Here is a 122,435-nt window from a genome sequence, read left to right on the forward strand (position 1 = left end):
TATCTACTATAATACTGCTCCTACGTACAAGAATATAACTACTATAATACTGCCCCTATGTACAAGAATATAACTACTATAATACTGCCCCTATGTACAAGAATATAACTACTATAATACTGCCCCTATGTACAAGAATATAACTACTATAATACTGCTCCTATATACAAGAATAAGTACTATAATACTGCTCCTATGTACAGGAATATAACTACTATAATACTGCTCCTATCTACAGGAATATAACTACTATAATACTGGTCCTATGTACAAGAATATAACTACTATAATACTGCTCCTATGTACAAGAATATAACTACTATAATACTGCTCCTATATACAAGAATATAACTACTATAATACTGCCCCTATGTACAAGCATATAACTACTATAATACTGCCCTATGTACAAGAACATTACTATAATACTGCCCCCTATGTACAAGAATATAACTACTATAATACTGCTCCTATATACAAGAATATACCTACTATAATACTGCTCCTATGTACAAGAATATAACTACTATAATACTGCCCCTATGTACAAGAATATAACTACTATAATACTGCTCCCTATGTACAAGAATATAACTACTATAATACTGTCCCCTATGTACAAGAATATAGCTACTATAATACTGCCCCTATGTACAAGAATATAACTACTATAATACTGCCTCCTAGCTGTGAGGTTGTGTGTCAGTGGTTCTCCTGATGTCTGGAGCAAGCCCAGGGAGTGGCCACCCTGGGCGGGGAAGCTCCCCTGGTAAGGCCCAGGCTTCCCGGCCTACACTGGGACTAGCCTCCCAGGCTTCTACTAATGGGATGTTAATCCCAAAGCCGCTGTGAGTCCAGTGAATGCAGCGAGTCAAAGCTGCAGCAGTTCTATGAAGAAAGAAACAGTTGTGAGTAAAGTTTTGGGAGGAAAACCTTCTCCAGTTCCAGCAAAGAAGCCAGAAGGAAAAGTGTCAGTGAGTGATGGAAACCAGCAGAATGTGAAGTCTTGTAGCTCCCCAGTCGGTAAGCAGCTCCTGCCAGGTGCACAGGTGAGATCGGCCCCAGCTGTGCAGATCACCTCTCCTGCTCCCAGGCAGAGACGGACGTCTTTGGAAAGGCAGACAATGCAGGAGAACCTACCGCAGCATGGCAGTATGGCGCGGTCAGGACGCACACGGTCACAGTCAGGTGGCAGCGATAAACCTGCTGCAGAGCCTGCATCCAGCCAAGGGGCCACAAAACCATCTATGGTGGACCCGCACAAGACGGTGTTCAAAACCCCTGTACCCGTGGTCAAGACTAAACCTGTGGGGCCGGCGCGTGCACCCGAGCTGCAGCTAGCGGATGAGATACCAGGACTTGTCCCAAAACTGGGTGAGTTACAGCAGCAAAAAAAAGCGCTGCAAATGGAGGTAGACTTCATCTATAGTCTAAAGATCACTAATCCTGCCAGTAATGACGTCTATGACCTGAGACTGAACACACTGGGAGTACAGCTGGCGAGTGTTGTGCAGGACACTGAGTCTGTGCTGGAGAGCATGGGGCCCCTGGCAGAGACCTACAGGAACCGCGAGTGGTTCACCTCCTATAAGCAGGACTGTGCTGTAGAGGCCAGGACCCCTGATGTTCAGGACGGGACCCCCCAGCAGCGGACACGGCCAGTGTTACAGGCTGCCCGCTTCTGCTTCCAGGAGGGGAAACAGCTGCAGCAGCAGGCAGCTCAGTGTGAACAGGAGCATACACTTCAGACTGCAGCAGAGGCACCACAGGTCCCAGAGTGCCCCACACAGGAGCAGGACAGTATATGTGAGACTGTTTGTGCTGATGAGACAGCCGAGTGTGAACAGGAGCACACACTGCAGACTCCAGCAGAGGCACCACAGGTCCCAGAATGCCCCACACAGGAGCAGGACAGTGTATGTGAGACTGTTTGTGCTGATGAGGCTGAGGCAGCCGAGTGTGAACAGGAGCACACACTGCAGACTGCAGCAGAGGCACCACAGGTCCCAGAGTGCCCCACACAGGAGCAGGACAGTATTTCTGAGACTGTTTGTGCTGATGAGGCTGAGGCACAGACTGTGGCTGGGGATGCTGTGCCCATGGGGTCGGGGGTTGGAGGGGTTTCACATTCTGTAATGGACGTTGCACTGTCTGATGATAATGATGCTGCTCATGATAATGTGCATGATATGTGTGATTATCCCCCTTTGCCATCCAGTCCACAGGGTTTGACAGCCCCCCCTGCTGCAGGCCCTCTCCCTGTCAGTCAGCCCAGTGTGACCCGGCAGGTGCCCCCCAGGAATGCCTGGAGCCGCGGCGCCCCATCCTTCACTTCCAGCGCCAGGTATACCGGCCAGACATTCAAACGCATTAATGTGGTGCGGTTTAAATACATAGGTGCCAAGGAGGATCTGCCACAACGCAGGTATGTGGTGAGAGAGCTGCTCTGCGGCCAGATGGGGTTTGTGGCAAATGAGATACTGGCAGTGTCTAATCTTCAGGACAGGCAGGGCTACGAGGTCAGCTTCAAGCTCATGTCTGACCTGGACAGATTCTGGGCCAATTACCCCAAGTTCAGAGATGCTGAGGGCTGGAATAAGTTTGTGTTGGTTCCTATCTCCAGGCCGGACACTGTCACAGTGAATATCACCTTCTGGAATGAGGCCGTTCCTCCACAGGACATCGAGGTGTGGTTCCGGAGACACTGTGACCTCGTCTCTGGACTCACCAAGGTCAGAGATGAGGATGGTATCTGGACAATGGGGTGGCGGGTCTTGGTAAAATTGCGGCAATGTAATAACATCACTGCCCACTTACCCAACTCCTTCTTCATTGGGAGGGAGAAGGGAAGGTGTTATTATCCCGGGCAACCCAGAAAGTGCTTCAAATGTGGTGGGAAAGGTCATCTGGCTAACGCCTGTACTGTGGTGAAGTGCAGTCTGTGTGGGGCAATCGGCCATGTCGCTGCAGACTGCCGGGACGTCAGGTGCAACCTCTGTGGTAAGATGGGCCACCCTCACAGGGACTGTCCAGACGCCTGGCACAACATCTGCAGAGTCTTCCCTGATGAGTTAGTGATGGCAGGGGCAGAGGCTCAGGAGGATGAGGATGTGGTGGCAGGGACACATGAGGAGGAGTGTTTAATGTCAGGAGAGATGTTGACCAGCTCAGATGCCCACCAGGAGTCCACTCAGGCAGCACCAGAGAAGCAGGGTGCAGAGGGGAACATGGAGGTCGTCCATCAGGTCCAGCAGCCTCAGATAGCCCCCCCTTCAGCATCGCTGTCTGTATCTGATGACTGGAACATTAATAATAATAAAAGGAAGAAAAAGAACACATCCTCCCGTAAACCTGAGGCAGAATATGACACTGGTCAGAGTGCTAGTAAGAAGGTTCAGAATTCTGCAGGAGTGATGGTCGTGTCCAACAAGTATGGAGTTTTATCTGACTCCAATGGTGACGATTATGAGGAAGAGTTGAGGAAAGTTGATGCTGAGTGTGACAGGGACATAGAGGACCATCCCCCACCAAAGCAGAAGCCCTTATCTGTAGACCCTCAGGTAGAGTCTGACATGGACACCAGTGGTGGACAGAACATCTCTGACTCATGATGATGGCTATTACTCTGCTCTTTCTATATTGTGTTGTGATGGCGGGGTTCTCATTGACAGTGACCTCGAGCAATGTGAATAGCATTAAGCTGAGGAGAACTAGACACACGGTGTATGAACATCTCAAATATCTGGACACAGATGTCATCTTCCTGCAGGAGACACGACTGACATCTCTGGGGCTTATGAGAGAGGCTGAGAGGGAATGGCAGTCCGGTCCTTCTTTCTGGTCACTGGCTGTGGAGCCTTACGCCGGGGTCGCTGTCCTGTTTAACACCAATGATGTGACTGTGCATAGGATGACGGAGGTGGTCATGGGAAGATGTCTGGTCCTGGAAGTCACTGTCCATGGGAGGCGACTCCGGCTTATTAACATCTATGGGCCACAGACAGTGACGGACAGGATCCAGCTGTTTAATGACGTCAAGCCTTACCTCTTCACTTCTCTTCCAGTGGTGATGGCGGGGGACTTTAATGCCATAATGACATCAGGTGACAGCTCCTCGGGCAGGGCAGTGACCAGGGACGGTAAGGTCCTACATAACGTTATAATGCAGGCAGGACTGACTGACGTTTTCACACAGGGTGGGCGACAGCCAAAATTCACGTATTCATGTTCCAACAGGAGCAGTAGGATAGATTTTGCTTTTGTCAGTCCTACTGAGGCTGTCGGCGCCCTGAGTGAGAAGGTCGTCCCTTACTCTGATCACCTCGCCTTGTGCTTCTCTTTGGGTTCCTCTAACCGTCCGGACATTGGTAGAGGGTTGTGGAAGCTTAATTCCAGTCTCCTGGATGATGCCTATGTTCAGAGCCGTGTTCACTCCCTTATCCAGCTTCATCTAGACAAGGTTGACTTCTATGACAACATGACCGACTGGTGGGAGGACGTCAAGGAGGATATCAGATCCCTCTTAAAGAGACTGTCAGTTAATAAAAGGAGGAATAAGTACAGCCAGTACCTAAAGCTGCGCAAAGAATTGGAGTCACTGTATTCGGCGGGCGGGGATGACAAAGTGAAGATCGACCGGCTGAAATCTGAGATAAAGCAGTATCAGTTTAGCAGGTATACCTCCCTGGTTCTTGAACGGGATTATGGGTCCTTAGGGGCCCCTGATCCCTTTGAGAATTGCAGGGAGAGGGTGGCCAAAAAAATGGTCACGGGTCTCATTGACTCCCAGGGTGTATTGCAGGATTCACGGGAGGGTATCCTGGAGGTGGTGAGATCTTACTATGCTGACTTGTTTCAGAGGAAAGTTTTGGATAAAGATAAGATGGCTCAATTCTTGGAGGCAACTCTAGCGCCTGATACTAATGATCTGGACTTTTCTCCTTTGACAGCAGAATTAACGGTGGAAGAAGTTAAGGAGGCTATTGATAAGTTATATCTGAAGAAGGCACCAGGTCCAGATGGTATAACAGCAGAATTTTATAAGAAATTCAGAGACCTCCTGGCTCCAATTCTCGTGGATGTGTATAGAAATTGTCTAGAAAATCACCTGATGCCTCCATCCATGAGAGTGTCCTCGTTAATTCTGCTGTCTAAAGGTAAAGAGCCGAGTGACATCAAGAACTGGAGGCCGATTGCCCTCTTGAATGTGGACAGGAAGATTCTAGCAAAGATCCTATTTTCTAGATTAGTCTGTTTGTCCCCGGCACTGTTGGCAGGCTCTCAGTTTGGCACAGTAAAAGGGCGGAACATCTCTGGAGCAGTCATCTCGATACGAGAGATGTTTGAGAGATGTAAAGCTCTGCGGTGTGGGAGATATGTTGTTAGTCTGGACCAGGCTAAAGCCTTTGACAGGGTTGATCACGACTATCTGTGGGCCACTTTGTCAAAGTACGGTATTCCGGGACAATTTGTGGATTGGGTGTAGACGTTGTACAGAGAGGCGGTGAGCTTTCCTCTGATTAATGGTTGGCAGGGTGACACTTTTGGAGTTGGGGCGGGGGTGAGACAGGGTTGCCCAATGAGTCTGCTCCTGTATGTTTTTGCCCTAGACCCGTTTCTGAGGTCACTGCAGGAGTGCGATTTTCAGGGGGTGCCGGTCCCCCACTGCCCGCCTCTGAATGTTGTTGCCTATGCGGACGATGTGACGCTGGTGATCTCCAATCCTCGTGAGGTGCAGATGTTATCTGCGTCCATCAGAAGCTACTCAGAGGCCTCCGGGTCTCTGGTCAACCTTGAAAAGAGTCAAGCTCTGTGGACATTAGATACTGAGCCCAGCTTTGATCTGCCGCAGTTTTCCAAAGCCTCCACCCATATTAAGATCCTAGGGGTTAAATTTGGGAGGGATGATAATGCCACGCTAAATTGGGAGGAGAAATTGGAAACCGGAAATGCAAAGGTTCAGCGATGGAAGAACTGGAGGCTGACCTACAGAGAAAGGGTCACAATGTTGAAGACTTACCTGGTCCCCGTTTTCTTGTATGTCTCTGTCATTTTCCCTTTACCAGAATCTTTCTCAGCGAGGCTCTTCAGCCTGTTCTTCCAGCTCTTGTGGGGGAATAGGATGAACCTGATAAAGAGGGGAATAACATACCTACGGCGGAGAGAGGGTGGGCTGGATATGTTGAATCCAAGGGTTTTCTTTGACTCCTTGTTTCTAAAGGTGAATTTTGGGAACATGGACTCAAACAGTAGCTCCCTGTGGGTAAATAGTATCAGGTACTGGATATTGCCTTTTGCAGAATCTTGGGTGCGAGGCGGCAGTCTCAAGAGGAGAAGATGGACAGGTGACCACCTCCCCCAGTATCTGGACTATGGTCTGAAGTGTGTTAGGAGGTGGGGACTGGAGAGGTCTTACATTGAGAGCAGTACGAGAAGAGACCTGTATGCTCGTGTATGTAGGACTTTCTTCTACTCTCCACTGGCCCTGAGAGATTGTGTCACCACCACCCTGCAGGAAAGCCTTAGGTTCCTAAACGGGATACGGCTTCCTCCTAAACTGTTTGATGTCACTTGGCTTTCACTGCATAGTCGGCTCTTTGTCAGAGGGAACCTGAAACATTTGTGTGTCTCTGATCGGAATTGTCCCCTTGGTTGTCAGCAGGAGGAAACTATGGAGCACTTTATATGTGATTGCTGGGGAGGGAGGAAGATCTGGGAGGAAGTGTCAGATAATCTAAAAATCCCCAGACTGCGGACCCTAAAGTATCCTGACATAATCTATGGTGTCCCCTCCACTGTTAGTAACATCAACAGAGAGACAATGTACATTATAATCAGTGTCATCAAATACTATCACTGGCACATGAGAACCCAGGTGTCACTGCACAATGAGCCGTTCGATCACACCGCTGCCGCCAATCAGGTTATGTCAGAACTCCGGTGGATAAAATCACTAGAAGTTGGAAGGAGTCCAAGAAACATAACGTTATGGAGAAACGTAAAATTCAGTTAGAAAATATGATAATGTTTTGGGTTTTTTTGTGTTTTTTTTTTTTTTGTTTTTTTTCCCTCTAACTTTCTTTTTCCATCCCCAGGTGTGGACACTTTAATTTATTGATGAATATGATCTGATTATTAGTGCTGCGTATATATTACCTAAGTGGTTTGTGTTTTGTAATACTGGATGATTTTTGTTTTATTATAATTGTATTTATGTTTGGGTTTTATAATAAAAATTGCCCCTATGTACAAGAATATAACTACTATAATACTGCTCCTATGTACAAGAATATAACTACTATAATACTGCCCCTATGTAAAGAATATAACTACTATAATACTGCTCCTTTGTACAAGAATATAACTACTATAATACTGCTCCTATGTACAGGAATATAACTACTATAATACTGCTCCTATCTACAGGAATATAACTACTATAATACTGCCCCTATGTACAAGAATATAACTACTATAATACTGCTCCTATGTACAAGAATATAACTACTATAATACTGCCCCTATGTAAAGAATATAACTACTATAATACTGCTCCTTTGTACAAGAATATAACTACTATAATACTGCTCCTATGTACAGGAATATAACTACTATAATACTGCTCCTATCTACAGGAATATAACTACTATAATACTGCTCTTATGTACAAGAATATTACTACTATAATACTGCCTCTATGTACAAGAATATAACTAATATAATACTGCTCCTACGTACAAGAATATAACTACTATAATACTGCCCCTATGTACAAGAATATAACTACTATAATACTGCTCCTATGTACAAGAATATAACTACTATAATACTGCTCCTATGTACAAGAATATAACTACTATAATACTGCCCCTATGTACAAGAATATAACTACTATAATACTGCCCCTATGTACAAGAATATAACTACTATAATACTGCTCTTATGTACAAGAATATAACTACTATAATACTGCCTCTATGTACAAGAATATACCTACTATAATACTGCCCCTATATACAAGAATATAACTACTATAATACTGCCCCTATGTACAAGAATATAACTACTATAATACTGCCCCTATGTACAAGAATATAACTACTATAATACTGCTCTTATGTACAAGAATATAACTGCTATAATACTGCCTCTATGTACAAGAATATATCTACTATAATACTGCTCCTACGTACAAGAATATAACTACTATAATACTGCCCCTATGTACAAGAATATAACTACTATAATACTGCTCCTATGTACAAGAATATAACTACTATAATACTGCTCCTATGTACAAGAATATAACTACTATAATACTGCTCCCTATGTACAAGAATATAACTACTATAATACTGCCCCTATGTACAAGAATATAACTACTATAATACTGCCCCTATGTACAAGAATATAACTACTATAATACTGCTCTTATGTACAAGAATATAACTACTATAATACTGCCTCTATGTACAAGAATATATCTACTATAATACTGCTCCTATGTACAAGAATATAACTACTATAATACTGCCCCTATGTACAAGAATATAACTACTATAATACTGCTCCTATATACAAGAATAAGTACTATAATACTGCTCCTATGTACAAGAATATAACTACTATAATACTGCTCCTATGTACAAGAATATAACTACTATAATACTGCCCCTATGTACAAGAATATAACTACTATAATACTGCCCCTATGTACAAGAATATAACTACTATAATACTGCTCCCATGTACAAGAATATAACTACTATAATACTGCTCCTATGTACAAGAATATAACTAATATAATACTGCCCCTATGTACAAGAATATACCTACTATAATACTGCCCCTATATACAAGAATATAACTACTATAATACTGCCCCTATGTACAAGAATATAACTACTATAATACTGCCCCTATGTACAAGAATATAACTACTATAATACTGCCTCCTAGCTGTGAGGTTGTGTGTCTGTGGTTCTCCTCATGTCTGGAGCAAGCCCAGGGAGGGGCCAACCTGGGCGGGGAAGCTCCCCAAGCAAGGCCCTGGCTTCCAGGCCTACACTGGGAGTAAACTCCCAACCTTCTCAGGTGGATGGAAATCCCAGAGTTGCCTCTGGGGAAAATAAACCTCAGAATGGAAGTCCCAGCAGTATGGAGAAAGATCATGTGTTGAAGTTCAGCACAGTAAAGATACAGGAGAAAGCTTTGTCTGTGTGCAAGGATGTTTCTGTTAAACAGTCGGCCAGTCAAGGCAAACAGTGTCCAGAGCCTGGAAGGAAATCCCAGAAGGCATCTTCTGCTGAGACCCTGAGTGCTGGAGGGCAGGTGGCTGCACAGAAGGTGAGGCAGAGTCCATCATCAGCTTCAGGTGTGCAGCTCACTCCAGGCAGACACAGACGGACATCTCTGGAGAAGCAAACACTCCAGGAGAACCTTCAGCTGGGACATGTGGTGACCAGCATGGCGAGCTCTGGACGCACGAGGTTGCAGGCTGGTGGCAGTGGTAAAAGTGTTGTGGAGGCTGGAGTCACAAAACCAGCGACATTAAAAACCAAGGAGTCACCCCCTAAAGCAAGACCCCAGAAGGAGCCGCCGCGTGCCCCGGAGCTACAGCTGGCAGAGGAGATACCAGGACTGGTCAGGAGGATGGGTGAGTTGCAGCAGCAGAGGAATCTTCTGCAAATGGAAATAGACTGCATTTACAAGTTGAAGGCTGCTAATCCTGGGGATCACTCTGTATATGACCAGAGACTGAATGCACTGGGGGTAGAGCTGGCGACTGTGGTGCGGGACATAGACTGTGTGCTGGCGAGGATGGGGCCCCTGGCAGAGACATATAGGAACCAGGAGCGGTTTAGGTCCTGCGCGCAGGACTCTGCTGGTTCCCGCACAGACATTGTCCCAGGGGGGACTCGGCAGCAGGTACGGCCGGTGCTGCAGCCTGCTAGCTTCTGTTTTAAGGAGGGTCAGATACTGCACCAGCAGCCGCAACTACCTGCGGCAGACCCCAAGCAGGAGCAAGAGGCTCAGATCCCAGCGGTACCACAAGTCCCAGCATACCCAGCACAACAGCAAGACAGTGGACATGAGACTGCATCTACTGTTGGTGTCCAGGAGAGCACTAATTCTGGGGATATTGATACTGTTCATGTGGGGTTGGGGGCTGAAGGGGGTACAGAGACTGTGGTGGACATTGCGCATCCTGATGATGCTATTGAGATTGATGATGGTAATAATAATAATGTGCAAAATGTCTGTGATTTCCCCCCTTTGGTTTCCAGCACACAAGGTGCAACAGGCCCCTCCGCTGCAGACCCTCGCCCTGTCAGTCAGCCCAGTGTGGCCCCACAGGTCCCTCCCAGTAATGATTGGAGCCGCAGCGCTCCATCCTTTACCTCCGGCGCCAATTACACCGGGCAGGCTTTCAAAAGGAGGAATGTGGTGCGGTTCAGGCACAGAGGTGCCAAGGAGGATCTGCCGGAGAGGAGGCTGGTGGTCAGGGAGCTTCTGTGCCGCCAGATGGGGTTTGCACCGGTTAATATCTTAGCGGTCATCAATCTGCCAGACAGACAGGGCTATGATATCAGCTTTAAGCTTATGTCTGATCTGGACAGATTCTGGGCCAATTTCCCCAAGTTCAGGGACGCTGATGGCTGGAACAAGTTCAGCTTCATTCCAATATCTAAGCCGGATACCGCCACGGTTAATATCATCTTTTGGAATGAGGCTGTTCCCCCGCAGGACATTGTGGTGTAGCTCCGGAGGCATTGTGACCTTGTCTCCGACCTCACCAAAAACAGGGATGAGGACGGTATATGGACCGGTGGATGGAAGGTGCTGGTGAAATTGCGCCAGCACAACAATATCACGGCTCACTTACCCAACTCCTTCTTTATCGGGAGGGAGAAGGGAGTTTGCTTCTACCCTGGGCAGCCACGAAAGTGTTTTAAGTGTGGTAAAGTGGGTCACCTGGCAAACACCTGTACCGTGGTAGAGTGCAGCCTGTGCGGGGAAGTCGGCCACTTAGCGGCAGATTGCCAGAGCATCAAGTGCAACCTCTGTGGGGAGGTCGGCCACCCTCACAGGGACTGTCCTGATGCCTGGCACAATATATGCAAGCTCCTTCCTGATGAGGAGTTAGTGACAGGGACAGAGGCTCAGGAGGAGGAGGCTTTAATGTCAGGGACAGTACTGACCAGGTCAGAGGTCCACCAGGGGTCCGCTCAGGTAACATCAGATCAGCTTTGTACAGAGGGGAGCATGGAGGTCGTCCCTCAGGTCCAGCAGCCACATGTAGCCACCACTTCAGTATCACCATCTCTAGCTGAAGAAAGTGGCTGTAATCAGGTAAAAAGGAAAAAAAAGGACAAGGCCTCCCGTAAACCTGAGGAGGAGTATGTCACTAGCCAGGGTGGCAGGAAAAAAGTCCAGAGTTTGGCAGGTGTGATGGTTGTGTCCAATAAGTTTGATGTTTTGTCTGAGTCTGATGGGGACTTGGAGGAAGAGATAAAAAGAATAGAGACTGAGTATGACAGGGACGTAGCGGACCTTCCCCCTACAAAACGGAAGCCTGTACCTGCTGACACTGAGATACAGTCTGACATGGAGACCGGTGGTAGTCAGAACATCTGTGACCCAGACTTATGATGGCGGCTTTTGCATCTCTGCTCCTCTGTTGTGGTATTGTGATGGCAGATTTCTCATTAAAAATAACATCCAGTAATGTGAACAGCATTAAGGTGAGGAGGACGAGGCACGCTGTCTATGACCATCTCCGATACCTGGACGCAGATGTCATCTTTCTGCAGGAGACGCGGCTGACGACTCAGGGGCTCATGAGGGAGGCTGAGAGGGAATGGCGGTCTGGTCCCTCTTTTTGGTCACTGGCTATGGAGCCGTACGCCGGGGTCGCCATTCTGTTTAACACCGGGCATGTGACAGTACATAGGATGACGGAGGTGGTTATGGGAAGGTGTCTGGTCCTGGAAGTCACTGTCCATGGGAGGCGTCTCCGGCTTATTAACATCTATGGGCCACAGACGGCGACTGACAGGATACAGTTATTTAATGATGTCAAGCCTTATCTGTTCACCTCTCTTCCAGTGATAATGGTGGGGGACTTTAATGCCATACTGACATCAGGTGACAGCTCCTCAGGTAGAACCGTGACAAGGGATGGTAGGATCTTGAATAACATAGTCCTGCAGGCCGGTTTAGGGGACGTCTTTAAACGGGGAGGACGAAAGCCAAAATTAACCTATTCCTGCTCCAATAGAGGCAGTAGAATAGATCTGGCTTTTGTAAGTCCCATGGAAGTCATTGGTGCCATGAGTGAGAGAGTCGTCCCATACTCAGACCATCTTGCCCTATATTTCTGCCTGGGGGCCACTAAGCGAGCTGATGTTGGTAGGGGGTTATGGAGACTCAATTCTAGCCTCCTCCATGATGTCTCTGTCCAGAGTTGTGTCCATTCCCTTTTGCAGGGTCATCTACAGAGAGTGGACTTCTATGACAACATGGCCGACTGGTGGGAGGACGTCAAGGATGATATCAGATACCTCTTGAAGAGACTGTCAGTTAAGAAAGGCAGGAGTAAGTATAGCCAGTACCTAAGGCTGCGCAAAGAATTGGAGTCACTGTATTCGGAGGGCGGGGGTAACAAAGAGAAGATCGACCGGTTGAAATCTGAGATAAGGCAGTATCAGTACAGCAGGTATACCTCCTTGGTTCTCGAACAGGATTATGGGGTCTTAGGGGCACCTGATCCCTTTGAGAATTGTCGGGAGCGGGTGGCCAATAAATTGGTCACAGGTCTCATTGACTCCCAGGGTGTGTTGCAGGAATCTCGGGAGGGTATCCTGGGGGTTGTGAAATCTTATTATACTGACTTGTTTCAGAGGAAGGCTTTGGATAAACATAAAATGACTCAATTCTTGGAGGCAACTCCAACACCTGATATTAATGATCTGGACTTTTCTCCTTTGACAGCAGAATTAACGGTGGAGGAGGTTAAGGAGGCCATTGATAAGTTACATCTGAAGAAGGCACCAGGTCCGGATGGTATAACAGCAGAATTTTATAAGAAATTCAAAGACCTCCTGGCTCCAATTCTTGTGGATGTTTACAAACATTGTCTAGAAAATCACCTGATGCCTCCATCCATGAGAGTGTCCTCATTAATTCTGCTGTCTAAAGGTAAGGAGCCGAGCGACATCAAGAACTGGAGGCCAATTGCCCTCTTGAATGTTGACAGGAAGATTCTGGCAAAGATCCTGTTTTCTAGGTTAGTCTGTTTGTCCCCGGCACTGTTGGTAGGCTCTCAGTTTGGCACGGTAAAAGGGCGGAACATCTCTGGAGCAGTCATCTCGATACGGGAGATGTTTGAGAGATGTAAAGCTTTGCGGTGTGGGAGATATGTTGTCAGTCTGGACCAGGCTAAAGCCTTTGACAGAGTTGATCATGACTATCTGTGGGCCACTTTGTCAAAGTACGGTATTCCAGGACAATTTGTGGATTGGCTGAAGACTTTGTACAGAGAGGCGGTGAGCTTTCCTCTGATTAATGGTTGGCAGGGTGACACTTTTGGAGTTGAGGCGGGGGTGAGACAGGGCTGCCCGCTGAGTCCACTCCTGTATGTTTTTGCCATAGACCCGTTTTTGAGGTCACTGCAGGAGTGTAACTTTTGGGGGGTGCCGGTCCCCCACTGCTTGCCTCTGAAGGTGGTTGCCTACGCGGATGATGTGACTCTGGTGATATCTAATCCTCATGAGGTGCAGATGTTGTCTGCGGCCATAAGAAGTTACTCAGAGGCCTCCGGGTCTCTGGTCAACCTTGAGAAGAGTCAAGCTCTGTGGACATTGCAATCTGACCCAGACTTTGATCTGCCGCAGTTTGTTAAGGCCTCCACCCATATTAAGATCTTAGGGGTTAAATTTGGGAGGGATGATAATGCCAGCCTAAATTGGGAGGAAAAATTGGAGACTGGAAATGCAAAGGTTCAGCGATGGAAGAACTGGAGGCTGACTTACAGAGAAAGGGTTGCTATGTTGAAGACTTACCTGGTCCCCGTCTTCTTGTATGTCTCTGTCGTTTTTCCTTTGCCAGAATCCTTCTCGGCGACGCTCCTCAGCCTGTTCTTCCAGCTCTTGTGGGGGAACAGGATGAACCTGATAAAGAGGGGTATAACGTACCTACAGCGGAGTGAGGGCGGGCTGGATATGTTAAATCCAAGGGTTTTCTTTGACTCCTTGTTTCTGAAAGTAAATTTTGGGAGCATGGATTCAAACAGTAGCTCCCTGTGGGCGAATAGTATCAGGTATTGGATATTGCCTTTTGCAGAATCTTGGGTGTGAGGCGGCAGTCTCAAGAGGAGGAGATGGACAGGTGACCACCTCCCCCAGTATCTGGAATATGGTCTGAAGTGTGTCAGGAAGTGGGGACTGGAGAAGTCTTACATTGAGAGTAATACGAGGAAAGATCTGTGTGCTCATATATGTAGGACTTTCTTCCACTCTCCACTGGCCCTAAGAGATTGTGCCACCAGGACCCTTCAGGACAGTCTCCGATTCCTCAATGGGAGGCGACTTCCAGCAAAGTTTTTTGACATTGCTTGGCTGTCGCTACATGGGAAGCTCTTTGTGAGGGGGAACTTAAAATATTTAAGTGTTTTGGATCGGAACTGTCCCCTTGGTTGTCATCAGGAGGAAACCATGGAGCATTTTATTTGTGATTGCTGGGGAGGTAGGGAAATATGGACGGAAGTATCGACCAAGCTGAAAATCCCCAGACTGCTGTCCCTGAAATACCCTGACATTATCTATGGAGTCCCATCCACTGACGGTAACATCGACAGGGGGACAATGTACCTGATCATTACCACCATTAAGTATTACCACTGGCACATGAGAACCCGAGTGTCTCTCCACAGCGAGCCCTTCCATCCCGTCACCGCAGCCACAAAGATACTGTCCGAGCTCAGATGGATAAGAGCGTTAGAGATAAAGAAAAGTCAGAGTAATGAGAAACTATGGAGGAATGTGTCCGTGGGATAATAACATGATCGTGTTACTAAAAGTGTTTATTTCATATTCTTCCTTCCACAGGAGTGAACTCTAAGTTACCTTTATTCCTAATGTATTAATTTAGTTCTATAATTATTGTCTGATGCATTCAGGAGAATTTATGTTTTGTATTAAGGAAGAATTCTGTTTATTTTAATTGTATTTGTTGGTTTTATACAATAAAAATTGCCCCTATGTACAAGAATATAACTACTATAATACTGCTCTTATGTACAAGAATATAACTACTATAATACTGCCTCTATGTACAAGAATATATCTACTATAATACTGCTCCTACGTACAAGAATATAACTACTATAATACTGCCCCTATGTACAAGAATATAACTACTATAATACTGCTCCTATGTACAAGAATATAACTACTATAATACTGCTCCCTATGTACAAGAATATAACTACTATAATACTGCCCCTATGTACAAGAATATAACTACTATAATACTGCCCCTATGTACAAGAATATAACTACTATAATACTGCTCTTATGTACAAGAATATAACTACTATAATACTGCCTCTATGTACAAGAATATATCTACTATAATACTGCTCCTACGTACAAGAATATAACTACTATAATACTGCTCCTTTGTACAAGAATATAACTACTATAATACTGCCCCCTATATACAGGAATATAACTACTATAATACTGCCCCTATGTACAAGAATATAACTACTATAATACTGCCCCTATGTACAAGAATATAACTACTATAATACTGCTCTTATGTACAAGAATATAACTACTATAATACTGCCTCTATGTACAAGAATATATCTACTATAATACTGCTCCTACGTACAAGAATATAACTACTATAATACTGCTCCTTTGTACAAGAATATAACTACTATAATACTGCTCCTATATACAGGAATATAACTACTATAATACTGCCCCTATGTACAAGAATATAACTACTATAATACTGCCCCCTATATACACGAATATACAGTCATATGTAAAAGTTTGGGCACCCCTATTAATGTTAACCTTTTTTCTTTATAACAATTTTGGTTTTTGCAACAGGTATTTCAGTTTCATATATCTAATAACTGATGGACTCAGTTATATTTCTGGATTCAAATGAGGTTTATTGTACTAACAGAAAATGTGCAATCTGCATTTAAACAAAATTTGACCGGTGCAAAAGTATGGGCACCCTTATCATTTTCTTGATTTGAACACTCCTAACTACTTTTTACTGACTTCCTGAAGAACTAAATTGGTTTTGTAACCTCATTGAGCTCTGAACTTCATAGCCAGGTGTATCAAATCATGAGAAAAGGTTTTTAAAGTGGCCACTTGCAAGTAGTTCTCCTATTTGATTCTCCTGTGAAGAGTGGCATCATGGGCTCCTCAAAACAACTCCCAAATGATCTGAAAACAAAGATTATTCAACATAGCTTTTCAGGGGAAGGATACAAAAAGTTGTCTCAGAGATTTAACCTGTCAGTTTCCACTGTGAGAATCATAGTAAGGAAATGGAAGAACACAGGTACAGTTCTTGTTAAGCCCAGAAGTGGCAGGCCAAGAAAAATATCCGAAAGGCAGAGAAGAAGAATGGTGAGAACAGTCAAGGACAATCCACAGACCACCTCCAAAGACCTGCAGCATCATCTTGCTGCAGATGGTGTCACTGTGCATCGGTCAACAATACAGCACATGCATAACGCTTTTTTGTATGACCAAACAACTCAATCTTTGTTTCATCAGTCCACAGGACCTTCTTCCAAAATGTAACTGGCTTGTCCCAATGTGCTTTTGCATACCTCAGGCGACTCTGTATGTGGCGTGCTTGCAGAAACGGCTTCTCTCGCATCACTCTCCCATACAGCTTCTCCTTGTGCAAAGTGCGCTGCCTTTCTGATATTTTTCTTGGCCTGCCACTTCTGGGCTTAACAAGAACTGTACCTGTGTTCTTCCATTTCCTTACTATGTTCCTCACAGTGGAAACTGACAGGTTAAATCTCTGAGACAACTTTTTGTATCCTTCCCCTGAAAAGCTATGTTGAATAATCTTTGTTTTCAGATCATTTGAGAGTTGTTTTGAGGAGCCCATGATGCCACTCTTCATAGGAGAATCAAATAGGAGAACTACTTGCAAGTGGCCACCTTAAATACCTTTTCTCATGATTTGATACACCTGGCTATGAAGTTCAAAGCTCAATGAGGTTACAAAACCAATTTAGTGCTTCAGGAAGTCAGTAAAAAGTAGTTAGGAGTGTTCAAATCAAGAAAATGATAAGGGTGCCCATACTTTTGCACCGGTCAAATTTTGTTTAAATGCAGATTGCACATTTTCTGTTAGTACAATAAACCTCATTTGGATCCAGAAATATAACTGAGTCCATCAGTTATTAGATATATGAAACTGAAATAGCTGTTGCAAAAACCAAAATTGTTATAAAGAAAAAAGGTTAACATTAATAGGGGTGCCCAAACTTTTACATATGACTGTAACTACTATAATGCTGCTCCTATATACAGGAATATAACTACTATAATACTGCTCCCTATGTACAAGAATACAACTACTATAGTACTGCTCCTATGTACAAGAATATAACTACTATAATACTGCTCCCTATGTACAAGAATACAACTACTATAATACTGCTCCTATATACAAGAATATAAGTACTATAATACTGCTCCTATGTACAAGAATATAACTACTATAATACTGCTCCTATGTACAAGAATATAACTACTATAATACTGCCCCTATGTACAAGAATATAACTACTATAATACTGCCCCTATGTACAAGAATATAACTACTATAATACTGCCCCTATGTACAAGAATATAACTACTATAATACTGCCCCTATGTACAAGAATATAACTACTATAATACTGCTCCCATGTACAAGAATATAACTACTATAATGCCCTTATGTGCAAGAATATAACTACTATAATACTGCTCCCTGTCATGATCCCAGTGCAGGTTTTTGACCTGCACGCTCAGGGTTAATTATTATGGCCTCTCTTTGGTTCAGGGAGAGCTTCTTATAGCCCTGAGAAACGCCAATCCCTGTCAGTTATACTTTTGCCTTTGGCCGAGTGTTTTGACCCCTGTGTGCATGTTCATTGTCTTCTAGCTTGCTTATATGGTTCTGTCCCCCGTTGTGAGTTTGCCTGTTGATTCTGTACTGTATATCTGCTTCTCTGGTTTCTGACTTCTTGGCTACGTCTTGACTATCCATTCTGTCTTGCCCTTTGGTAATTGTCATGCTATCTTGTGCTTTCACCCCGGCCTGATCTGGTTTATGTCCCTGTTTATGCCAATTATTAACTTTGTTCCGTAGTTACCATTCTAGGAGATTTCCTGCAGCTCCTAGCTCTCTGGAGTTTAGGCCATGCCCCCAGCAGTCACATGATTCAGGTCCTGCGGGTCTGAAGCACGCATCTTCTCTGCTGCTGCCCGCTACACAGGTATCTCTGAGCACAGTTTGTCTTACTCAGGACACGCGCACTGGCTCAGTGAGCAAATGCAATGCGGTGTTCCTGACACTCCCTATGTACAAGAATATAAATACTATAATACTGCTCCCTATGTACAAGAATATAACTACTATAATACTGCTCCTATGTACAAGAATATAACTACAATAATACTGCTCCTATGTACAAGAATATAAATACTATAATACTGCTCACTATGTACAAGAATATAACTACTATAATACTGCTCCTATGTACAAGAATATAACTACTATAATACTGCCCCCTATGTACAAGAATATAACTACTATAATACTGCTCCTATATACAAGAATATAACTACTATAATACTGCCCCCTATGTACAAGAATATAACTACTATAATACTGCCCCTATGTACAATATAACTACTATAATACTGCTCCTATGTACAAGAATATAACTACTATAATACTGCCCCCTATGTACAAGAATATAACTACTATAATACTGCTCCTATGTACAAGAATATAACTACTATAATACTGCTCCTATGTACAAGAATATAACTACTATAATACTGCTCCTATATACAAGAATATAACTACTATAATACTGCTCCTATGTACAAGAATATAGCTACTATAATACTGCCCCTATGTACAAGAATATAACTACTATAATACTACTCCTATGTACAAGAATATAACTACTATAATACTGCCCCTATGTACAAGAATATAACTACTATAATACTGCTCCTATATTCAAGAATATAACTACTATAATACTGCTCCTATGTACAAGAATATAACTACTATAATTATGGATCGGTCGCCCTCACCCAGGGCAGCGGGGTACTCGGAACCGGGCCCGGTGGGTTTCAATGGGAGTTGTCACGATAGCTGTGACCCGGTCCGTGGCCCTGGACGTCCATTGTAAAAAGGGGAATGTTGAGTGTGCGGATGATGATTAAAGTTTATTAGTGAATGATTCGTGAGGCCACCTGTGGTGTTCGGCAATGAAGATGTTGAGCCGACGCTGCAGACAGATCCTGTGGGACAGATGGTGTGGTGCAGCAATGTTGTTGTGGCCCTCCACAGGCAGGGCTGTAGTCCCAGGGCAGTGTAGATGAAGTGCTAGTGAGTAGAGCGTAATGGTGCAGTGTTAAGCACAGAGATGTAGCAGTGCTGAGTGGGTTGGCGCAGGAATAAGCGGAGGACACCAGGGCATGTAGTTCCAAAGCTTTACTCACAGACTGTTGTGCATACAGGTGCCCGCCTCGGTGCCGTGTCCTCCAGGTCAGGGGCTCAGCCAACCTCCGGGCAAGATGAAGCACTCCGTTCCACCACTCCGCCAACATATATGCCTTTTCTGAACGTCTTCCTCCTTAGCGCTCGTGGTGAAGTACTCACAGTACTGAGTTACACTGGAGTTCCTCCTTGCAGATGTTCCAATGAACTCTACTTGTACGGCAGACAGCTGTAGCCTGCTTCGGGGACTCCTTGCTACCAAGTCCCGGCTCACTCTCGTTGCTGTTGTGCCCCCAAGTCTGGTGTGGGAATAAAGTGGTGACAGCTTCTATTCCTCCGGTGTCTGTCGCAGGACCATTAGTATCCATACAACCTCGGGGACCGGACCCTGGCCTTGCGCTTAGAACTTGAGGAAGGGCTCTGCTCTAACCCCAATCCTTAGTTCTCTTCTTCTCCTTACGTTCCGTACTAATCCTTCTTTCTTATGGAGAATCAGGCTTTCTGAATATCTCTTTCCTGTGCCAGCGGACCCAGGTCACTGAGGTCTGCTGCAGCACTTCCTTCAACCATCCCACTCAGGGGATCCTCTCTCTGACTCCTCCTCAGACAGACTGCTGACTTCTTTCTGTCCTAAAAATCTTCCACTCTCTTGGTGCAGACTAAGCTCCACCCACCTCCCAGCGCTCTTCGTGTTCCAAGCAGGGAGCCACCAAAGGGTGCTTTGCTACACTACTATGTTGTGTGGGATGCAGGTGTTGGAGTGTGGTCAGGAGTCTCCACTTTACCTAAATGGTGGGGTACCACACCTCAGGAGGAGGTGCAGTACCTCTGTGGCACCTGAACCCTCAGGGGCGCCACAATTATATTGTGGAGACTTCACACTAGACCTCCAGCTGCTTGGCTTGTGGCCTCTCCACTCTTCCTCCAGACTCTGGGACTTTGATTTCGAAGGTCTAGTGTGAAGTCTCCACAATCAGTGATGGTTTGGGGAGCCATGTCATCTGCTGGTGTAGGTCCACTGTGTTTTATCAAGACCAAAGTCAGTGCAGCCGTCTACCAGGACATTTTAGAGTTCTTCATGCTTCCCTCTGCCCACAAGCTTTTTGGAGATGGAAATGTCATTCTCCAGCAGGACTTGGCACCTGTCAACACTGCCAAAAGTACCAATACCTGGTGTACAAACAACACTATCACTGGGCTTGATTGGCAGCAAACTCGCCTGACCTTAACCCGATAGAGAATCTATGGAGTATTGTCAAGAGGAAGATGAGAGACACCAGACCTAACAATGCAGATGAGCTGAAGGCTGCTATCAAAGCAACCTGGGCTTCCATAACCCCTCAGCAGTGCCACAGGCTGATCGCCTCCATGCCACGCCGCATTGATGCAGTAATTGATGCCAAAGGAGCTGCGACCAAGTATTGAGGCCATTTACTGATCATACATTTCAGTAGGACAACATCTCGGATTTTACAATCATTTTTCAAGCTGGTGTTATAAAGTATTCTAATTTACTGAGATAATGACTTTTGGGTTTTCATTGGCTGTAAGCCATAATCATCAACATTACCAGAAATAAACACGTGCAATAGATCACTCTGTGTGTAATGACTCTGTAGAATAGAGGAGAGTCACTGTTTGTATTGAAGAACGGAAATAAATTCACTTTTTGATGATATTCTAATTTTGCGAGAAGCTCCTGTAACTACTATTATACTGCCCCTATGTACTCGGCAGAGTACTCGATTGATTCCAGTAAGGGTATGTGCACACTACCTATTGTTCCACCCTTTTTTTGTAGACAATGGTGGTAAATAAAGGCGCAAATAAATTTACTGAATGTACAAAAAACGCACGTGGAAAAAAAGTCAACAAAGATTAAGAGAAGCGAACAAAATACACATCAGGAAAACATCATTGAGGAGAATTAAGTGAAGTGTCTTCAGCTTGAAAAATGGTTATTTTTGGCCACTGGAAAAAAGACGCAATGTGAACACGATCTAATGGATTTTTTATTTTCTGATCTTTGCTGTCACCGGCAGCTTCCTAACATTCGAGGTTTGCACTGCAGTGAGTCACCGGGCTTTGGCTTTGATTCTGATGTAATCTGCGTCGTTTTTTTCCCCTCTGTGGTTTGTTGTCTGTGCTGAGCAGTGCGCTGAGTGGCGGCATTATATACAGCCCTGCCCCTCGCAGAGCTGGCACAGGATCAGCGGAGCTGCGGAACAAGAACATGTAATGCCACATCAGGGCGGCCGGGCCTTCTGTGCCCGCAGCTGCGGCCAACACAGGAAATACCAGCGCTGCAGCTTGTAGAGATCATTCACTCCTCGTGTATATTTAGCTGTGAGTGAATGCAGCAGCGCCACAACTACTGCAAAAAGTCCAGTAATCCATAATGCCTAGCCACTAAAGACCTGTCCCAGGCAGCTATCCAGCTCACCGGCCAGGATTAGATCTGCAGAGAAAAAAAACAAAAGATGCCAAAAGTAAAGATGATCTGGAGTCTGATAATCCAGGACTCTGGTGCTTCTGAGCGTGCCAGATTATTAGAATTTTAAGGCTACGTTCACATGTAGCGGAACTCTCGCGGAAGATACCGCGAGAATTCCGGAATTCCATTCCATGGGAAAAATCACATTTTAAATTCCTGCGATTTTCCCGTGGAAAAACTAGCGTTCTGCAAGCGTAATTAGCTTGCAGAATGCTAGCGTTTTCCAAGTGATCTGTAGCATCGCTTGGAGAACTGATTGACTGGTTGGACACACTCGTCAAACATAGTGTTTGACGAGTGTGACCAACTTTTTACTATTGAGGCTGCCTATGCGGCATCAATAGTAAAAGATAGGATGTAAAAAATAATAAAAAAAAATAAAAAATGTTATTCTCACCTTCCGACGGCCCGATCTTCTTCCCGCCTCTCTCCACGTTCCCGGCATCTTCCGGTCTCAGAAACCCTTTGCGCAAATGACCGCGATGACGCCGCGGCCTCGCGTGACCACGATGACGTCGCGTCTCGCGATGCCGCGAGGTCATCGCTGTCATTCGCGCAAAGGATTTCTGGGACCGGAAGATGCCAGGAGCGTGGAGAGAGGCAGGAACAAGATCGGCAGCCGTCGGAAGGTGATTATAACCCGATTTTTTTTTTTTATTATTTTTTTTTTTCCAGGGATATGGTACCCACAGCCCGGTGGACAGTCTCCTCTCCTCCACCCCCTGGGGACCATCCACACATGTTCTGCTTACTTTTCGCATTGTGGGCACAGCAGAACAATGCAGTCCTATGTGGGCGGAATCGCCGCGATTCCGCAAAATTAATGAGCATGCTGCGTTTTTTACCGCGAAGCGATTCCGCCGCGGAAAAAACTGCAGCATTAGCACAATATTGCAGAATCCCATAGGAATGCATGAGATACTACTTATTTTCGCGTTTTTGCGGCAAAATCGCACTATTAAAACCGCCGCAAAAAAACCGTGACGTGTGAATGCAGCCTAAGAATTGTAATCCCATCTTACAATTGTGACTAGGGGAGAACACAAGTCCCCCATCCTTGTGAAAGGGGGTCCTAGCAGTGGTTGTGCATGCGCCCTGCTGCTCCACTCGAGTATGGTACGGAGGATAGAAAGAATGCCAAGGGATGCGTTACTTGTTAATGAGAAAAAACTTTGTCCAGCTCCACGATGTAGTGAAAAATATTCTTTATTCACTCAGTAGAAATGAGGTTTAAAAGCCAGCATGAGTTACAAGGCATGCGATCGATCTACGCGTTTCGAGTGGCTAGGCACTCTTAATCATGATATGCAGCTTTGTCCATGAGTAGATCTTATAACATCACTTTTTTTTTACGCAAGACCTATGAAACAATCCATGGAGGACGGATGGCACACGGTTGGCATCAGAGTCTTGTCCAAAGTTTTCACGGACCCTCATACTTGCATATGTGGCGCCCCTGAGGCTTCAGTCGCCAAAGAGGTACTGCACCTCCTCCTGAGGTGTGGTGCCCCACCATCCAGGTAAGGTGGAGACTCCTGACCACACTCCAACACCTGCACCCCACACCACAAAGTAGTGTAGCAAAGCACCTTCAGCGGCTCCCTGCTTGGAGTATAGGAAAGCACCCATTGGTGGCTCCCTGCTTGGAACACAAAACGTGCTGGGAGGTGGGTGGAGTTAGTATATATTGAAAGAGCGGGAAGTTTTAGAGGTCTTTTGAGTAGTCTGAGCCAGAGAGTGTGGAGCCAGCCAGCGTGTGGGGCTGTGTGGATCCCTAGAGAGAGGAATGGATGGATGGAAGTGCTGCAGCAGATCCCAGTGACCTGGGTCTGCTGGCACAGGAAAGGAAGAGTGAGAGAGCGACAAAGACTGAAAAGCCTAATTCTCCATAAGAAGGAAAGATTAGTTCGGAACGTGAGGAGAAAAGAGAACAGAGGACTTGGGTTAGAGGAGAACCCTTCCTAGAAGTTCTAAGCGCAAGGCCGGGGCCCGGTCCCCGAGGTTGTATGGATACTAATGGTCCTGCAGCAGACACCGGAGGAATAAAAGTAGTGACCGCTTTATTCCCACACAAGACTTGGGGGCACAACAGCAACTTAATAGTGAGCCGGGACTTAGTAGCAAGGATCCCTGAAGCAGGCTACAGCTGTCTGCCGTACAAGTAGAGTTCATAGGAACATCTGACAGGAGGCACTCCAGTGTAACTCAGTACTGAGAGTACTTCATTCTTAGGCGCTATAAGAGGAGACGTTGAGAGAAGGCATATGTTGGCGGAGTGTTGGAAAGGAGTATTCCATCTGGCCTGGAGGTTTACTGAGTCCCTGACCCAGAGGACACGGCACGGAGGCAGGCACCCGTTTGTACAACAGACTGTGAGTAAAGCTTTGGAACTACATGCCCTGGTGTCCTCCACTTATTCCTGCACCAGCACATTCAGCCCGGCTACATCTCGGTGCCATCCGCTACACTGTCTGCGCCTATTCCCTGTCTCCCCCAATCACTACACTGTCCTGGGACTAAAGCCCTGCCTGTGGAGGGCTACAACATCCTTGCTGCACCACACCATCAGTCCCAGAGGATCTCCATGCAGCGTCGGCTTAACACCTCCATTGCCGAACACCACAGGTGGAGTCACAAATCAACAATAGACTTTATTACACTTTTACAATGGAGCCCAGGGCCACGGGCAGGGTGCCAGCTGCCGTGACATTCCCCATAGAGATCAACGGGCCCGGTACCGAGTACCCCACAGCCCTGGGAGGGCGACCCACATGCGCGAGTTTGCTCCGACACACAACTTTTAGGCTCTTGTGCACAGGAATAAATTGGACATGTGAACAGCCCCATAGACTGTCATAGGTCTCTGACAAACACGCAGTAATGGACGGCTCTCGTATGAGGAAAATTGACGAGTGAAGGAACCGTTAGTCCCGGCAGTGAAGATATGAATGTATCCAAGTGTTGGGATAACAGCCATTAGATCAGGGTGGGTTGCACTGCTGGGACCCCCACCCATCGCCAGAATTGGGGACCTGTGTCCTTCTTGATTCTCTCAAGGCCACAAGATAGTGGCAAAGAGAAATTGAATGAAGCTGATTGGATCTATTCACTCACATCCACGATGGAACTTATCTATTTCCGCATTGTATCGCCATCTCATTCCGATAAATAAGTGAACAGCGCGACGCCGGTGAGACCTTCAGGACTAATTAATTTATCGCCCTCAGTAAATTATATTTCACATTCTTAATTACTACAACTTTGTTTAATTCGCCTTCCTGAGCTCCCGGGGACCCGACCGAGAACCTGAAATATTCATTATCCATCCGAAATTCCCGCTAGTCCACGTTCTCTGGGATTCAGATACAATGACAGAGAGGAGAAGTGCATTTTTAATTTTAATTTTTTTAATAACCCAGGGCACAATTAAAAGCATTAATTATCTACAAGATGATGGGAAGACTGACGGCACAGGGACCATGATGGCCACCCCACCCCCCTAGGCTATGGGATGTGCCCCCCACGGATGCCATGATAAATCAAATCCTAATTCTGGGAAAAAATATTCAAAAAAAAAAAATTTCATTTTAAATCATTTCCAAATTCCCCTCTGAAAATATCGCATTTTTCTGGCGCAAATTTCAATGTCATTTTTTTTAATGACAATTTTTGTTTTCGCATTTTCTTTTTTTTTTTAATTCCTCTTCTCCCAAGAACCATAACATTTATTTTTCTCTCCACGTAGGGCTTGTGGTTTGCAGGACGAGTTGTAATTTTGAATTCCTCCATTCATTTTACCCTAAAATACACTGGAATAAAAATCCGAGTGAAATTAAAAAAAAAGTAAATTATGCCATTATTTTCTGGTTTTTAATCTTCTCATATTTTTTCTGCGGTAAAATTAACCCGGCAGGAGATTCTTGAGGTTTTTAATACATTTTCTTAGGCTGGTTTCACTCTATCGTTTGATCGCGCAGCGCGTCGTGCGCTATCGGGCGCACGCGCAATGTTCCCCTATCTTTAACATGGTGGTCGCAGGGTCTTGCGAATGTACGCGCTCATCAGCGTTTAGCGTGCGCTGCACATTTTACAGGTGTGCGCCCAAACGCGCAGTACGCTACATGTAGCATTTTTTGTTCGGCCTACATCGTTAAAAAAATCACGCGCGCACGTGTGCGCCCAAAAATAGCATTACAGTCTATGGGGTCGCTGATGAGTGCTTGGCAGCGCGCACGTCAGCGCCTTGTGCGCGCACGCGATTTGAGTAAACAATATCTAGACACTTGTCTAAAACTCCCCCTAAATAAGCAACATTGTTCGGGAGGAGTGTAGATAAAAGAAGGTGTCTTCAGGGATAATTACTCTACAGCCTTGCAGAGAGAACAGACAAGAGCCTAGAAGAGCCTTTACAAGTGTGGATTCAAGCTTCAGGAGCCAAAATGTGAGTATTCTTCAACATAACGTCTGTGTGTCCTGTACAATTTTATAAGGTACTAATGTATTTTTTGTTTTCATTTCAGCATATCTTCTTCTGGATCACTGTATTCGCCATCTCGGCAAGAACTGGCCCAAGCTGATCATGAGGTCAGGATGTGGCTGCCTTTGGGTAAGTATAGCTGCCTCTATAAATGTGTTTTAATTTTTTCTTTCTTTACAGACATCGGACACGGGCACTGAAGATGGAGTGCGGGAGCGGTCTGAGCGGGAGCAGTCTGAGCTGGAGCAGCGTAGTCAAGTCGTGGCGAGGAGACGCAATGTGAGTATATATTATTTTTTTCTGTCTTTATCTTGCTTTTTCTCTGTTTCTTTTTGTATCTGTTTCATTTTCCAAAATTCAAAACATTATATTTTTTCTAGGTTCCACAACGGGATGACGAAGTAGTGTACATCGTCAACGAGCACCTGATCCGCCTTGTTGAGGAGCGTATCTCGTTGTGGGACAGCCGTGACCAGCAGTACATAGACACAGTGGTGACCCGGCAACTCTGGAATGAGGTGGCCGCAGCGATGATGGATGGCTGGGACAGCGCCTCGCCAAGTTCAAAAAGGGCGTTCAGTAAGTATAAAGATGCTCTGTGATACTGCATGGATTTTTGGACATGATGGTGCTGATGTGTTTTTTGCAATATATATTCTTGCATTAAACACATCAATGCCATGTGGAATACATTGATTTTTGTCTTCAACTGCTGCATTGCTTTATGGTCCTGATGGTGCTGGTGTTTTTTTGGCAAGATATATTCTTGCATTAAAAACACCAAAGCCATGTGGAATACATTGATTGTTTTTTGTCTTCAACTGCTGCATTACTTTATGGTCCTGATGGTGCTGGTGTTTTTTTGGCAAGATATATTCTTGCATTAAAAAACACCAATGCCATGTGGAAAAAAGTGATTGCTTTGTCAACTGCTGTTTTGATCCGGGTTTCACTCTTGCTCCGGATGATACTGTTGTTTTTGCTGCTACATATATTCTAGCAGGAAACATGACAGTGTCCTCAGTATCAACAGTGACTGCATTGTGTCTAGAATTTTATTTGTGCTGAAGCATTGACTGTTCTATCCGTTGTGTGTGCTGATTATTAAGTTGCCTAAAGTGCATTTTCTAATTTTTTTTTTCCCAGCAGTGAACAAAATCCGCACACGTGGCGCTTGATGAAGGACCACTTCAACACTGATGTTCTTGCTGAGGGACAGGTTCGCAGTGGTTCTGCGGCAAGGCGCAGAAGAAAGTACCGCTATCAACGCGCGTTGGCTTTCCTGAGACCGGTCCTTGCCAGCAGAGCGTAAGTTTTTTTGTTTTTTTTTTTGGGTTTGTTATTACTATGTGCTTTTCTATTCCACAGCTGATGCTTCTTGTTAATGCATGATACTAATGTTTTCCCTTTCTTTCCACAGCACCTGGAGCAGCACCCTGCAACCTGTTCCGGGAGCGGTTCTTCATCGATCGACCTCGGACCCGTCCCAGCCATCCGACAGCCAGGAAGCATCTTGCAGGTGAGCAACAGACAGCTGGTGACCAGGAAGCTGGTCCATCAGGTGTTCCCCTGTCCCAGGTCTCCGTCACTGGTTATGCGGGCACTACCCGCCAGCGGCAGAGGGCCTCGGACAGGCCTATCATGCCGGAGTTCATGCTCTTGAGCGAGGCCTTTAAGGGCAGCCTCAAGGCGCTGTCCGCCAGAACGGAAAGCGTTTTTTCCCTGATGGAACGTGGTTTTAAACACATGGAGCACCGCTTCCACTCTGTTGACCAGCGCCTTGACCGTCTGGAGGCCGACCTCAACAGACCGGCGCACCATTTTTTCAGTAAAATTGAACAGGGCATGGCGGAACACCTTAGTCCTGAGCAACAGCTGAGTGTGTTACAGGCCTGCAAAACTGCTTACTTGCAGGCTATGCAGCAGAATCAGTATGTGCAGCAGTCAGTGGTGTCATTTCCCACAGTTCCACCGCTGACTCGCTTCACCACACTACCGACTTCTGCTGCATACCACTGCACGGCCACCTGCATTACCAGCGAAGCCGGACACCACCCCAAGTCTGAGTGCTGCTGGACACTCCTCGCCATCACCACTATGGCAAGTGCTGCTCCTGTATGGAGCACCACCACCGCCACAGCACCACCAGCTTGGAGCCAAACCACCACAGAACCTGCTTGGGCCACAGACACCACCAGTCAACACCAAAGGAGCACCGCCAGCACTCTTCAGCAACAGAGCACCGCCACCACTCCTCAGCAACAGAGCACCGCCAGCACTCCTCAGCAACAGAGCACCACCAGCACTCCTCATCAAAGGAGCACCGCCCCCACTCCTCATCGTAAGATCACCGCCACCAATACTCCTCCTCGGAGTCCCCCAAGAACTTTGGCTGAGATACCAGACAGGCACCCTCCTGCTCGGAGCACCGACCCAACTTTCTACCCTTCTAGGAGCACCGCCACTGCCACTTTTATCAGCACCGCCACCACAGAGCAGCAAAGGGGTGATCCGCATTCCCTATTTTACGGGGCAAAGAAAAAAAAAAAAAAAAAAAAACTTTGCTCGTCCATCCACCCTCTCCTCTTAATGTGTCTCAACCTGCCTCCATGTCCATTCCAGAGCTCCCTTCCCCCAGTGCTTTCGTCGCCCCTTCTCCTAGAACCCCTTCCTCAACCTCCAGTCGTTCCTCGTCTCTCCACACACCCAAAGTATCCCAATCTTCCCCCAAATGTCATTCCTAATAAAAAAAAAAAAAAATGTTTATTTTGTGTTAAAAAATAAATGTGCAATTGTGCTTTCAAAATATTTTGATTGGTTACTGTGTAAATCGCCGACTACACACACTCCGCCGTACACACACTGCGCCGTACACACACTGCGCCGTACACTTAGCATTTTTGCCAGCAGATATCTCCATTAGTGAGACATGTTTCTTGTGTCAGTCTTGGATATGTGTTGTCAACGAAACAAATCTACATGACTTGTCTTTTCAACAACAGTCTCTACATTCTAGTAATATTGCACAGACTGGATCCAGCATACTTTCACAACTCTAGTCCTCAAGATACACCATCAGATCATGTTGTATGGAATCCTCTTTTTTTGTGCTCTGGTGAAGCAGTTAGCAACGGAGCTATGGATTTCATTACAACATGATCTGTTGGTGGACCTTGATGAGTGGATTTGGGGAACCCTGTTGGATCCAGTCTGTGCAATATTACTAGAATGTAGAGACTTCTGTGGAAAAGACAAGTCATATAGATGTGTTGTCCAAAAAACAAAACCAATCTACATGACTTGTCTTTTTCACAGCAGTCTCTACATTCTTTTAATATTGCACAGACTGGATTCAGCAGGGTTCCCCAACTCCAATCCTCAAGGTCCACCAACAGATCATGTTGTATGGAATCCTCTTTTTTTTGGGCTCTTGTGAAACCGTTATCAATGGAGATATGTATTTCATTACAACATGATCTGTTGGTGGACCGTGAGGAGTGGAGTTGGGGAGCCCTGCTGGATACAGTCTGTGCAAGATTAAAAAAAATGTAGAGACTGCTGTGAAAAAGACAAGTCATGTAGGTTGGTTTCGTTGCCAACACATATCTCCTTGACTGACACAAGAAACATCAGTAATGGAGATATCTGGTGTATTGCACACACTAAATTATGGAAGGGTTCCCCAACTACAGTGTTAAAAGCCAACAAACAAATCATGTTTTTAGTAATTTGAGTTACAAAAAAAAAAAAAAGGGAAACATGATCTGTTGGTTGACATTTAGGACTACATTTTTGTAACCCTGGCATAGAGGATGGTGTTGAGTGCAAGGCATATCTATTGTTACCTTGCTTTTTTTTTCCCGTTCGCATTTAACTATCAGAGAAAAGGCAAGGAACTATAGATATACCTTGTAAATAACCACATGCTCTATTACGTGTTTGTGGAAGAAACACATTACTGATGGTGAAAATAAATATACTTCCCAAATACCCTGACCTTGCATCACTATCACACCGGGGCAGGTGAATTGATTTTGAACCTGCAGCGTTGCTATAACTCTCCATATATTTTGCAGAAGAGTGTAGTGATGCTGCAGTTTAATCTGTATTGTAATGGCCATTTGTGATAAGTATTCAGCCTGACACAAGGCCTGGGTATGTTACCACCATCGCTGTTAATTGAACACACTGTAGAGATTATAAAGGTAATACAACTTGTGTGTGTGTGTATAGTCACCTACTCAGGAGTATTAAGGGCCTGTCACACTAAGAGATATCGCTAGCAATATCGCTATAACTAGTGACGTTATAGCGATATTGCTAGCGATATCGCTGTGTGTGATACTTACCTACGACCGGCTCCCCCGCTGGTTATCGCTGATCGCGCGAGAACATTCAGGACTGTTTCTCGTCGTCAGCTTCCTGCGGCGCTTCCTGCTGTGAGGACGAGCGACGCGTGGAGCCGGGCGGGAGGACGCAGGATCGCCTGGTGTGACAGGTAAGTAGCGATCCCCGTCCCCAGCGATGTCGCTAGTGAGATCTGCCTATGTGGCAGCTCACTAGCGACCACTTAGCGATGTACCAGCGATCCTGACCGCGTCATATCGCTGGTCGGGATCGCTGGTACATCGCCAAGTGTGACAGTACCTTTAGTGAATTCATGATGCACAAAACACAGCATCATAAATTCACTGAGACACCTGGCTACTTTCTAATGGTATTGGGAGTGTTAAAACACAGAATGCAATCAGTACAGGTAGCAAGACAGGTTTTTTTATTAATATACCAACAACATGCAATACATTTTTTTTACACCATTTGCTCTTGCCATTCCACCCGTCCTACATCTGAGTTGAAGTAGGCCGCAAATTGGTCCCTTATTTGGCCAACTTCAACAGATGACCTGAGAGGGTGCTGTGTAAATTCAGGCAATGGGTTAGGATCAACATCATCATGATCAAAGTTCGGGTGCTCTCGATAAATTACAAAATTATGTAGAACAACGCAGGCCTTAACCACCTCATCCAGTGTTTCCAGTTTCAGATTAATAGCTGTGCCAAGAATGCGCCATCTAGATACAAGTATACCAAAGGCACACTCTACTGTTCTCATGGCCCTGGTGAGCCTGTAATTATAAATTCTTTTGTGGAGGTTCAAGTCCCGGCTGGAGAAGGGTTTGAGCAGGTTTTGGCACATCTGGAACGCTTCATCACCAACCATTACAAATGGCTGTGGCGGACCTTCGGTGTTGGGAAGAGGCCGTGGCATGGGGAAATTGAAGTGGTTGCCATACAACCTCCTGCCCATGTCAGAGGTCTTAAAAGCCTGGGAGTCATTCCCACGGCCAAATGCCCCAATGTCCACTGCAATAAACATACAGTCTGCATCCGCAATGGCCATGAGTACAGTAGAAAAGTACTTTTTATAGTTGTAGTACTCAGAGCCTGTTCTTTTGGGCTTGATAATCCGGGTGTGTTTCCCATCCACCGCTCCCAGTTAGGGAAATTGCAGACAGTCCAGAATCTGTCGGCGATTTCCAACCACTTTTCTGCAGTTGGCATGGGCATGAATTCGGGACAAAGAATGTTCCACAAAGCCCAGCAGGTGTCCGCTACAATTCCAGACAAGGTGGAGATTCCAATCCGGTACTGGAAGTGCAGTGAAGAGAGAGTCTCTCCAGTAGCCAGGAATCTGTGACACAAAGAAAAAAAAAATTAATTATTTGTGTATAGGGATATACACACCTAAAATTCAATAAAAAAAATATATATCTGCAGCCTTTTGTTCAATACGTGCCATAAAAAAATTACCACAGCCTTTTGTTAACTGCATGGCAGACCTATAATTCTGCCAGATTTAGAGTACATGTCACAACAAAGAAAATTCAGCAAACATTGGTTTTGCAAAACTACATACCGTAATGTGACCAGGAGCCGTTCCTCAGGAGGAATCGCACGCCGGAGCTGTGTGTCCTGTCTCCGGATGACTTCTTGGACCCAACCAAGCAAATAGTGAAAGGTTTCTTGGGTCATCCGGGTATAATCCGTAAATTTCTCCGGGTTTGCCTGTAGCTCACTGTAGAGGGTGTGGTACGCTCCACGGCTCTCCCGGAGTTCCATAATGGGATGTATCCACATACGCCGCTGCTGCCATCTTTGCTGCCTCTCTCTCTCCCTCTGTTCATGGCAAGCAATGGCATAAGCCTCAGCCATCCTCATGTCCAGATCCAAGTCAAAGTCAAAGCTCTTCCAGCGCAGATCCATGTTCTCAAGTCAAATGCAAGCAAATGTGAAGAATTCAGCTGTAAACAGGCGCTATATAAAGAATTTCCATAAGACACGCCCACTGCTGTCCCATTGGTGGAGTGCGTTGTAAGAATTTTTCAAGGATTTTTTCTCCAGTTTATTGCGCATAAAAAATGCAAACACATGAAAAACGCTTACAAACGCTGCGATTTTTTGTAGTTATGCGCACAATAATGCTACAAAAAAATGCAGCATTCACAAGCGTTTGCATGCGCTTTTGACATGCGTTTCATGTGCGCTCCAAACGCAGCGCAAAAAAACGCTAGTGTGAAACTAGCCTTAGTCTTCTAAAAAAAAATTCATATACGGTATATCAAAATTTGAAAATTATCACAATCCTACAGATCCGCAGCTCTGATGGTACTCTGGCCTCTACAAGTGAGGAAATATTGAAGTGCTTTTATGATTATTATAGTTCGTTGTTCAATTCTAAGTCTGATGTTGACGGCCCGGGGTGTTTAGACTACCTATCTGATATAGTTTCCCACACTAAGTCCTTCTCGGCGGACCTTTATGGACGTGGAGTTTACTCTGGAGGAGGTAGAGGATGCCATGAAGGATATGGCCTCTGGGAAGGCCCCTGGGCCGGATGGATTTCCTGTCGAACTGTATAGGAAGTATCGGGAGATTCTAGCGCCTCTTCTGCTGAAAGCGTTTTGTGAGATTTGGGAGGGGGGATGCAAGCCAGAATCCTTTTATGAGGCCAATATAATAGTTCTGAAAAAGGAGGGAAAGGACCCTCTGGATTGTGGATCTTACCGACCTATATCATTAGTAAATGTAGATTATAAGATCTTTACGAAAATATTGGCCAACAGGTTGAATTCAGTCATATTAGACCTCATACACTCTGACCAAACTGGCTTTATGCCTGGTAAGAGCACCTCCATCAACATTAGACGAGTCCAGTCGGTGGTCCAATATAGCTCTCTGGTGTCGGATAATGAATGGGCATTGGCATCGCTTGATGCGGCCAAGGCCTTTGACTCTCGAGTGGCCTTTTCTTCATGCATGCTTGCAGAGATATGGATTTGGTGATAAATTTAAAAAAAATGGATCAGTATATTATACATGAAGCCTAGGGCCCGAGTCATCGTGAATAGCTCCATATCTGAAACCTTTTCATTGCATAGGGGAACTCGCCAGGGGTGCCCTCTTTCTCCAGCTATTTTTGCTCTGGCAATCGAAGCACTGGCAATTCGTATTAGATCAACCCCTAATATTGCTGGGATAGAAATAGCGGGTCGAATGGATACCATATGCGGATGATATGGTAATATTTATGGACAAAGTGTAGGAAACCCTGGCGAGAGTGATCACCACTGTAAATAAATTCGGTAAATATTCTGGCCTATATATAAATTGGGAGAAATCTGCTTTGATGCCTCTTTCCCACGCTCCAATGCCAGGACTTGAAACTCTCTCACCACTGCCCTTTGTAACTAGTTTCAAGTATTTGGGTGTCCATATTTCCCAAGACAGTAAGTTCGATCTGCAACTTTATATACATCCATTGCTGGAGATGGTTAAGGCCAAATTCATGATCTGGGGTAAACTTCCGTTGTCTGTGGCTGGACGTATTCATTTAATTAAAATATTACTCCCCAAGCTTAGTTACTTTCTCCAGCATTCGCTAATCTGAATTCCCAGATCACATCTTTCATATGGGGGAAGACCAGGCCCAAACTCAAACTATCCACTTTGCAGAGACCTAAGAAGGGAGGGGGGGCAGCGTTACCCGATTTCTTTGTATTATTTGGCCGGACAGGCCAAAGCCATAAGCACATGGACGCCCGGTGGTCACCGTCCTAATTCTGAGGGTCATCTCCTTCATACTGCACAGGTTGGTTGCCCGTTAGGTTTTTTGGAAATGAGTAAAATTAATGTCCCACGGTTGTTGCCCCTGCTTCGTCTGGCACGGTCGGTGTGGAAGCAGATTAAAAGGGTGGTTGGATTTGAGGATATCATAGCCGAGATGCTTCTGTGGAATAATGGTTACCTTCCAGCGTTACTCTAACACCCATCTGCTGAGTTTTGGGATCAATATAATGTTTACATGATAGGCGATCTGTATGATCATGGAACTCTGGTACAGTCATATGTAAAAGTTTGGGCACCCCTATTAATGTTAACCTTTTTTCTTTATAACAATTTTGGTTTTTGCAACAGCTATTTCAGTTTCATATATCTAATAACTGATGGACTCAGTTATATTTCTGGATTCAAATGAGGTTTATTGTACTAACAGAAAATGTGCAATCTGCATTTAAACAAAATTTGACCAGTGCAAAAGTATGGGCACCCTTATCATTTTCTTGATTTGAACACTCCTAACTACTTTTTACTGACTTCCTGAAGCACTAAATTGGTTTTGTAACCTCATTGAGCTTTGAACTTCATAGCCAGATGTATCAAATCATGAGAAAAGGTATTTAAAGTGGCCACTTGCAAGTAGTTCTCCTATTTGATTCTCCTATGAAGAGTGGCATCATGGGATCCTCAAAACAACTCTCAAATGATCTGAAAACAAAGATTATTCAACATAGCTTTTCAGGGGAAGGATACAAAAAGTTGTCTCAGAGATTTAACCAGTCAGTTTCCACTGTGAGGAACATAGTAAGGAAATGGAAGAACACAGGTACAGTTCTTGTTAAGCCCAGAAGTGGCAGGCCAAGAAAAATATCAGAAAGGCAACAATACAGCGCATGCATAACGCCTTTTTGTATGACCAAACAACTCAATCTTTGTTTCATCAGTTCACAGTGCATCGGTCAACAATACAGCGCACTTTGCACAAGGAGAAGCTGTATGGGAGAGTGATGCGAAAGAAGCCGTTTCTGCAAGCACGCCACAAAGAGTCGCCTGAGGTCTGCAAAAGCACATTTGGACAAGCCAGTTACATTTTGGAAGAAGGTCCTGTGAACTGATGAAACAAAGATTGAGTTGTTTGGTCATACAAAAAGGCGTTATGCATGCGCTGTATTGTTGACCGATGCACAGTGACACCATCTGCAGCAAGATGATGCTGCAGGTCTTTGGAGGTGGTCTGTGGATTGTCCTTGACTGTTCTCACCATTCTTCTTCTCTGCCTTTCTGATATTTTTCTTGGCCTGCCACTTCTGGGCTTAACAAGAACTGTACCTGTGTTCTTCCATTTCCTTACTATGTTCCTCACAGTGGAAACTGACAGGTTAAATCTCTGAGACAACTTTTTGTATCCTTCCCCTGAAAAGCTATGTTGAATTATCTTTGTTTTCAGATCATTTGAGAGTTGTTTTGAGGATCCCATGATGCCACTCTTCATAGGAGAATCAAATAGGAGAACTACTTGCAAGTGGCCACCTTAAATACCTTTTCTCATGATTTGATACACCTGGCTATGAAGTTCAAACCTCAATGAGGTTACAAAACCAATTTAGTGCTTCAGGAAGTCAGTAAAAAGTAGTTAGGAGTGTTCAAATCAAGAAAATGATAAGGGTGCCCATACTTTTGCACCGGTCACATTTTGTTTAAATGCAGATTGCACATTTTCTGTTAGTACAATAAACCTCATTTGAATCCAGAAATATAACTGAGTCCATCAGTTATTAGATATATGAAACTGAAATACCTGTTGCAAAAACCAAAATTGTTATAAAGAAAAAAGGTTAACATTAATAGGGGTGCCCAAACTTTTACATATGACTGTATCTTTTGAACAACTGCAAGTTAATCGCAATGTCCCGAGATCCCAGTTTTTTTGGTATCTACAACTGAGGTCAGCTATTCAATCGCATATAAGATCTGTAGGTACAGACACTGTTATTTCGTCTCTACCCTTGATAGGGATCCTTAAGTCCCAGGGCCCCCAAGGTCTCATCTCCTCTCTATATACATATATGCCATCGGTGGGGACAGGACCTGCTATAGACTCTGTTAAGAAAAAATGGGAGAGGCTCATCCCGAATGCACAAGGAGAGGAGTGGGAAGAAATATTAGAGTCCCCAATTAAGGTGTCTCCATCTGTTAATAATAGGATGATACAATTATATATTATAAATCAATCATATTTAACTCCAACTCGACTCTTTAAGATGGGCCGATACCAATCATCGGAATGTTTGAGATGCCATTCCATAGACGCAGACTTTATCCATATGGTCTGGTGCTGTCCGGTCGTTGCACAATATTGGAAGGAGGTGACATCATTATTAACATCCTTGGAACAACTTCCTGTTCCCCTTGAACCGCTGATCTGTTTGGGGTCTGGGATGAGGAGATATGGGGTCAAAATGTTGGGATTTTTCTTCGGGAGACATTGTCTATGGCACGAAAGGTACTGGCATTGCAGTGGATGGGAGGTTCATCCCCGTCTCTTGGGTCCTGGGTAAATTTAGTGAACTCGATCATCCCATATGAACGCACGTTATATCAAAACAGAGGGTGCCGGGGTAAATTTGAAAAGATCTGGGAGAGGTGGAATTCCTCTCACCTTACTTTGCAGAGGGGAGATGTCACATAATAAAGGATTAATGGTGTGGGAGTAGGCTGCGGAATAGTTTAGTGTTATGTTTTTTGTAGATGTAGAGGCGGCTTAAAAGTCAGGCAGATCTCATTATTCAAGTAATAACACAAGACCATTGTGATTTAAATGACATTATATTTTGTTTTATTCTGTATACAACTGGTACGCACATTTTGCTTTATATTTTCATATCGTATGAACATATATTTTGTATTATGTTTAACATTATTTACCAGTATGTATATTGTATACCTGTTTATGACTTAATAAACGAATTAAAAAAAAAATAAAAAAATTGAGAATTATATTATTTCTAATCACTATATTATGATTAAATAATAAAACAAATTATATAAAACATGATACATTTTTAAATGACTTACAGAAATGTGAGAATAATAAATAAAAACCCCAGGAAGGGGCCAGGATCCGATGCTCTATTAAGTCATCATCTCCCCCAAATAAGACTGTGTCACTGCCTGCTGCTGATCCTCTATGCCAGTACTCTGTCTCCCTCTGCTGGGTGACACTCGGTACTGCAGGCATTGATCTCTCCTGCGTGTCATAGAGCAGGGGTGTTTCAAAACAATTCATATATTCTGTGGGAAACACTCAATTGCACTAGTAAACTACTTAACCCCTGAATGATTTTTCAGATAATAACTCTTTCTTGCCATAGTTATGGATCCATGGTTGCTGCATGTTTCCCACCTTGGAGGGGGGCGCGGTTGCATTGGTGCCTATGGAAAGCATTTGTGGAAAAACCTATTGATAAGTGGTACTGCATGCAACAGAGCTTATTTAGAACTAGTTGTTAGGCACTGTATCCATAGCAACCAGACTGTCAAAAGTAACAGAAAGGAAAGGCATCCGTCATATCTCAAGTAGCTGATCAGAGTTTCCAAAAATGGGGAAGGCTTTGTATTTATTCTGTGAGGTGCCATTCCAGCTGTTTCTCTTGGAAATAAAACAATTGACAATTTGCCGATACAATTCATATGTGTAAGGGATGTGTCCCCACAATGAATAAGGGATGACTGCTGCCTGGTCTTCTTGGGAATGATGCAACAAGTTTTTCCCCCTGGATTTGGGGATACTCTGCCATTCTTCCTTGCAGATCCTCTCCAATTCCATCAGGTTGGATGGTGAACGTTGGTGGGCAGCCCTTTTCAGGTCTCTCCAGAGATGCCCAATTGGGTTTAGGTCAAGGCTCTGGCTGGGCCAGTCAAGAATGGTCACAGAGTTGTTCTGAAGCCACTCCTTTGTTATTTTAGCTGTGTGCTTAGGGTCATTGTCTTGTTGGAAGGTGAACCTTTGGCCAAGTCTGAGATCCAGAGCATTCTGGAAGAGGTTTTCATCCAGGATATCGCTGTACTTGGTCGCATTCATGTTTCCTTCAATGGCAACCAGTCGTCCTGTCCCTGCAGCTGAAAAACACCCCCATAGCATGATGCTGCCACCACCATGTTTCACTGTTGGGATTGTATTGGGCAGGTGATGAGCAGTGCCTGGTTTTCTCCACACATACCGCTTAGAATTATCACCAAAAAGTTCTATCTTCGTCTCATCAGATCAGAGAATATTATTTCTCCTAGTCTGGGAGTCCTTCATGTGTTTTTTCAGCAAACTCTATGCGGGCTTTCATGTCTTGCACGGAGGAGAGGCTTCTGTGGGGCCACTCTGCCATAAAGGCGCGACTGGTGGAGGGCTGCAGTGATAGTTGACTTTGTAGCACTTTCTCCCATCTCCATCTGTGGAGCTCAGTCACAGTGATCTTGGGGTTCTTCTTTACCTCTCTCACCAAGGCTCTTCTCCCACGATTCCTGTTTGGCTGGATGGCCAGGTCTAGGAAGACTTCTGGTGATCCCAAACTTCTTCCATTCCAAAATTTTTGAGGCCACTGTGCTCTTGGGAACCTTGAGTACTGCAGAAATTCTTTTGTAACCTTGGCCAGATCTGTGCCTTGCCACAATTCTGTCTCTGAGCTCCTTGGCCAGTTCCTTTGACCTCATGATTCTCATTTGGTCTGACACGCACTGTGAGCTGTGAGGTCTTATATAGACAGGTGTGCGCCTTTACAAATCAAGTCCTATCAGTTTAATTACAAACAGCTGGACTCCAATGAAGGAGTAGAACCATCTCAAGGAGGATCACAAGGAAATGGACAGCATGTGACTTACATGAGTGTCTGAGCAAAGGGTCTGAATACTTATGTCCATGTGATATTTCAGTTTTTCTTTTATAATTTGCAAAAATTTCTAATTTGTTTTTTTTTTCCCGTCAAGATGGGGTGCAGAGTGTACATTAATGAGAAAAAATGAACTTTTTTGAATTTTCCAAATGGCTGCAATGAAACAAAGAGTGAAAAATTTAAAGGGGTCTGAATACTTTCAGCACCCATTTTACATATATAAAAATGGTTTACTATCAGGTGTTACCGATTGTTTTGCTTTTCTTTCCGGCAGTCCCTTTCTAGATATGAAGAAATGTATTTTTCTGGGCCTTTGTATAAGAACTTTATTGGACAAATAACATAGATAACAGAAGCATTAATTAAAAAAACAATATACAGTATATATCTAACATATAATTACCTTGCAATGTTTTCATCTCCTGTTCCGTCCAGATGTGTCCGGATCCCAGAATTCCAAGCGGCGGAAGTTCACCATCCGCCATATTGGGCACCCAAGTGATGGGTGTCTCAATATGGAAACTGCTGGTGGTACCAGCCTCTTGCGCGGTACCACCAGCATAACACTGTCACATCACACACACACTGTATACACCGTACGCACCGCATACACACTCTGTATATGCCATACGCACCGCACACTCTGAATATGCCGTACGCAGCCTCTTGCGCGGTACCACCAGCGGAACATTGTCGCGAGCACGTCGCCGCCGAGATCAGCCAAATGATTCACTGACTGCCACCATCCATCTTTGTATAGGAGCGCATGCGGTTTTAATGTGACCGCCGCTGTCTGTACAAAGATGGCGGTGATCTGATTTACTGCGCCTGCACGAATTCCGCGCAGGCGCAGTGAATCATTCGGCTGATCCCAGCGGCAGATGCACAACGTGCAAACGGGACAGCACATGAAGGGAGAACACAGCACAGGAAGGAGAGAGACAGCAAACAAGGGGGATAGCACATGGGGTAGACAGGTCAAAGAGGAGAGCACAGACGTGGGAAGTCAGCACATGAGAGAGTGGATAGGTGGATGAGCACATGGGGGGGGGGGGGGGGGGAAGAGATTCTCAACGCTGCAAAGCCTGCCCCCATAGTGACATTACCGCCCTCCCAATGCAATAGCATCAGGCCTCCATCTAGTATATATATATATTTGGCATTTTTGTTTTTTTTCTCTATTTCATTGAGGTTTTTTTTTTTATTACTATCTCTTTGTATAACGCATGATCAAAAGCAGTCATCGTTTTCACTTTTCTGCACTTTATCTACTCGTTATATTAATGCATCAATTTTTCTCTGCCTTTGACACATTGTAATGTCTTCATACCGGTGCGCTCCTCGCCGCTACGTGCCTCTCTCATGTCCTGGTATCTACATGTTTTTGCGCATAGAAAACAGAAAGCAAAAAACACAAATATCCTGAACTAAAAAGTAAAAAATAAACTGCAAATAATGCATAAAGGTAATAATAATAATAAGGGTATTTAGTAAACATAATTTTGATCAAAATAATGTACAAGCCATCCCGCCACGTCACGGCAACCCTTGTGGGACAGTCCCTACTCTAGTATTTAAAACTTTTTCACTTGCCAAGTGACGTGAATGTGAACAAGGATCGAGCGGCTGAACCACTAGTAAAAGCTTAGGCCAGACAGGATGGTTTTTTATTTTTTTTAAGTTTTTGCGCATGCCCGTGGACCATGGTTACACGTCTTAGGGCTCATACTCACATGCGAGAAACTCGGATGAGTTTTGCACGTCAATACCTGGCACTGCCGCCGGCACTCGGATTGGAGCGTTCAGCTGCATAGAAATACATGCGTGCTGGCGGCAGTGCAGGGTATTGACGTATGAGACTCGTCCTGAGTTTCTCGCATGTGAGTATGAGCCCTTAAGTTATGACCAGGCGGAGTTTAGTTAGCGAGCGCTGCACGTGCTCAGCTTATTCCGATCTCATAACTAGTGTAACTAATAAATCAAAATGAGGAAATGCTTGCACTCAGTTGCATTAAGGCATGTCAATGTAAAATACATGAAGTTTGAATAGCGTAATGGCATTTGAAATTTAGGAAAAACACATGAAATGCTTAGCACAAAATTTGGACAGAAAATGAGCCCATCCACCATCGTCAAGGTCATCTCATGGATCGGATGGGTCCCTGACCTAACTGCCCTTTGTCAACACTTACTTATGGCTAATATCTTGGTAAAGTCTAAATTTATGGGTTGGTCGGAACCTGATGTGATTAGATGTAAATAAAATCACTGCATGGTGAAGGGCGGAGTGCTCAGTCAGAAAGCCTAGCATACAAATAACAGAAAACTGACCGGCACATCAAGAACTAGTCAGAACAAGTGCAAACCAAAATACAGCTTACATATCAAAATGATATGCAAGCTGCTTTTGGGTATGCACTAGTTCTGATTAGTTCTTGATGTGCCGGTCAGTTTTCTGTTATTAGCGTAACTGATAAAACAGGATTTTTGGGTTGCTTACCGTAAAATCTGTTTCTCGGAGCCTTCATTGGGGGACACAGAGACCTTGGGTGTATGCTGCTGCCACTAGGAGGCTGACACTATGCACAAAAAAAGATAGCTCCTCCTCCGCAGTGTACACCCCACCGACCGGCAGAGAATTCCTCTGTTAGTGAGAAAGCAGTAGGAGAAGTAACAGAATATGTTGACAACATAAACAACTCAACTGTAACCATTCAACCAAAGTAAGAACAGGAGCTGTAAAACATGGGAGGGTGCTGTGTCCCCCAATGAAGGCTCCGAGAAACAGATTTTACGGTAAGCAACCCAAAAATCCTGTTTTCTCGTTCGCCTTATTGGGGGACACAGAGACCTTGGGACGTCCCAAAGCAGTCCCTGGGGTGGGAAACAAACTTCCATCAGGCCAGCGGACTCACCACCGCGGCCTGCAGAATCCGTCTACCTAGGCTGGCGTCCGCCGAAGCGTAGGTGTGGACTCTGTAGAATTTCACAAACGTGTGAACCGATGACCATGTTGCAGCTTTGCAAAGCTGCAGTGCGGAAGCTCTGTGGCGCACCGCCCAGGAGGCACCCACTGCTCGAGTAGAGTGGGCCCTGATACCCGGAGGGGCTCCGCGACGCTTAACACGGTAGGCTTCCAGGATAGCCGATCTGATCCAGCGAGCAATGGTGGCTTTTGACGCCGGGTGACCTTTCCGCGCTCCATCAGGGATAATGAAAAGAGACTCTGTCTTTCGCAAGGAAGTCGTCCTAGACAGAGACTCTTACCGCCCTAACCAGGTCCAGCTTGTTCAAGGACCGCTCTCGGGGATGAGTTGGATTCGGACAAAAGGACGGGAGCACGATATCCTCGTTGAGGTGAAACGAGGACACCACCTTCGGAAGGAACGAGGGCGGAGGCCGCAGAACTACCTTATCCTGGTGGAGAACCAGAAAGGGAGAGCGGCACGAAAGAGCTGCCAATTCCGACACGCGCCGGACGGAGGTGATGGCCACCAGAAAGGCTACCTTCCAAGAAAGGAGAGAAAGGGAAATATCCCTGAGGGGTTCAAAGGGCGGACCTTGCAGAACCTCAAGAACCAGATTAAGATCCCATGGATCCACGGGCGCCCGGTACGGCGGGACCGTGTGAGCCACGCCCTGAAGAAAGGTCTTAACCTGAGGACGGGAAGCCAACGTTTTCTGAAACAGAATGGACAGCGCCGAAACTTGACCCTTCAGGGAACTGAGGGCAAGCCCCGCATCCAATCCTGCCTGAAGAAACGCTAGGACTGAAGGGAGCGAAAAGGACATGGGAGCGACGTCATTGGTCTCACACCAAGTGAAATAGGCCTTCCAAGTACGGTAGTAAATCTTGGAAGATGATGGCTTTCTGGCTCGGATCATGGTCTGAATTACGTGGTCGGAAAATCCTGCTCGTTTCAGAACCTCGGTCTCAACAGCCACGCCGTTAAATTGAGCGGCCGAGAATTGGGGTGGCAAATCGGACCCTGAGACAGCAGATCTGTTCTGTCTGGAAGCTTCCAGGGGGCGTCCGCGAGAAGGTTGACAATGTCCGCGAACCAAGACCTTCTGGGCCAATTCGGGGCGATGAGAATGACCGGAAGTCCTTCTGCCTTGATCTTCTTCAACAGCTTGGGAAGAAGAGGCAGAGGAGGGAACAGGTAGGGAAGTTCGAACTGGGACCAAGGAACGGCCAGGGCGTCAGCGCCCACTGCCAGAGGGTCCCGAGACCTGGACACGAATTGTGGGACTTTCCTGTTGAGGCGAGACGCCATGAGGTCTACATCCGGGGTTCCCCACCGAAGGCAGAGCAGATGAAACACTTCCGGATGTAGGGACCATTCTCCCGCCGCGAGACCCTCGCGGCTGAGAAAATCGGCGGCCCAGTTGTCTACGCCGGGAATGTGAACCGCGGAAATTGTCGGGACGGAAATCTCCGCCCAACGAAGAATCTTGGACACCTCCGCCAGGGCTGAAACACTCCTTGTTCCCCCTTGGCGGTTGACATATGCCACCGCTGTGGCGTTGTCTGTCTGAATCCGTACCGGCAGTCCCTTGAGGAGCCTTTCCCAGTGGACCAGAGCAAGATGGATCGCTCGAATCTCCAGAACGTTGATCGGTAGCGCAGATTCCCGATCCGACCATCGACCCTGAACAGTGTGGTTGCGGAACACAGCACCCCAACCGAGGAGACTGGTATCTGTGGTTACTATCTGCCAGTGAATGGGAAGGAAGGATCGACCCGATAGAATGAGAGGTGACGACAACCACCAGTTGAGAGACCGCTTGATCCGGTAAGAAAGATGGACAGGGCGATCCAGGGACCGAGGCGACCTGTTCCACTTCGACAGAATGGCCTGCTGGAGAGGCCTGGCGTGAAATTGGGCAAAGGGAACTGCCTCTATCGCCGCGACCATCTTTCCCAGGACCCTCATGGCTGTACGGAGGGATGGGAATCGCGAGGTCTGCAGCGATCGTACTTCCTGCTGCAGAGAGAGAGAATCTTTTCTTGTGGGAGAAAGACCCTTGACCGACGAGTGTCGAACAGAAGACCTAGAAAGACCAGGCGTTGGGTAGGAACCAGACAGGACTTTTTCCTGTTGACGATCCACCCGAAATTGGAAAGAGTGTCCAGGACGATTGACAAACTTTGGTGAGCCTGTTGGAATGAGGGAGCCTTGATCAGAATATCGTCTAGGTACGGGAAAAGAACGAGGCCTCTGACTCTCAACAAAGCCATCAACGCAGCCATGATCTTCGTGAAGACTCTGGGAGCGGTGGCAAGACCGAAGGGCAGTGCGACAAACTGGTAGTGGTGCTGTCGAATCGCAAAGCGCAGGAACTTCTGATGTCCGGAGAAAATTGGAACATGTAAATAGGCATCTTGGATGTCTATTGAGCACATGAATTCCTGCTCCTCCATGGAGGCGATGACCGAGCGAAGCGACTCCATGCGGAAGTGGCGAAGGCGGACCCTCTTGTTGAGCAGCTTGAGATCCAAGATGGGTCGAACGGCGCCGTCTTTTTTCGGCACTACAAACAGGTTCGAGTAGAACCCCGTGAAGCGCTCCGATTCGGGAACGGGCACAATCACCCCGGAACTGAGGAGAGCGGCGATAGCTGTAGAGAACCCCGGGATCAAGGCTGGATCCTTTGGAGGCCGGGATTCGAAGAAACGATCCCGTGGGAGAGACGAACTCTATCTTGTATCCTGAGGATACGACCTCCCTGACCCAGGCGTCCTCCACGGCGGCCAGCCAAACGTCCCTGAAGGAAAGAAGTCGACCTCCCAATTGGAAAGGCCCTTCGCGTGCCCGATGATAGTCATGCTGAAGTAGACCGTCCAGATCTAGATCTGGACGGTCTGCCCTGGGAGGAGTGGGGTCGCCAGGAAGGAGTGGGTCTGAAGGAAACTTTCCTTCTCTCCTGGCGAGCCTGCGGTCTCTGTTGGCTGGAGGAGTTGTCCGCCGTATTGAAACGGCGGAAAGTCAGAAAGGGTCGAAACTGACGCCTTAGTGGGGGTCTGCGAGGCTTGGACTGAGGGAGGAGTGAACTCGTGCCTCCGGTGGCGTCCTTAATAATCTGGTCCAATTGGGACCCAAAGAGGCGCACCCCCTGAAAAGGCAGGTTAGTGAGGGACTTTTTAGAAGACAAGTCCGCTTGCCATGCCTTTAGTCAAAGTGTACGTCGAATTGCAATAACGTTGCTTGACGCCTGAACTGCACAGGATGCAGCATCCAAGGAAGCGGAGAGAAGATAGTCCCCAGCATGGGAGATCTGATTGGCGAGATTGGCCAAATGCTCCGGTTGCGCCTTATCTAAGATGCCCTGCCGAAGGTCGTCTGCCCACGTGGCTATGGTCTTTGCTGTCCAGGATGAAGCAAAGATTGGACACACCGCCGCTGAAGCCGCTTCAAAGGCAGACTTCGCCAGGGATTCTATAATCCTGTCATTAGAATCCTTTAGGGACGCCACGCCTGAAAGCGGGAGAACCGTGTTATTGGATAGCCTGGACACGGGCGGATCGACCGAGGGAGAGGCCAACCAGTTGTCCGTGAGCTCCTTTGCAAATGGGTAGAGTATGCCGAGACGTTTTCCTCTTTGAAAGCGTCTGGTCGGATCCTCTCTTTCCTTGGTAAAAATTTTCCCAAACTGGGAATGGAAAGGAAAAACCCTGGAGGGAGTTTCTGCCCGTCTGAACGAAACCTCCTGATCTGAGGATTTCGCAGGGGAGTCAGCAATATCGAAGGTATGATGGATCGCAGCAATGAGGTCCTGCACTGTGACCTTCATGCTTGCATCCCGGTCTGAATCCAGCTCTAAAATCCCCTCAGATGACCTGTCCGAAAGCGCTTCCCCTGACTCGGGAGAGGAGGCCCGAGAGGGAGACTGGTGAGAAGGGCTATGCGGTGAGATGGGACTAGGAGAGGATTCCGGCTGGGAATCTTGCCTGGGTCTTTTGCGACTACCGCTGGCTGATTCAGATGGAACAATTTGGGACCTGCTTGGCCCTGCTGAAGAGTCCAGGGGCAACTTATCAAGAACGGCCACCAGGGACTGAGACACCCTGGTGAGGTCTGCCACTGATTGAGATAGCGAGGAGGCCCAGCCAGGCATGGGGGGCTCACTCTCACCTGGGGCCGCAGATGGCTCCTGGACGGCGTCAGGCTGAATTGGATTGCTACAATCCAGGCAGAGGGGAGTGGACTGGCCTGAGGGAAGTTTGCGATTGCACGAAGAACATGCAAAGTACTTGACTAAAGTGCAGGGGGGGGGCGGTAGAGCGGGTACGATCAGACTTAGACATAGTGAAAAGCTGAGGTAATGCCGGAAGGTTGGGGGACAGAGGGCGGAGAAGGGTCAGTCTGCAGTGCAGAGCTACTCAAGGTCCGGTGTCCCCAGAAGCGATGCTCTGCGACCTGTCAGTGGATGCAGGTCAGAGCGAAATCCGGCCGACAGACCTCCTGAAAAAAACCAGCTGGAGAAGATGCTGTCCAGTGAGGAGCTGGTGCCCGGCTAACAGGCTGGGAAAATGGCGCCGTCCTGAGAAAAAGCGCGCCTTAGGAGAGGAGGGAGGGCGGAGCACCACGCAGGGTTAACGATTCACCGCCCTCTAGCCAATAACAGGCTGGGCAGGTGAAGGACAGGCGGTGGGAGGGCCTGGGAAGAGCGGGAGAGAAGCCCGCTTAGAAGGGGCGGGGGGCGTGGCCGCGACGCAGCGGTAGGCCCGAACTGAAGCCGGGGCCTAAATTAGTTGCGGCGGCCGTCTGTCAGCAGGGGGTCGGCGCGGAGGTCCGAAAAAGTGGGACGCCACAGTCGCAAGTCGCTCCCAATGGGAAATAACCCTGTGCTCCCTGTACCCAGAAAGGGGGGAGGGAAGGGGGGGGATGCCCAGCAACATTGAGCTGCCTATAGCCTTGTGGCGACTGCGAGCGACCGCAGCGCCTACCCCTGTGACCATTGAAGAGGTGACCGTCGGGAATGGGCAGCCAGGTAAATAAATATGAAGCCGGGGCCTAATACTCACCCATCCACGATCCGTTACCTGTCTGAAGAAGTCTTGCGTCTCATCCAACCGACAGGCTCTGGTAGGCGAGAGGGAGGGAGACTGGCGACAAGGACCCCTGGAGTCGCTGGCACGTCTTGGTGTCGGCGTCCGTCTGGCTGGTCCTGCCGCGGAGAACTGCAAGGATACGGGGTGGCAGTACACGCCGTACTTGCAGACTCCATGTGGGAGTACAGATGTGACTTTTCACTCTGTATCCCTCCGTAGAACCTGAAAAGGAACGACGCACGACGAGGTAGATATGGGTCTAATAAAAGACCCGTGTCCACCTCCTACTGACACTAAGCTAAACTGAGGAATTCTCTGCCGGTCGGTGGGGTGTACACTGCGGAGGAGGAGCTATCTTTTTTTGTGCATAGTGTCAGCCTCCTAGTGGCAGCAGCATACACCCAAGGTCTCTGTGTCCCCCAATAAGGCGAACGAGAAATATATATATTTTTAGTCTAAAAACTCTTTTCGGATCCATCTAAATTCAGACTATAATGTACGTGATATATCCGATTGTCTTAAATCTATGAAGAGTGCAGGCTGGAAACGAGCCCGGCATCATCCGATCCTGCAGTCGGCACATCCCTTCTCTTCTCCATCGTACATTTAGCAGGATAATAAGGAGACGTCGTGACTGCAGAATCCGACTACACGAGGTTTGTTTGGAGTCTGTTGCCATGAAAATAGAAATTTTGAAAACTGTAAGAAAGTTTCACCCACATAAAAGATATAAAAAAAGATTTATTGAACCAGTATATAATCACTTTCAACGTTTTTTTCTTTTTCTTAACGGAGATGCACTGTGACAGGTACCGGCGGCGATACATGACTACAACGCCGTGTTTGGCAGAATATAAAACAATACAGAGAGCGGCAGTGAGAGAAGCGAGGAAAGTCCTGAGATACAAACGTAGGAAGAGGCCTCGTAGTCACACGACTCGCTCAGACCAGCAAGGAATGTACAAAACACAACGTACGGGGAGGAGCCTCTGACCCCACCCCCTTCATTACGGGGAGGAGCCTCAGGCCCCGCCTCTGCATATCACAAGCGCATGGCGCAGCAGCCATCTGGGGCCGCCGATACTTTTTTGTTTTAAATTTTCAAATAAAAAAAGTAATTAAAAACTAACTTTGCCTAAAACTTAAAGGGGACCTCCATGATGACGATGGCCGACTCTCTTGCTAGTAGATAGAGCTGGAAACCGCTCCTGCAGCAGGACACCAGAAACCGGCCGTTCTTCCAGCTACGTGGCCCTCAACCTTTAACATTTGAGGTTATATATTGTGCATAATTGCAGCAAATTCTGAGAGACACCCCTGCACTGGAGACAAGGCCGAAATCCTCGATGGAGGTCCCCTATGAAACCTTGCCCCCAACAAAAACTGCAAGCTCAGGAGAGACTACTGTCGACCTCAATATTAACTATGCCTGTGCATACAGTAGTCAAGGAAGCTGAGATATGAGGGGCTTTTTGCCTGAGTCTGTATACCATTAAGAAGCTGCCATGACACAGAATAATGCAGTCGCTGGGATTTTCACAGTAACAGATAAACCAGCTTTACAGTGCGAGGAGCCTGCAAACAGTTCCCCATATCTCAGCTTCTGAAGCCTAAATCTACATGACAAGCAGATAGATAAAGCAGCACTATAGCCAAGACCCTCATTATACAGCTCCCCATACTAAGTGGAAAAAATGAAGGAGCATTGTAGGGTGACCATATCATCTTACAGCTCATCTCAGCTTTCTGAAGCCTAGTTTGACATGGAAAAAAATGGATAAATAAACCAGCATTGCAAGGTGAGGACTTCATCATACAGCTCCACATACCTCTGCGCTTTTGAGTGGAGTTAGGCTTTAAATTAAGGAATGTTAACTACCTAAAGTGCAAGAAATACAATTAAAATATGCAGAAAGTATAACAGAAAGACGTAGCCATCGGCAGGAAAATAAAAAGTACAACTCGAGGGCAGAAGACGGGCCAGAAGCAAAGAAGGGGCATCCACAAGCCGGCATCAGAGGTCTCCAGCCTACGGCCATGATGAGGGTTGTAGTTTTACATTAGGCAGATGGTTACCTGTGGCTATCCACAGAAGGTTATCTGTGATCAATACTCTTGACATCCCTCTGGAGACCCCGCAATGTGAAGGGAGCAGTGTGGAGATTGCCTTACAGTTGTGGCCAAAAGTATTGACACCCCTGCAATTCTGTCAGATAATACTCAGTTTCTTCCTGAAAATGATTGCAAACACAAATTCTTTGGTATTATCATCATCTAATTTGTCTTAAATGAAAAAACACAAAAAGAATTGTCCTAAAGCCAAATTGGATATAATTCCACACCAAACATAAAAAAAAAGAGGGTGGACAAAAGTATTGGCACTGTTCGAAAAATCATGTGATGCTTCTCTAATTTGTGTAATTAGCAGCACCTGTAACTTACCTGTGGCACCTAACAGGTGTTGGCAATAACTAAATCACACTTGCAGCCAGTTGACATGGATTAAAGTTGACTCAACCTCTGTCCGGTGTCCTTGTGTGTACCACATTGAGCATGGAGAAAAGAAAGACGACCACAGAACTGTCTTAGGACTTGAGAAACCAAATTGTGAGGAAGCATGAGCAATCTCAAGGCTACAAGTCCATCTCCAAAGACCTGAATGTTCCTGTGTCTACCGTGCGCAGTGTCATCAAGAAGTTTAAAGCCCATGGCACTGTGGCTAACCTCCCTAGATGTGGACGGAAAAGAAAAATTGACAAGAGATTTCAACGCAAGATTGTGCTGATGTTCGATAAAGAACCTCGACTAACATCCAAACAAGTTCAAGCTGCCCTGCAGTCCGAGGGTACAACAGTGTACTATCCGTCGGCGTCTGAATGAAAAGGGACTGTATGGTAGGAGACCCAGGAAGACCCCACTTACCCCGACACATAAAAAAGCCAGGCTGGAGTTTGCCAAAACTTACCTGAAAAAGCCTAAAACGTTTTGGAAGAATGTTCTCTGGTCAGATGAGACAAAAGTAGAGCTTTTTGGGCAAAAGCATCAACATAGAGTTTACAGGAGAAAAAAGAGGCATTCAAAGAAAAGAACACGGTCCCTACAGTCAAACATGGCGGAGGTTCCCTGATGTTTTGGGGTTGCTTTGCTGCCTCTGGCACTGGACTGCTTGACCGTGTGCATGGCATTATGAAGTCTGAAGACTACCAACAAATTTTGCAGCATAATGTAGGGCCCAGTGTGAGAAAGCTGGGTCTCCATCAGAGGTCATGGGTCTTCCAGCAGGACAATGACCCAAAACACACTTCAAAAAGCACTAGAAAATGGTTTGAGAGAAAGCACTGGAGACTTCTAAGGTGGTCAGCAATGAGTCCAGACCTGAATCCCATAGAACACCTGTGTAGAGATCTAAAAATGGCAGTTTGGAGAAGGCACCCTTCTAATATCAGGGACCTGGAGCAGTTTGCCAAAGAAGAATGGTCTAAAATTCCAACAGAGCATTGTAAGAAACTCATTGATGGTTACCGGAAGCGGTTGGTCGCAGTTATTTTGGCTAAAGGTTGTGCAACCAAGTATTAGGCTGAGGGTGCCAATACTTTTGTCTGGCCCATTTTTGGAGTTTTGTGTGAAATGATCAATGTTTTGCTTTTTGCTTCATTCTCTTTTGTGTTTTTTTCATTTAAGACAAATTAAATGAAGATAATAATACCAAAGAATTTGTGTTTGCAATCATTTTTAGGCAGAAACTGAGTATTATCTGACAGAATTGCAGGGGTGTCAAGACTTTTGGCCACAACTGTATATATGAGCCAGCGAGAAAAGGTCGGTGGCAGAGGAGGATACACGGAGAAAGGAATCTTATCTGTGAAGTTCGCAAAATACTGACTCAAGAGTACAGATCACCCGTCGATCCCCACATACGGCATCTGAATATAACCACGTAGTAGAAACACTTCTACTTTAAAAAAAAAAAAAATCATTTCTGCTATGCGGTGTCATTTCTCTGTTATTCTTCTTGGAAATTTAATAAATTGTCACCTGTCATCGTCAGCTCAGCTAGGACACCGACAATTAAAGAGACACCCGATAAAACTCCAGGAGGAACAACAGAGGGAGGACATGACAAATTGTAAGAATAGATTCTAAAAAAAAAAAATAATAATTTTGCAGGAAAGCAAAAATTCACAAAGACCTCCCTCAGGAGAGGGGTCAAGACCCATTTAAGAGAAAAAAAAAAGGTAAAACTACAACTTTCTAAAACAATTCAGTTAGTGAAAGAAAAAAAGATGAGAGCAGTGTCCATACAGGACTGATCTCTGGGCGAGACCCCTGTAAACATACATTACATCCCCTCTTGGCCACGGTTCCCCAGATAACATCTCAAATACCAAAAGTTTAAAGGATAATTAAAGTTTAAAAAAAACTAAAAAGTTTAACTGGGGGGAATCTGGTTCCCAAAACCTCTAAACCGAAAAGTGCAGAGGTTTCAGCTAATCCTCCACGATTTACGTTCTCCCAGACTTTGTGATTGGGAGGGGTCTGGACCCCAGACCACCACTGGAGAAAACTTCCTGCATGTGGTAAAAATGAACATACAATACAGTAAGTGAGAATACCTCTGCCATTGGTTACAAAATCCCAGGGACCCCTGGGCCAAATTCACACTGGTTTTAAGGGCAAGTTAATATATCATTTCTGGTGCAGTTACTTTTTGCTTCCATAAAAATAATGGCACAAAATAAAATGCAGCAAAAAAAAAAAAACCAGCCCTGCATGAAGGGAATATAAATTTCGCCCTTAAATAAAATGGAATACATAAAGCACCGCACCAGACAAATGTCACACACAGTACTCAGTGTGAAAGAAAGCCTGTCCAGGAATGAGATCTATGTGAAGGTGCCTCAATGCTCCTTGGAGAATACACCCATCCTAAAAATGGAAAGGAGAATACAAAAGTGGAAGACATGGATAGAAAATGTAAAAATAAAGCCATTCTATGTAGAAGACAGAAGTGCAGGTCCACAGGTCACAGGGGGAATCCTGGGAACAAGTACAGATCTCGGCACAGGGTGCTGCTGTACTCAGACATCTCTTTGCAACGGTCGTATTCGGTCCCTGGAGCGTGCCCCTCTCGCTTTTTAATGCGGGCGTTCACCTAAAGGGAGGGCAGAGGAGAAAAGTACACATTAGGGGTTATTACGCTATGGGACACCGGCTGTCATGGTTGATAAAGTGAGGGTTTGGCCAGTGCTGCTCACCTCTGTATCTGGAGGTCAGCGACGCACTGGTGTACAGAGACGTTTTAATGGGGTTCTCACGAGGGGGAATCAGAAACATTTACAATAAATGAAGTCTCACCTTAACCAGCATGTCAGCTACATGTGTGTCCTTGGCATGTTTGGAGAACACATCAGTAAGTTCTTGTATGAACCACGATCCATGCTTTGTGTTGCGAAGTGATACAGTACCTAAAGGATGTCACAGATTGTACAAATGACACAAAACTATATACATAATAAAACGCAAATAACCTACTATGCAAATACATAAATTACTGATCTGGGGTTACATCCTGCATTTTACTCCAGAGCTGCACTCAGTTTTTAATTTTATACACCTTTGTTAATGCACTCACTTGAGGTGCATATAGGAGATATAATGACTATAAAGAAAGTTTGCAGGAAAAATAAAGACCAGCCGAGAACTTAGTTTATGTTTGTGCTCACCCTTCAGACAGGCGTAGGCGCAGATCATGTCAGACTGGGTTGGCAGCCGGATTCTCCCATCCTCTCTCCCTGCGTCGCTCTGCTCACAACCAGGAGATCCGGTCTGCTCTCGTCCGTCTCGCTGGTCCACGCCTCGATCCGTCTCATCTATTGCAAGTTACATATACATTACCACATGCCCATTGATTAGCTGCAGCGGTCACAAGCGCTCTCTTTGTGATATCACTAACACTGCAGCGGCAGAGAGGCAGTGCGAGCAAGTATAGCAGAGATTAAAAAATAAATTCTTGGAAAATCCATGTGAGAAAAAAGAAATAAGTGTAAAGTGGAGAGGCTGGACACGCTAACAATGTATCGGTGGGTGGGGCACTGTAAGGCCCAGCATGCAGCTCTCACCTCCTCGGCAGGCCTGGATGAAGAACATCTTGGGTTTGTTCTGCAGCTGTGGGCAGTGCGCATTGTCCAACTGTGTGAAGACGTCCTGCAGCTATGACACAAGGAGAAGATGGAAACACATTATTATTATTATTATTATTATTTATTTATTTATATAGTACCATTGGTTCCATGGTGTTGTACATGAGAAGGGGTTACATACAGATTACAGATATCACTTACAGCAAACAAACTAACAATCACAGACTGATATAGAGGGGAGAGGACCCTGCCCTTTCGGGCTTACATGCTACAGGATGGTGGGGAAGGAGACAGTAGGTTGGGGGGGTTACAGCAGTTCCAGTGATGGTGAGGCGGTAGCTCCAGTAGTGGAGAGGAGGCAGCGGGGATCACTGCAGGCTTTCCTGAAGAGGTGGGTTTTCAGGTTCCGTCTGAAGGATCAGAGTGTGGTTGATAGCCGGACGTGTTGGGGCAAAGAATTCCAGAGGATGGGGGCTATTCGGGAGAAGCCTTGGAGGCGGTTGGGTGAGGAGCGAATAAGTGTGGAGGAGAGAAGGAGGTCTTGGAATGACCGGAGATTCCTTGAGGGAAGGTATCTGGAGATTAGTTCAGAGATGTATGGAGGAGACAGGTTGTAGATGGCCTTGTAGGTCAGTATTAGTAACTTGAACTGGATACGCTGAGGGAATGGGAGCCAGTGAAGAGATTTGCAGAGGGGAGAAGTGGAGGAGTAGCGAGGAGAGAGATGAATTAGTCGGGCGGCAGAGTTGAGAATGGACTGGAGAGGTGCAAGGGTGCTAGCAGGGTGTTCACAGACTTACTACAAGAGTGTAGAACTATTCAACTGCAAATGTAGTAACAGAAAGAAGAAAAAAGGAAAAGTTCATGAGCTTCTTGGAGGAACGTCTATTATGCCATCATAAAACCGGCTGACCAGTATCACACATCCGTCATTTCCAAGTCACGCTTTACTTAGGGGTCTCATAATAAGGCCAAATTCAGATGTCTGCGAAACACAGACCTAACTCTTTGTTTCATATCCTTAATTATAGAATGGAGGTAATATCATGTAGACACAGCAAAGGCTCCTCCTGCAGCCAGCGGAAGAGAACACAGCTGAGACATATGGAAAAATTAATCTTTTTACTTCAATACACAACAAAGAAAAGAAGAATAGAGAATTAACTGCAGGGATATGTTTTGACCCAGTGTGAATATCCCCGGCCTTGCGACTTACCTGTACAAGTTTGCCATCAGATCCGTACACAGCACCGTCCACTCCATGGGATAAGATGGAGATGATACAGGAGTCTAGCTGGGAGTGATCGGGCAGTTTGGAGAAATGCTCCAGTTCAGATAGAATTTCCTAGAAAGAGAGAACGAAAGGTGATGTTATTGCGGCCTGTGCGACACGATCACATCTGGTTTTAATGGTCTGACAGCATAATATGAGATGGGGAAATCACAGATGTATAGCACAGACATCACTAGGTGTAACCTGAGTGCCGCAGCACGTCAGCCACAAAGAGGCAGCATGTCCGCTCCGTCATACATGCCTGCGGCTATCAGGACTGGAAAACAGCAGACTCAGAGATAAAAACTAAATCAGATGACAGCAGTTTTTGCTGCAATTTTTAATTACAAAAATTGTGAAACAAAAAGAGAAAAAAATGCTTATTTTTTATAGTTGCCTTTGGGGCCAGTCCAAATCCACCAACATTATTGTGTATGGATAACTTAAAGGGGTCGTCCTTTTCAACAATTTTTTCAGCCTAAAGTCTCAGTGAGATATAAAATAACAACCCACAGTTTACTTACCCCCCCCAGGACCATCGCTGTGTCTCTCCACCGCTGCCCTGGTCTCAGTTCTTTGGCTGCAAAAGTGATGTCACATCGACAGAGCTGCAGTCATCACATAGAGAAGAGGCTCATGCTGTTTGCAATTGCTAGGCTCTTGAGCTAAATGACTGGCCGCAGCGCTGCCAACGTCACCTCACTACTGCAGCCAATCAACAAAGCTGGGAGAAGCGTATAAGAATGAATGATACTCAGTGTTCCTTGTTTAATTGTTTATCACTTATATAATAACATGAAACTTGTATAATAGTTTATTGTGCAGGATTTAGGCGGTGTGCCCACATAAGCGTTTTTTTAAGCGTTTGTCCCGGTCAAAACGCTTCACAAACGCTTAAAATAAGCATCCCATTCATTTTAATGCATTTTTCACTTTTTGTGCCAATTGATGCATTTTTTTCCGCAAAGGAAACGCTTAGCGGTTAAAAACGCAGCATGCTCGTTAAGGCTGGTTTCACATTAGCGCTTTTTAAGCGCACGCACGGCCGGGGGTAGCTCCGCCCCCGAGCCGGCTCTCTGCCCGGCGTGCCCGCCCCTTGCTTGTAGCGCCGCCTCCTAGCGCACAGCGGCGCCTGCGATCGGCGCACCCTATCTTTAGCATAGGGTGCGCAGATCGTGCGCAGGCCGTGCGCTAGTTGCGCTTTGACCTGCGCTGCGCACTTTTGACGGTGCGCCGTGCGTGCCAAAATCCGAAAAGGTTGATTTTGGCGCGCACGGCGCACCGTCAAAAGTGCGCAGCGCAGGTCAAAGCGCAACTAGCGCACGGCCTGCGCACGATCTGCGCACCCTATGCTAAAGATAGGGTGCGCCGATCGCAGGCGCCGCTGTGCGCTAGGAGGCGGCGCTACAAGCAAGGGGCGGGCACGCCGGGCAGAGAGCCGGCTCGGGGGCGGAGCTACCCCGGCCGTGCGTACGCTTAAAAGGCGCTAATGTGAAACCAGCCTAATTTTGCGGAAAAGTCCGCGTTTTTGCTATTTTCTATGAGTCAGAAAACGCGCGGAAAAAAAGTAATAAAAAATGTGCGGTTTTTAAGCAAAAAACGCGCAAAAAATGCGTGTTTTATTTCTGCGCGTTTTCTGGGAAGGTGTCCGGTTTTGAAGCAGAAATTTTCTGCATACGTGGGCACATAGCCTTATTGTATTTTTTGCAAATGCTCTGTACAATGTGTGCATTTTGTATTATGTTTAATAATATATACAAGTGTGTACATTGAATTATGTTTAACAAAAAAACAAAAAAAAGCTGGGAGAAGCAGAGAAAGGAATCACTAGACCCAGGGAGGGTAAGTCAAGTCTGTGTTATGGCTGTAAGTCCATGCCTAATCACTTGTGTGAGGACCCAGATCTGAAGCATAATGTTGTCAGTTTGGGTCATAAGACCTGCAGAGCCGTAACATGGGCACAAGGAAGAGGGGGCAGACGCTTCTCGTGTCATTACCTGAGCAGTGATGTTGCTGCGCTCCATGACTCTGAAGTTCAGCTGGAAGAACAAAAGTTTCAACACGTTCAGATCCACTTCCCCTCCATGTCGATAGTCGAGATCCGGAGTGGAGAAGGAGACATTGCTAATGATCAGGCAGATACCGCGCGGCCGGGTGTTCATCTTGTAGGCCTGAAACCAAACATGTCGGGATTGTGAAAAGTGTCTACTCCAGACACAGCGCTACATTTGTATACAGGCAATATAAGGTACTGCAGCTCAGCCTTACATTAATAGATTGTGCAGAGCTACAATATCACACGTAGTTTTTAAGAAATTAAAAGTATTTTTTTTCTAATGTTGATGTACTCACAGACGTGTGATGTGACAGGTAGAAATTCACGGAGGTTTGAGACACGCTCCCTGGACCGTCGCCGTCATCCATACATCTCTCACATGGATCTAGGAAAAGACGAGAACATAAAAGCAACTAGTGAAATAACCAGTAACAGAATCACAGCCTGGACCCGGTGACTACAGCACGAGACTCCTAAGGGCTCATACTCCCTTGCCAGGGACTCGCACGATTCTCCTGTGAGTCTCGCATGAAAACCTGGCACTGCCGCCGGCACTTGTATTTCTATGCAGCCGCACGCTCCGGTGCCAGTATTTCATGCAAGAGACTCGCATGAGAATCGTGCGAGTCTCTCGCAAGTGAGTATGAGCCCTAACAGTGTGTGCACAGCATAACACCGCCATGTGTGGCTAAACCTGACGCCAACCGCTTACAGCACCCTTGTACCCAGCATATCATTGCCTGCTGTAGGACCTCTGCAGAAATATCTATAGTCTCTGTAGTAAAGTTGTCCTGACAAATTCCCTTTAAAACTATTCCGGACGTGGTCAGTTTTTGTTTTTTCCTCTCCATTGGAGCCATACTTTTTTTAAATTTTAAGCTGCTTTACGAGGGCTTGTTGTTTTTTTTAAGCCACGAGTTGTACTCTTGGAAGACAAAATTAATTTTTCCATTCATGGAGCGGTGTTGGGACTATTTTTTATATGACGAGCTGAGATCCTTACGACATTTTAATTGCTTTTTACTGCATTATTTAGTGGAGGTGCAGGGTAACAATTTTTGAAGGCTTTACGGTGAGGTAATAATTTTATATTTTGATTGTTTGAACTTTTACTAAACGCGGTGATACTGTATATTTTTGGGAGAAAAGGGGTGAATTATTATGTGGTTTTCTTTTTTCATCACATTAGAGGACTTGAACCTGCAATCAATCATTTGCTTTACACATATTGATGCCAGTGTATGGCAGCATATAGCTAACATCACAATGTCTATAAAGCTCAGCTTCACAGGAGTATCAATATGGGGACGTCAGCAGCCACCAGTTGACATTGCAAACCCACAATTGCCTCCTGTGAAAGAAAAGCAACGATTGGGGCTGGAAATGGCGCACAACAGAGATTGCGTACCATAAATGCTGCTGTCAAAGATTGACAGTGAATCCCAGGAGTTAAACAGCGGTGCATGCTCTGATAGCTGCTGTTGCAGGCATATGCCAGCTATATAAAACAGCTCAGCTCCTGAGCATGCGCTATACACCCGTATTTTGCAATAATAATGTTGATATATTGCTAAGTCTCAGAGATCAAACGTCTTCAGATCCTTAGTATGTAACTGAATGTGCAACTTTGTACCACTTCTACTTTTGACTTTCACCAGAAGAGCGGCACTCTTAACCACCATGAGAATGGGGCTAGGTTGCAGGGGGCAGGTACATGATATGATGGTAAAGGAAAAAACAGGTCCATTAATTTTTTAGATCAGTGGTAAGTCCAGAAGTTGAGCCCCCATTGTTCATAAAGTTATGATATTTCCTAGTTACATGGTATTGATTTAAAAGACAGGACCACCCGTTAACAGATCACTTGGTACTAAGCCCAGCAGCAGATACCTCTGAAGAAAGTCACCTAGAATAACTTTACATGACGACACTGCTCTGTGCCAGCCACTGCTAACAGGACCAGGTATGGTAGAGCGGCCTCACCTCGCCAGCGATGGATCCCTCCGCGCTCCTCCACAGATAAAGGAAAGCAGGACTCCTGTAACAAGGTGATAAGAGATATTCACTACAGGGCACGCGCACATACAGGCTCCAGGAAGATTCTACAAATCTTTATTTAGCTAAGGATCCCTGCAAATTTTGTAATGGATCAGAGACTGGAATAAGCTGGTGATGCTACATAACAGAAAATGCAGGTGGGAGAGACTGGGTTTTCAAGGGATCCTGCAGATTTCAGAGTCAAAGATCTGCCCAGCAGGATAGTAATCTGCTCAAACTTGGAAGCGTTATTACACTTTAGGAGATACATTTTGGAAATCTGCATTTCTCAGTAAGACGGACACTCTGTGAGGTCCTGATCATCTGGGCATAGACGTGCTTGGTCAGGGTCTAGGGGTTACTTTTACATAGTTTCCGTGTCAGAGATAAGAGGAGAGACGCACAGCTAGGAGAGAACTGACGAGCAAGTATTAATGGGGACTGTTTGGCCGTACTGAAGAGTGGGGTCCCACGACACCAAATGAGGTGGAAGGCGGCTGTGTACAGGCAGACCTCTACAGCACAGGGCCATGTGATACTAGGCCATGTAATAACTTCCATACTAAACGTAGGAGAAAGCTGTAGGCACAGTCTCCTCACTGATGTGCTGAATAGATAAGAGGGGAACCTCTAGCCACCTGAAACCTGCAGCTATCAAGACATTTCTGAGACATACTTATAATAAGCCATAAATGTCACAGGCCCTTGGGAGCCACATCGTGAGGTTCTGTGCAGCGAATACGAGGCCACATGTGACCGGCAGAACATTGCTGATCATACAGGCCGATCTTACCTCTGGTTTGGTTATTCTTGTTTGCTGCTCCAACTGTTCAGCCAAGTGCCCCTGATCGGTGTCTCTCAGCGCAGTGCAGAAGATGGAGAACGCATTTGGTCCTCGCTTAGGGAGCAAATCCAGCAGAGCGCTATTCTGTCGGAAACTCACTCCCTTGGACTTGTGAAGAGAAAAGCAGACAATAATCATCAGCGACGTGCAGAGGATCTGCCACCTAAACCTGCAGCCCCATCTCTCTTATCTCTAACTGGCACATTGTGAATGGGTGGTATTACTGTAACTTCATGTTTAGCAATAGGAAATCTTGGTTTATAATTAGGTTGGGGCCGTAAATAAGACGCTGCGTCACTCCTGATCACACTGGAACCCCAGCAGTGCCAGAGCAATCAGGGGGATGAGAAAGTTTATTCAGTGTCCTCAGCTAGCCAACGGCAGATGTCTTCTCTTCTTACCTGGATTTTTTCTTGCATGTAGGCAGTGAGCACTTTCTTCTCTATCAGATGGTCGATCAGCTCGTCAGGAACCATCTCCTGGATTAACATCACTCTCAGTCTGATGAGGGCATCTTTGTGGTGATCCTGCATCCCGCCTAGCATCCTGGAGGCAAAGGGGAAAAAGTTAGAAGACTGGGCAAGAAGTGACGGCTCAGTGCAGGAATACTATACAGTGCCTTGCGAAAGTATTCGGCCCCCTGGAACTTTTCAACCTTTTCCCACATATCCTGCTTCAAACATAAAGATACCAAATGTAAATTTTTGGTGAAGAATCAACAAGAGGGACACAATTGTGAAGTTGAACGAAATTTATTGGTTATTTTAAATTTTTGTGGAAAGTCAAAAACTGAGAAGTGGGGCATGCAATATTATTCGCCCCCTTTACAGTGCAGCAAACTCACTCCAGAAGTTCATTGTGGATCTCTGAATGATCCAATGTTGTGCTAAATGACTAATGACGATAAATATAATCCACCTGTGTGTAATCAAGTCTCCGTATAAATGCACCTGCTCTGTGATAGTCTCAGGGTTCTGTTTGAAGCACAGATAGCATCATGAAGACCAAGAAACACAACAGGCAGGTCCGTGATACTGTTGTGGAGAAGTTTAAAGCCGGATTTGGATACAAAATGATTTCCAAAACTTTAAACATCCCAAGGAGCACTGTGCAAGCGATCATATTGAAATGGAAGGAGTATCATAACACTGCAGATCTACCAAGACCTGGCCGTCCCTCTAAACTTTCATCTCAAACAAGGAGAAGACTGATCAGAGATGCAGCCAAGAGGCCGATGATCACTCTGGATGAACTGCAGAGATCTACAGCTGAGGTGGGACAGTCTGTCCATAGGACAACAATCAGTCGTACACTGCACAAATCTGGCCTTTATGGAAGAGTGGCAAGAAGAAAGCCATTTCTCACAGATACCCAGAAAAAGTGTTGTTTAAAGTTTGCAACAAGCCACCTGGGAGACACACCAAACATGTGGAAGAAGGTGCTCTGGTCAGATGAAACCAAAAATCGAACTTTTTGGCATAAAGGCAACACGGCTCATCACCCTAAACACACCATCCCCACTGTCAAACATGGTGGTGGCAGCATCATGGTTTGGGGCTGCTTTTCTTCAGCAGGGACAGGGAAGATGGTTAAAATTGATGGGATGATGGATGGAACCAAATACAGGACCATTCTTGAAGAAAAGCTGTTGGAGTCGGCAAAAGACCTGAGACTGGGACGGAGATTTGTCTTCCAACAAGACAATGATCCTAAACATAAAGCAAAATCTACAATGGAATGGTTCACAAATAAGCATATCCAGGTGTTGGAATGGCCAAGTCAAAGTCCAGACCTGAATCCAATCGAGAATCTGTTGAAAGAGCTGAAAACTGCTGTTCACAAATGATCTCCATCCAACCTCACTGAGCTCGAGCTGTTTGCCAAGGAAGAATGGGCAAGAATTGCAGTCTCTCTATGTACAAAACTGATAGAGACATACCCCAAGCGACTTGCAGCTGTAATCGCAGCAAAAGGTGGCGCAACAAAGTAATAAGTTAAAGGGGCCGAATAATATTGCACGCCCCACTTTTCAGTTTTTGAATTTCCACAAAAATTTAAAATAACCAATAAATTTCGCTCAACTTCACAATTGTGTCCCACATGTTGATTCTTCACCAAAAATTTACATTTGGTATCTTTATGATTGAAGCATGATATGTGGGAAAAGGCTGGAAAGTTCCAGGGGACCGAAGACTTTCGCAAGGCACTGTAATGTACACGGCGGAGTAACGTGTGAACGCTCAGATGCTTCACATTACTGACAGATCAGCCATTTCTGAGCCTCCGGCAGAAAATCTCACTCACGAGGCGAGACGTCCATCTGTCAGGATTTCACAGAGGAGATTCAGCCGCAGTAGTAGGGGGGAGGGAGAAGTGCGCAAAGAATGGATGAAAGGGAACCGGTCAGGTACGTCATTTTCATGCAGGATTGCATTGGAAAATGAAAAAAAAAATGCAAGTGGGGCAAAATGTTGAAAAATATTTAACTCCATAGTGCCAGTTGGACCTTTAGAGAATTACTTGGCTAAAGCAGCAGCTCGGAGCGATCACTGGTTGTAACCGGAGTTAGACCTCATGAGGCTGGTGGGAAAATACATTTCTGAATGACTTTATAATCCTTTCACGCAGGGCTGTGGAGTCGGAGTCGTGGAGTCAGTGCTCATTTTGGTGGAGTTGGAGTCGGTATAAAATGGACCGGGGTACAGTAGTTCAATGCAGAATGTGCTGAATATTTTTTCATAGGAATTTGGGAAAGTTATGAAATGTCCTATAAATGACTGTTCTATTCCTGATCTAAGGCTACATTCACACACAGCATTTTTCCTGCGTTTTTTGAGGATACGTTTTTCAGTTGCAAAAGCAGATCAGCTTTTTAAAAAAACGCATCACCTGAAAGGTTTTTGAGCTCATAGATAATGTTTTCAATAGCAAAAGCCGATTAGAAATATGCTCTATATATCCATTTATCCACATCTGTCTATCTGTATCATATCTGTACCAAAAAGAATGAAAGCCGGATAGCACACAGACTAACACTCCTTTTTTTTAGCACCAGTCAGGTACACCTCATAGCTGCCCAAAAGGACGCCCAGGACAGGCATTGCTCGTCTTCAGTAACATCAACTGATAGCTGGAATAAATAGACTGCATTCATCACATCTTCTTAAGGTGCAGGCTTTATTTTCAAGTGTAGGGGTGTGCAGTATGAGGTTCTGCAGCAGCTGAGGTGTGCAGTATGAAATTCTGCGGAACAGTATGAGATTCTGCCCCCCCCCAGGTTTGATCCCGGCTACGCCAATAGTGTGAATGTAGCCTGAGGATCTAGGCTTTATCTTGGCCGAGATAAGTGATAGTGTGTGTGTGTGTGTGTGTATATATATATATATATATATATATACACACACACACACACACACACACACGGTACAGACCAAAAGTTTGGACACACCTTCTCAATCAAAGCGTTTTCTTTATTTTCATGACTATGAAAATTGTAGATTCACTCTGAAGGCATCAAAACTATGAATTAACACATGTGGAATTATATAATTAACAAAAAAGTGTGAAACAACTGAAAATACTGTATGTCTTATATTCTAGGTTCTTCAAAGTAGCCACCTTTTGCTTTGATTTCTGCTTTGCACACTCTTGGCATTCTCGTGATGAGCTTCAATAGGTAGTCACCGGAAATGGTTTTCACTTCACAGGTGTGCCCTGTCAGGTTTAATAAGTGGGATTTCTTGCCTTATAAATGGGGTTGGGACCATCAGTTGTGTTGTGCAGAAGTCTGGTGGATACACAGGTGATAGTCCTACTGAATAGACTGTTAGAATTTGTATTATGGCAAGAAAAAAAGCAGCTGAGTAAAGAAAAACGAGTGGCCATCATTACTTTAAGAAATGAAGGATAGTCAGTCCGAAAAATTGGGAAAACTTTGAAAGTGTCCCCAAGTGCATTGGCAAAACCCATCAAGCGCTACAAAGAAACTGGCTCACATGAGGACCGCCCCAGGAAAGGAAGACCAAGAGTCACCTCTGAGGCGGAGGATAAGTTCATCCTAATCGCAGGTTAACAGCAGCTCAGATTAGAGACCAGGTCAATGCCACACAGAGTTCTAGCAGCAGACACATCTCTACAACAACTGTTAAGAGGAGACTTTGTGCAGCAGGCCTTCATGGTAAAATAGCTGCTAGGAAACCACTGCTAAGGACAGGCAACAAGCAGAAGATACTTGTTTGGTCTAGAGAACACAAGGAATGGACATTAGACCAGTGGAAATCTGTGCTTTGGTCTGATGAGTCCAAATTTGAGATCTTTGGTTCCAACTACCGTGTCTTTTTGCGATGCAGAAAAGGTGAACGGATGGACTCTACATGCCTGGTTCCCACCGTGAAGCATGGAGGAGGAGGTGTGATGGTGTGGGTGTGCTTTGCTGGTGACACTGTTGGGGATTTATTCAAAATTGAAGGCATACTGAACCAGCATGGCTACCACAGCATCTTGCAGCGGCATGCTATTCCATCTGGTTTACGTTTAATTGGACCATCATTTATTTTTCAACAGGACAATGGCCTCAAACACACCTCCAGGCTGTGTAAGGGCTATTTGACCAAGAAGGAAAGTGATGGGGTGCTACGCCAGATGACCTGGCCTCTACAGTCACCAGACCTGAACCCAATCGAGATGGTTTGGGGTGAGCTGGACCGCAGAGTGAAGGCAAAAGGGCCAACAAGTGCTAAGTATCTCTGGGAACTCCTTCAAGACTGTTGGAAGACCATTTCTGGTGACTACCACTTGAAGCTCATCAAGAGAATGCCAAGAGTGTGCAAAGCAGTAATCAAAGCAAAAGGTGGCTACTTTGAAGAATCTAGAATATAAGACATATTTTCAGCTGTTTCACACTTTAATTATATAATTCCACATGTGTTAATTCATTGTTTTGATGCCTTCAGAGTGAATCTACAATTTTCATAGTCATGAAAATAAAGAAAACTCTTTGAATGAGAAGGTGTGTCCAAACTTTGGTCTGTACCATATACATGTACATGTATACAGTGTATTACCTATTTACAATTTATTACAGTTTTTTGTGTTCTAAAGTTGTATTCCAATAAATAGATATTATGTTCTATCTAAATATCTTGATTATTGGATCATAGAAATGATTAAATGTCTGATGTTCACATTGTACTACAATAAATTTTTCACTTAAATATAAGCAATATATGTGGGAGTCGAAGTCGTGGAGTCGGTGTAAGGGAAATTGAGGAGTCGGAGTCGCAGGTTTGGCTTACCGACTCCACAGCCCTGCTTTTACGAATGTTTATCCTAAATCTCCACCCACCTAGGCTGACTGACATCTCATGACCCCTCCTCCTGCTGAATCTCCACCCACCTAGGCTGACCGATAGCTCATTATTATTATTATAGCGCCATTTATTCCATGGTGCTTTACATGTGAGGAGGGATAAAAACAAGTACAGTAATCTTAAACAATACAAGTCACGCCTGGTCCAGGACGAGAGAGGACCCTGCCCGCGAGGGCTCACAATCTACAAGGGATGGGTGAGGATACAGTTGGTGAGGGTAGAGATGGTGGTGCAGTGGTTGGTCGATCAGTGGTGACTGCAGGTTGTAGACTGTAGCTCATGACCCCTCCTCCCTGCTGCTGAATCTCCACCCAGTACAAGCTGCAGCTGTCAGTCAAGTTGGGCTGTTGAACAATAAATACACTGACTCATGAGCTCGCTTGCGCTTTAGCTAGACTTATTTTACTATCAGCCTTTCTGACAGATTTTCACAGTATGTACACTAGCCCCACCCGGTCTAAGAGAGCTATGTAATAACATATAGTTTTCATCGTGAAATCCGGTTTCAGATTTTTTTCTTTGTTCTATTTACTGAAGGAGGAAACATGAGATAGGAGAGAGGGAACAAATAGAGAAGTGAAAGCTGGAGCCAGGCCCGACTGTACTACAAGTCTATCATAGTCTGTACTGCTCAACCAACATCCAGCATCTGTGATCACAACCCACAATGCAAAGTACCGACCCATCGCGATCACATCCCGCTGACTTAAACGCCATCTACTAAGCCGTATAATCATTGTTTTCACTTTGAACGTGTTCCCAATTTCCTGAGGTCGCAGCTTTAACCTTTTTTTGCAGTTAGTTGCAGTTTTTATGCTCAGACATTTTTGCTGTCACTGCAAAAAATCCAAGGGAAAAAAAAAAGTGACCATGGAAAAAAAGAAAACCTGTATGCATGGAAAAAAAGAAAACCTGTATGTATACCCCTAGGCCACATGGCAGTTTTGTTCAGGCTTCATGAGGCCTCTACTGTACCCCCTGCACTGTAACCTCAAAATTGAAAAAAAAAATAAAAAAATGCTGCACTCCCATCAGACTCTGGATGTAAAGTGTAAGGAGCAATGTGATGACATCCCAAAGAGAGAAACCCTGCAGTTCAGGCTCCACGTCACATCAGTCATTCTCAGCTGGAACGTCATGCACTCATGTTCTCTGCAGCGTTTTTTCTGCTCACGTTGCAGCTGTGGTTTTCCAAAATCTTATGCAACAATTTTGCAGCTATCTCTGGCCCATATAAACATTCACGCTTGATCCGGCAGGGTGTGCACGTGCAGTATATGAGAAGAGTGGAGGATGCGTCCGGCAGACTCAAGTCACCATCATTAAAACTCGTGGGATTTTTTTTAAGGTCATGTTCACATATTACATATTTAGGTATATAAATTCTGCAGCATTTTTTTTTTCAGTTCCAGTGAATCGGATGAGTCTTAATTTAATCCATGATCTAGATGAGATTATCATGCTGTCCTGGCCCCGCTCTGTTGCTTTTTTGCATACAAAAAAAAACATGGAAAACGTGTCGATTTTAGATGCTGAAAACCTGGTGTGAAAATCCGCCCCAAACATGCACCATGTGAACCTGACATTAAAAGGAGCAAGTGGCGCTGATAGCGTGGTGTATGCACACATAGGACGCACAACTGGCACCAGTCCCTTAGTCACTGATCTACAGTGCCTACAAGTAGTATTCAACCCCCTGCAGATTTAGCAGGTTTACACATTCGGAATTAACTTGGCATTGTGACATTTGGACTGTAGATCAGCCTGGAAGTGTGAAATGCACTGCAGCAAAAAAGAATGTTATTTCTTTGTTTAATTTTTTTTTAAATTGTGAAAAGTTTATTCAGAGGGTCATTTATTATTCAACCCCTCAAACCACCAGAATTCTGTTTGGTTCTCCTAAAGTATTAAGAAGTATTTCAGGCACAAAGAACAATGAGCTTCACATGTTTGGATTAATTATCTTTTTTTCCAGCCTTTTCTGACTATTTGAGACCCTCCCCAAACTTGTGAACAGCACTCATACATGGTCAACATGGGAAAGACAAAGGAGAATTCCAAGGCCATCAGAGACAAGATCGTGGAGGGTCACAAGGCTGGCAAGGGGTACAAAACCCTTTCCAAGGAGTTGGGCCTACCTGTCTCCACTGTTAGGAGCATCATCCGGAAGTGGAAGGCTTATGGAACTACTGTTAGCCTTCCACGGCCTGGACAGCCTTTGAAAGTTTCCTCCCGTGCCGAGGCCAGGCTTGTCCGAAGAGTCAAGGCTAACCCAAGGACAACAAGGAAGGAGCTCCGGGAAGATCTCATGGCAGTGGGGACATTGGTTTCAGTCAATACCATAAGTAACGTACTCCACCGCAATGGTCTCCGTTCCAGACGAGCCCGTAAGGTACCTTTACTTTCAAAGCGTCATGTCAAGGCTCGTCTACAGTTTGCTCATGATCACTTGGAGGATCTGAGACAGACTGGTTAAAGGTTCTCTGGTCTGATGAGACCAAGATCGAGATCTTTGGTGCCAACCACACACGTGACGTTTGGAGACTGGATGGCACTGCATACGACCCCAAGAATACCATCCCTACAGTCAAGCATGGTGGTGGCAGCATCATGCTGTGGGGCTGTTTCTCAGCCAAGGGGCCTGGCCATCTGGTCCGCATCCATGGGAAGATGGATAGCACGGCCTACCTGGAGATTTTGGCCAAGAACCTCCGCTCCTCCATCAAGGATCTTAAGATGGGTCGTCATTTCATCTTCCAACAAGACAACGACCCAAAGCACACAGCCAAGAAAACCAAGGCCTGGTTCAAGAGGCAAAAAATCAAGGTGTTGGAGTGGCCTAGTCAGTCTCCTGACCTTAACCCAATTGAAAACTTGTGGAAGGAGCTCAAGATTAAAGTCCACATGAGACACCCAAAGGACCTAGATAACTTGGAGAAGATCTGCATGGAGGAGTGGGCCAAGATAACTCCAGAGACCTGTGCCGGCCTGATCAGGTCTTATAAAAGACGATTATTAGCTGTAATTGCAAACAAGGGTTATTCCACAAAATATTAAAACTAGGGGTTGAATAATAATTGACCCACACTTTTATGTTTAAAATTTATTAAAATTTAACTGAGCAACATAACTGTTTGGTTTGTAAGATTTATGCATCTGTTAATAAATCCTGCTCTTGTGTGAAGTTTGAAGGCTCTAACTTATTTGCATCTTATCAAACCTGCTAAATCTGCAGGGGGTTGAATACTACTTGTAGGCACTGTATGTGACAGTGAGCAGCACCAGAAAACCCCTTGGTGGTCGCGTTAGTTACATCAAATCACCTTGTGCTCATCTAAAAGATGCCAAAGCAGCAATTCTGCAACCAAAAATCCACATCTTCCTCTATGCGGCATAACCAATGCCTCCATGCTGCCCTGCAATCCACAAAATGCAAACTAGAGAACTTCATTTGTAGGTCGGGTCAATAAACTTGTGATGTGGGAGTAGAAAAGTTCTATAATCTCCTCTGCCCATTAGTGAACTGTAATATACTATTACACGCAGGCAGCGAGGGTGGAACAAAGCGAAACAAGTACAAAGCCAGAAAGGAAAACAATAACTTATGAGAAAGAGGAAGCGAGTAATGGAGGGTGAGAGAAGAAAGGAAGACGAGCGGGGAGGGGGAAGTGGTGTTGGCCCAGACACGGTTCAAGTCTTAAAGGGCCCTCTAACAATCCTCTATTGGCGCTATGTTTCTGTTCCATGCTCGATACATACTTTTCTTTGTCAATTGTTTGCCACCATTTTCAAAGTTGTAGAAAAAAAAAAGCAAGAAGTTTTTACAAAAACGCAAAAGTTTTGCAGTCATTTCTGACATTATTAATATTATGCAATATACCAGAATCAAGAATTTACTGCAGAGTTTGCATATGATTTCTGTAACCAAATCTGCGCGCACACACAAAAAAGTAGGCAAGTCAGAAGAGGAAAGTGTCATACCGGCCTAAGTAATGGCCACTCAACCTCTTCCTAGAATCCAATCATCATTAAGATACGGAAAGACGATCACGAAATTAGATTCATTGCAAAATTATTTATATTTTAGATGGGATGCTCCAGGTTTCAAAAATCCATCAGAATAAATACCCCTGTTGTTTGTGATTTGTGGCAGCCAATCATTGGCCTCGGTGGTTATGGTCATACCACCGGCGTCACCGCTCAGCCATGATGCCAGGAAGCGTCACGTGACTTTTCAGGAGGCAAATGCCAGGGAGACTTCTCAGGGCATAGATAAGATATGCAGGGGTTTTGTGTTTTTTAATGGCATTTGCTGCTGTTTCTATCTGTATTAATTACAGAGTAAACATAGAAATAAAATAAGTAATAAGTTCCATTACATAAGAATCACGAGCAGCCGCTTCTCTCCCCTGTGGCCTATATATGAGAACCACATGTCCTCCGGCTTCCAAATCCTCCTCTCCCCATGTCCCCCAGTGTCCGTCTCCAGCTTCACTCAGCACTGACCCATACACATCAGGTCATGGCTTTATCTGCTCATGATTCATTGTTTGCAGATGTTTTACGCCTTTATCCTGCATATCACATAGTAACCACAGATATAAACAATCTTCAGCAATCGGTGACACACTTAAGACATAAGTAGGAGCGCCGCTCCCACCACCGTGAAGAAGGATGCCGAAGCAGATCAGGAGGGGTGTCCGTACCTCCACCACCACCAATGTCAAGTTTTCAGAAAGTGTGCCACAACCAAAAGTCCTCCCGAATCCACCATAAATACGCACCAATCTCGGCTGAACATGCGCATTGGGAAATGGACAATCAGCGGCTGCTGACACAGGAACCAAATATGGGGCATGCGGATATCCCCCCGAAAGAGTAAGGGCCTGTGCACCTGCTCCTTTAGATGCTGGCAGACCTGCTGTGTTTTAGTCATTTCATGGCATTCAAAGCCTGAAGCAAGAATATATAGTATATAGCTGAAGTAGATTGGACCACAATGCCCGGCGGCTCTCCCGAACAGAGAGTAACAACTTACTATATTTATTTTACTCATTTATACAGTGCCATTAATTCCACAGTCCTTTACAGGAAAGATGTATATCTTTGTACCGTGTTAGCCAGTAGATAGAAAAATATTCAGAATTGAGAGTCCTCAGTGGTTGATACCTTTTAATGTCTAACTGAAAAGATGGTAACACATTGCAAGCTTTCAAGACTACTCAGGTCTCTTCATCAGGCTAGACTAATACAACATCTGAAGAATTACATATATATGCACAACACAGGACAGAAATAACGCAATAGATAAGACAAGTGACGTGAAGCAGAACTATCATTATGGGAGAGGGATAAACATAAATATTGGAACAGTTCATAGATAAGGAGTGTGAAAGTTTTATTGCCCTCGGATTGGGGTCTCCTAAAGTGTTGTGATGCCCCCACAAGGTCTTAGGAGCAAATTACATCAATTAAGGAAATTGCTCCTAAGGCCTTGTGGGGGCATCACAACACATTAAGAGACCCCAATCAGAGGACCATAAAACTTTCACACTCCTTATCTATGAACTGTTCCAATATTTATGTTTATCCCTCTCCCATAATGATAGTTCTGCTTCACGTCACTTGTCTATTGCATTTTTTCTGTGCTGTGTTGCGCATAAATGTGACTCTTCAGATTTTGTATTAGTCTATGCCTGATGAAGAGACCTGAGTAGTCTCGAAAGCTTGCAATGTGTTACCATATTTTCAGTTAGCCATTAAAAGGTATCAACCACTGAGGACTCTCAATTCTGAATATTTTACAGTCCTTTACATCAGTGGTCCCCAACCTTTTTTTGCACCAGGGACCGGTTTCAAGCAAGACCATTCTTCCATGGCCCGGTAGGCCGGGGATGGAGGTGTGGCAGGGGCGGGGCTTTGGTCATAAGGGGGCGGGGCTATGGACACGGTTGTAGTGTAGCAGTGCATACTTATAATTAAATAACTTTTATAATGTGACTCAACTCACCATAGGTTTTGAATGAGTGCTCCATCACCCCCTTCTCCCCATCATTGCCTTCACCCCATCACTCCCCTCTCGCCATCATTGCCTTCACCCCATCACTCCCCTCTCCCCATCATTGCCTTCTCCCCATCATTGCCTTCACCCCATCACTCCCTTCTCCCCATCATTGCCTTCACCCCATCACTCCCTTCTCCCCATCATTGCCTTCACCCCATCACTCCCTTCTCCCCATCATTGCCTTCACCCCATCACTCCCTTCTCCCCATCATTGCCTTCACCCCATCACTCCCCTCTCCCCATCATTGCCTTCACCCCATCATTGCCTTCACCCCATCACTCCGTTCTCCCCATCATTGCCTTCACCCATCACTCCCTTCTCCCCATCATTGCCTTCACCCATCACTCCCTTCTCCCCATCATTGCCTTCAGCCCATCACTCCCCTCTCCCCATCATTGCCTTCACCCCATCACTCCCCTCTCCCCATCATTGCCTTCACCCCATCACTCCCTTCTCCCCATCACTCCCTTCTCCCCATCACTCCCTTCTCCCCATCACTCCCTTCTCCCCATCACTCCCTTCTCCCCATCATTGCCTTCAGCCCATCACTCCCCTCTCCCCATCATTGCCTTCAGCCCATCACTCCCCTCTCCCCATCATTGCCTTCAGCCCATCACTCCCCTCTCCCCATCATTGCCTTCAGCCCATCACTCCCCTCTCCCCATCATTGCCTTCAGCCCATCACTCCCCTCTCCCCATCATTGCCTTCAGCCCATCACTCCCCTCTCCCCATCATTGCCTTCAGCCCATCACTCCCCTCTCCCCATCATTGCCTTCAGCCCATCACTCCCCTCTCCCCATCATTGCCTTCACCCCATCACTCCCTTCTCCCCATCACTCCCTTCTCCCCATCACTCCCTTCTCCCCATCACTCCCTTCTCCCCATCATTGCCTTCACCCCATCACTGTCTCCCCATCATTGCCTTCAGCCCATCACTCCCCTCTCCCCATCATTGCCTTCAGCCCATCACTCCCCTCTCCCCATCATTGCCTTCAGCCCATCACTCCCCTCTCCCCATCATTGCCTTCAGCCCATCACTCCCCTCTCCCCATCATTGCCTTCAGCCCATCACTCCCCTCTCCCCATCATTGCCTTCAGCCCATCACTCCCCTCTCCCCATCATTGCCTTCAGCCCATCACTCCCCTCTCCCCATCATTGCCTTCAGCCAATCACTCCCCTCTCCCCATCATTGCCTTCACCCCATCACTGCTGTCTCCCCATCATTGCCTTCACCCCATCACTGCTGTCTCTCCATCACTCCCCTCATGGCCTTCTCCTCATGTCCCCATCTCCTCCAGGGCCAGGCTACACAAACACAGACCAACACAGACCAACACACACACACACACACACACACACACTATACGTACACACACACAGACACAGCCTCTCTCCTCTCACCTGCCCGCCGCCCGCGCTTCCTCGCTCTGACACAGCAGCGGCCGCGCTCCTCTCTGTGTCAGTCAGACAGGAAGCGCGGGCGGCGGGCAGGAAGCTGGACGGGTCCTTGCAGCTCCGCTCCTGCTATTCCCTCTTGCAGGCAGCGGAGCTGCTTGGATCGCTCCCTGCAGCCGCTACACACGCCGCCCCAGCCCCCGCTACGCCACTGACCGCCCCTGGCTCCCCTTGTGTCCGCGGACCGGCAAGGGCACTGCAGCGGCCCGGTGCTGGGCCGCGGACCGGCGGTTGGGGACCCCTGCTTTACATAATAAATTTATAATAATACATTTTATTTCTATAGCGCCGACATATTCCGCAGCACTTTACATTTCAGAGGGGACTTGTACATACATTTTACATACATTATTGGCACTGTCCCCGATGGGGCTCACAATCTAGAATCCCTATCAGTATGTCTTTGGCGTGTGGGAGGAAACCCCCGCAAACACGGGGAGAACATACAAACACCTTGCAGATGTTGTCCTTGGTGGGATTTGAACCGAGGCTGCAAGAAACAGTGCTAATCACTGAGCCACCGTACAGTGCTAATCACTGAGCCACCGTGCAGATTTCTATTTTTATGCCGTTGTCAGGCTCGGGAGATGTGCCTGCCAGTCTGATCTACGTCTGATTTATACGGCCATCTAACTCTGCCCTTAGTACCGGTGATGAATATGAGATCATTCGCCCCAGTCACTCCAGCTAATATTTCCAGATTATACAAGGGGGGCACACGGCTGCTCCGGACGCTGATATAGGGGCAATTGAAGGGTATAACAGCAGATCAATGGGTATCTGACACCTGGCACATCCACCCATGACCCAAAAGACAGATCGATAATCACTATCCTATGGACGGGTCATCGATATATACGGCCCAGACACGTCAGTGATATTATTAGTTAGTACCATCAGACTGATGTTCCTTTATCTCCATTTTCATCCACTGATGAAGTGAATAAAGCCTTGATATCGGACACGTGCGAGGCTTTATGTATAAAAACCTTACAGCTGAGCGGCATTACCCTGCCTGTAACGAGCATTTATCTGTACACCGGGGGCTGCGGAGTCGGCTCACACCCCGACATCCATCATTCCTCACATTAAATGCCTTCTTACATGGACGGTACTTAGTAATAACATTAACTGTGGCTAGATGGTTCAGTTTATTGATAAGTGGGGGGAGAAGATAAAATATATTGATATCAGCATTTAACTCATCTAAATTCCTACAAAAGTTAATACTCCAATATTGATAATGGAAATATACCGTATTTTCCGCTTTGTAAGACGCACTTTTTTCCCCCCAAATTTGAGGGGAAAATGGGGGTGCGTCTTACAAAGAGGATATACCTTTCTGTGCTGCCACTGAGGGTGTCCAGTGCTTGCCGCCGCGCTCTGTCCCCCGGTGCGGAGGGCGCTGCGCTGTCCCCTGGTTGTTGCCACCACCGCCATGCTCTGTCCCGTGCTGCGTGGGAGGCTCTGCCATTCCATGCATGCTTTCCTGTGGATTTCTTCCTGGAAAATGGCCGCCGCGCATGCGCAGATGGAGATCTCGGCACTCAAATCTCGGGGGGACATCGCGGCGGCAGCATCGGGGGACAGAGGGCGGCGGCAGTACCAGACACCCGCAGCGGCACCCTGCACATCAAAACACCCCCTCATCCCAGCAGCAATGTTCCACTCCTGCCTCCTCCATCACCACCCCCGCCCGGTAAGCAATAAGACGCATGGATTATAAGATGCACCACCATTTTATTAAAAAGTTTTTTTTTCTATTTTTCATCTCAAAATTTGGGGTGCGATTTGTAAAGCGAAAAATACGGTATATATAATATATATTCCTTTTAGTTGGAGTTGTTAGATTCCCACAGGCTGGTGTACACAGCGGCCAGCGCCCCAATGACTACTCCACAGGGAGCCCTGGTGCGAAACTGTGCACACCCCTCGTTAGACACGTCCTCATTCCGCAGGGGCACGGGCAGCCGACATGGCGCCCACAGGTGACCAGCCCGAACCATGCGGATGGGTGCAATCGCCCTGATCAGGAGCCATGACACCAGGAAGGGGACAGGCGGCCAGTAATCCCCCCCACACACATGGATGCACATTCTGCCAGGAGGCTCCATAATAAGGATGGCCCACAACCACTAAGGTCACAAATGAGACAAAAACTTATTTTTTTGCCAGAATTTTTAAAAGAAAAAATAAATAAAAGACCCCAGAAACCCAAACTAAAGCCCCTGCTAGGGCCCCACCAGGCTGCACAACCTGACGCATGCGCGCTAGTCACGGCTAGTGGTCAACACCGCTCTACCCACCAGTGATGACGTCATGCTCACCTGTCGGTCAAGTAGCGGCGGTCACGCCCACTCAGTCACGTGGTGTCATTAACAATAATAATATTACTGCCGCCGATGTGGAAGAGGCTGTGGTACCGGGGAAGCCCGGTTGGAGGCGGAGCTCATCGCATTCAGCGACAGAAGGTGGCGGTAACGCTCCACCGCGACTGAGTCTCCCCGTCACACACCGTACACACACGATCCCTCCGGTGCTTGTGCGGATTCCCTCACAACTGCGCATGCGTCCCTTGTCCTTCCCTCCGCCTTCTCGTCAGAGACAAAGCCTTGACGTCACAGGATTTTCGCGGGCTTTCCTCTGATTGGTTCGTTTTACTTTTTCCCGCGGTTTTCAGGACGACGAAGAGGAGGAAGTTTGGAGAGTCTGGAACCACAATGGCGATCGATGCTGTGCTGTGCATGGCTGGAGTCGTGATCAGAAATAAGGCCTGTCGGGGCCAGGGCTGTCATGATCGAGTCAAAATAGTGTGGAAATAAAGATGTACAATCCCATAAATGATGTCTATGAGTGCTGTCAGCAGCATGGCCGCTCTCTGAGGTGTTTCTCTGAGTAAATAAAGGTGTTTCTGAGGAGAAAAATAAGTAAAAGTAAAATGATTTTTCGCATGATTGGTTTGAAAGGGTTATAAAGTTACCACATAACAGAAGCCTCATAATGGCGGCCAAGGCTATATGGAAAACATTCATGGCCCATGATGGCAGGGTCCTCTCCATCCTGTACCAGTCGTGACTTGGAGGATATGTATGATGGGTATATGTGCATGGGACTATGGGATGGAGGATGTATGATGGGTATATGTGCATGGGACTATGGGATGGAGGATATGTATGATGGGTATATGGGCACGGGCCTATGGGATGGAGGATATGTATGATGGGTATATGGGCAGGGGACTATGGGATGGAGGATATGTATGATGGGTATATGGGCACGGGCCTATGGGATGGAGGATGTATGATGGATATATGGGCACTGGACTATGGGATGGAGGATATGTATGATGGGTATATGGGCACTGGACTATGGGATGGAGGATGTATGATGGGTATATGGGCACGGGCCTATGGGATGGAGGATGTATGATGGGTATATGGGCACTGGACTATGGGATGGAGGATGTATGATGGGTATATGGGCACTGGACTATGGGATGGAGGATATGTATGATGGGTATATGGGCATGGGACTATGGGATGGAGGATGTATGATGGGTATATGGGCACTGGACTATGGGATGGAGGATATGTATGATGGGTATATGGGCATGGGACTATGGGATGGAGGATGTATGATGGGTATATGGGCAGGGGACTATGGGATGGAGGATGTATGATGGGTATATGGGCACGGGCCTATGGGATGGAGGATGTATGATGGGTATATGGGCACTGGACTATGGGATGGAGGATGTATGATGGGTATATGGGCACTGGACTATGGGATGGAGGATATGTATGATGGGTATATGGGCACTGGACTATGGGATGGAGGATGTATGATGGGTATATGTGCATGGGACTATGGGATGGAGGATATGTATGATGGGTATATGGGCACTGGACTATGGGATGGAGAATATGTATGATGGGTATATGGGCACTGGACTATGGGATGGAGGATGTATGATGGGTATATGTGCATGGGACTATGGGATGGAGGATGTGTGATGGGTATATGGGCACGGGACTATGGGATGGAGGATATGTATGATGGGTATATGGGCACTGGACTATGGGATGGAGGATGTATGATTGGTATATGGGCACTGGACTATGGGATGGAGGATATGTATGATGGGTATATGGGCACGGGACTATGGGATGGAGGATATGTATGATGGGTATATGGGCACTGGACTATGGGATGGAGGATGTATGATTGGTATATGGGCACTGGACTATGGGATGGAGGATATGTATGATGGGTATATGGGCACTGGACTATGGGATGGAGGATATGTATGATGGGTATATGGGCACTGGACTATGGGATGGAGGATAATTATAATTTTCTATAACTAACCACAGTTAGTTACTATGCCCGGGCAGCGCCGGGCTCTTCAGCTAGTAATAAATAATAATGATAACAGTTCAGGTCATATCAAAGCTAAGAGCCAGGTTCACACTATGTGTAGAAAAGTATGTGCCCCCACCATAGTCTCAGGAGCTTTTCTGACCCATCTATGTACACAGACATTAATATGGAGCTGGCGCCTGGCATTGTGCTTGGTGATGTACGGCGGGCGCACATAGCTGCTGACCTGTCTTGGGTGGTCACCTGATCAGCGCCACCTGCACAGTCTATGTATCATGGTAACCGCTCAGCACAATTGGTGGTCACCAATTATGGAGGCAGGTGGCCGCTCAAGGAGACAATGCCCGGCTGAGGGAGAACAATGCCCAGCTGAGGGGGGACAATGCTTGGCTGAGGGGGGAGCATGCCCGGCCGAGAGGGGACAATGCTCGGCTGAGGGAGAACAATGCTCGGCTGAGGGGGGAGCATGCCCGGCTGAGGGGGGGCATGCCCGGCTGAGGGAGAACAATGCCCGGCTGAGGGGGGGGGGGGGGAAGCATGGCCGGCCGAGAGGGGACAATGCCCGGCTGAGGGAGAACAATGCTCGGCTGAGGGGGGAGCATGCCCGGCTGAGGGAGAACAATGCCCAGCTGAGGGGGGACAATGCTCGGCTGAGGGAGAACAATGCCCAGCTGAGGGGGGACAATGCTTGGCTGAGGGGGGAGCATGCCCGGCCGAGAGGGGACAATGCTCGGCTGAGGGAGAACAATGCTCGGCTGAGGGGGGAGCATGCCCGGCTGAGGGGGGGCATGCCCGGCTGAGGGAGAACAATGCCCGGCTGAGGGGGGGGGGGGGAGCATGGCCGGCCGAGAGGGGACAATGCCCGGCTGAGGGAGAACAATGCTCGGCTGAGGGGGGAGCATGCCCGGCTGAGGGAGAACAATGCCCAGCTGAGGGGGGACAATGCTCGGCTGAGGGAGAACAATGCCCAGCTGAGGGAGAACAATGCCCAGCTGAGGGGGGACAATGCCCAGCTGAGGGGGGACAATGCCCAGCTGAGGGGGGACAATGCCCAGCTGAGGGGGGAGCATGCCCGGCTGAGGGAGAACAATGCCCGGCTGAGGGGGGACAATGCTCGGCTGAGGGGGGAGCATGCCCGGCTGAGGGAGAACAATGCCCAGCTGAGGGGGGACAATGCTCGGCTGAGGGGGGAGCATGCCCGGCTGAGGGAGAACAATGCCCGGCTGAGGGGGGACAATGCTCGGCTGAGGGGGGAGCATGCCCGGCTGAGAGGGAACAATGCCCGGCTGAGGGAGAACAATGCCCGGCTGAGGGGGGACAATGCCCGGCTGAGGGGGGACAATGCCCGGCTGAGGGGGGACAATGCCCGGCTGAGGGGGGTGCATGCCCGGCTGAGAGGGGACAATGCCCGGCTGAGAGGGGACAATGCCCGGCTGAGAGGGGAGCATGGCTGGCCGAGAGGGGACAATGCCCAGCTGAGGGGGGACAATGCTCGGCTGAGGGGGGAGCATGCCCGGCCGAGAGGGGACAATGCTCGGCTGAGGCGGACAATGCCCGGCCGAGAGGCGATTTCCTGGCTGTAATGCCGGCTACGCCCGGGGAGCATTCTCTGGCTTGGACACAGACTACAGTTGTACTGTTGGGTTTGCACCTTTCTTGGGTACAGTCTTGGGCGGTTCCTTCATACTTGGCTCACTGTTCGGTTCGCTTCCTCCAGTCAGGATAAAGCTCTCCCAGCGCCTCAGAGGTTTTAATGTGTTCGAGGCAAAAGCACAAATATTCAATTCACACCAAAACTTCAACAAAACACATCTTTATTGAAGTGCGCCACAAACTCAAAATAAAGAACCGTCTCGGAAACAGGAACTGAAAGGGAGAAAAACAGTAAACCATGTGCGGATGCCGGCCATCATCTCATCCACGTGGCGAGGCCGGCTCACATCGCAAAGCAGCTCAATAACTCAGATCTGGCCGAGGAGGTCACAGGGAGGAAGCGCCATCTCTATCAAGAGCTGTAAGCAAGAAAGATACAGGCAAGTTAAATATAAGAGGTGGCAAAACCTAGAATAAATATACTTTACATAGGGCTGAATGTTACTATACTGCACGTGAATGAATGGCCAGCTCATCGCCTGCTGTGGCTGCCACAGGTTGTCAGGGCACCGAACGTGGTGGTGCCAACTGCATGGAAAGCATGACCTAGCTGAGGGGGCACAGTGGCGTCACTAATGTGGAAACACCCAGTCTCTGGGCATACTAACTGCTCACCGTCTATGGGGGCATTCTGTCATTATGTGGGGTCTATGGTGAGCCCAGTCTCTGGGGGCACTCTGGTTGTCATTATGAGGTGTCTATGGTGAGCCCAGTCTATGCGGGCACTCTGGTTGTCATTATGAGGTGTCTATGGTGAGCCCAGTCTATGCGGGCACTCTGGTTGTCATTATGAGGGGTCTATAGAGAGCCCAGTCTATGGGGGTACTCTGGTTGTCATTATGAGGTGTCTATGGTGGCCAGTCTATAGGGGCACTCTGGTTGTTATTATGAGGTGTATATGGTGAGCCCAGTCTATGGGGGCACTCTGGTTGTCATTATGAGGTGTCTATGGTGAGCCCAGTCTATGCGGGCACTCTGGTTGTCATTATGAGGGGTCTATAGAGAGCCCAGTCTATGGGGGCACTCTGGTTGTCATTATGAGATGTCTATGGTGAGCCCAGTCAATGGGGGTACTCTGGTTGTCATTATGAGGGGTCTATAGTGAGCCCAGTCTTAGGGGGCACTCTGGTTGTCATTAAGAGGGGTCTATGGTGGCCCAGTCTATGGGGGCACTCTGGTTGTTATTATGAAGGGTCTATGGTGGCCCAGTCTATGGGGGCACTCTGATTGTCATTATGACGGGTCTATGGTGGCCCAGTCTATGGGGGCACTCTTGTGGTCATTATGAGGGGTCTATAGTGAGCCCAGTCTCTGGGGGCACTCTGGTTGTCATTATGAGGGGTCTATAGTGAGCCCAGTCTATGAGGGCACTCTGGTTGTCATTATGAGGGGTCTATAGTGAGCCCAGTCTATGAGGGCACTCTGGTTGTCATTATGAATGGTCTATGGTGGCCCAGTCTATGGGGGCACTCTGGATGTCATTATAGGGGTCTATGGTGAGACCAGTCTATGGGGGAACTCTGGTTGTCATTATGAAGGGTCTATGGTGGCCCAGTCTAATGGGGCACTCTGGTTGTCATTATGAAGGGTCCATGGTGGCCCAGTCTATGGGGGCACTCTGGTTGTCATTATGAGGGGTCTATAGTGAGCCCAGTCTATGAGGGCACTCTGGTTGTCATTATGAAGGGTCTATGGTGGCCCAGTCTATGGGGGCACTCTGGATGTCATTATAGGGGTCTATGGTGAGACCAGTCTATGGGGGCACTCTGGTTGTCATTATGAAGGGTCTATGGTGGCCCAGTCTATGGGGGCACTCTGGTTGTCATTATGAGGGGTCTATAGTGAGCCCAGTCTATGAGGGCACTCTGGTTGTCATTATGAAGGGTCTATGGTGGCCCAGTCTATGGGGGCACTCTGGATGTCATTATAGGGGTCTATGGTGAGACCAGTCTATGAGGGCACTCTGGTTGTCATTATGAAGGGTCTATGGTGGCCCAGTCTATGGGGGCACTCTGGTTGTTATTATGAGGGGTCTATAGTGAGCCCAGTCTATGAGGGCACTCTGGTTGTCATTATGAAGGGTCTATGGTGGCCCAGTCTATGGGGGCACTCTGGATGTCATTATAGGGGCCTATGGTGAGACCAGTCTATGGGGGCACTCTGGTTGTCATTATGAAGGGTCTATGGTGGCCCAGTCTAATGGGGCACTCTGGTTGTCATTATGAAGGGTCTATGGTGGCCCAGTCTATGGGGGCACTCTGGTTGTCATTATGAGGGGTCTATAGTGAGCCCAGTCTCAGGGCGCACTCTGGTTGTCATTATGAGGGGTCTATGGTGGCCCAGTCTATGGGGGCACTCTGGTTGTCATTATGAGGGGTCTATGGTGAGCCCAGTCTATGGGGGCACTCTGGATGTCATTATGAGGGGTCTATGGTGGCCCAGTCTATGGGGGCACTCTGGATGTCATTATAGGGGTCTATGGTGAGACCAGTCTATGGGGGCACTCTAGGTTGTCATTATGAGATGTCTATGGTGGTCACCATCTATGGGGGCACCGTGGTTGTCATTATGACGTGTCTAAGGTGGGTACAGTCCATTGGGAGCATTCTGTTTGTCATCACATGGTCTCTCTAGTGGTCACTTTGGGGCACATATGACGGATACCATGTGTCTCATTGTCGGTGTCCTCCATCTCTGCTGTCTCGGTGATCTCCTGGCTCGCCGCTGGAGGTTTCTGAGGCTGCTGCAGGACAGTGGCTTTGTACTGGGAGTACTGGGGCTGCTCCGGCACTTTGGGAACATTTCCTGTCTGAGGGCAAGTATACGGCGCACCCTGTATATACATATCATTCCATGGAGAAGGGTGAAAGGCAAGTCCACCTGCTGAGCAAAGAGGGCAGTGGTGGCAGAAAAACAGCGAGAGGCATATAATCTACAGCAACATCCCCACAGGAGCAGACAAAGCAGGGGCACAGGATTCAAAAACTATCAGATGGTGCAGCACATTTTAGTTTCTCAGTTATTAAAAGGATTGACCAGAGAGAGAAAAATAAAGTAAATTCTTCCAAAAACAGCGCCACCCATACACAGAGGTTACTTGTGCAATTGCAGCTCAGTTCCATCAGCAATAAGAGACAACACACAGACATGAGTTGAGGAAACCCAACATGTTTTTCTAATTTTTTTGTTCTAAACTATGACATTCTAGACTATGGCCGCAATTCAACATCATCTTTTGCGCCTGTTTTTTGTCAATTTTATGTGTCCTCATATGATGAGGGGAGAGGTGTAAGGAGTTTGCAAAAGAAGAGTGGTCCAAAATTCCCACTGAGAGGTGTAAGAAGCTTGTTGATTGTTATAGGAAGTGATTGATTGCAGTTATCTATTTCAAAGGGAGCAACCAAATAACAAGTTGAGGATGCCAACAATTTTGTCTGGCCCATTTTTGGGAGTTTGTGTGAAATGATGTCCAATTTGCATTTTTTCTCTGTGTTTTTTTTTTTTTTTTGCATTGTTCTAACACACACAAAGGAAATAAACGTGTGTATAGCAAAACATGTGTCACTGCAATAATTTTCACGGAAAAATATTTTATTTTCCGGAACAATTTCAAGGGTGTCAACATTTTCGGCCATGATGGTGTATGGAAAAATAAAGTTATAGCCCTAGGAAGAAGGGGTGCAAAAACGTAAATTGGCGGCGGAGAGACGCAATTAAAAATGCAAAAGAATAAAAAACTGGAGTCTGAACTGAGAAAGTAAGTTAATGTGTATGCACAATGTAAGTGCATATTAACACATGACCATTAACCAGAGAAAACAAAACGCAAAAAACACAAATATCCTAAAATAAAAAAAGTAAAAAAAAAAACCTGCAAATAATGCATAAAGGTAATAATAATAATAAGGGTATTTAGTAAACATAATTTTGATCAAAATAATGTACAAGCCATCCCGCCGCGTCACGGCAACCCTTGTGGGACAGTCCTACTCTGGTATTTACAACCTTTTCACTTGCCAAGTGACGTGAATGTGAACAAGGATCGAGGGACTGAACCACTAGTAAAAGCATAGGCCAGACAGGATGGTTTTCCCAGCTCAGGAAAACTTCAGTCCCTAGATCCCTGTTCACATTCACGTCACTTGGCAAGTGAAAAGGTTGTAAATACCAGAGTAGGGACTGTCCCACAAGGGTTGCCGTGACGTGGCGGGATGGCTTGTACATTATTTTGATCAAAATTATGTTTACTAAATACCCTTATTATTATTATTACCTTTATGCATTATTTGCAGTTTATTTTTTACTTTTTTTATTTTAGGATATTTGTGTTTTTTGTTAAAAATGCAAAAGAGTTTGATGATGTAAATAAGAATTTTTCCATTCACATACAATAAGCAGAAATCGATGAAGAATTGAAACAGAGTATATTAGAAAGAAGAAGCGGTAGCAAAACGCACGTCGGGGCTGAGGGACGCCATCATGTGCCTAACAGTTCCTGCCTGACAGGTATAATATAATGTTTAACTAAGCGTATTAACCCTTATCTAAACCATGAAATTCTAATATGTTTATACTGATGGCACCTTAGTATAGGGGTCTTTGCTGATGTATAACTCTATGTGATTTGGCTTGTCAGACATTCCATCATTATAAACAGACAACACATGGTTCGGTCAGCGATTCAGATCATATGTTAAATGCATTCTGCTATTTTCACTTGGATATAGAGACCTATGGAGATAATATTTCCATTTATCTGAATTTATTTGTTGTACGGCTATCTCATTTTTTGGCACACCATGGAATAAGTTCCCTTTTTTCATTCTGAGCACCTTTCTATTTTAATATATATCGTATATTTTATTATTGTTGTTATATAAATTATAATTTTTTTATTCATTCTCTTGTACTTCATTTTTTACCTGGAGAATATTTAATATTCATATTTGGTTTAAGATATATTAGAAAGCTGCAAAATGTTACATTATCGCATAGAAAGGTTTCCTAATTCCCCCACTTTGTTTTATTTCTATTAATTTAATTTCACATTTTATTTATAATTTATTTTTTTTTAATTTGACATTTTAAAGAAGTCTCCTGAGAGGAGCGCTGCCATCCCTCTCCAGACTGCTGTGTCTCGCTGGAGAGTCAGGAAGTGTGTGTCCACATTGTGGCTGGCGTGTTAGGTCTCATCATGGAGTAGATCTTCGTTACCGCTGCTGACAATCACCCATTGTTTAGAACAATCGGCTATTGTCTGCACAACAGATGAGGCGTTGGCCGAGCAGAGGAGATCCAGACAAACATGGAAAGGGGGGATTCCAGGTTAAGGGAAACGTTCAGAAAGTTTCTGAAAGCAAAAATTGCATCCAGTCTAAATAAAGACTGATACATTGTAACAAACTCTCCCAATAGAAGAGATTCGTTGCCATTGATGTTTTAACCTTACAGAGAATTTTCTAAACTGCACACTACTGAAACAAACCCTCAGCTGTGAGACACAAGAAATAACTATGGAATTTAGTTCCTTAGGACCTGGCCAATTTTCTTCTTTTTTTTTTTTTTTTTTTTTTTTTTTTTTTGTAGCTTTGTTTTTTTTTCATACCCCTTCTCTCAAGAACCATAATATTTTGTTTTCGTCAACATAGCTATATAAGAGTTTAGGGTTTTTTGTGTGGAAAAGAGCTCAGAATGACATTCATTTTTCTATATAATGTACAAAAACAAATAAAAAATTCCAAGAGCTGTAAAATAGTGAAAATAACTCTTCAGATATTGCTTAATTTTTTATTATATTTTTTTTCCGGTGTTCATTATGTGGTAGAAATGACTTGATAACACGATTCTCGAGGTCACTGCGATTACGGCAATATCAAATCTGAATTATGTGCAATAATATATCTATACATATATAATTGCCTTAAATTGTCTGTCATCCAAATCCGTCTGGATGTCCCCGAATCCCACAATCCACTGCGCTGCACCAGAAGTACGCCGACCGCCATATTGGAATACCCAAGTGATGGGTATTCCAATTTGGCACCCATTGGTAGTACCAGGCCCTTCCACACTACCACCAGCGGGACACCGCCGGACCCGTCGTCGCCGGACCCATCGTCGTTGGACCCGCCGCTGCCGCTTCTGGACCCACCGCCGCCGGACCTGCCGCTGCCTGCCCACCCACCTCCATGCAGTGACAGCCGGCGGCAGGAAAGACCGCGGCTTGCGGCCTGTGCTGGAGATGGGGTGCGGGCACTTTCTGGTGGCGCCGCACCCCTTCTCCAGCACAGGCCACAAACCGCGGTCTTTGCTGCCAGCTGCCCACAGCCGCCGCCAGGACCCCCCGCTGTCAACGAGGGGGGGTATCTCACACACACCTTTACATACACACACACACACACACACACACACACACACACACACACACACACACACACACGTACGCACACACACACACACACGTACTCACATCTCATCACACACACAAACACTTCCCTCCCGATGCGATAGCATCGGGCACACCTCTAGTATATATATTTTTTTTGTTAATGGCTTAAAAAATTCAGAACCCACTACTTTTTTATTTTATTTTGGCATTTGATCGCTTTTTGTATATATTGCAATTCCTTGGTGCTTCACTATATGGTGAACGTCATGTTCTTTGAGCTCTTCATAGGAGCACCAAGGAGTCGACAATAAGGTTCTTCAGAAAGCTCTGGTTGCAATCGTGTCACTGATGTCTGATGTGTTCCCGAACTGATGGCCCACCAGGATGGCGATACTTACGTGCTGCTGTCAATCTCTGACATTGGCATTTAAGTGGTTAAACAGCAGAGATCAGAGCTGACACAGTATGTTATAAAGCGGGAAAACTTTACCGGCATTCCCACCTTGGAGTATGATATGGCACAAATGTCTGGTAGATGTGGGTCCAGCATAAGTAAGAAGGTGGCAGTGCAGGGCTCTCTATTGACGTCTATGGGAATTAAAGGGTTTGTACCGAGTTAGAACGTTACCCCTACAGGATGAGCAATAACTTGCTGATAGATGGGGGTCACACTGCTGGGAAGGTTTAGATAGGATCCGGCAGACAGCTTTCTAACTTTGTACAAACCCTGATCCATAACTTGCACTTAAATGACAGAGAGTCAAGCACAAGCGTGGCCACTTTCCCATTCATTCCTTGCCTGGATGCAGCAGGGGGTCATGTCCCCATTTGTAGGGCGACTCATTGGACCCTCATTTTCTACAAAAGCTGAAAGTCCCAGAATTGGCATCCGTATCTAGCAGACATTTATAGCATGTTCTGTCCAAGATGAAAGGAACCCATTAAGTCTCTGTCTGTAAACAAAATAAAGGCCTGTTTCACACATCCGTTTTACAGATCAGTTGTAATCCGCGAAAATGGCGGAAAACGGATCCGTCGGCGGATTGACAGCAACGTGTGGCACGAGAGAATTTTACCGGCTCCCGGGACAGCATTTCAGGGTTAAAACTGCTCCCGGATTTCACCTTTCGGGCATGCACAGTTAAAAATAGCAGACCGTCATCCAAAAAAAACATTGCAGTGTCCGTCTGGTCCGCCCGCGAGCCGCTAAAATTCTCACGGATCCGTCAAATAACGGACCCAACGGATGACCATCAGTCAAAATCCGCCACTAATGCAAATCAATGGGGGAAAAAAACAGATCCGCCCCTTTTTTGGCGGATCCGTTTTTTTATAAAATTGGCGGACTTTGACTGATGACCAAAAACGGATGTGTGAAACAGGCCAAAGAATAATGGAAATAGTATTTTAAAAAGTTGCAAAACTTTTCATGACTTGAGGGTTTAGCTGCACTCAGAGCAGAATGAACATACAATATGTCACGGTCCTGTTAGGGTCGGCGTGCCGTCACCGCTGAGCAAGGACTCACCCACACTGCAGAGGAGCCCGGGGTCAGACACGGCCGGATAGTTCAGGCAAACAGGACCTGGAGAAGCTGAAGTCAGTGAGCAGTGAAGGACCTACGGTCATGTGACTGTAAGGGGGCGGGGCTTAGTGTACTGTTGCCAGACATAGGCAAAATACTATACAGGAATACTCAAAGTCAGACAAACCGGGTCATACACAGAGATAACAATAAAGTACCAGGGATGAGACCGAACGGAGAGTCGGGGCCAGGCAGTGGTCAAAGCCAAACAGACATAGAAGGTACCAAGCAGAATCCAACAAGCAATATCCAGAGAACAAACCGAGTCATACACAGAGTATCAAACAACCAGAACACAGCAGAAACACACTCAGGGGTCAACACACTCTGCCAAGGGCGAAAGTATAACTGACGGGGGATGGGAGCTTCCTGAGGCCATAAGAAGCCTCCCCAGAACCAGGGAGAGGCCACAATAATGAGCCCCAGGTGCGCAGGTAAGCCTGCACTGGGATCATAACCTTTAACCCCAGAAGTGCCAGTCACCAGCACTGGTTCCAGAAATTAACCCCACATGTGCAAGTCAAACCCGCACTGAGATCATGACACAATATATGGTATAAAGGCAAGTTTGAGTTATCCAGCATCCACAAGAGCGGTGTGATGCCCGTCTGCCTACCAGGTGTTGTCTGGAGCTGGTGCCAAGTCTTAAAAATCCTAGGAAAGGGCCTATATACCAATCTAATGGCCCATACCACATGACCATATGCCCAGCCCAATGACTTGTATCTTTTCTTCGTGTGCACCGGTTTGGATGAGTGGCCACCAAAATCCAGGATATTATGGTCTACATTTCTATCCCCAACCTTTTTGCCAAGAGCCAGCACTCAGATCCTGAACTTCAGCCTTCTGGCTATGCAGGGATTGACATATAGACAGATATGACGGCTCCAGGGTTGTGTGCCCACCGGGTACCACCACCATGGGACGTATAACATGGAAAATATTGTAAGGTTACCTGTGCCTGGTTGGAGCACGATGTGACCGGCCGGACAGCCCTGCATGTAGCTTCCTGGGTTTCCATATGCCAGCATGCCAGTGTTGTTGGCTGGCACGGCGAGGAAAGCGGTGTCTTCAGGAGAAGTCGGCGTAAGGCTGTGCACTGGAAGGCGCTGGAACTGGGAGTAGTGGGGCATCTGAAAAGGTCCCAATGGGTTACTTTGGTAATAGATCTGTGGGCCGCACCTCATGGATGCAGACATGGTCTCTGTTGCTGAGCACCTGCAAGGAGAAAAAATACAAAATTCACACTAAAAAAAAAAAATTTAATGGTTGTATTTTTAACTCCCCGAGGACACGGCAATTTTTAATTTTTGCTTTCCCTTCTTCCAACTGCTAAAAGGTTTTCATTTTTTCCATCGATCTACCTGCTTGTTTTTTCCAGGACAAGTCGTACTTTTGATTTTACCGTACAATTTACTGGAAAAACAGGACAGAAATTCAAAGTAGGATGAAATGGGTAATAAAAAAAATGCCATTATGCCATATTTTTTGGGGTTTGGTTTTCATGGCATTCACTATATAGTAAAAGCTTGATTCTCCAGATCAGTACGAATACGGAGATACCCAACTTATATCGCTTTTTACATTATTATTTTAGTGGTTAAGAAAATTCAGAAACTTGTAAAAACAAAATCTAATTATTATTTTTTGGATGCCATTTACTTTGACCGGCAACTTAATTATTTACTCCGTAAGGAATCTGAGTGTGGGCTTGTCTTATGTGCGGAGGGCATTTTACCATACAATATTTTTTACTATTATTTATTGCGTTTTGTTTGAGAGCGGTGCAGAGATTGAAAAAAACGGAAATTCTTACATTTAATGTTTTTTTTTACTTTATGGCATTTACTGTAGGGGATAATAATTTTTTTAACTATTATACATCGGAATTTAACGAACATCACGATACCAGATATGTTTTTTGATGTCTATAATTTTTAGACTGTGAAAAGGAGCACAATTTAATTTTTATTTAAAATGTTTATAAAAAATTATTTTTAATTTAGTTTTAAGTCCCCTTGGGGCAAAATATTGCGGTATATAGGGAACATGGTGGACTCCTATAAATGGGCTTCATAGATGGGTTTCATAGGAGATTCAAGGTGGTAGCCAAGGGGGCTTTCATCAGGTGCCCCATCATGGTTATGTTGTGGGGGACCAAAGGGAACGATTGACTGTGTCTAGATATAAGGGCTGCTGTCAGTGATTGACAGCAGCATCTCAATAGTTATGCAGGTGGCTCCGGTCGCGGCTTGTTAAAGGCAGATGCCTACTGTATGCCACTGCCGTCATCTGCTGCGTGTGATGTGGGTCATTCCACCATTAATGCTGAGAAGTCAGCTCACAGTTTATACTCAGACAGTACATACTCTTGGATATTATAAGTGAAGAGGTCGCCGTTGGATGGTGTGCCGGAGTTGTCTGGTGTGTCCAGCATCAGAGGAACCATGTGATTGCTGTGGTTGAAGGCCATAGACATGGGCAGCCCGGCACGTCTCAGCGGCGGTGGGCTGTGGAATGTGGGAGGATATTCCTGAGGCGGTGGTAGGAAAACGGCCCCTGGAGAGCCAAGACTTGACCCTAAGGAAAGAAGAGTATTTGATTACCATAGGTCTAGAAGGTAAGGTTTCTCCATGTCTACCCCGCCAGCAGGCAATGAGGGAAATCCGAAAATAATTAACTGGAGTATAAGTTGGTGTACATGCAATGTGTAGGAGCCTGTTCACACAGGACATTAAACAGACAAAACAATATTTTTGACAGAGTAAGGTTTTAAAGTGAACCAGACACCAGGTTTGGCCGATATGAGATACGGCCACCACCTTTCAGGCCTGATATACAGCAATAGATAATGCTGTATATCTGCCCACAACCGGATCTGCAAAAGAAGAAAAAGAGCTGTAATTTTACTCACCTGCGGGGTGGTCCGGTCCTGCGCCTCCCTTCATCTTGCGATGCCGTCCTCCTCCTTGCTTCATGTGAATGACGCCTCCCTACATCATCCACACACTCTTCCCGGCATCGTGCTCCTGTGCAGGCGTACTTCTCTGCCCTGTTGAGTACTATAGTGCGCATGCACTGGGAAAGGTCAAAGAGCCCTGGTGCATGTGCACTGCAGTACTTTACTGTGCCCTCATCAGGGCAGAGATGTACGCCTGCGCAGGACCGCGACGCCGGAGAGACTGTGGACGACGTAGGGATGCCTCATCCACATGAAGCAAGAAGGAGGGCATCATTGCAAAAAGAAGGGAGGCGCCACACCAGGACCTGCGACACCCCTCGGACCGGACCGCCCCGCAGGTGAGTATAATAAAAGCTGTATTTCTAGTATTACGGGTCGGGTTGAATGCTGTATATCAGGCCTGAAAGGTGGTGGCCGTATCTCATCTCATTCAAACCTGGTGACACGTTCGCTTTCAATACTCGAGGTTAGAACCATCCCGACAGGGTACACCTTGGCGTTAGTGGGATTGCTTTTATGCTTTTTTTTTTAAACAAAAAACAACATTTACTAAGTACCCAGGGATACTTTCATACACTATTGCTTTTAACATACAAAAAGGTATATGATCATTTTATTTCTCTGTTTAATGTCCCGTGTGAACATGCTCTTACACGTTACTTGTATGCCAACTTATACTCCAGTTTATTTCTTTTGCTTCTGCCTCCCATTTTTTAAGGCTGGGCATTAGGTTTACATAGCTTCCCATTGCTGGGTGTCCAAAGTTGGGCACCGATCCCGCTCAGCCCTTATTCACATTCAGGACATTTCTGACACATGGTAAGTTTTTAATATTAGAGGTTAGGACTGTCTCGACAGGGTCACCTTGTTGTGGTGGGATGGCTTTTACACTTTTTTTTCTTTATGAAAAACAGTGTTTTTACCAAGTAACCAGTGTTATTTTTATTATTGCTTTTTACTTCCTTACAGCAGAGTATATGTTCATTTTGATTCTATCTTAGATTTTCTTCTACTTTCACCCACCAATTTGAACTCATTTATGACCTTGCGATTTTCCATTTTCATTTTTTTTCTCCCTTTCTTCCCAGAACCATAACTTTTTTATTTTTCCCATCAACTTGGCCATGCGAGGTCTTGTTTTTTTACAGGACAAGTTGTACTTTTGAACAACACTGTTCATTATACCATATAATGTTTTTATGAATTGTATTTCATAAAGTTTATTGTATTTTAATAATTGGCATGATTTATTTTGTCCTGGCAGATAGCCCCCTCCCCTCTTTGTTTTTTTCTATTGATACACTGCCTTTTCGGGACATTTACATTTTCTAGGATTGCGAGCTTCGGTAGTTCTTATTGGAGGGAGCCACAAGAGCCAATTACTTTCAAACATCAAATTCGCCTCTAATTCTATAAAAAATTGTGATTCACCACTATCTAAATGTTTTCGATTCATTGAAATTCTGCAAATCGACATTTAAATTCAATGGAACACAACTATTTTGGATGAGTTTGTAGCTTGATAGATTCGCTCATCGCTAGTAGTCACCCTTTTGCACTAATGGGCTAAATAAACAGCTCTCATTTAACCCTGAAAAACCCGGTGTGCTGTTCCTGCTTTTTAGATTTTTTTGCATCATAAAGGTTTGGTACATGCCTTTGGGATCTTTGCACCTGGACTCACTTTTGTATTTCTGTGCTGCTCTATTTCTTGTCTTCAATAGTAGTCACCCTATCAATCCCCATAAGAGTTTGCTCAGACGAGCAGATTATATTTTATATTATAGTCAGTGTGCTAGTGCAAATAGCCGAGTTTCCACAAAGAAAAAAGCAGCATGCACAAACCAGAATAATGCATGGAATATAAAGGCATCTCCTGCACCCACCCACAGTGCTGACGAGCACAAGGAGCTGGACACGGAGATAGACAAGACGGGCCTGTTTCTCTATACAGGCGTCTGAATCTGGCTTAAAGCAAGGTCTGACCTTTATAGAAGTCAGACCAGTGAACTCCCAAAACCTCTGTCAAAGGCAGCTCACAACCTGTACCCTGCTCCTTACTGAGGAGCACAAGAACCCAAAACAGCTGTTTACAAATTGTCTCACATTCTTGGTGCTGCTATCAGGCCTGCTAAAGGGTCGGACATTAACAGTTAATGCCTGACCCTTTAGCAAGCCTGATAGCAGCACCATGAATAACACATACAGTGGCCACCACCAAAAGATGCAATTGGAGTGACACTTTTCTTAAGTCTGGTGAGGAGCTCATTTGCATATCTGTACTAGGACCCTCAGGAAGGGGCAGTATAGGCAGCTCCCTGTGCCGTAGTCTGCAGTCAGGGATCGGCACCAGAGAAGAAAAGTCAGGCAGAAAGGGTCACAGATGGGTTGTGTTCTGAGACTCTTGCATGGCTTGGAATGGAGAAGTCAGGGGATGCAGGAAGATGCTGCTAGAGCCACTTGTGGCAACCCTGGGCATGCATGAAGCCACATCCATCTACCTACTTGAAGTGCTGCTAGTTGAAGGGCAGGAGGCGCTGTGCTGAGAGGAGATGTCCACGGACTGAGTCCTCTGAAGAAGAGTGCCGGGCACCAGGGATAACCTGAAAGAGAGAAACGGAGAGCGTAGATGCCATCACTTGTGGATGGATGTCATACTCGCCAAGATAGAACCAGACTGCCAAAGGGCTCTGCTTAACAAGACCATGCCCAAGAGTGCGGAGTGTTAGGTCTGGGGGCAGTCAAGTACATTTTGGGGGCACTCCCAGGTATTCCAATGTAACATGCTTAAATGTCCCCAATTTGGCCTTGTAAATGTTGGCAAGTATGTGAGGTTAGGGAGGTTGGTGAAAGGAAGAGGGAAGTCAAGTAGGAGGAGCAAAATGCACAGCAGAACAGAGCATTTCAGGAAAGGCGTTTTCTGATATTGTTGGTGGGAGGGTACACTCGTAAGAGGACAGGGTTGTAGGTGACAGAAGAAAAGTCAAAATCTACAGAAGGAAATGGACACAAACTTCAGGACAAGGAAGGTGGTACATAGTGAGGATAGCAGGGTCCAACAGGACAGAGTATTTTGGGAGAGGACTGCAAACTTATGAGAGGTAATGATATTATTAAGGTCAGGGTTCTGTACAACAGAAAGTGAAATGAACAGGGGAGAAGAGCAAATATAAAATATTGGATGCAGCACAAAGTATTTAAGAAACCATCTGGTTCCCTCACCTAGTCCTGATGCCTGGACCATAGGGGTGATGTCCGGAAGTAACTGCGAATGATACAGTTTCTGGCCGGGAAAGTGCAGAAGAAGAAAGAGCAGTGTTCTCAGAGGGACATATCCCCACTGAGCCAGGGACTGTCTTCTTTCCACTCTTAATGGAGGTTTTCTCCACTTTGCGCCATTTGGCTCGTCGGTTTTGGAACCAAACCTAAGGCGAATGCAGAAAGTCAGGAAAGAAGAGGCGGGAAATAAAGGCTATCAATATACCCAACAGTCCAAAATCCAGTATCTCACACCCGCTGGGGCCAATTCACCCAGCAGGATGTTTTTGGATTTTGTGAGGAAAAGAAAACACGGGGAAAACATGTATCCTGTGTGCTGATGATGGCCCCAGCTGACCCTGAACATGTATCCTGTGTGCTGATATTGGCCCCAGCTGACCCTGAACATGTATCCTGTGTGCTGATGTTGGCCCCAGCTGACCCTAAACATGTATCCTGTGTGCAGATGTTGGCCCCAGCTGACCCTGAACATGTATCCTGTGTGCTGATATTGGCCCCAGCTGACCCTGAACATGTATCCTGTGTGCTGATGTTGGCCCCAGCTGACCCTAAACATGTATCCTGTGTGCAGATGTTGGCCCCAGCTGACCCTAAACATATATCCTGTGTGCTGATGATGGCCCCAGCTGACCCTAAACATATATCCTGTGTGCTGATGTTGGCCCCAGCTGACCCTGAACATGTATCCTGTGTGCTGATGTTGGCCCCAGCTGACCCTAAACATGTATCCTGTGTGCAGATGTTGGCCCCAGCTGACCCTGAACATATATCCTGTGTGCTGATATTGGCCCCAGCTGACCCTGAACATGTATCCTGTGTGCTGATGTTGGCCCCAGCTGACCCTAAACATGTATCCTGTGTGCAGATGTTGGCCCCAGCTGACCCTAAACATATATCCTGTGTGCTGATGATGGCCCCAGCTGACCCTAAACATATATCCTGTGTGCTGATGTTGGCCCCAGCTGACCCTGAACATGTATCCTGTGTGCTGATGTTGGCCCCAGCTGACCCTAAACATGTATCCTGTGTGCAGATGTTGGCCCCAGCTGACCCTAAACATATATCCTGTGTGCTGATGTTGGCCCCAGCTGACCCTGAACATGTATCCTATGTGCTGATGTTGGCCCCAGCTGACCCTAAACATATATCCTGTGTGCTGATGTTGGCCCCAGCTGACCCTGAACATGTATCTTATGTGCTGATGATGGCCCCAGCTGACCCTGAACATGTATCCTATGTGCTGATGATGGCCCCAGCTGACCCTGAACATGTATCCTATGTGCTGATGATGGCCCCAGCTGACCCTAAACATGTATCCTGTGTGCTGATGTTGGCCCCAGCTGACCCTAAACATGTATCCTGTGTGCTGATGTTGGCCCCAGCTGACCCTAAACATGTATCCTGTGTGCTGATGTTGGCCCCAGCTGACCCTAAACATGTATCCTGTGTGCTGATGTTGGCCCCAGCTGACCCTGAACATGTATCTTATGTGCTGATGATGGCCCCAGCTGACCCTGAACATGTATCCTGTGTGCCGATATTGGCCCCAGCTGACCCTAAACATGTATCCTGTGTGCTGATGTTGGCCCCAGCTGACCCTAAACTTGTATCCTGTGTGCTGATATTGGCCCCAGCTGACCCTGAACATGTATCTTATGTGCTGATGTTGGCCCCAGCTGACCCTAAACATGTATCCTGTGTGCTGATGTTGGCCCCAGCTGACCCTAAACATGTATCCTGTGTGCTGATGTTGGCCCCAGCTGACCCTAAACATGTATGTGCTGATGTTGGCCTCAGCTGACCCTGAACATGTATCCTGTGTAATGATGTTGGCCTCAGCTGACCCTGAACATGTATCCTGTGTGCTGATGTTGGCCCCAGCTGACCCTGAACATGTATCCTGTGTGCTGATGTTGGCCCCAGCTGACCCTGAACATGTATCCTGTGTGCTGATGTTGGCCCCAGCTGACCCTGAACATGTATCCTGTGTGCTGATGTTGGCCCCAGCTGACCCTAAACATGTATCCTGTGTGCTGATGGTGGCCCCAGCTGACCCTGAACATGTATCTTATGTGCTGATGGTGGCCCCAGCTGACCCTGAACATGTATCCTGTGTGCTGATGTTGGCCCCAGCTGACCCTGAACATGTATCCTGTGTGCTGATGATGGCCCCAGCTGACCCTGAACATGTATCCTGTGTGCTGATGATGGCCCCAGCTGACCCTGAACATGTATCCTGTGTGCTGATGATGGCCCCAGCTGACCCTGAACATGTATCCTGTGTGCTGATGATGGCCCCAGCTGACCCTGAACATGTATCCTGTGTGCTGATGTTGGCCCCAGCTGACCCTGAACATGTATCCTGTGTGCTGATGATGGCCCCAGCTGACCCTGAACATGTATCCTGTGTGCTGATGATGGCCCCAGCTGACCCTGAACATGTATCCTGTGTGCTGATGATGGCCCCAGCTGACCCTGAACATGTATCCTGTGTGCTGATGATGGCCCCAGCTGACCCTGAACATGTATCCTGTGTGCTGATGTTGGCCCCAGCTGACCCTGAACATGTATCCTGTGTGCTGATGATGGCCCCAGCTGACCCTGAACATGTATCCTGTGTGCTGATGTTGGCCCCAGCTGACCCTGAACATGTATCCGGTGTGCTGATGTTGGCCCCAGCTGACCCTAAACATGTATCCTGTGTGCTGATGTTGGCCCCAGCTGACCCTGAACATGTATCTTATGTGCTGATGATGGCCCCAGCTGACCCTGAACATGTATCCTATGTGCTAATGATGGCCCCAGCTGACCCTGAACATGTATCCTGTGTGCTGATGTTGGCCCCAGCTGACCCTGAACATGTATCCTGTGTGCTGATATTGGCCCCAGCTGACCCTAAACATGTATCCTGTGTGCTGATGTTGGCCCCAGCTGACCCTAAACTTGTATCCTGTGTGCTGATATTGGCCCCAGCTGACCCTGAACATGTATCCTGTGTGCTGATGATGGCCCCAGCTAACCCTGAACATGTATCCTGTGTGCTGATGTTGGCCCCAGCTGACCCTAAACTTGTATCCTGTGTGCTGATGATGGCCCCAGCTAACCCTAAACATGTATCTTATGTGCTGATGATGGCCCCAGCTGACCCTGAACATGTATCCTGTGTGCTGATGTTGGCCCCAGCTGACCCTGAACATGTATCTTATGTGCTGATGATGGCCCCAGCTGACCCTGAACATGTATCCTGTGTGCTGATGTTGGCCCCAGCTGACCCTAAACATGTATCCTGTGTGCTGATGATGGCCCCAGCTAACCCTGAACATGTATCCTGTGTGCTGATGATGGCCCCAGCTGACCCTGAACATGTATCCTGTGTGCTGATGTTGGCCCCAGCTGACCCTAAACATGTATCCTGTGTGCTGATGTTGGCCCCAGCTGACCCTGAACATGTATCCTGTGTGCTGATGTTGGCCTCAGCTGACCCTAAACATGTATCCTGTGTGCTGATGTTGGCCCCAGCTGACCCTAAACATGTATCCTGTGTGCTGATGTTGGCCCCAGCTGACCCTAAACATGTATCCTGTGTGCTGATGTTGGCCCCAGCTGACCCTAAACATGTATGTGCTGATGTTGGCCTCAGCTGACCCTGAACATGTATCCTGTGTAATGATGTTGGCCTCAGCTGACCCTGAACATGTATCCTGTGTGCTGATGTTGGCCCCAGCTGACCCTGAACATGTATCCTGTGTGCTGATGTTGGCCCCAGCTGACCCTGAACATGTATCCTGTGTGCTGATGTTGGCCCCAGCTGACCCTGAACATGTATCCTGTGTGCTGATGTTGGCCCCAGCTGACCCTAAACATGTATCCTGTGTGCTGATGGTGGCCCCAGCTGACCCTGAACATGTATCTTATGTGCTGATGATGGCCCCAGCTGACCCTGAACATGTATCCTATGTGCTGATGATGGCCCCAGCTGACCCTGAACATGTATCCTGATGTTGGCCCCAGCTGACCCTAAACATGTATCCTGTGTGCTGATGTTGGCCCCAGCTGACCCTAAACTTGTATCCTGTGTGCTGATATTGGCCCTAGCTGACCCTGAACATGTATCTTATGTGCTGATGATAGCCCCAGCTGACCCTGAACATGTATCCTGTGTGCTGATGTTGGCCCCAGCTGACCCTAAACATGTATCCTGTGTGCTGATGATGGCCCCAGCTGACCCTGAACATGTATCCTGTGTGCTGATGATGGCCCCAGCTGACCCTGAACATGTATCCTGTGTGCTGATGTTGGCCCCAGCTGACCCTGAACATGTATCCGGTGTGCTGATGTTGGCCCCAGCTGACCCTAAACATGTATCCTGTGTGCTGATGTTGGCCCCAGCTGACCCTGAACATGTATCTTATGTGCTGATGATGGCCCCAGCTGACCCTGAACATGTATCCTATGTGCTAATGATGGCCCCAGCTGACCCTGAACATGTATCCTGTGTGCTGATGTTGGCCCCAGCTGACCCTGAACATGTATCCTGTGTGCTGATGTTGGCCCCAGCTGACCCTAAACATGTATCCTGTGTGCTGATGTTGGCCCCAGCTGACCCTGAACATGTATCCTGTGTGCTGATGATGGCCCCAGCTGACACTGAACATGTATCCTGTGTCGATATTGGCCCCAGCTGACCCTGAACATGTATCCTGTGTGCTGATGTTGGCCCCAGCTGACCCTGAACATGTATCTTATGTGCTGATGATGGCCCCAGCTGACCCTGAACATGTATCCTGTGTGCTGATGTTGGCCCCAGCTGACCCTAAACATGTATCCTGTGTGCTGATGATGGCCCCAGCTAACCCTGAACATGTATCCTGTGTGCTGATGTTGGCCCCAGCTGACCCTGAACATGTATCTTATGTGCTGATGATGGCCCCAGCTGACCCTGAACATGTATCCTGTGTGCTGATGTTGGCCCCAGCTGACCCTAAACATGTATCCTGTGTGCTGATGATGGCCCCAGCTAACCCTGAACATGTATCCTGTGTGCTGATGTTGGCCCCAGCTGACCCTAAACATGTATCCTGTGTGCTGATGTTGGCCCCAGCTGACCCTGAACATGTATCCTGTGTGCTGATGTTGGCCTCAGCTGACCCTAAACATGTATCCTGTGTGCTGATGTTGGCCCCAGCTGACCCTAAACATGTATCCTGTGTGCTGATGTTGGCCCCAGCTGACCCTAAACATGTATCCTGTGTGCTGATGTTGGCCCCAGCTGACCCTGAACATGTATCCTGTGTGCTGATGTTGGCCCCAGCTGACCCTAAACATGTATCCTGTGTGCTGATGATGGCCCCAGCTGACCCTGAACATGTATCCTGTGTGCTGATGATGGCCCCAGCTGACCCTGAACATGTATCCTGTGTGCTGATGATGGCCCCAGCTGACACTGAACATGTATCCTGTGTGCTGATGATGGCCCCAGCTGACACTGAACATGTATCCTGTGTGCTGATGATGGCCCCAGCTGACCCTGAACATGTATCCTGGGTGCTGATGTTGGCCCCAGCTGACCCTAAACATGTATCCTGTGTGCTGATGTTGGCCCCAGCTGACCCTAAACATGTATCCTGTGTGCTGATGTTGGCCCCAGCTGACCCTAAACATGTATCCTGTGTGCTGATGTTGGCCCCAGCTGACCCTAAACATGTATCCTGTGTGCTGATGTTGGCCCCAGCTGACCCTGAACATGTATCCTGTGTGCTGATGTTGGCCCCAGCTGACCCTAAACATGTATCCTGTGTGCTGATATTGGCCCCAGCTGACCCTGAACATGTATCCTGTGTGCTGATATTGGCCCCAGCTGACCCTGAACATGTATCCTGTGTGCTGATATTGGCCCCAGCTGACCCTGAACATGTATCCTGTGTGCTGATATTGGCCCCAGCTGACCCTGAACATGTATCCTGTGTGCTGATGATGGCCCCAGCTGACACTGAACATGTATCCTGTGTGCTGATGATGGCCCCAGCTGACACTGAACATGTATCCTGTGTGTCGATATTGGCCCCAGCTGACCCTGAACCCAGGACCACCGTGACGTAGGGCGTCAGAAAAATCTGGGTCACAAAAGTCAGTGATAGCTGCAATGGCAGCAACGTGGTCAGTTAACCAACTTTTCCAAAAACAGATTCAATGTAACTAGATAGACATTGGACAGAATGTATCTCTATCATCACTGTTGTCTGATTCTGCAGTTCCTCCACTTCCCTGCATCTTCCTCATAAGCTAACAATGGAGACGCCCTGGTATGGAGCGGAGCTATAGTCACAACTCAAGGTTTGCCATAAGGATTATTGGTACATTTGCTTCATTCTGTCAGAAATGTGTAGTCCTGGTGGGTTATGTATATACTTCAGTCTCCGCACCGTCTCCCCCTTCTCTTAAAATCTTTCTGGCTTTATAATGAAGCATGATAGTTACCATTATTCGCTGTGGAGTGACCCCAATAATTTCAGCAATTTCTTTTCGCTTCTCACTGTCCGGGTAATGATCCTCCATGAATATTCGCTCTAATTCTTGCAACTGATCTATATTGTGGTTCCAGGTATGGAGAGAATGGATAAATTAGTGGAGAAAATGCACAGTTTACATACAGTGTCCACTACCAGCACCACTGCTAATTATTACCTGGATTTACTGCAATGGCTGCTAATAGCAAATATCCATATAACCCAAACATCCCCAACAAAGTGACTCCAATACAAATATTGTACTGTCATATATAGAAGCAGTATTATAGTAGTTATATTCTTGTACATAGGGGGCAGTATTATAGTAGTTATGTTCTTGTCCATAGGGGCAGTATTATAGTAGTTATATTCTTGTACATAGGAGCAGTATTATAGTAGTTATATTCTTGTACATAGGGGCAGTATTATAGTAGTTATATTCTTGTACATAGGGGCAGTATTATAGCAGTTATATTCTTGTACATAGGGGCAGTATTATAGTAGTTATATTCTTGCATATAAGAGGCAGTATTATAGTAGTTATATTCTTGTACATAGGGGGCAGTATTATAGTAGTTATATTCTTGTACATAGGGGCAGTATTATAGCAGTTATATTCTTGTCCATAGGGGCAGTATTATAGTAATTATATTCTTGTCCATAGGGGCAGTATTATAGTATATTCTTGTACATAGGGGTAGTATTATAATAGTTATATTCGTGTACATAGGGGCAGTATTATAGTAGTTATATTCTTGTACATAGGAGGCAGTATTATAGTAGTTATATTCTTGTACATAGGGGCAGTATTATAGTAGTTATATTCTTGTACATAGGAGCAGTATTATAGCAGTTATATTCTTGTACATAGGGGCAGTATTATAGTAGTTATATTCATGTACATAGGAGCAGTATTATAGTAGCTATATTCTTGTACATAGCGGCAGTATTATAGTAGTTATATTCTTGTACATAGGGGCAGTATTATAGAGTTATATTCTTGTACATAGGGTGCAGTATTATAGTAATTATATTCTTGTACATAGGGGCAGTATTATAGCAGTTATATTCTTGTACATAGGAGGCAGTATTATAGTTGTTATATTCTTGTACATAGGAGCAGTATTATAGTAGTTATATTCTTGTACATAGGGGCAGTATTATAGTTGTTATATTCTTGTACATAGTGGCAGTATTATAGTAGTTATATTCTTGCATATAAGAGGCAGTATTATAGTAGTTATATTCTTGTACATAGGAGCAGTATTATAGTAGTTATATTCTTGCATATAAGAGGCAGTATTATAGTAGTTATATTCTTGTACATAGGGGGCAGTATTATAGTAGTTATATTCTTGTACATAGGAGCAGTATTATAGTAGTTATATTCTTGTACATAGGGGGCAGTATTATAGTAGTTATATTCTTGTACATAGGAGGCAGTATTATAGTAGTTATATTCTTGTACATAGGAGCAGTATTATAGTAGTTATATTCCTGTACATAGGGGGCAGTATTATTATAGTTATATTCTTATACATAGGGGGCAGTATTATAGTAGATATATTTGTGTACACCGGGGCAGTATTATAGTAGTTATATTCTTGTACATAGGGGCAGTATTATAGTAGTTATATTCTTGTACATAGGAGGCAGTATTATAGTAGTTATATTCTTGTCCATAGGGGCAGTATTATAGTAGTTATATTCTTGTATATAGGAGCAGTATTATAGTAGCTATATTCTTGTACATAGGGGGCAGTATTATAGTAATTATATTCTTGTACATAGGGAGCAGTATTATAGTAGTTATATTCTTGTACATAGGAGCAGTATTATAGTAGTTATATTCTTGTAAATAGGAGCAGTATTATAGTAGTTATATTCTTGTACATAGGGGCAGTATTATAGTAGTTATATTCTTGTACATAGGGGGCAGTATTATAGTAGTTATATTCTTGTACATAGGAGGCAGTATTATAGTAGTTATATTCTTGTACATAGGGGCAGTATTATAGTAGTTATATTCTTGTCCATAGGGGCAGTATTATAGTAGTTATATTCTTGTATATAGGAGCAGTATTATAGTAGCTATATTCTTGTACATAGGGGGCAGTATTATAGTAATTATATTCTTGTACATAGGGAGCAGTATTATAGTAGTTATATTCTTGTACATAGGAGCAGTATTATAGTAGTTATATTCTTGTAAATAGGAGCAGTATTATAGTAGTTATATTCTTGTACATAGGGGCAGTATTATAGTAGTTATATTCTTGTACATAGGGGGCAGTATTATAGTAGTTATATTCTTGTACATAGGGTGCAGTATTATAGTAGTTATATTCTTGTACATAGGAGCAGTATTATAGTAGTTATATTCCTGTACATAGGGGGCAGTATTATTATAGTTATATTCTTATACATAGGGGGCAGTATTATAGTAGATATATTTGTGTACACCGGGGCAGTATTATAGTAGTTATATTCTTGTACATAGGGGGCAGTAATATAATAGTTATATTCTTGTACATAGGAGCAGTATTATAGTAGTTATATTCTTGTACATAGGAGGCAGTATTATAGTAGTTATATTCTTGTACATAGGGGCAGTATTATAGTAGTTATATTCTTGTCCATAGGGGCAGTATTATAGTAGTTATATTCTTGTATATAGGAGCAGTATTATAGTAGCTATATTCTTGTACATAGGGGGCAGTATTATAGTAATTATATTCTTGTACATAGGGAGCAGTATTATAGTAGTTATATTCTTGTACATAGGAGCAGTATTATAGTAGTTATATTCTTGTAAATAGGAGCAGTATTATAGTAGTTATATTCTTGTACATAGGGGCAGTATTATAGTAGTTATATTCTTGTACATAGGGGCAGTATTATAGTAGTTATATTCTTGTACATAGGGGGCAGTATTATAGTAGTTATATTCTTGTACATAGGGGCAGTATTATAGTAGTTATATTCTTGTACATAGGGGGCAGTATTATAGTAGTTATATTCTTGTACATAGGGGCAGTATTATGGTAGTTATATTCTTGTACATAGGAGGCAGTATTATAGTAGTTATATTCTTGCATACAGGAGCAGTATTATAGTAGTTATATTCTTGTACATACGGGGCAGTATTATAGTAGTTATATTCTTGTACATAGGGGCAGTATTATGGTAGTTATATTCTTGTACATAGGAGGCAGTATAATAGTAGTTATATTCTTGCATACAGGAGCAGTATTATAGTAGTTCCACACTTATTCTTGCATGTAGGGGCGGTATTATATTACGCTTTGGTTTATGGCCACATTACAGATCTCACCGATGTTGTATAGAGTACGGCTTTTCTTCCTACTCGGAGCAAGCGCCTCTTCAGTACTTTCTCCCTGGCATTTTGCCTTTGGTTGCTCTCCTCCTGGTCCTGTATCATATGCAGATTCCGGCAGCTTACATAATGTTGCACAACGAGCAGAGCGCCGGGGAATCTGGGCAGTTGTCGGATAGTTGCCTGCCATTTTCAGGTTGACCGGTTGTAACTGCCCCCCTGAATTAAAGAATTGGGGCTCCTGGGGAGCCTCTGTAGAGTAATTTGCATAACATCGGCCCACGGGGTCCAGCAGGGGCCCACATACTGTCAGGAGACTCAGCTGGCAGTGCCCACTATAAGTAGCTGCACCCTCAGGTGCTTTAGGGGTATATTCTGGGCGGTGCGATGTCTCCGCTTCATTCCTCTGTGCTGCTACAATCACGGTGTTGTACTTGGAGGACTCTTCTTCTTCTTGCTCCGTGCACAGCAGAGACGGTTCTTCCTTGGAATCTGCCAAAAATCAAGAAGCGACCATGATGTTGGTCTTACATTGAATAATGTAACAAATCTACATAATCCTGATCATTTTCTCTTTTTTGGAATTAGAATCATCCAGGTCTATTGACATCTCCTCCTCCATAGTATACAGGGTCAGCGTCATGTACCCTCAAAGTGCCCCCATATAAAGTGCAGCCACACAGTTACTACATTTACCACCTGCTGGATGAGTCAATTATGTCTCCTCTACGGTTTATTCACAGATGACAGCTCTAAAGTAGCTCCATGACAGCAATTTGCAGAGAATTCACACCCATTTTTCTAGTCCTAGCCTAGGTAAGGAGGAATGACTAATCTTTGTCCCAAGAACTGCACTGCGGGCCCCTGCAGGACGAATGTGGCCCTTCAGTTGTCTCACCAGTCACCCTCAACCATTAGGCAATTTGCATATTATTCTCCCAGAGGAGCATTGCACGGCGAATAAGCCTCCTTACCTTGAAAGGCCAGAGCTGGCATGTCACTCTGCACAAGGAGAAACCTTACCCCTTAAACCTCAGAAGGATTCAGGCAGTTTTGGAAGCCAAAGGTGGATTTACAAAATAATAAAAATTAAAATGTAGATTTTTACTAGCAAAACAGTAACAATCCATTGACATAACAAGAATCTGCATAACTAATCATATGTTAAATAGTTGCAAGTCAAATTTATGTATGAAATAGCCAAGATGATTATCTAAAAATGATGGTAGTCTCTTGTTAGGATCAGTAGTGGATGGAGAGATACAGAGCCTGAAAGTGAAAAGTTCAAAACAATGTTACTCTTTTACTTGTCACTGTACATCACATAGGACACACTACGGCTGCTGTGCAAATCACATAGGACATGCTTGGGCTGGAGCATATACATCACATAGGAGACGATGCGGCTGATGTATATACATCACAAAGGAGATGCTGGGACCAGGGGCGTATCCAGGGGAGGGCAGCCGGGGCATTTGCCCCGGGCGCAGCTGTCAGGGGGCGCCATCGGGCCGCCTGATGCGGCGGTCCAAGCAGGAGAGTCGAGACTCCCCGTCAGCGGCATTCTGCCGCCCCCACACTCCGTTGATTCTCCCGTTCTCTGCCTTATCTGACTGTCAAACTGACAGCTGGCGCAGAGAATGTGCTGCGCGTCGGTGTACTAGCGTCTTCATACGCCAGTACATACATGTGACTTGTTGTTCTGTAAGCGCCAGCGGCGCCTCACCGCCGCCGGCACTTCCACATCAATGAAGCACCAGCAGCGTGACAGGTCACATGATCACACTGCTGACGTCACACGCCGGCGGCCGGCTCTTCAGAGGCGAAGACTCAGGCAGGCAGCGTTGCGGTTGGTGGTAAGTGCTTCAGACGGGTAATGGAGCTGAAGATGTCGAAGAAGGTTATTGATGTAAATTAGGACATGCTCTGGGGGCTAGGAAGGGATGGTTGGGGTCGGGAACGGACGCTAGCGGCTATATGGAGTCAGTGCAAGGGAAGATTGGGCCCGGACAGTGTGTGAGGAGCAAGGCCATGGATGGTGCAGACATATTCATGTGGTGTGGTGGAGAAAGATGAGGAACATATGGGGGGGGAGGAGAAACCTGAGGACATTATGGGGGAAACCTGAGGATATTATGGGGGGACCTGAGGACATTAAGGGGGAAACCTGAGGATATTATGGGTGGACCTGAGGACATTATGGGGAAACCTGAGGATATTATGGGGGGAAACCTGAGGACATTATGGGGGAAACCTGAGGACATTAAGGGGGAAACCTGAGGATATTATGGGGGGGGACCTGAGGATATTATGAGGGAAACCTGAGGACATTATGGGGGGGACCTGAGGACATTATGGGGGAAACCTGAGGATATTATGAGGGAAGCCTGAGGACATTATGGGGGAAACCTGAGGATATTATGGGGGACCTGAGGATATTATGGGGGACCTGAGGACATTATGAGGGAAATCTGAGGATATTATGGGGGGACCTGAGGACATTAAGGGGGAAACCTGAGGATATTATGGGGGAAACCTGAGGATATAATGGGGGAAACCTGAGGATATTATGGGGGGACCTGAGGATATTATGAGGGAAACCTGAGGACATTATGGGGGAAACCTGAGGACATTATGGGGGAAACCTGAGGATATTATGAGGGAAACCTGAGGATATTATGGGGGAAACCTGAGGACATTATGGGGGGAAACCTGAGGACATTATGGGGGGGAAACCTGAGGACATTATGGGGGGGAAACCTGAGGACATTATAGGGATAAGTGGGGATAAGGGAACATAATGTGTGGGGGGATTTTGAGCGGGGAGGGCGGAACATAATGTGTGGGGGGATTTGGAGTAGGGATATTTAATGTGTGGGAGATTTGGAGTGGGCATGGGGGATACTTATGTGTGTGGGGAGATTTAAGGACACAAATGAAGAGTGTATGTATGAGGAAACAGTATGGGGGATGGGTGCAGGCACAGTATGGTGAGTGGGGGATGGGTGCAGACAGTATGGGGAGCCAAACGGGTAAATGTATGTGGACACAGTATGAGTAGCGATGGAAAAAATCTATGTGGACACAATATGGGGAGTGAGGTGATGGCATGTGTGCAGACACAGTATGGGGAGTCAGGGGGTAGTATAGAATCATAGAATCGTAGAGTTGGAAGGGACCTCCTGGGCCATCTGGTCCAACCCCCTGCTCAAAGCAGGATTCGCTAAATCATCCCAGTCAGATGTCTGTCCAGCCTCTGTTTGAAGACTTCCATTGAAGGAGAACTCACCACTTCTCGTGGCAGCCTGTTCCACTCATTGATCACTCTGTCAAAAAGTTTTTTCTAATATCTAATCTGTGTCTCTTCCCATTCAGTTTCATCCCATTGCTTCTAGTCTTTCCTTGTGCAAATGAGAATAAAGTTGATCCTTCTACAATGTGACAGCCCTTTAGATATTTGTAGACAGCTATTAAGTCTCCTCTCAGTCTTCTCTTTTGCAAACTAAACATTCCCAAATCCTGCAACCTTTCCTCATAAGACAGGGTTTGCAGACCGGTCACCATTCTGGTCGCTCTTTTCTGAACTTGCTCCAGTTTGTTGATGTCTTTTTTAAAATGTGGTGCCCAAAACTGGACACAATATTCCAGATGAGGTCTGACCAAAGAGCCAAAGAGGAGTAGAGGGAAATAATGACTTCACGTGATCTAGACTGTATGCTTCTGTTAATACATCCTAGAATTGCATTTGCCTTTTTTGCTGCTGCATCACACTGTTGACTCATATTCAGTCTGTGATCTATTAGTATACCCAAGTCTTTTTCACATGTGCTGTCACTTAGCCCTATTCCTTCCATTCTGTATATGCTTTTTTCATTTTTATTGCCCAGATGTAGTACTTTGCATTTCTCCCTGTTAAAAACCATTCTGTTAGTTGCTGCCCACTTCTCCAGTTTATTTAAATCTTTTTGAATCCTCTCTCTCTCTTCTCTAGTATTAGCTATCCCTCCTAGCTTTGTGTCATCAGCAAATTTAATCAGTTTACCCTCAATTCCTTCATCTAAATCGTTGATAAAGATGTTGAACAATACAGGGCCCAGGACAGAGCCCTGTGGTACCCCACTTGAGACATTCTTCCAACTGGATGTGCAGCCATTTACGACCACTCTTTGGGTCCGATCACTAAGCCAGTTATGAATCCACCTAACAGTTGCCTTGTCCATTCCATACTTAGTCATTTTTTCAATAAGGATTGTATGAGAGACTTTGTCAAATGCTTTGCTGAAGTCAAGATATACTATATCTACAGCATTTCCTTGATCCACCCAATCAGTGATACCGTCATAGAAGGAAATTAAGTTAGTCTGACATGACTTATTAGTTAGAAACCCATGCTGACTCTGTTTAATCTGGGTATGTGTGATAATGTGTGATAATCTGGGTATGTGTGAGCAGGCAGTATAGAGAGTGAGGGGGTAATATGAGGAGACAGTATGGTGAACAGGTAGGCTGTTAGAGGAGACAGTATGAGGAGGGGAATAGTGTGAGGAGACAGTATACACTGTATTGCAGATATTTTTTATTTAGGAGCATTATAATGACACTTCTCTCTTTAAGGGCATCATGTGGAGATTTGCTGCAGAAGACCGGAGAAGATGGAAGTCTGCAGAGATGAGATGTGGATGAGAAAACTCATCAAGGGGTCTGGACAAGAAGAAAAGAAGGAGACCGACTCCAGAGACGACGTCATCTATAAGGTACCTGGATGTAAATATTATTTGTGATACTGACTAATTCTCATGTTTATTTATGTCAGGAGCATTACAGGGGTTGTCCAGGTCTGTGCTGAGTCTGCAGACATTCTATGTGACTGCAGACTTCTGAATTCTCACAGTGCTCACTGAACGCTGTTAGGATTCTCTCATGCCGGTAATTTACATACATGCAGTCACATGCTGACTAGACATGTGTGGCCTCACTCAATGATAATGACAGAGCGAGGCTGGGCACGTCTAGTCGGAATGTGGCCAGAAGTATATAAATCACATACTTGTGCTGACATGACCGTGTACTCTTGCCATCTTGCCACCAGTACGGGAGAATCCTAAGTGTGCAGTGCATTTGTTGTGAGAATTCAGAAGCTGCAATGTCAGGATTCAGCTCTGCAGGTTCCAGTAGTCATCACATGGACACTTCACTATGAAAATCGCATACTTATGGTCTTGTGACGAGCTTCTCTTCCTGCTTTTTTCAGTTTTTCATTGAACATTGAGATTATTAGGGAGAGCAGCTCGCCAGTACATGACCAAGTTTGGAAATCGCTTATGTACTGGGGGGGCGCCGAACCGACTTCTTGCCCCGGGTGCCAGAAAGCCTAGATACACCTCTGGCTGGGACTGCTGTATATATCACACAGGAAATGCTGGGGCTGGCGCATATAATCACATAGGAGCTGGAGCATATACATCACATAGGAGACGCTGGGAATCTGGTATATACATCATATAGGATATACTGGGTGTCACGCCCTCCACCGCTACTCACCTGCGCGGCCCCGTGCGCCTCCCAAATCTTCTGCACACCTTCTGGAGCGCCCCCGCTCCCGACATCCGGGGTCCTCAGCGTCGCGCCTGCGCCCGACGTCTCACCCGGCGCTCAGACTTCAGGGAGCAGTGACGCGGTGCTCCGCCCCAACATGGCGGCGCCCACCAACTATTTCTACTCGGCGCCAGGCCAGGTAAGGTGCCTGATTACCTTATGTGGTGACGCTGTCCTCGCTGCCAGCACTCGCCTTGTCTTCAGGCCCTTTACCGCTACCTTTGCTGTCTGCCTGCGCTACCACTGGTAGCTTCTGTGTTCTCAACCTGCTTTGCTCCGTGTCCCTGTCTTTATCCCTGCTTCTGGGTCTCCCTCCGTACTACCACCTCTGGCAGGCTGTCTGGTGTTCCTCGTGCCTGCGTGTTCCCTTGTCTGTCCGCTCTGAGCCCTCTTGTCCGCTGTATTATTGTTTATTTTCTCGTTCTCTTGCAGCCTCCAGTCTCCGCCATCCCCAAGTGCTCCTTGCCCTCACGTCTCTCTCGCTCCGTGGTCCCTGTATTCCTCACTTCAGTTGCAGCTCGGATTCTCCACCGTTGTCTCCCTGGTGCTTACCGCAGTCGCCCCTTTGGCTTCGGCTGTCACTGTTCCATCCCCTGTTGGCCTGCCCCTAACACTCCCTGTACAGGGGGTGGCTCCACCTGGTCAGCTCGCCCACGGGGGCTCTGGAGCTGTGACCCAGAGGGTCCACTTCCGGGTTGTTCTAGCCTTTTCTCACAGCACAACTGTTACAGCATAATCAGGCCATGGATCCCGCTGGAGCCGCGGCTACTCAGAAAGAGCTAGATTTCTTACGGGAGAATCAAACGCGCATAATATCCTTTATGAAATCTATGGACGCGCGCCTCTCTGCTCTCCAATCCTCTGACCTGAGTAACGCTGCTCAGCTGGCTGGTTTACAACAGGAGCTGGCCCAGCAGCGTGATGCTCAAAGTCATATCCTCAGTTACATGGCTTCGGCTGACGGTCGATTGCTCTCCCTGCAGGCGGCTGCCTCTGCCCCTCCTCCAGCCGCTGTTCCTCACCTGCTACCGCGGTTGGCCAAACCACCCCGGTATAACGGTGACGCAAAACTATGCCGGGGTTTCCTGAACCAATGCCGTCTGCATTTTGAACTTTTGCCCCTGCAGTACCCCACTGACCGGTCCAAGGTGGCCTTCATAATCTCCCACCTAGAAGGGGACGCTTTAGCATGGGTGAATCCCCTCTGGGAGCGTGACGACCCTGTGGTTACTCAGCTGTCGTTTTTTTTGGATACCTTTCGTCAGGTATTCGACGAACCAGGCCGTCTGGCCTCTACTACAGAGTCCCTGTTCAGTCTGAGCCAGGGTTCTCAACCCGTGGGCCAGTACGCCATCCAGTTTCGGACCCTCTCGTCCGACTTGGGTTGGAACAACGAGGCCTTGGTGGGAGCCTTTTGGCGGGGTCTTTCGGGGCATATAAAGGATGAGCTTGCTGGTCGCGACACCCCCACTGCCCTGGAAGATCTAATTTCTCTGGCCACTCGGATTGATCTCCGGTTCCAGGAACGGGCTCGTGAGAGAAGACATGCGCGCCCATTGCCATCTGCTCGCAGACCACCCAGTCCCTGTTCCAGGGCTCTCACTTCTGCTTCCGCGCCTGAGCTGATGCAAGTGGACCACCTGAGGCTCTCTGAACAGCGTCGCAAGGAGAGAAGTTCCCAGGGTCTCTGTTTCTATTGCGGCAGTGGGTCTCATTTGCTCCGAACCTGTCCGGAACGTCCGGAAAACTTCTCCGCCTAGGTCAGGTAAGAGAGGCCTCCCTAGGTGTGCATGAAACCTCTCAACCCCTTACTTTGTCTGTCCTCTTGCATGTCAGTGATAAGCGAGTTTCCTTGGCGGCCTACGTAGACTCGGGTGCCGCTGGAAATTTCATTAGGCTCGATGAGGTCACCAAATTTTCTGTCCCCGTGAGGACCCTGGAGAATCCGCAGATCCTTGCATCTGTGGACGGCAACCCCTTACAAGAGACCGTTACCTTGGTTACGCAAGATATTGAGCTGCAAATAGGGGCCCTGCACAAAGAGAGAATTACGTTCTATGTTTTAGTTGGTATCTCTCACCCTGTCCTCCTCAGTCTTCCTTGGCTGCGGCTCCACGAGCCCACCTTGGATTGGCGTAACGGCAATGTTCTGCGCTGGGGGGAGTCCTGTCGGGCTCGGTGTCTGCTGCCGGTGCATCTCGTAGGTGTGCCCCGTCCTCTCCCCGTTCCCTCCGGAATGCCGTCTGCGTATAGTGCCTTCTCGGATGTCTTCGACAAGAGAGAAGCTGAGGTCCTTCCTCCACATCGACCCTATGACTGCTCCATCGAGCTCATTCCTGGAACCACTCCTCCTCGTGGAAGGATTTATCCACTCTCTCTAGCCGAGTCACAAGCCATGTCGGAGTACGTTCAGGATAACTTGGCCAGAGGTTTCATTCGGAAATCCTCATCTCCTGCAGGAGCGGGCTTCTTTTTTGTGAAAAAGAAGGATGGGTCCCTTCGTCCGTGCATCGACTATCGTGGCCTAAACCGCATCACGGTGAAGAACAAATACCCGCTGCCGCTCATCTCTAAACTCTTTGATCGCCTGAGGGGAGCACGAGTATTTATCAAGCTTGATCTGCGAGGAGCCTACAACCTTGTTCGCATACGGTCCGGGGATGAGTGGAAGACCGCATTCAACACACGGGACGGTCATTACGAGTATTTAGTCATGCCATTTGGTCTCTGCAATGCGCCTGCAGTATTCCAGGAACTCGTCAATGACATCTTTCGAGATCTCCTCTATGTCTGTGTTGTGGTCTACTTAGACGACATCTTGATCTTCTCCCCCGACTTGTCCACACATCGTTGAGACGTCCGCCAGGTCCTCCAACGCCTCAGGGAGAATCACCTTTTTGCCTAATTGGAGAAATGCCTCTTTGAGCAAGCTTCGTTGCCTTTTCTTGGTTACATCGTTTCGAGTTGAGGCTTAGAAATGGACCCTGAGAGTTTCTGCCGTCCTCAATTGGCCACGTCCCCTTGGAGTAAAGGCAATCCAGCGCTTTTTGGGCTTCGCCAATTATTAGGCTAAGTGCACACGTAGCGGAACTCTCGCGGAAATTACCGCGAGAATTCCGGAATTCCAGTCCGCGGGAAAATCGCATTTTAAATTCCCGCGATTTTCCCGCGGAAAAACTAGCATTTTGCAAGCGTATTTAGCTTGCAAAATGCTAGCGTTCTCCAAGCGATCTGTAGCATCGCTTGGATTACTGATTGACAGGTTGGTCACACTCGTCAAACATAGTGTTTGACGAGTGTGACCAACTTTTTACTACTGAGGCCGCCTATGCAGCATCAGTAGTAAAAGATAGAATGTAAAAAAAAAATAAAAAATGGTTTTATTCTTACCCTCCGACGTCCCGCGCAGGCGTTCCCAGTAATCCTTTGCGAAAATGCCCGCGATGGCGTCCGCTCTCGCGGGATCGCGACGTCTCGCGGTGATTCGCGATGACGTCGCGCGAATGACCGCGAGACTTCGCGATCCCGCGAGAACGGATGCCATCACGGGCATTTTCGCAAAGGATTACTGGGAACGGGAGCGTGGAGAGAGGCGGGAAGGCTGCGCGGGACGCCGGAGGGTGAGAATAACAATATTTTTTATTTTTAAATTCTATTTTTTACAGGGATACGGTACTCAAAGCCCGGAGGACAGACTCCTCTCCTCCGGACCGTGGGTACCATCCGCAAATGTTCTGCTTACTTTTCGCATGTTGTGCACAGCCACATGCGGGAAGTAAGCAGAACAATGCATTCCTATGGGTGCGGGAGCGCCGCGATTCCGCAAATTAATGAGCATGCTGCGGTTTTTACCGCGAAGCGATTCCGCCGCGGTAAAAACCGCAGCATTAGCACAGCATTGCGGAATCCCATAGGAATGCATGGGATGCTTATTTTTCGCGGTTAAATCCGCCGCGGAAACGCGAAAAAAACGCCACGTGTGAACTCAGCCTTACAGGCAATTTATCTGTCATTTTTCGTCACTGACCAAGCCTATTTCTGCTCTCGTCCGCAAAGGGGTCAACCACAACTCCTGGCCCCCTGACGCTGAAGCGGCCTTCGAAGCCCTGAAACAAGAGTTCGAAGTCTCCGGTGCTCCACCGCCCAGATGCCAATAGGCCATTCATCCTCAAGGTTGATGCATCTTCAGTGGGAGCAGGAGCAGTCCTTCTGTAAAAATCCTCCTCTGGTCGCTTGGTCACGTGCGGATTCTTTTCTAAAGCTTTCTCCGCTCCGGAACGTAATTACTCTATGGGAGACAGAGAACTATTGGCCATAAAGCTGGCCCTCGAGGAGTAGCGCCATCTTCTCGAGGGCGCCGTCCATCCGTTTATCATATTCACGGATCATAAAAATTTGGCTTATGTTCAGTCCGCCCAAAGGCTCAACCCACGGCAAGCCCGATGGTCTTTGTTTTTCAGACGCTTTGATTTTGAACTCCACTTTCGATCACGAAATAAGAACATCAAAGCCGACGCTCTATCCCGGTCATTTTTGTCAGTGGACAAGGAAGATGGGCCTACGCATATCATCAATCCGGCCAAAATCCTTACCGTGGCTCCACTTAGCGTACTTTCTCCACCAACGGGTAAGACCTTTGTTCATAGTGGAGACAGACCGAAAGTCCTGCATTGGGGTCATTTGTCTAAATTTTCTGGACATGCTAGAGTCAAGAAAACTCTCTCTCTCGTCTCCCGCCACTATTGGTGGTCTTCGCTTCGCCAGGACGTGTTGGATTTCATCGCTTCTTGTCCCTCGTGTGCCAGGAACAAGGTCCCTAGACACCTTCCTTTGGGACTCTTACATCCGCTGCCCGTGCCTACGACCCCGTGGACCCATATCGCTATGGACTTCGTCACCGATTTACCTCCCTCCTCAAGATGTACCGTTATCTTAGTGGTCGTTGATCGGTTTTCCAAAATGGCTCACTTCGTTCCTTTGCCAAGCCTGCCTTCTGCCCCTGAGTTGGCGAAGATTTTCTTGCTCCACGTCTTCCGACTCCATGGCTTCCCTCAGCATATTGTCTCGGATCGAGCAGTTCAGTTTACCTCCCGTTTTTGGCGAGCTCTCTGCGGATTGATGAAGATAACTCTGGATTTCTCCTCAGCCTATCATCCCCAGTCGAACGTTAAGTTGAGCGAGTCAACCAAGTCCTGACTTCCTACCTCCGGCATTTTTCCTATGCTCACCAGGATGACTGGGTTTCTCTTCTCCCATGGGCTGAATTCGCTTACAATAATCATCCCAGTGAAGCCTCCTCCAAGTCTCCCTATTTTGTGGTTTTCGGACAACATCCTGGCATCCCCCTTCCCGTTTCCCCCACCTCGTGTGTACCGGCGGCGGACTCCTTGTCTGTGGACTTCTCGTGTGACACCCCTGAGTCCGGCTGTCACAGTGACATCGCCTCTGTCTAAGAGGTGAAGTCATGCTTGGAGGCAGAAAGGGACCCCCATGCCAGGTAATAGATTAAATCACAATTTCCTGCTGCAGGTCAGAAAAGGGAGATGTCTTATAAATTCTGGCCAGCAGAGGGGGTTGGTGAGTCAGCTAGAAGTCAGCTGAGGAGTTGTCATGGAAACGAAGCAGCTGTGAGGAAAAAGGACAGTTTAAACGTGAGGACGTGAGGTAAAGAGATCTTTCTAGAAGATCCTGTCAGATGAAGACAGGCAGCTGATCTGTGAAGAGGGAAAGGACAAGAGCAGAGACTGAGAGACTCTAGGGAAGCTAAAATACTGCATATAGCAGACCCCTGAGTGAAGCGCTAATAAAGAGAAAAGGGACATCAGAGTCCTAGGCTGACAGGAGCTGTACGCCCTGATAGCCGAATCTGAAAGTACAGGGGATTGTAAATTCCTGTGCACATTGATCACCTGAGGGCATGGCAGCGGATAAGGAGCCCGGGGCCGACGGTGAAGAGAACGGTACCCGTGGAATAGGCTCACACTGACAGCCGTACAGGTTAGTGAAACCATCACGAATAGAGGGTCACAGCTTAGTCATATACAGCGGAGACCCACATACAAAGCGCAGAAAGGAAGGTCCTAAATCCCCACCTGGCTAGGTGGATCCCCTGAATGCCTCCAGGCGAGCCGGGCTCATTCCATCACCTGTATGTGGTACTCCGGACTGCAACCTATTACCAGTAAAAGGTGAAGAAACTGCACCTCTCTGTGTCTTTCTCTCATTTATCTGCACCCCAACGTTTACAGCCATTTTTACTATTTATTTAACATCTTTGCCCTGGGACTATTGCTCTACCTGTGGAGGGCTACAACATCATAGCTGCGCCCAACATCCATCCCAGAGGAACAACACCGCAGCGCTGGTCACCTCTGACCAGAATACCACAGGTGGCGTCACGTATTTCACAATCTATAAACATTATCTTTATTTTTACCACATAAATACCACAAAACTTTCCCCTATTTCATTTACTGGACGCCTCTGGGCCACGGACCGGGTCACCGCCGCCGTGACACCGTCCCCCATGGAAGTCGACGGGCCCAGTACCGAGTACCCCCAGGCCCCGCAGGTCGCTCCACTTGCAGATTTGGAGGGACACCAAGGAGGCTCTTGAGAGAGCCAGTTGCAGAATGAAGAGGTATGCCGACAAAAAACGTTAGGACGCGCCTCCGTATCTCCCCGGAGATAAAGTCTGGCTATCCTCACGGTATATCAGACTAAAGATTCCCTCCTATAAGTTAGGTCCACGTTACATTGGCCCCTTTGAAATCTTAAGGCGTATCAATGACGTGGCCTACAAGTTGAAATTGCCCGCCTCGCTGAGAATCCCTAATGTCTTTCATGTATCACTCCTCAAACCTGCGGTATTTAACCGCTTCCACTCGGCCTCTTCTCAAAATCCCCAACCTAGCAGTTCTGATAATATCTTTGAGGTGAAGGATATACTCACCATGAAGGCAGTTAGGGGGAGAACCTTGGTTTTGGTCGATTGGAGAGGTTTCGGACCTGAGGAGAGATCTTGGGAACCTCGAGAAAACATTAATGCTCCTCTTATCATGAGACGATTTCTCACCAGCATTAGGAAGGGGGGGTACTGTCACGCCCTCCACCGCTACTCACCTGCACGGCCCTGTGCGCCTCCCGAATCTTCTGCGCACCTCCCGGTGCGCCCCCACTCCCGTCGTCCGGGGTCCTCAGCGTCGCTCCTGCGCCCGACATCTCACCCGGCGCTCAGACTTCTGGGAGCAGTGATGCGGAGGCTCCGCCCCCAACAAGGCGGCGCCCACCGACTATTTCTACTCGGCGCCAGGCCAGGTAAGATGCTGATTATCTTATGCGGTGACGCTGTCCTCGCTGCCAGCGCTCGCCCTGTCTTCAGGCCCTTTACCGCTACCTTTGCTGTCTGCCTGTGCTACCACTGGTAGCTTCTGTGTTCTCAACCTCCTGTTTTGCTCCATGTCCCTGTCTTTGTCCCTGCTTCTGGGTCTCCCTCCGTACTACCACCTCTGGCAGGCTGTCTGGTGTTCCTCGTGCCTGCGGGTTCCCTTGTCTGTCCGCTATGAGCCCTCTTGTCCGCTGTATTGTTTATTTTCTCGTTCTCTTGCAGCCTCCAGTCTCCGCCATCCCCAAGTGCTCCTGGTCCTCACGTCTCTCTCGCTCCGTGGTCCCTGTATTCCTCACTTCAGTTGCAGCTCGGATTCTCCACTGTTATCTCCCTGGTGCTTACCCCAGTCCCCCTTTGGCTCCGGCTGTCACTGTTGCATCCCCTGTGGGCCTGCCCCTAACACTCCCTGTACAGGGGGTGGCTCCACCTGGTCAGCTCGCCCCCGGGGGCTCTGGAGCTGTGACCCAGAGGGTCCACTTCCGGGTTGTTCCAGCCTTTTCTCACAGCACAACCCTTACACTGGGGCTGCTGTATACATCACATAGGAGACGCTGAGGCTAGAGCATAAACATCACAGGAGATGCTGGGGATTATGCATCACAGAAGATGCTGGGGCATATACATCACAGGAGACGCTGGGGCATATACAGTACATCACAGGAGACGCTGGGGCATATACACCACAGGAGACGCTGGGGCATATACACCACAGGAGACGCTGGGGCATATACACAACAGGAGACGCTGGGGCATATACACAACAGGAGACGCTGGGGCATATACACAACAGGAGACGCTGGGGCATGTACACAACAGGAGACGCTGGGGCATGTACACAACAGGAGACGCTGGGGCATGTACACAACAGGAGACGCTGGGGCATGTACACAACAAGAGACGCTGGGGCATGTACACAACAAGAGACGCTGGGGCATGTACACAACAAGAGACGCTGGGGCATGTACACAACAAGAGACGCTGGGGCATGTACACAACAAGAGACGCTGGGGCATGTACACAACAAGAGACGCTGGGGCATGTACACCACAGGAGACGCTGGGGCATGTACACCACAGGAGACGCTGGGGCATGTACACCACAGGAGACGCTGGGGCATGTACACCACAGGAGACGCTGGGGCATGTACACCACAGGAGACGCTGGGGCATGTACACCACAGGAGACGCTGGGGCATGTACACCACAGGAGACGCTGGGGCATGTACACCACAGGAGACGCTGGGGCATGTACACCACAGGAGACGCTGGGGCATGTACACAACAGGAGACGCTGGGGCACGTACACAACAGGAGACGCTGGGGCACGTACACAACAAGAGACGCTGGGGCACGTACACAACAAGAGACGCTGGGGCACGTACACAACAAGAGACGCTGGGGCATATACACAACAGGAGACGCTGGGGCATATACACAACAGGAGACGCTGGGGCATATATATCACAGGAGACGCTGGGGCATATACACAACAGGAGACGCTGGGGTATATACATCACAGGAGACGCTGGGGAATATACATCACAGGAGACGCTGGGGCACGTACACAACAGGAGACGCTGGGGCACGTACACAACAAGAGACGCTGGGGCACGTACACAACAAGAGACGCTGGGGCACGTACACAACAAGAGACGCTGGGGCATATACACAACAGGAGACGCTGGGGCATATACACAACAGGAGACGCTGGGGCATATACACAACAGGAGACGCTGGGGCATATATATCACAGGAGACGCTGGGGCATATACACAACAGGAGACGCTGGGGTATATACATCACAGGAGACGCTGGGGAATATACATCACAGGAGACGCTGGGGAATATACATCACAGGAGACGCTGGGGCATATACATCACAGGAGACGCCGGGGCATATACATCACAGGAGATGCTGGGGCTGCCACTGCTGTTTTTGTTGATGGGACTGGAGAACAGAGCGTGCTGATGCTGCACAGTACATCCTGATGTTGGGTCTTGCCAGGACGTAATCTTTAATTGCATGTGTCACAGTGTTCAGAAGTGAATGCTGCTTGCACATGCTTGCAGTGTAAAGAGCAATTAAAGGGTCCGCAGCTGGGAATAAGTGGCCGCTAGGCTGGGAAAAGGACAAACTGGCGGGCTGGAGGATCTACATTCCTGCTGTAAGGGATCATACAAAGTGGCGGTGGTAGGCAGGAACTGTGCGCTAAAATGTGGACGAACTGCTACAAATTCACTGCTATCAGAAAAACGATCGCAGTTTCATCAGTGATATTGGGCATAGTTTCATCAGATTTTACTCAAATTATCATCCAAGTTTAGTTAGAGATTTCATCGTTTTTTTCTCAGATGAAAAAAAAAAGTTTCTCCATGTTCATCTGACATGTGAACAGCCCCAAAGACTATCGGAGGTACTACAGGGTGGGCCTTATATATGGATACACCTAAATAAAATGGGAATGGTTGGTGATATCAACTTCCTGTTTGTGGCACATTAGTATATGGGGGGGGGGACTTTTCAAGATGGGTGGTGACCATGACGGCCATTTTGGATCCAACTTTATAAATGGCCCATCCAGGTGTAACCATATAAATGGCCCACTCTGTAGTTCTATCCTTGAAAACTTGTAGGTGGAAAATAGCTGTCTGAACGAGCCCTTAATCATGGACAGCATACATGGCAGACAGAATGCATCCATGTGCTGTCCATGATGGTCAAGGGCCCAGAAACTTGTGTGATATTTATCCGTGACTCGGATCAATAACCGACACGTGTCTGTGATTTATTGTGGGTAGTCGGGGCTCGATTCATCGCTGCAATTTCACCACTTTTTTATGTGACTTTTTTTTTGTGACCAAGTCATCAAACGATTAGCGCTTGTATTCAAGTTGTGCTTTGTTTAGTTTTCCGATGTTTACATCACTGTGGCATTTCCCAATGATTTTAGATTAGTTAAAAAGATACAAAACCAGTCAAAAAAGAAAAAAACAAAACCTTTAGAATAAGAATTTGGCACAAAAACCAACAACGAAAACCACGAGAAAAAAGGAAAACTGACTTAAAAAAAATGCACATGATGATTCAGGGCCTCAGTCTGTGATAAAGGACGAACCTCTGACAGCATCAGACTAGAACGGGGGCAGGTTTTATCCAGGAAAATCACAGATAGAACTCAGACATGGAAAACAGATTGTGAATGAGACTGAAGAGTCCTAATCTCAGAGCAGAAGAGGACGACTCCGGGAAGGACGCTTCTGATTAGAGAAGAAACTGGAGTAATCATATGTTAAAAAAGGCGATTTTCTTATTTTTTTTTTCCAGTGAGACTGCCACCACTCTCGTGCATTGGCTGCGGCTGACACTGCAGTTCAGTTCCATTCACTTGACTAGGGTGCAGTACCTGGCACAGCCAATAGAAAAAGGGGGCGCACTGTGCTCACATCGTTCCTGGTAGCAAATGAGTCCCATGTGTGCGTACCACACTGTAACCCCTGGAGAACCAGCACTTCATCACTGCTGTCAAAGTTATGCCACTTTATGTAAGGGGATTATCTTTATGGCGCTTGTCTTTATCACTGTATACGGATAGTCGCTCTGTTGTATTCGGCGCTGTAATGCACTATTGTTATACTATCACATGCCAGGGATTGTCTTTTTAGTAATTGTCTGCATATATACTGAACGCACCGACTACACCATGATTGTGAGGTCACCATGGACAACCTGAAACACGGGCACGGTGAGGATTTTTAATAGACTGACTCATCTGACGCTACCATTTTAAAAAGTTTAAAAAAATTGGTGCAAATGTGCCCCCCCCCAATTCTCTGGAGTGATTTTCAGCAGCTGGTTGTCTGTGCCAGGCAAAGACCCGATCACTTTCCACCTAGAGAAATGCATGGGCCACAGTGAGACCCCCTAATCACAGCCATGCACCCCCATATAAGATTTGATATGAGGCTCACTAGCCAAAAAAAATGACCCCATCTCCCCTTGTCTTCCCAGTGCAGTGGCTGAGTGGAGCTCTGAGGGCTGGTCCCTCATTGAGCTCTTATTAAAGCTTTTTATTCCTTTATAGCCCCTCAATGAGCAGTAATGAGTCCTGATAATTAATCATCTCAGCTCACACATTACCCAGTGCACAGGGCTGGCTCTCCTCCTTCACCTGCAATCCTCCTCCTCCTTCCTCTTCATCCATCCTCTTTATGTCTCTTCAGCTCTTTGCACTTTTTACCTGAGTTTTGCAACAGTTTGCAACTTTTCGCAAACTTTTTTTTGGACGGTTCCATTGAATCTCCGGGGGGGGGGGGGATCAAGTCCTCTCTTCTGCCTGTGTATGGAGAATCCATATCTCATACAATGGAATCAGTCATGTATTGGAGGGTTGTGGAGAGCTGAGTAGGTTGACAGTGTGGGAATAGGCAATGTGCAAATATGCAGGAGATGAACAACTCTCCTATTGGTGCAGATGGTTTGGTCCAAACTGAGGAAGCCCAGGTGACTGGGAGCCCTCATTAGAGTAGATCTAGGGGAGAAATGATCACAGGTTTGGAGATGATGTTGAGAGAGTTTGTCCAATTAGATTTGTAAATTAAAAGTTTAATTCCATTTTCTGAAAGGTGTTGGATGGTGCAAAGCTGCAGCCATGAGGAGCTGGGAGGTGGCGATAGATGTCTGTGTGGTCTGATTATAAAAAAAATATACAAATCCCAAAAAATACAGCTTTGGTGCATAGGCTTCAATAAAAGAGGTGGGCGATCTGGATGCGCTCGCAACTTGACGTGCGGCAGAGGTCACCTCTCACCTTGTAGCGTCGTCTCATAAGTAAAGAACGTTCTTTCACATTTCCTTTTTTTATGTATTGGAGCAAAATGGCGCAGTTTTGTGTCTCATTATATTAGTCTGAGGCTGCTCACTTGTCCTTGATTTTTTTTTGTGTGTGTCTGGTTTAGATCCAGGCCACCCATACAAATCTATGGGACCATGAAAATTGCAGAGAACACATAGATGGCATTAGTACGTTGCCCACTTTTAACATTTGTAATCGGTAGGGAAAGCTTTGCAAAAAAAAATATTTTTTTTATGCATGCAAAAAAATTACTGATGGAAAAACTAGCACGTGCATCAAACACTGAAAATCTGATGCATGGGGGAAAAAAACCCATCTGAATGGGGCTTAAAGGGGTTGTCCGGTCCAAATCGCAGTGCACAGTGTGTACTCTGGGGGGATTCATAAGTCTGCAGTCACGCAGAGTGACTGCAGACATATCGATTTGGACTGCACAACCCCTTTGAGGCCGGTTTCATACGTCCTGATATTTACGGTACAGGAGGTATCAGTGTCCATGTGTCTACTACGCGCGACACACGAGTGGCGCATCAGGACCGTACAGACGGCCGCCGGGGAAGACGTGCTACTGTAAGCCGCTGTACCCCGGTGGCTGGTGCTGAAGCTGGCTGTCATCCGTTCTCCCCTGCTCTGCCAGCAAGCAGAGGAGAATGAATGAAAAACTGACGTGCTGTGACCTCCTGACCATTGGAGAATGCAAGTGATGAGGTCAATGTGTCAGAGCTTGAACTGCCATGACCTCATCACTTGCATTCTTCCACGGTCCGGAGGTCACAGCAGGTCAGTTTTTCATTCATTCAATCTCCTCTGCTCACCGGCAGAGCAGGGGAGAATGGATGACAGCCGGCTTCAGCACCAGCCTCCAGGGAACAGAGGCTTACAGTAGCGCTACTTCCCCGGCAGCCATCCGTACACATGGAGGACAGTGTGCACTGTTCTCTGTGTGCACGTATGCGGCACATTTTGCCGCCCGTGTGTCCAGGTGAAAACGGACATGACTCCGTCTTATGCATACACGGTCCATGAAAACACGCTGACATGTGCACAGACCCATTCATTTGAATGGGTCTACCTGCGTCAGTGTCTCCGGTACGTGAGAAAACTGTCACCACCCATACTGGAGGCACTGAAGTGTGAAAGCGGCCTCATCCTCCATGTTACACGGGTAGCAAAATCTGTTGCCATATTTGCTCTGACTAGAGCTGAGTGAAACGGGTCGGTCAAATTCATAAGTCGCCGACTTTCGCTGAAGTCGGGTTTCATGAAACGAAACCCGACCATAGCGTGAGATCGGCCACGAGGTCGGCGACCAGAGCGCCAAAGTCGCGTTTCAAATTATGCTTCCAGCGCCCTTTTTCAGCCACTGATGGAGGACGCACACTGTGGGCAACGCGATGACATGGGCATCGGTCACCACCATCTTTGAGAAGGACATGCAAGTGATTGGCTTGCTTTGTGTTGCGT

At 46.6% G+C, this 122,435-nt stretch overlaps 2 protein-coding genes across 4 annotated transcripts; both read right to left on the minus strand.

Moving 5' to 3' along the window:
- Positions 1 to 52,122: 52,122 nt before the first annotated feature.
- On the minus strand, positions 52,123 to 75,645 carry CASP2 (caspase 2). Its single transcript, XM_073553058.1, has 11 exons — positions 75,375 to 75,645; positions 60,558 to 60,702; positions 60,106 to 60,264; positions 59,259 to 59,313; positions 57,572 to 57,660; positions 57,217 to 57,390; positions 55,163 to 55,291; positions 53,926 to 54,016; positions 53,530 to 53,676; positions 53,162 to 53,271; positions 52,123 to 52,958 (listed from the first exon to the last, which is right to left on the minus strand). Exons 2-11 carry the CDS (start codon positions 60,699 to 60,701, stop codon positions 52,830 to 52,832), a joined length of 1,227 nt encoding a protein of 408 aa, XP_073409159.1. The 5' UTR covers position 60,702; positions 75,375 to 75,645; the 3' UTR covers positions 52,123 to 52,829.
- Positions 75,646 to 79,224: 3,579 nt separating this feature from the next.
- NOBOX (NOBOX oogenesis homeobox) lies at positions 79,225 to 120,510 on the minus strand. Of its 3 annotated transcripts, none has more exons than XM_073552735.1 (9): positions 120,357 to 120,510; positions 103,135 to 103,629; positions 99,772 to 99,878; positions 93,238 to 93,440; positions 92,521 to 92,618; positions 89,423 to 89,633; positions 88,009 to 88,271; positions 81,745 to 81,963; positions 79,225 to 79,439 (listed from the first exon to the last, which is right to left on the minus strand). In XM_073552735.1, exons 1-9 carry the CDS (start codon positions 120,469 to 120,471, stop codon positions 79,408 to 79,410), a joined length of 1,743 nt encoding a protein of 580 aa, XP_073408836.1. In that variant the 5' UTR covers positions 120,472 to 120,510; the 3' UTR covers positions 79,225 to 79,407. The 3 variants fall into 3 exon arrangements, with proteins under 3 accessions (XP_073408836.1, XP_073408837.1, XP_073408838.1); XM_073552736.1 differs by having other exon boundaries at positions 81,745 to 81,960; positions 120,357 to 120,507; XM_073552737.1 differs by having other exon boundaries at positions 120,257 to 120,405.
- Between the last annotated feature and the right edge of the window lie 1,925 nt (positions 120,511 to 122,435).

The sequence above is a fragment of the Dendrobates tinctorius genome, unplaced genomic scaffold (genome assembly GCF_039654945.1).
Source record: "Dendrobates tinctorius isolate UK_male_01 unplaced genomic scaffold, ASM3965494v1 ptg000196l, whole genome shotgun sequence".
Taxonomy (NCBI): Eukaryota; Metazoa; Chordata; class Amphibia; order Anura; family Dendrobatidae; genus Dendrobates; species Dendrobates tinctorius.

Bases quoted from the DNA above. Each gene is read 5' to 3' on its own strand.
- CASP2 (XM_073553058.1), bottom strand. From the start codon at position 60,701: ATGCTAGGCGGGATGCAGGATCACCACAAAGATGCCCTCATCAGACTG. The intron at 53,677-53,925 runs GTGAGAGCTGCA...AACTTGCAATAG, and splicing joins CATCCAGGCCTGCCGAGGAG to ATGAGACGGATCGAGGCGTG. The intron at 52,959-53,161 runs GTGAGACTTCAT...CCCTCCCTTTAG, and splicing joins TAGCTGACATGCTGGTTAAG to GTGAACGCCCGCATTAAAAA.
- NOBOX (XM_073552735.1), bottom strand. From the start codon at position 120,471: ATGGATTCTCCATACACAGGCAGAAGAGAGGACTTGATCCCCCCCCCC. The intron at 92,619-93,237 runs GTGAGGGAACCA...TCTCTCTTTCAG, and splicing joins GGTCCAGGCATCAGGACTAG to GTTATCCCTGGTGCCCGGCA. The intron at 79,440-81,744 runs GTATCCGTCATA...TCTTGCTTACAG, and splicing joins CACCGACAATGAGACACATG to CTCTTGATAGAGATGGCGCT.